The sequence below is a fragment of the Notamacropus eugenii genome, chromosome 6, assembly GCF_028372415.1.
Source record: "Notamacropus eugenii isolate mMacEug1 chromosome 6, mMacEug1.pri_v2, whole genome shotgun sequence".
Classification (NCBI taxonomy): domain Eukaryota; kingdom Metazoa; phylum Chordata; class Mammalia; order Diprotodontia; family Macropodidae; genus Notamacropus; species Notamacropus eugenii.
The window spans coordinates 18,344,240-18,477,973 of NC_092877.1; the positions used below are offsets into that span (position 1 = coordinate 18,344,240).

The following is a 133,734-nucleotide window of genomic DNA, read 5'->3' on the forward strand; positions in this document are numbered from 1 at the left end:
TTGCTGGAGAACTCTTCCTATCACTAGCTGCAAAAGCTACCACCTTCCTTACTACTCTAATTTGTCTATAGTGTGACCTTTTATATGTATGGTATGTTGCCATCTGTAAATAATTTGTTGAGGTATATGGTTGAGATATTTGTTTTTCTAATCAGTATCAAATAATTTTAATGATTACTGCTCTGTAGTATAATTGGACATCTAGCAATGCCGAGCCCCCTTCCTTCCCATTATTTTTCATTATGACCTTTGAGGTTTTGGACCTTTTGTTGCTCCAGATGAATTTTGTTACTAATTTTCTAGTGTTATAAAGTAACCTCTTGGTAGTTTGTCACGGCACTGAATAAGTAAATTAATTTAGGTAACATTACCATTTTATTATAGTGACATAATCCATCCATGATCAGTGAATACATCTTCAATTATTTGGAGCCTCTTAATTTCTTTTTTTTTCTGGTCTTTTTTTTCCCCATTAAATACATGTTGCATAGAAGAATTAAAATGAATGGGAGAAACCATAAAACAAAACATAAAACAAAAGAAAATGGTCTGTTTCTATCTGCGATCCAGTTCCATAGTTCTTTTTCTGGATGTGGAAACTATTTTGCTTCAAGAGTCCATTGGAAATTTTTTAAGTGCGTGCATTGCAATGAATTACTAAATCTACTAGAAAAATTCCTCTCACACTGTGCTTGTTGCTATGTGCAAAGTTCTCCTGGTTCTGCTCCTTTCACTCAGCATCAGTTCATATAAGTTTTTCTAGGCTTCTCTGAAGTCTTCCTGTTCATCATTTCTCATAGCACAATAGGATTCCATTACATTCATATACCACAACTTGTTCAACCATTCCCCAATTGATGGGCATCCCCTTGATTTCCAGTTTTGGGCCACCACAAAGAGAGCTGCTATAAATATTTTTGTACATATAAGACCCTTTCCCATTTCTATGATCTCTTTGGGATAGAGTCCTAGAAGAGATATTGCTGGATTAAAAGATATGTACATTTTTGCAGCCCTTTGAGCACAGTTCCAAATGACTCTCCAGAATGGTTGAATCAGCTCACAACTTCACCAACAATGAATTAGTGTTCCAACTCTCCCATATCTTCTCCAACATTTATCATCTTCCTGTTTTGTCATGTTAGCCAACCTGATAGGTGTGATGTGGTACCTCAGAGTTGTTTTAATTTGCATCTCTCTAATCAGTAGTGATTTGGAGCATTTTTTCATATGATTATAGATAGCTTTAATTTCTTCCTCTGAAAACTGCCTGTTCATATCCTTTGACCATTGATCAATTGAGCAATGACTTGTATTCCTGTATATTTGACTCAGTTCTCTATATATTTTAGAAATGAAGCCTTTATCACAGACACTGGTTGCAAAAATTCTTTCCCAGTTTTCTGTACTTCATAATGTTCTCTGTCTCTTGTTTAATCATAAATTTCTCCATTCTCCATCAATCTGACAAATACGCTATTCCTTGCTCCCCTAATTTGTTTATGGTATCAGTCTTTATACCTAGATCCTGTATCCATTTGGACTTTATTCTTGTGTACGATGTCAGGCATTGGTCTATGCTCAGTTTCCGCCACACTGTTATACAGTTTTCCCAATAATTTTTGTCAGTGAGTTCTTATCCCAGAAGCTGGGGTCCTTGGGTTTATCAAACAGTAGATTGGTATATTCATTGCCTACTGTGTCTTGAGTATCTAACCTATTCCACTGATCTGCCCCTCAGTTTCTTAGCCAATACCAAGTGGTTTTGATGATTGCTACTTTATAATACAATTTGAGATCTGGTAGGGCTAGAGCCTCTTAATTTCTGTAGAGAATGCTTTGTAGTCATATACATATAATTTCTTTGTGTGTCTTGGTAGGTAGATTCCCAAGTATTTTGTAATTCTGTAGTTATTTTGAATGAAATTTTTGTTTCTACCTCTAGTTTCAGTTGGTAAAATACAGAGAAGAGGGGGCAGAGCCAAGATGGCGAAGTAGAAAGATGCACATACACATAGCTCCGAACACACAAACCACAGAACGGCTAGAGGGGACCAAGCCAGGGCGAATTCTGCACCCAGAGACCACAGAGTATTGGAGCGTGGGAGATTCCTGCTCCGGAGAGACCTGCGGACCTCTCGCGGGGGGTCCTTCGCGCCGCGGACTGGGCGCCGGGACGGGGAGCAGAGTGCAGCCCTGCGGCGGTCGCGACACTGAGGGGAGGAGATCCGAGAGGGCTACGGGGACGGGATCTCTAGTGGCCACGCGGGTCCCCCCACCCACAGAGGGACCTGCAAACCTCTCGCAAAAGGTCCATCACACTGCAGACGCGGAGCCCAGCCTGGACTTGCGGCGGCGGCCACAGCTCCGAGAGGCACAGATCTGAGAGGGCTCCAGAGGCGGGATCTTCAGCGGCAGCACAGGCCCCCCCACCAACAGGTGACTGACTGGGGTGGGTGAGAGAGTCTCTTTGGCGGGTTGAGAGGGGAGTGGGGTGCCCCCAAGGCTCGGGCCCCCCCGGGAGGTGGGGGCTGAGAGGCGGCTGCGGATGGGGGCTCCCCAAACGGGCAGGAGCCTGGATCCATGGTGGAAGGTCTGTGCATAAACCCCCTGAGGGAACTGAGCCAGAGAGGCGGCCCTGCCCATGACCTCAGCACCTGAACTTAATTTAACACTGAATAGCAGCCCTGCCCCTGCCAAAAATCCTAAGGCAGGAAGCAGCATTTGAATCTCAGTCCCCAAACGCTGGCTGGGAGGACCAGGAGGCGAGGTGGGTGTGAGGAGAACATTCAGAGGTCAGGCCACTGGTTGGAGAAAATGCCAAGAAAAGGGAAAAGAAATAAAACTATTGAAGGGTACTTTATCGGAGAAAAGACACGTCCTCCCTTCCTTTCTGATGGGGAGGAACAATGCTTACCATCAGGCAAAGACACAGAAATCGAGGATTCTGTGTCCCAGCCCACCCAATGGGCTCGGGCCATGGAAGAGCTCAAGAGGAATTTTGAAAATCAAGTTAGAGAGGTGGAGGAAAGACTGGGAAGGGAAATGAGAGGGATGAGGGAGAAGCATGAAAAGCAGATCAGCTCCCTGCTAAAGGAGAACCAAAAAAATCTTGAAGAAATTGGCACCTTGAGAACTAGCCTAACTCAGCTGGCAAGGGAGGTGCAAGGGGCCAATGAGGAGAAGAATGCTTTCAAAAGCAGAATTAACCAAATGGAAAAGGAGATTCAAAAGCTCACTGAAGAAAATAAATCTTTCAAAACTGGAATGGTACGGATGGACGCTAAGGACTTTTCGAGAAAGACAGATATCTCAGAACATACCGCGCAGATTTGAAAAATGGAAGATAATGTGAAATATCTTATTGGAAAAACAACTGACCTGGAAAATAGAATCAGGAGAGACAATGTAAAAATTCTGGGACTACCTGAAAACCATGATCAAAAGAAGAGCCTAGACATCATCTTCCATGAAATTATCAAGGAAAACTGCCCTGAGATTCTAGAACCAGAAGGCAAAATAAATATTCAAGGAATCCGCAGAACACCGCATGAAAGAGATCCAAAAAGAGAAACCCCTAGGAGCATTGTGGCCAAATTCCAGAATTCCCAGGTGAAAGAGAAAATATTGCAAGCAGCTAGAAAGAAACAATTCAAGTATTGTGGAAATACAATCAGGATAGCACAAGATCTGGCACCCTCTACATTGAGGGATAGAAGGGAATGGAATAGGATATTCCAGAAGTCAAAGGAACTAGGACTGAAGCCAAGAATCACCTACCCAGCAAAACTGAGTATAATACTTCAGGAGAAAAAATGGTCTTTCAATGAAATAGAAGACTTTCAAATTTTCCTGATGAAAAGACCAGAGCTGGAAAGAAAATTTGACTTTCTAACACAAGAATGAAGAGAACCATGAAAAGGCGAACAGCAAAGAGAAATCATAAGGGACTTACTAAAGTTGAACTGTTTACATTCCTACATGGAAAGACAATATTTATAACTCTTGAAACATTTCAGTATCTGGGCACTGGGTGGGAGTACACACACACACACATGCACACACACACACATACATAGAGACAGAGTGCACAGAGTGAATTGAAGAGGATGGGATCATATATTAAAAAAAAAAATGAAATCAAGCAGTGAGAGAGAAATATTGGGAGGAGAAAGGGAGAAGTTATATGGGGCAAATTATCTCTCATAAAAGAGGCAAGCAAAAGACTTATTAGTGGTGGGATAAAGAGGGGAGGCAAGAGGAAAACATGAGGTCTACTCTCATCACATTCCACTAAAGGAAAGAATATAATGCACACTCATTTTGATAGGAAAACCTATCTCATAATACAGGAGAGTGGGGGACAGGGGTACAAGCAGGGTGGGGGGGAGGATGGAGGGGAGGGCATGGGGAGGAGAATGCAATACGAGGTCGACACTCATGGGGAGGGAAAGGACCATAAGAAAATAGAAGTAAAGGGGGACAGGATAGGATGGAGGGAAATATAGTTAGTCCTATACAACACAACTAGTATGGAAATCATTTGCAAAACTAAACAGATATGGCCTATATTGAATTGCCTGTCTTTCAAGGGGAAGGGGTAGAGAGGGAGGGAGCTAAGGAGGTTAGAACTCAAAAATGTTAGGACCAAATGTAATGTTCTTACCACTGGGTAACAAGAAATACAGGTTAAGGGGTCAAGAAAGCTATCTGGTCCTACAGGACAAAAGAGAAGACGGAGACAAGGGCAGGGAGGGAGGATAGAGGAGAGAGCAGATTGGTCACAGGGGCAATTAGAAAGCTCGGGTTTGGGGGGGGAGGGGATAAAAGGGGAGAAAATTTGTAATCCAAAATTGTGTGAAAATAAATGTTAAAAATTAATTAAAAAAATACAGAGAAGACTGATGATTTGCATGGATTTATTTCCTGCTACTTTGATGAAATTATTTATTATTTCAATTAATTTTTAGTTTAGTCTCTAGGGTTATTTTTTATGTAGACCAACATATCATATGCTGACAGGGATAAGTTTGTTTCTCTGTTACCTGTGCTTGCTTATTCCTTCAGTTTCTTTTTCTTGACTTACCACTATAGCAAGCACTTCTAGAACTCTGTCAAATAGTAGTGATAACAGATATCCTTGCTTTACCCCTGATTTTATTGGAAAAGCCTCCAGCGTTTCTCTGTTACATATAATACTTGTTCTTGGTTTTAGATTACCTTAAGGAAAGATCCATTTGTAGTTAGGCTTTTTATTATTTTTAAACAGAAGTAGTTATTTTGTTAAGGACCTTTTCAGCATTTTTTATATAATATAATTTTACCTTGGATAAGCCTCAGCAGAATTGCTGTTCACTTTCCTTCTGATTGCTCAGCACAATGACCTACACATAGCAGGCAATAATAAGTGCTTGTCAAATGTATACATGAATGTAATGAATCAAACTGTATATTTATTACTGTAGCATTGAAGAGGGGACTAGAAAAACTGTCTACTGTACTATATGGATTTTAAACATTATGAAATATGTAACAATATTTCTTTAATGTAATCTTCAAAAATTATTTGTAAATAATGAATACAAATTCTTAAGCTGAACTAAAATAGGATTATTTCTAACTGTATCTTAATAAAAATTGCTTTAAAGGCATTTGTGAATTTTGTTTTCATGAATTTCATGTCATGAATTTTTCAAACAAAATTAAGGAAATAGACATGTTAAAAATTCTAACATGGTTTCCATTTAAATTCAAAGCCTTAAACATAACGTGAGAGCTAAAGTAGTTTAATGAGTTTGCCCATGGCTTAATTTCAAATTCAAAAATTACATAAAAGTTTTCTTGTTAGTTGGTGAGAGGGAGGTGGGGGGAAGGGCTGAAGGGGAAAGAAAGCTCCATTGCTGTGTAGGAATTAGAGCAAATCCTGTTTACTGTAAATATTTCATAAAAATATTCCAGTTATTCACAGTCATCCCCCTTTGTCCTTTATATGTTATAAAGTAACAATACCCCTTTTCATGGGGTAAAGAAATACATTAAGGGGATGTTTCATTTTTATTTTTTAATTTTTTTTTGCAATATAACTAGCTAAAACATACTGTTCTAATGTTTAACCAAAAAAATCTACAAATATTAAAGTTTCATTGAGGCAGTGTGTTACAATGGAAAGAGGCACAAGACCTGAATTGGAATCCCACTGTAACTTTGGGCAAGACAGCATCTCTAGGCCTCAGCTTCTTCATCTGTAAGATGAGGGAGTTGGACTAGACCTCTAGGGTTGCTTCCAACTCCAAATCCATAATCCTATGATAACAATTCTTGAATGATACCCTAGTGGTAGGATGGTACTCTAGTAATTTAAAGTAATAAACAAGATCATTGTTACCCTAATTTAATTTACATCCCAGGAATTTTGGTCTAAATTGATTAAGCAGCTACTTCCTCTTTTAAAAACAGACCATTTAGTCTTCAGTCTGTACAATTTTAGTGGCCTAGTTCTCTAGCTTGGAAAAACAGTCGGATTAACTATTGGGGGTAAATTTCCTAAAGTTTCTGTTGTCAAGCATTAGTTAAAAAGACCAAAGCACCATACTAGGCCTTTGGGCTACAGAGCCAATATGGGTTTTAGTACCTGCCTGCAAGGACTTCACAATTTAGTAAATTCTAATCAGATGCTTCCTGGAAAGGCAGAGATGACTGACAGTGGATATTTTCCCTTCTTGGGAATGGAATGAATTTTCTTCTAGTGGAGGAAATTTAAATTAAAATTCCCCAAATAACTTTATAATCAGGAATGAATCACACTTAAGTTCTGTGTTTACTAGTATCTGCTTGTTCGCTGCACTGTTTTAGACAAGTCCCTTACTAATATTATTATCATTATTTTGTCTGGACATGGCATATCTCTTAAAGAATTCAAGATATTTCAAAAAATGTGACACGGTCTATTTTCACATAATTATGAACGTTGTAATACAAGATGACTGTGTCACACTGATATACTGGTTTATTAAGAAAATTTAAAACATAATCTTGCCTGGTCTCTCTACAAAATTAATATGTTCTCTTCTGCAACTAATAGAATCCAGCTTCCCCTAAATTAAATCCAACAAGCCTGTTGAACTTTCACCTTATCTCTATCCAGTTAGTCACTTCAGGGCCATCTCAAGTCCCTCCCCGTTCTGGCTCCCTTTTACGTTTGCCTTCCTGTGTTAGAGGCAGGGACTAGCTTGCATGCTTGTATTGATATCCCCAGCACTTAGCCCACTGCCTGGACAGCCTTTTTTAGGTTACAGTAATGTCCAATTACTTTCACATGTGACAATTTTTTATCACCCTCCTCTCTAATTACTGGGTATCTGCTTTGTTTCCAGTTTTGTTTTTTTTAATACTATAAAAAGACTTCTATAATTTTTTGAATATTACATATATATACATACATACATACATATATATATTGTCCATTGTTCTCATTGTTACTATTCTGATACCCAGTAGGTAGACATACATCAGCACTTCTCATCTTCCAAATCTGCTTCTTAGTTTAAAGCCTTTTAGATTACATTTGCAAAACTTAAGGTAAATATAATCTTCCCTGTCCTTTGTAGGATCACAACGGAGGACAGTCACATTTCTGTGAATGCCAGAAAATGAAAACTGTCAGAGGAGGAAAACTACCGTTATGGGGAATTTATTAAAACAGAGTAGAGAGATCAGAGGCCATCAAGGACAGGGCAGAGGAGGAAAGGGACTCCAGTAGGCTAGAGCTGAGGTAGATGAGAAGAAGAAAGAAAGGAGAAAGAGCAGGGAAAGTGGATTTTCATTTAATCACAGGGATTAGGGGAATAGGAGGTCAAATGTATAAAATTTTGACCCACACTGGTATTTTTTTGGTGGCAAAAAGAATTTTTAAACTTCTGTTTATATTTGGAAAAGCATAGATTTAGCCTTTTCTTGGTACTTGGACCTGTGTAGCTATCATTTTACATTTCTTTGGGGCATGGACTTGACGAAACACATAACTTTAGCAGTACAAGAGATCAGTTTGGGGATGTGAGATCAGGCAGTTCTCTTAGTAGCGTCTGCAGTTGTCCACAGTTGTAATGAAATAATATCAAAATCAAGCAGAAATTAAACAGGATGTGTAGAACGTGTATAGGCTCTGGGCATATTCCCGTAAGAGCAGTTCCACTGGCAGGACTTGTCCCCAAAGCTTGACTGGCCATTATCTCCCCCTTGAGGTCTAGGGGTACCCCTGAGGAATAATGGGTTTCTAATACATTTGGCTCCAGCCACCACCACCAAACATGGGGTGTTTTCCCCCTTATCAATCACCAGTGATCACTGCCCCACTGCCATTTACCAGTGCCAATTAGTGCCTTCCCAGGATCACTAATCGCTGATTAGAGTCAATTAGTTCTTTCAAAGATTATATTTATTGAGAAGATACCATAAGACCTGAAATAGAAGAGGTTCCCCCTCCCCCTCTGGGCATCCTCTTCTCTGGACCTTGGGGAGAGTAGGCTTTAACTTAAAAAAATTATCTATAAACACTCTCCCTCCATACTCCCAAGGTCATTTTTGGAAATTGCACAACCACTGGACACACAGTTGCCTGGCTCATAGGAACAGGTGACTGGGCTGAGTCAAGCAGGCCCTTGTCAGAGACGCCTTCTCAGACAGCACCATTAGACCTCTGCTGGTTCTGACCTTTTGAGATCTTCCCTGTACCCAAGGGAAGAAGGCACAAACAGTGGGAGCCCCAACCCAGATATAGGCTTGCTTAAAAAGGTCATGAGCCCACCAGCCAGCCAGTCCCACCCACAGTCCCAGGGAAGCTCAGAGAGTTGTCCTTAACAACTCATGGCCAGCAGGAAGGAACATTTGATTTGGCTGGTGAGTGACTTCTGTCAATATACTCAGTTCCCACTCAGTAGCCAAGAAAAGTAGACTTTTTTTCACTCAGTAAACAGCAGGAGTCACAGAATTCTGTGCATGCTTTGCATGCTTTGCATCAGGGAATGGGTCCCTTCCATTACCTATCATCCCTTACTTGGAGAAGCAGGTTCACCTATTCTCATCTGCCCTTCCCCCTCCATGGGGTTGGCAGCAGTTAGAGCCTATTGAATACGCTCCAAGGACTCGTTACAAGGGTATCCTAATATTGGTGGATATCAATAAACTAACCAGTGGAAATATCCAAATTAATGTTTTCACAACTTTAGTAAAAGAACCTCTGGGTCCCAATGCTGCCAAAATGATCCTATATTTCATTAACTAAATCTTTAAATTGTGTCCAGATGAAACTGATTCATACTAAACCTTGTTCAACAGCAAAAAAAATATAATGCTGAGGGTCTGGCATGTTGGATTAAAAGATCAAATCTGTGATTTCATGAAAGTAGGGAATTGCTGGTGAGGGCATTTTCATCCTCGGAGGCAATCAGGAAGCTTTTCTGAAATTACTTTTCGCCAGGGGCAATGAGGCTGAGATGGGTTAGAGGCAGGGCTGAAATTTGGATAACCCTGGTTCTGATGTGTCCACTCTCCTAAAGAGTATTTGAAAAGATGACTAAATTTTGGCTTGTTAGGACTCAGAAATCAGACTTACTGATTGTCCCTTAAGGAAAAACTTAATTAACTCGTGCTCTTTCCCTCTCTCTTGAGCCAAGTGCTTTTTGCTTTGTTGTTGGGTTTTTTGGTTTATATTTTAGTTACAGGTTATTTTATTAAGTCTGGAAATTCTGAGGATTTGGCAGAGAGCTAAAACGCTTCATTTTTTTCCAGAACCAGGCCATCAGGTCCCTAAGTAGTATATGTTAAAGAATGCCTGAAATGGTCTACTTAAAGTCACAAATGTTCACTTTGTCCAGGGTGCCAATAAGCCTTGAGCCAGTCCCACTCTCTCCATGACTATGGCCATTTTGAATAATTACATCTAATAGAATATAGTTAGAAGAGATTCAGTTTTGGTATCATTTGGACTCAATGGACTCAAGTCATTTAACTATAAAGGATGGGGAGGATCATCTTTTTCAGTTCATGTTGTTCAGTCATGTCCAACTCTTTGTGACCCCATTTGGGGTTTTCTTGGCAGAGATACTAGAGCAGTCTGCCATTTCCTTCTCTAGCTCATTCTAGAGATGAGCAAACTGGAGCACACAGAGTTAAGTGGCTTGCCCACAGCTAGAATGATGAGTTTTCCTGATTCCAGGCCCAGTGCTCTATCCACTGCACCACCTCGATAGGGGCCTAACCAGGTCTCTTTCTCATGAGACCCTGGAAGACCTATGACCTGGAACTGGGTAGAGGGCAACAAAGCTGCCAATCTGTATCTGCTGTAGTCACAATGCCCCAGAGGATCTAGAACCTCCTTTTGCCCTGATCTATAGCTATTTGTGGGCATTGCAGTGCTCTGTTGGATTCTCTTGGCTGACTCAGTCCCCAGAGTCTGCAGATCTCCCTTGTACGTCTCCCTGTGTTGGGCTAGACACAAGACTTCAGGTGCCTTTTTCTGGATATCCCTATCAGGAGTGAGCCTGATGTGTTTAGAGGAGAGCTCACTGCATTGTTTCCTCAAACTTGGCTATCATGGCTCTTCCCCTCAAAAAGTGTATTTTATGCCATGACAACAATTCTTTCTCAAGCCCAACTGTGAACTTTCACTCTTAAAAATCAGGTAGTTCCATATCTTTTATGAAATAAAAACTATCTACTTACACAAATCAAGCTATAAAAACACATTGATATCCAGATGAGCATCTTAATGTAAAACTATTTTGCAGCTTCTGACTGAAAATACATATGCCCATACATCAAAATGTCTAAATCCAAAATGCTACTGCCAGGTCCATTAGCACAATTTGGATCTAGCCTGCAGATACAGAAAATGATGGGAATTCCACCACCTCTAGCTCTGCCTGTCACGTAAGAGCTATGTCTAGGATACTGGAGAAGATGCTGCACTTAACCAGAGGACCTGGCTACCTAGTCTGGGGAACTTTGGGCTTTAGTTTACTACTCTGAAGGAAAATGAAGGGGTTGGACCAGATCTTTAGAACCTGGAAGGACCTATGACTGCCTTGACATCATGGGTGTAAATGTTATATGAAGCACCTTAAAAAGGAAAAAAAAAAAAAGATGCAAAGTTGTCTTGTGAGATTAAGAAGAAACAATTGCCTAGCCAAGGATATGGCATCAAAACGTCATCTCACCATGAATGCAGAAAAAGACAGCCCACAGCCCTCTCAAGGGACTGAGGATCTCCTCATTGCCAAATCTGATTCCTCCATCCTCATCTTTCTTGACTTGGATCTCCCCTCTCTTCCCGGTTTTCCTCCTCCCTGCCTGAATGCTCCTTCCTGGTCTCTTTTGCTGGGTAGTCATCCATGTCATTGTGAGGATCTCTGAAGGATCTTTTCCTTCTCTGTCATGGGGATCTCATCAGCTCCCATGGGTTCAGTCTCTATGGATATGATTCCAGGATGCACATATCTAACCCCAGTCTCGCCTGAGCTCCATTCCCATTTCACCAGCTGCCTTCTGGGCATCTTGGATATGGACGCCCCATGTCTCAACAAGTCCAAGATTGATTGTGCTCCTCATCATCCAGGCTCCCAACCTCAGTGTCATCCTCAATCTTCACTTGCACTCATCCCATCCCATCATCTATTCTGTTGTCAAATCATGTAGTTTACCTTCACAATATTCCTTTATATGTCCCTTTCTCTCCACTCACATAGCCACTACCCCAGAACAGGTCCTCATCGCCTCTTGCCTGGACTGTTCCAATAGCCTTGTAATTGATCTCTCCATCTCAAGTCCTTTTCTACCCCCATGCATCCTCCATTTAACTGCTAAAGCATAGGTCTGACTTTGTCTCAACCCTCCCCCCAAGTATACTGCAGCAGCTTCCTGTTAACTCCAGATCAACTATAAAATACTGTTTGGTTTTTAAAGCCCTCCACAACCTGGCCCCTTCCTTCCTTTCTAGTCTCCTTGTACTTCCTTCTGGGCATTCTGTTCCTGTAAGTTTCCTTGACCAAGTTGCTACTCATCATACAACATACTCATATTCATTCTGATTTTACACCTTTTTGTTGCCTGGAATACACTCTTTTACTTCTGCACAGAAAGCTTTCCCTTTACCCATTAGAATGTGGGCTCCAGTCAAACACTTACCAAATGCTTGTTGACTTAAGTAGGCTCCAGTGAAATGTACTGTTCCCTAGGAAGGGCTGAGACGATTATCAGCAGAAGCCTATCTCTCTCCCAGGAGATAAAGTCTTTACGTATGTGTAACTCACTTAGAATAGTAACATTTTCATTTTATTGGAATACCCAAAATGTTTGTCCATGATCAGAACTGACATTTCAAAGTTGGGTTTGATTTCCAATGCTTGGTGGCTAGTGCTTTAATGTTATCTTCTTTGACAGTCAATTGTTTGCCAAACCCAGCGATAATGCTAATGCACTTTGTATTAGTCTAGGCTGTGAAAAACCCTGACTTCCTGACTCATTCTTGCCAAATAAACATTATTAAAACTCAGTGGAAGACTAGTATGGAGCAGGCCTCCTGTTGATTAGTCCAAGAGTTTTTAAAAAGCCACTGATAAAGTTCCATTAAAAACAAAGTTAATTAATACATTCCCCCTTCTCCCAAGCCTACTCTGTAGTAGTTCGGGACCAATTCATCTTTTGACAGTACTCCAGTGCAGGGACCAGCTCTGTAAATGAAGCAGCAATCCTCCAATGTCAACAGAACAAATCATGAACACCTTGAAAGCCAGGAAACATAAGCACAAACTCCCATTTGTTATTCGAAGACCTTTTCAATTTTGACCCAACCTTGCTTTCCAATCTGATCTCTGGCTACTCCTCCTCATACTATCTGGCCACACCTGACTCATTACTGTTACCTGATCACACTCTATGGTTTTCCAGGATATTGTCTTTGTTCTACCTGGAAAACCTTTCGTGGCTTACTCCCCTCCTCCCATCCCCACTTTGTCTTTAATTTCTAGCCATCCTGCAAGACTCAGCTCAAATGCTGGGCTGAGACCTTCCTCTAATAGTCTTGTGCAACACTCCCTATTTAACTGAGTTATGAAGCCCATCCTGCGTTCTCGAACTCCTGTTGTCATGATGATCTATGGAATAGAACGGAGCTTTGGATCATATACTTATTTATCGAAGGTTCTGATTATATATCTTATTTATTCTGCTCGTACTTCATTGATTATAGATTGGTTCTCCTGAAGTGGACTGTGGATTTGCTGTCCTTCCTTCCCTTCTATCCATCAGACACAGCACTTACCACACACCTTGTTGCTCCTTAAATGAACAAGTTTTAGTCTTTGAAGGGACCTGAGAGAGCTTATCCAACTCTCTCCTTTTACAGAAATCATAAAGCTAGTGAGAAGTATCTGCTTTCCTGTGACTGTACTATGCTGTCTCCCTTAAGTTTTTATGAAACAACGAAGTCCCCAGGTAGCCCTTTGTATGAGGACACAATGCAGGTGAATATGATGAATTATAAGTGGAAGAATGGGAAGAAACAGATTGGAGAAGAGATGTTTTAATATCAAGGAACAAAACTAGAAACTGTGAGGGAGAGGGAAAAGCATAAAGCCCAGAGAGATTCTAAAAGCAAGCAGAGATCAAAATTAGCTTAGAAGAGACTGCAGCAGAGGGGGTGAGGGAGTGGATCATGGAGGAAAACATCGGTCTTCAGTTATTTGAAGGACCTCCATATAGAAGAGGAATTGGGGATCTTCTGCTTCTCATCAGAGGGCAGAATAAGGATGAATGATTAGAAACTTCAGGAGACAACTTGAGGCTTAAAGCCAACTCTAGGGTCTTCTGGAAGAGCCTAGATGCTGACTTGCCAGGTCTGGGGGCACTAGTTATCAGCCCCTGATGTCCTTTTGAGCTCAGATACTGTGAACTAGAAATGGGGAGCTCAAGGAATAAAATGAAGAGTCACCCACCTGGGGGCCCTTGACAGAAATGGTCAAGCCACTAAAAACATGAGGATGGTGACAGTACACATAACTCACCAAGCACAAAATGAACAAATTTAGTCTGTTTTACTTAGTATTTAGTTACCATATGGTTACCATCATGTAATTAGGTTTCCTACATTCTGGAGGTCACCCTCATCCTAAATCATTTGCGTTTGGCATTAGAATCTTTGGATTTATGCCCAGTCACAGATATTATCTAACACACTGGGAAGACCACACCTTAAGCTACCATTTCTTCATCCTAATTCATTGCAAACCCATTACCTGGGCAATTCACAGTTCATTCCTTATGTTGATACATGTTATTCCATGGAATGAGGACTGGCACAGCGGACAGATGCCTAGACCAGAATCTGAGTTAGAATCTGGACCCTGCTACCTAGAGCCTGTGAGACCTTGGCTAAGGTCCTTCAAACACCAAGGTCCTCAATTTCCTCAGGTGGTATCTAGCTCTGATAGTCTGTTAGGTCTTCCTATGAGATTTTCCTAAAAGAGCTTTCAGATGAGAATTGAAGGAAAAAAGAAACAGAACTAGATGCTAACAAAGCTGTTTGTAAGAGCTATCCACATAACTGTGGCTCCAAGGTGGCTAATCCACATAAGAAATGAGAGCTGACAATTTAAAAATATCTTGGAGGTAGGGAACCTAAAACCACACGATTTCTAAAAAATGGAACAAAGTTAGATAAATTGCACAATACATTTCTTTGGTCCTTTTTCATCAAATAGCTATAACTAACGGGAGCAATGTTATTTTTCAAATGTGTAAAATGGCCTTCCAAACAAAGGAAGGAAAGTATTTCTTTGAGCAAATGTGTGTTTGTCCTTCACTGCCAAAGAAGACCATGCCATCAGAGAAATGATGACATGACTTGCGCTTGACTTTGTTTTGAATGAAGGAGGGCTGTGCAGGTCACCAGCCTCATTTCTCCTCCAGAGCCATCGGAATCCAACGACCAGATATTCATCCGGATGACTGGAGGTGACCCCAGGATGAGGCAATTGAGGTTAAGTGACTTGCCCAAGGTCACACAGCTAGTGTGTGTCAAGTGTTTGAGGTGAGATTTGAACTCAGGTCCTCCTGACTCCTGCACTGGTGCTCCATCCACTGCACCACCTAGCTGCCCTTTGAGCAAATCGTGCAAATTTAAAATCACTGGCTCAGTAGATCTTTTATTACCTACAATGGGATCATATTTTATTACTCTGAAAGGCGAGGAACCATAAAAAACAAAACCCATTAAATGGATTTAGTGCTAAAATTTTCATTTAAAAAAGTGAGATAGCTATTGCTTTAATTATGTGCTATTTTAAGTGAAAAAAAAAAGTGCAGCATTTCATTATGCCTATCGAGTAATAAGTACATGGGGTAGAGGGAAGCCACAGGATTTTGAAAAGCAGTTTAACTTAAAGCAACATTCATTCAATGTTGTGAATTTCTCTAGGATAAAACTGTAAGTATATTATTAATAAAACTAAAATCAAGATAATTATTTAAAGTTTTAAATCAGGACTCACTTTTCAAATGCAATCTAAAAGGTAGCTGCTTATAAAAGAAAACTCTAATTCATTTAAAAGAAAAAAACAAATACCCAGAACATTTTCAGTTTTATTGTTTAAAAATTACTTTCATTTTAATGAATTAGTAACATCAAATGTGTATTATACAAAATTGTCCCTTCACATTTCCATACATAGTATCTGGACCACTTGAAACTCTGGACTAAAAATGCATAAGGTTCCTTAGTATCTGTAATTTCAGTTATCGTCACATAAATAAAAGGTGATATGCAAAAGCATGCATTTAACATTGATGCAACAAGGTGTACATTGTGCAGTAATGCACAGCTAGGTGCACTGTTTTTGTGCCACTGACACAGTTGGAAGCAATTATCCTGGGATTTTACATTCTATTCAACAAACTGCCTTTCTGCCAAGCTTTTCTGCTACAACAGGCAGAAACATTTACATACAGACACAATAAAACATTCTAGAACTTAAAACACCTGAAGCAGCTTTCAAAGATATTACCCTGCTGATACATGGACTTTTATGGTCTTTTGCCTGCAAAGTCATAGGTCAAAATGGAACATCTTTTTCAGAAAAAAAAAATTTTTTTTTGCATGTTTCAAGAACTCATTATTTTCTTTGAACGCAGAAGACTTTTCATGCTGAGGAAAACAAGGTCTTAGAAAATTATTATCACCTTTTGATTTTGTAGTTTAAAAGAGAATTTGCAAATTTATGAAAACTATGTAAGATTTTTCTTCTTCCCAGGACTTCCGTATTTGATCTTGCAATGAAAAGAAAATAATGAGGAATTGTTATTATCACCATATCATGATGACTAGTAAACCATTAAAATTTTATGATTTCACTGCAGTATCAAGAGAAAGAAGACTAGTCTAGGATAAGGGGGGTGTTTGTGTGTGTGTGTGTGAGAACACTATCTCTTCTCCAACCAGCTATCTGAAATTAGAAAAACAAAACAAAACACAGAAATGATGCTTTGTGCAATCTCTTTCCTTTCAGGTTTGTGTAGATAGGAAAATCTCACCTTGAAAATGTAGTGGCAACAAGCACATTCCCTCTAACTCGAGCTGCTATCGTAAGTCTTGTCATCAAGTTCCTTTCAGAAAAGTGAGGACTTGGTACTCAATAAATCAGTATTTCTTTAGTTTGCAAGGGAGAGTTCATTTATAAGCTTGACTTACGGTTCTCTTGCCTAAAACCTGAGAGGAGGAACTTTGTTGCCGTTACCTATGCTGTTCAGCTCATTTGAGGACTGACATGTTGTCCCAACTGGAATTCTCAGGTCCCCCACAGAAAGCCTACTGCAGAAATAGAGAACTAACCTCTGATCTTGTTTTTCTACATGTAATGGGAAATAGTACACCTGTTTTACTCAAGTGACCTAAGCTGCAAGCATGTGGCTGGAAGTGAAATGGATGTCTTTGTAGGAAGCCTATGACTAATTTCAACTAAAAGAAAATCTCACTTTAAATTTTCAAGGGCACATCATGAAATAGTTTTGATGATTGAGTCAAGTTTTACCTAAAATGCAGAAATTTGGAAAATAATTTGACTAGAAATGCCACAAGAGGCTAATCTGGGTGAATGATATAAAGGCTTATGTTTATGAATAATGGCATATTAATAATCTTTACATTTTAGCATCTCAATATAATTTTCTTTGAATTCTGTACATGAGTTCCGTCCAGAGTCAACACTAGAAGAGAAATACAGCTGCCTCCTACATATGGATGTTCTTCTTCACTTAGCCTAAGTCAGTTTCATGACGCTTTTGACTCTGATACTTTGTCCTCTCAGATATGAGTCCAATAAGCTATTAGACCGTATACTATTTTCATGGTAATAAGCTACCTAAGCAGGTTTTAAGAAACTTCCAGAAATAGAACATTTGCCTTGTCATGAACAACACTGTCTCTGTTTTCTGTCCACTTGTATGTAAGCAGTTAAGTATTATTGCTTCAAACATAATAAGTGTTCAAGACTAAATACTGAATTTTCCTCCAGAGCTACAGATGTTTTGACACAAATCAAATTGCTTGTCATCTTCAACTTTCAGCCACATATTCTGAGGTTTTAAGTATTATATGTTCGCCTGTTAATTCAACATCCAGACATAAGCGATGGCTACACAACCATGTCTGTTTTCGGGCACTGAGCAGTAGGACTGCTTTCTTGGCAGGAGTTAAGGCACTAAATGGTGGTAAAATAAAACAAAGGTAGGGTGGTTGACCATTTCTTAAAATCTTAAAAAAAAAAGAGACAGCTGAGTGACACTAGGAAATCTCTTCCAAACAAATAAGGCATCCTGTTGGCAAACAAAAATAAAAAATAACATCATGTTGAACCTAATACATTCACTGTCTGAGCAGAACTATTTGAAATGTCAGCTATTTAAACTAAAGAAAGCTACAAAAGTGTGTATAAAGGTTGAAAAGGCACCAGAAGAACTCCACCGCTTCCAGTTCTAAGAATGACGTAAGCTGTGTTCAACACTGCATACAATCAAGTCAATTACTAATTTATTAGCCAGAAAGTACGCCATAGTTAAGCTTCCATTTTAATAAATCAGTTGATCGAGTGCTAGTTTAGTAAGAAACTTATTTTCCTACGTCAGAAAATCACTGCAGCGTCTAGTCCAACTATATTTATGATGCAAAACTAACCTAGTACTGAGCGCATGGTCTGGTTAACACTGAAGCAAGTCTGCATAAACAAATCAGTGACTTCAAGAGAGACAGAGTTTACAATAGGAAGTCAACATATAAATGAATGAGGCTTACTGGAAACAATGCAAAGTGTATTACAAAGATATATGAAACAATTATAACCACAACATTTTCTCTGTGAAAAATACAACTATTAGTGAGATAAAATGTACAATTGAATTTTTTTCAAAGAAAAACAGAGTATAAAGGAAAATACTTTTCTTCAAAACAGGGAAAATAGTATAGTTCATTGTTTTTCATTACAATATAATTTGACACAAAAAGCAGTCAAAGGATTGCACCAATTCCACATCCAGTTTCCTGAACATGTTCCAAGTAAAAGGAGTCCGTACAGCAGAATGTGGTTTCTGAATCTGATGATGACAGTATTCTCTTACAGAATGACACAACACGCTAGCTGTTCACAAAATGTACAATACTCTCACTTTGGTGGCCAGATGGAAATGCAAATGTATGCTTATTTTCACCCCTGGCTGTTCTTTAGCCAGAGACAAGAAAAACAAAAGTATTTTAAGTGTTCTCTGTAGCAATAAAGAATTATATTTAGTGCATGCTTTATTGTTTTTCAAAAAACATTTCTGAAAATAACTGTTACCCAATAGTTTACAAAATAGAAAAATTATTCATCAGGATAAAAATGTGTTATAGGTCCATTCACAAAGGACTGATTTCCTCAGCAGGAACCAAGGTACAAGTTCCCTAAGTGAAGAAAGTAGGCATTATCTGAAGAACTGGAAATTCTCTTTGAATTGTTTTTCCTTCCCGCATGTAGAAAAATGATATTTTGGAAAATGTTACGAACATTTTTGCTGGACAAAATTCAAAAGTTCTCCAAACTTTTCAAAAAGGTCCTCCACCCAGTTTACATTTTTCATACAGAGCTGTACAATTTCTTCCTGTCCTAAATCTTCATTTTTTTTTTGCACAGACGAAATCTGAAGGAGAAAGATTGTCACATTCGTTTATATTTGTGGCTTTAATTCTATCCTTTGAATACCACCATATCTCCAAGGTTTACTCTTCAAATGTTTGAAAATGAACGCCTGTATCCCAAACCAGTGGTAGTCTGAGAAAACTCAGAGACTATTCCAGATCAGGTCAGTTAAAACAAGGATCAAACATCGAGCAATGATTCTTTCGAGCAAAGACAAATCTATTTATGTTTAGCCCCATGAAAAGCAGCCATCTTCCTATCTGGACTCTTACAGGCCTTCTCACCCAAGTGATCTCTGACAACAGAAAATATGCAGTAGAAGGTTCTTTCCATAATCAGTGGCTGTCACGTTCTTAGCCAGGGACATTAATTCTTACAGGAGCAACACTTTATCATAGTCCAGGGAAAATAATGGTTTCCCTTTTACAGGGAAACCTATAAACATGAGAAATTGGAGTGTTTCTTCAAGACCCCTTGTGCCAATTCCTCCTCATCCCCTAAATGTGTTGAGTCACAGTGGCAAAGTTAGCTGCCAATTTCAAACACAGTCTTAGTATAAAAACTCCGCAAGTATTGTTTTTCCTCAAACCGGTGTTGGACTTTTACCATAATTCACGTACTTGATAAACACAGCTGGAAAAGAAAGCTATCCTAGATCACTCAGTGATATGTTACAGGCATTAAAAACGTCTCATCTACTGGGTTCAAGTTTCTGCTGTATATATATAATTTTTCTTGGCAAGCTCAACGTGATCTATTTAAATGCTGATAGAAGTTGATTCACACTCACTTCATGGCAATAAAATGATATTCACTATAACTATCCTGAACTAGGCTAGTTTAAGTACTAAAAAAGGAAGACTATTGTCAGAGCAGTTACTGCAGACAACATACAAAATGCTCACTTGTGAGTAGAAAAGTGAAGTGTGATTTGTATTGCAATTCACAACACATGTTAGCTTGGAAATAGCACACATCAGGATGCATGATGGCATAAAGCAATTAGACACAGTGGGGTTCAAGTCTGAGCAAAAAACGGGACAAAAGGTAGAATTACAAGTATCCGTTATCCAAAGACAATTTCAAAGTAAATATTTTTTGGCTTTCCCCCCACATTCATACTAAAAGATGCCACTATTAGCTGTAGTCTTAGTTAAAGCTGATGCTTTTTAAAAGCATAATTTATAAATTAATAATTATATAAATTAATAGGCACTTACCTCCTCTTTACATATCAGATAAATATGGTATTTGTAATGATGAAGAGAATGATATAAAGAACACAGCTGTATTTTTTCTGGATCTACAGCGAACTCCTATAAAAAATTTTAATATATTTCACTGAACAAATCAGCGCTTGACACAAGAAAACTTCTACAAAAATCAAATACTGAATTACATTCTCAGCTTCAATTCTGGAACTGACTTATTTGGGGAGATTTGGCAGAAGGCAAATTAAGAACACTGCTTGCTAGTTCACAGTGAGAATAAATACCAACCCCTCCTCTCCTAGCTAGATACAAAAGAGGAGGAGATGGTCCACGAAGTGCGCTCCCCAAGGAGATCAGAGGGAAGTGGAGCTTATGATAAGGTACAAACACTCCGTAGTTTGCTTTGCCAAGGAAGATCACTTTGTTTTTTGGAAGTGGAGTAAAGGAGGGAATAAGGGTGGAAGAGAGGAAGTAAGGAGGACAAGAGCTCACAAGAGGGCGCCTCAGTTTTCTTGGTAAAGAAGGACTATTTGTTAAACAGTGAAAAAGAAGGACCTGTGAAGTCAGAACTGAGGGAATGAGAAGGTTAGAAACAGCCCCTACATGTTGTGGAACATGTAGAAAACAGTAAATTTTCATCACTTCCTTATTCATATTGAGAGTTTGTGAGTTGCTAAGAAAGTAGATGGTGAAGGGGGACCTTCACCATCTGAGAACCGGGGGAGCAAGAATACTGCCAGGGGGACAGATGTATGTTTCGAAGATGGCATTACTGAAAACAGCTGGCTTATTAAGATGTTCACGTGAAGGAAGGAAAGTAAATTTAAAGAAGCAAATGAATGCAGTATAAAAGTGTTTGATAAATCCCAAACCCTAGTTACTGAGGAGAGGTTCTATTATCTAACAAACACTGCAGTGAACGAGAAAGTAGCCTAGCTGAAATCAGATAGAGACCAACATCTCATATGGCATAGCAGCTTAAGAAGCCACTTAAGAGAGTGGCTTAAATTGGAGACTGACAAATATTTACCTTTGGGGAATGGCTAAACAATATGTCATATGAATGTACTGGGACATTACTATACTATAAGAAATGATGAATGGACAGTTTCAAAGGAAACTAGGAAGACTTCTAACTAGGAAAACAACTTCTATGATGACAATAGCAGTATTAAAGAAAAACAGATCGGAAAGGCTTTACAACTTTGATCAATGTAATGACAAATCATGATTCCAAAGATCTAAAGCTGAAACCTCTGACCCCTGCCAGAGGTGATGGACTTAAAAAATGCAGAATGAGACCTACGTTTTTGGCCAGTGTAGAAATTTTTGCTGGATGTGTTATAAGGTTTGCTTTTAAAAATTCTTCAGTGGGAGGGAGAGAAAATAAATGCTTATTAGAAGAGTCAATCTAGGGCAGGTTGATCAAACTGGGAGAAAAGGATGTGTATCAATGGTGATGAGTAGGGTTGCGGTGGGGGCGAGGTAGTGGAAGAGGTGGAAGGACAGAGGAGGGGTAAGAAAAGGGAACTTCCGAATTAAGGATCTTGGAGGGCATTTTTGGGTGGTGACAAGATGGACAGTGTAAGTACAGTGGGAGAAGCGAGCAGTTATGGTAGAGATAGAGGAAAAAAAAGTTCAAAATCACATGACACTCACCTGTGTTGATTTAGTGGTTGATTTGGAAGTCCTAAGTGTTTTCTTGTTATAAGATTTGCCATTCATTTTGATTTTAGAGACAGACCCTCCACTTTTAGCTTTAGAGTCCCGAGTAATTATTGTTAGTTCAGGAAAACTTTCCAAAGCATTCTTTAAAAGAAAAAGGTAAAATAAATAATGTTTAAAGGAAAACAATCAGTACTTAAAAAAAAAATCAATTTGAAATGCACCAGAAATTGAAGGCTGGCACACAGTTTTTAAAATAACGGGGACAGGGACACAGGAGGACCAGCTCCACTGGAAAGAAAATAAAACAGGTTACTTCAGGTACATGCAAAACATTAACTCCAACAGGCTTTTATGTCTAATATCTGAGGTGAGAATTCAGCTGGTAATTATTATTAAAGTTGTTTCTTATCTAGGTTCACTTATACTTTCAGAAGGAAAAGTGTCCTAGAAAACAGTGAACAACCAGCAAATGTTTTAGGCCCTCCTCACAGTATCAGGCAGTGTGGTATAATGGGGAAGAGTTCCAGTAAGGGAGTAGAAAGCCCTGGTTTCAGGTCTAGCCCTGTTGTTTTTCTTGGGTAAGTGCATGTTTCACTTGTGGACTAGGTGATGTCTCAATTCCCTTCCAGCTCTAAAGTCTATGATCTTAAGACATTATTCCTCTATATTTATAGATCTGATACAGTTAAATGTACATATAGTTCATTCCTAATGCTACTTGCTGGTTCACCTCCACAGACCTCTGTTCTTCATCAAATTAATCAGTATTTTCAGTGTATAGATCAGAAATGAGTCAACCAACAACCACTCAAATAGGTCAAACCTCCAGATTTTCTTACTGCCTCTGTGCTCACAGCTCTGTTACAACCTAGTAGCCTGACCATGGGAGGATGGCCCATGGCATTCTGACATAGAGAAAGGCCTTGTATCCCATAACCTGAGTGGTGTCTCATTCTTGAAGTGGCCTTGTACTGAAGAGGGCTACTGGGTCCTGGTGGAATCTCTTGATCTGCCCCCCACCCCCCACCTTACTGGCTTCTCTAGGGCCATAAAAAGAACATCTTCACCCTTCAGAGGCAGCATAGTGTGGGCCCCGAACTAGGCCTGTGGCTGAGCCACGCTTCTCTGCAGGGCCATGCCCAAGTCATCTCATTTTATAATCCTGCTTCCTACATATACACACAGGCTTACTGAGCAGAAACCTTTACAAAAGGGCATCAGTATGAGAGATGAGGGACGGAGGTCACAGCGCAGTCAGACTGTCACAACTCTGTACCCTTCATTCCCACTAGGAACGAAAAGGAATGCTGCAGACAATCCGTGTGACTAAAAAGATGTTAATGAGTTAAAAACTGCACACCACTATCAGAGTAAAGGGACAAAATATGCCAGTTAATGAATACATGGACAAGTCACAATTTAGTCTGGTAAACCTAGCACTTAACGCTAACTCTAGAAATCAAGGACTTGCTCAACTAGATATTGAGTCTTTTCAAACACCTAGAACTATGCCCCTGAAAACACAATGGACAGGTATTTTTTTCACAAATGAATCATATTTTCCCCTGAGAAACAAGGAGACTAAAGTTTCATCTTCACTAAACAACAGGATTCTTTGCCCAGAGTTAGCTAAAGTGTGTTCTTTTATCAAGAATTACCGTACTGCTTTTAATTTTTCACATGCACTCCCTGTCTTAAATTGTTTCTGAACATCATTACTCCTTTCAACCAATATATGGAAGAAGTTTAAAGACTAAACACTGATTCTAAACCAAGTTGGAAGCAATGAATTTTGGGCTTGTATAGAGACAAAAAAGACAACTTTCAAATGACCTTTTCTATAAATCCAGGATGTCAAAAGATATCTGAAACAGATTTTCTGAGGAAAAGAAAATAGTGACTATGGGACTGACTTTCAACCACATTCGAGGTTGTAAGTATTTATGTCAAATGCATATGAAATAGATATCGCAGCTGTATTTAAACAATTAAGAAGCAATTTAACATTCTGTCAAATCAGTACGCTGACTTCTACACTGTGTCTGTAAAGTTAGCTTAGAAGATAATCATCCATTTCAGCTATAATTAAGAGCTTTCTATTTTAAAAAAATGAACTATCTTTACAATTTCTTATAGCATGAGTTTCTTTTAAAATCAATCTTTTTTTTTCATTCTGTGAAATTAACATACACAACTCAACTACTGAACATGAGAAAAAAGAACATCCAGACCTACTGTGTAAGTTTAACACACTTGGCCAAGTGACAAGAGTGCTGGTCAATCAACCCTAAAAGGATCAGTCTACATGATTGTGTTTAAGAGCAGTGGAGTCTTTGGAAAATGCCACTGCTCTGCAAGGTAATTTTAGCTTGTAAGAAATTTCTCTTTTTGTTTTTAGGGTGTAAGTTAGGTGAACATCATGTGATACATTAATTAACGCATCATGTAATAAGCTCTGATTTTGCGTGTGTCCTGGCAGCTTCCCCAGCCAGGACTTCCCCATTTGTGGCTTTGGAGACCTGGCTGCTCTTCAGAGAAGCACAAAGTAAACGAGATGTGGGGGAAGGTCTAAAAAGATGAGAAACAATGCCCTGGGGAAAAGCCCCAGACTCCTGTGCTGGTTTGAATGCACCCACCTCCTTCACTCTCCACATCAGGGCTGTCTCTAATAGGGAATCAGGGGGTGCAGGATAAGTACCTACAGAATGAAGGCAACGCTGACCTTTCAACATGTTTGTGAAAATTTGTAAAACTCCCTTCCTTTAAAAGACATCTCACCAAAGGTGTATAGTTTATAGTCAAACCAGAACAGTAGTTGAAGGATACAGATACTCTATTAAAGGAGCAGTAGTGTTTAGTGAGCAGAGAGGGGACCTCAAGTCCACTTCCTTGGTCCAAGTCCCATCTCTGACCCAGCCTGGCTGAGACACCTTGAAAATCTTCCCAGTTTGAAGTCAGGAAGACTGGAGTTCAAATCTCACCTCAGACACTCACAAGCTGTATGACCCTGGGGAGACCACTCAATGTCTCTGAGCCTCAGTGGGATAGTAACATACAGGGAGCTTCAATGCTAGCTTGTCTTGGTTTCTGTATTTCAAAGGCAACTCAAAGATGACAAACTGTGGCACAGGCACTAATGTATGCTGGTAGAAGGAGTATCTTCAATAGGCATTCTCTACATCAGTGAAATCCCACACACGGTCACCAGCAAGCACATGCACACAATATGTACTCACACAGAAGCTTGTAGCTGTCAGCATTTCATTTAGACAGGTGGGTGTCTCTGCATATACGTATAAAAGATTTTTTATCATGAAAACTGAATACGAATCTTCTAGTGAATGTAGAAACTGGATTTTTAGCAGACAGTGCCCATTACAAATCTGCTCTTTCAACAGGTAGAGATTCATCCTGGAAAGGGGAAATACCTTAAGTGACTGATCCAAATGGAGCTTCGGAAGAAGTCGCCTTCTGTTGTCATTCAGCATACCATCAATTTTCTTCATATGTGGCAAAAGTAACTCATCTGAAATAGTATAAAAATTTTAATATAAAGGAGGAATATATTAAGTAGGAAATATTTGAAAATAATTAATTTTCAAAACACATAATACACTGAAATATTTAAAATATACAAGCTTCAAGGGAAAATATTAAATGAATCCACTCCCAGTATTCAGAATTAAGGACTATTCCTTACAGGACACAGAAGGTGAACCTTCAAAGAAAACTCTGGTTTTCTTTATCTTGTTCGCTTTTACGTCCACCATATTACTAATTACTAAATATATCATTCCCTTTCCATATTTCAGAGAGCTGTCCCTTATAATTAGTAATAAAAAATAGGAAAAAAAATTCAATAAAATTAGCCAACATATCCAAAGGACATTATGTGCAATGTTTCATACCCACAGTGTCCAGCTTCTATCAAAGGTATGGAAGGAAAACTTTCAAATAAAACCTCTAGTAGTATTTCTAATAATGAAGCAAATGAAAGACGCCCCAGAGTGTGGCAGAAAAATTACTTCATTTAGAATCAGGAAGTCAGGGTTTAGTCACCACTAAGTAGATGGGTGACCTGGAGCAAGCACTTCCACCTCCCTCGTCCTCAGCGGCTTCATGTGTAAAACAGGGGGCCGAGTGAGAAGACCTCCCTGCTCTCTTTCTGCCCCACCCACCTCTGCTAGGAAAGGAATCGGTGTTCGACACCCTCTGAGGGGCCACAGCGGCTCACATCGTACAGCATGGCACGGTTTTATCTGACACTGAATGCAACCTTAGGAGGAAGACGACGCAAGGATTACTACCTCTGTCCTACTGAGGACAGAGTGGGACTGAGGCTGGGGGAGGTCGCCTCATTAGCCTGATACCCAAAACTATTCAGTGGCAGAGTTCTTCTGTTTAAGATCATTAAACACTAAAAATCATGTCTACCATTATTAACTTTAAAAGTCGTGACAGTCAGCTCACATTTGTCTTTGGAAGCTGGAGGTCAAACAGAACTCACGCACTGGAGAAACAGCATCAGCCTGGGTTTTCCAAAGCCTGGGTTGTAGCCCCAGCTTTGTTACTAGCTAGGCTTGATTCTCAGCCAGACTGAATGATATCTATGATAGATTTAAAGTCGATAATTCTAGCTCTCTATAAATTTTAGATGTGATTTATTTTACTAGCCAGGGTCTACACTAAGGGGGAAAAGGAGGAATGAAGGAAAATAGCCCATAGAAGGAAAGGGGGAAGTAAGGGCGTGGAAGAAGGAAAATATCAATAATTAGATACTAACTGCATTTCATTACAAATAACATGGAATTTTTTCTTGTTTTTTATGATTATACCTACATAGACAGTGTCAGGATACGCTCAGTTGTTTGAAATCATTTTCTGTCACCTATGGCATACTTAACAACACCAAGTGTATGAAAAAAAATTCTAGTTGAAGGCTCTAAAGTGATTTGTTCTTCACTTTTATTGTATACCAGGCTGTATCTTTCTTTTGCATACGACAGCTCTCAGTCTAAGAATATTGGGAGAACTTCAGGCTGAAGAATCTAGGTTGGACCTGTTCGATGTCTGCAGTATTATCCCTTACAGTACAAAGTGGTCAAAACGCACCACTGCATCTGCCCACTGTGATGCAGTGCTCAGTCCACCCAAAGGTCGCACACAAGGAATGTGCGGGCTGAGAAAGCAGAGTCTGCCCTTGATCAGAAGATCAGCACGTACCACTGCTCTTCTCCAAGGCCTGCATCGTGTCTGCGTCTAAGGCGATGCTCACAAGCAGCTCTATGTAGCTCCTAAAGGTTTCCTTCATAGCCCTTGTGTTCAGAAAACGGGGGACGGAAGGAGCAGGAGGGTCAAATTCTAGAAAATAGATACATTGTTTTAAAAATGGAAATACACTTATTCATCTCAAAAATCCTGTTCAGAGTACTGTTACTGTGTTACTGTTCAGAGTAATCAACACCAATACAAAATGTACATCAAAGGCTGCAGGAGACTTGTCACAACTTCAGCTCCTCCTGGTGATCCTGGTGGACTGTCACTGTGCAGTTTCTTCTGCCGCCTTCCAGAAATTCTACAAGGGACGATGACCCAATAAAGTACCTTTAACTCCACTGGCAGACACCTGTCCACACTGGCCAGTGGCTCTTTCCCCTCCCTATCCCTTTACACAGAACTCTGGCACAGGGACATAGCACACAAAAACAAGAAAGAAAATGCAAAGTGATATTTCCTAGAAAAGTGTGCTCTAATCTGGGAGGCAAAAGACAAGTTTTAGGTAGAAACGCTGAATGTCTGCATTATTAGATAAAACTTGACTACCACTTGTTAGGAATTTAGGGTTAAGAGGAAAGAATTTAGTGTTACCCAACGGTGCCACCTTGTGGTCAGTCAAGTTTGTTGTTGAGTCATTTCAGCTGGGTCATTTGGGGTTTTCTTGGCAAAGACTCTGGAGTGGTTTGCCATTTCCTTCTCCAGCTCATTTTACAGATGAGGAAACTGAGGCAAACAGGGTTAAGTGGCTTGCCCACACACAGCTAGTCAGTGTCTGAGGTCAGATTTGAACTCAGGGAGATGAGTCTTCCTGACTCCATCCAGGCCCAGCATTCCATTCACTGCACCATCTGGATGAAGAAAACTTACTCTGTAAAAAACTGTACCTAACTTATATGCCTTCCTTGGATGACAAATGCAAAAGCCAAATCTTCCTATTATAAACAATAGCTGCCAAGATGTAAGAAAAAAAACTATCTTCAGTGCCTGTTCTTAGTACTCATTCGTAGGCTACATGAAGCTCATGAATTCAAAGCAGTAAATATTTACTGAAGCCCTAGTATTTACAGAACACTGTCCTCGGTGCTACTGGAGCAGACACAAAGTTTAGGTTAAGACTTGATCCCTGCTCCCATGGACATTTGGGTGGGTATAATACAACACAAAATAATACATACATATATACAGACATACACAAAATAGGTAGAAAGTGCTTTCCTCAAAGTTTTTACAATAAGAGTTAAAAAACTTTTTACATGTAACTAGGGGGAAAAAATTTTAATGTGCTTTCCTTAAGGGAAATGAGTTCATTATCAACTTTATGGGAGACTGATGCAGAAAAGACTCCATAGAAGAGGAGGCATTTCAGATGGGCTCAAGGATACCTGGTAAATGAGGAGATGAGAGGGCTTTCTGGACACAGAGGAAAAGATAAGCAACAGGATAAAGGCAAGAAAGCAGGAGCACACATGAGGATCTCTCGCTGCAACAGAAACAGTATGTGAAAGGCCATTGAGAAGAGAAAGAAATGATACACTAAGAAAGGAAAGGGAGCATCAGCTTGTGGAGGGTCTGAACTTTACTCAGTGGGCCTCAGGGAGGCAGAGGAAGGCTGGCTGCTGAGTAGTACCATAGCAGTTAGGAAGGGCAGGTGAGGAGTGAGAACCTGCACTACTGTAGGGCCTCAAGGACTAGAGAGGAGGGGCTGCATACTGGTGCTTAGAAAAGCACAAGCTCTGCAACTGGAGGCCATTCAGAGGCTGTCCAGGCTACCTCTTCATAGGACTGATAAACTCGGAGTGTCTGGAGTCAGGAAGGTCTGGCATCAGACACTTTATGAGTGTGTGACCGCGGGCAAGTCACTTAATACCTGTCTACCTTATTTTCTTTAACTGTATAACAGGAATGATAACATCGCTTACCTCTCAGAGTGGCTGATATTTTTAACGCAATTCACAAACTTCTCAAGTGCTACATAAAATGCTGGGGATTCTAATGATTAAGTCCAAGGTTACCTAGATTGTGTCAGGTGTGGGATTTGAACCCGGGTCTCAATGAACATCAGAGAAGAAAAATGAAGAATCAAAAATAAAACTGATATTTGGAACATGGGAAACTGGGTGAAAGAACGAAGTGAAAAGGAAGAGGTCTCCGGATTGTGATGTGCCGTGCCTGAGGTCCCTGGAGGATATTTAATTAGATGCTTGTTTAGACTAAGGAGGAAGGAAATGGCACAAGATATAAATCTGAGAGTAAAAGACAGCAAAGGGAGAAGGAGAAACAGCTGGGGGCAAGGAGACAAAGGCAGGGAGAGGGCCTTGTCATGAAGACTCATGGGAATGCTAGTCAGTCAAAAATGGCTGAAGGTAAGGCTTTAGTGCATTTAGGGTTTTCACAGTCTCTAGGAGGCAACCTGGTGCTCAGTAAATACAGACTGGAGTCAGGAAGACCCAAGTTCACATTTGACCTTGGACATGAAGACCCCAGGCAAGTCACAACATCTGTCTTAATTTCTTCATCTGTCAAATGGAGATAAGAATGCACCTCCCTCCCAGAGGGGCTGTGACATGCTCAGCCCAGTGCCAGACACAGAGTACAGCTGCTACTATTATAGAAATGCTTATTCCCTTCTCTTCTTCTCCATAGCAGGTCTGGCTCTCTAGTCATCAGTGGTACACGTACGTAACTAGCTTTCCCGGGGCCAAGTATCACAAATATTCCAATATTTAATAATAAGTTCAATCACTACATTAAGCAGCAACAGGAGGAAAGCATATTTGACTAAAATCCATAACAAATCTGATTTTGGTGCAGAATCTCTTAGAACAGACCCTTTGAAACACCCTTGGAAGAGCTGTAGCTTCAGCTGAGGCACCGCTAGCTGGACATCCCCTGTGCACTCACCCTCCTCCTCACTGCCACTAGTGCGGATTTCAGGCGAGGAATCGGACTGGGAGGATTCCAGCTCTTGCGTCCATTTCTTGCGTTTCTTTGGTGGTGGCTCGGCCTTTGTCTTTGGCTGCTTAGCTTTGGATTTCATGGAAGAGACTTTTGTTGTTTTTGGTGCTGGAGGATCAGGAACTTTACTGCTGCTGCTTGGCTTCGAATGAACAGCTCTGCAAGGTCAGAAGCAGTTACATTTTGTTAATGTGAGCTCAGTCCCCTGCAGGTGATCTTCGTGTTTCATCCTCCTCTGAGCACCTTTAGGAGTCTGAGCCAGACCTAAATACCTCTAACAATGATTCCAGAGCTTTCCCCATCACATGGTTCTCTTCTCACCACTTCTATTCAGCATTCAGCTAAAGGACTAATTATTCCAGCTCTTTCACCCTTCAGCTCTTTTGGAGACACACCGAACTCCCAGAGGGTTACACAAGGATAGGTCATATCACATGTGGCTTATGGAACCTCAGGGACTCTGAGAGCTTGAGGATGAGGATCTGGATGGGAGGCCACAGGCTGGGGAAGAAAGTCACGGAGCCCATGGCTCCTGAACAGTTCTGTTCTGGATTGGTTCTGGGGAATTCTCTAGATGACAAGGCAATGCTAATCTTGTTTTGTCCTCTTCCAAATCCTAACACCTCGAACAGTTCCAGAAACCTAGAATTATACCTGTGCCCTGGGATTCAGATCCCCACCTGGTGGCTTCCGTATAAGGCATACAAAATCCCAGAAGGGTCCATAGCACCACAGAAAGCTATTGTCTGCTATGGTGCCCTCAGCACCAAATTATACAATATGAATCAGGTACCGAATTTTCGGTCTTTAATAATCAAAACTTAAAGTCCAGTACTGCACTGATTTCATTCTCTGCACCCCATCATGAATGACAGGACCTATCCAATACTGAAGCAAGGAAAGAAGTACCTGGATGTTGATAAAGGGTGACTTCTTGGCTTTTTTGAGCATATTCTGACATATTCCTTCTTGTTGGTGTTTTCAATGAACTTTACATATATCCGTCTGTATTTACTCTTTGCATCCCCAAAATATCCAAGATACTGAGGAAAAAGACACAGACTCCAAATTACATGACTGTCCTCATTGCTTTGTAAAAAAACAGACTAAAACTCATGACAAAACGTTAAATTACTTCAGTGAACATTATGCATCTTTCCCTTTCAGTAGTTAAAAGCTCATGTGCAACATAACTTACCAAAGTTGGTGAGGCATGTTTCAGGCCGAGAAAGAAGGTGCTATTAGGAAGGAACACGCTCACTATTCTGTAAGTCAGAGAGAACATCAGAGTTCTCCTGCATAACACAACACCCAGACAGCCATTATCACTTGCTTGTTCAGATATTTAAGAATACAAACTTTCAAATAAAAAAAGTTTATTTGTCTAGTCTTATCTTCATGCATTCAGTGGAAAAAGGTGTAAGGTGCCTTCATTCCATCTTAACACAGGACATCCTAAAACAATTCTTTCAGAAATGCAAACTGCAGAAAATATTCTTGAGTTTCATCCAAAACTTTTCTTGAGCGATGACCATCCAAAATTGGTAGATGCTGATTCTACTTACACTGTTAGTAGCAGCAAACTCTCTGTGCCCATCTCGAATTTCAGGAACAAACTTTTGCAATAAAGCTTTTTGTACTTTCCAGATGGCTGGTGGTTCTTTACCTGTTTTTAAAGCCACCTGTAAGGCACAGAATTAAAACAAAATGAATAATATGATTTTCAGTCAAAAAATTGGGGAAATAACTTCAAGAATCAAGCAGTCTAGCCTCTCATCCTGCACCATTTTCCTTATAGATGGGTCATCTGGCTTCTGTTTGGGAGCTTATTACCTCAAAAGGGAGTCTTACTGAATTTTTAGCTAATTGTCAAAGCTCTTTGTACTTAGAGGAAATCTGCCTTGTAGCTTCCATCACACTGGTCTTTAAGGAGTCACAGTGTGTTGCTTTGGGATACATAATATTATACATTTAGAGACATAACATTATCATTAGATGCTAACAGCCTTCACCTATCAAATAATACTATTTGGATCTCTCTTCCATGCAAGGGTTATTTCTATTTGAATTTTACAGTTTATAAACACTTCATACAAATCCTGGTCACTTACACATACATATTTTTCCCCTTAGCAGGAACCTGTGATTTCACTGGCATAGGGAACTCAAAGGAGCATTGTCTGGAGCACTGCTCATCCATGGTCACGTATCTAGAATACATCCAGGCTGGCCCTCTATCCATTAGATCACCCTGCCTTCTATCTACTACACCAATTTGTCATATATTCCCAAAAGTATTTTTAAAAGTTTTATTAATGCTTAATAAAAGCCACTGTGGTCATTTCCCAATTCCTCCCACTCCCATCCCCCAAACTCTCCCATATAACAAAGCATAGTTAAACAAAACCAGTATTTTAATGATATCAACACATAATGCATATCACCTTGAGAATGGAATTAATCCAACAATATAACTACGTAACTGAAACGACTCAAAGCTACAATTATCAAGGCACTAAGATAAAATTCGGATTTCTTAAGTGCTTTTATTTTTAAATGATATCTAGTTCATTATTTTGATTATATCTTTGACAAAATGGAAAGCACTGCAAAGAATAAAATGATGCATTTAACTATTTAAAAATAAGCCTTTGTATTATTTAGAATATCTGGAAACACAGAAGAAATGCAACTGAATTCAACAAATATTTACTAAGTGACTCCTTTTATTAGAAACTGCTGGGTGCTGGGGATAAAAAAAGGAAAAACTAAGAACTCTCTTTTCAAGAATCTTATAATCTAACGTGTATATGAAGGTGAGGGTGAGACATAGACCACAAATAGGGACAATTCAAGGTGCTCTGTATTACTGGCAAAAGAAAGCTACAAAGTGCTTAAGGAAAACCTGAGGAGGAAGGAAATCAGGGAAAGCTTCACAGGGAAGGTGAGGGAAATGAAACTGAGGGAAAAAAATTTTAAATGGCGATAAGGAGATAAAAAAGGAAGAGACTGTGGGACCTAACAACTAGTCCAGACTGGCTGGAACAGAATGTGTGATGGTCAGCAACATGAAATAAGGCCAAGAAAGTAGCTTGACATGAGACTGCAAAGACTTCAATGCCAGTCTAAGAAGTCTGAATTTACTCTAAAGTAACAAGGAGTGCAGAACCAGAAGAACATTGTACATAATAACACCAACAATGTGCAATGACTAACTTTGAGAGATTTGGCTCTTTTCAGCAATGCAAAGAACTATGGAGTCTGAATGCAGGTCGAAGCATACTATTTGCTCTCTTTTTTAGTTTGTTTTGTTTCTTCTTTCTCATGGTCCCTCCTACTGGTTCTAATTCTTCTTTACAACACAACTAATGTGAAAATATGTTTAATATGAATGTGTGTGTAGAGCCTATATCAGATTGTATACCATCTTGGGGAGGGAGAAGGAGGAGAAAAATTAGAACTCAAAATCTTATGGAAGTCAATATTGAAAACCAAAAAATAAAATAAAAATAAAATAGCAGGGAGCCATAAAGGCTTGTGAGCAGGGGAACAGCACAGTCTTACCTACGGAGGAGGAAAGTTCTATTGGCAGAAAGATGAACTCAAGAGAAGTGAGACTGGAGGCAGGGAGGCCAACTGGGGGGTCTGTTATAGTATCTTGTAGCTTTCAAGCTATCACAATGATGTTAAAAGGGAGCATGTCCAGTTCTCCTAGACTGTAATTACCTTCAGGTTATCAATGTCTTCTACCTTCACAACAAATTCATCCCGTTCTCTATACTGGCCTTCTCCTCCACTGTCACTGTTCTCTTCTGCACATCCTTCTAATGCAGCCGTCTCCTGGACCTTTGCTAACTGGTCTGAAGAAACACCATCAAGGTCAAGGCCTGAGAGCTTTGGGGGGTCTGCAGAGCTTGTGTTTTCTGAAACATTTACTGCAGGGGACATAGCTTTGTGTACAGACTCTTGCTTCACAGCAGCATTGGGAGCGGTGGTGGTGGTGGTGGTGGTGGTGGCGGCGACCGTGGCAGCAGCAGCAACAGCAGCAGGAGGAGGAGCTGGTATTGCACCAGCAGCAGCCTTTACAGCTTCTGGAACTAAACAAGGTATAAACACACAATCAGTCCTCAGCCTCAAGTCCCTTATGCCTGAGAGGCCAAGTGGTCTTCATTTACAATGAGTTGTTCTTGTTGACAGAGACTCACAGAAATGCAAATCTAGCTAGACGAATAACTCAGCAGTAAACCCCTGACAGGGAGGCATCAGGAGCTCATCAAAGACCTAGAAAAAGGGTGGCAGGATAGGAGGGAGAGACAAGGAAAAAGTTCCAGTCTATAAGACTGTATAGACTATAAGATTGTATGAGCCAAGCGTAACGTAGTGGATTGGAGAGGTTAGCATCAAGAAAGCTAGATTCAGTCTGGAATCCTGACCAAAGCTACTGGGGACCCCAATGTGCTTGTGTCTTAAATGGGGAAGGCAGGTGAGATTCTCTCTATGGTCCCTTCAGAGGTAAAATTTTCAGACTCCAAAATCAGAATCTAAAGCCACTGAAGAAGGGAACAATGAAGCCTTAAGGGAAAAGGACTGAACTTTATGCTTAAGAAAATCCTCCTCCATGATAGCTTTGGGGTGAAAAAACACCAAAGCACCAAGGTGACTGTAATGAGCCACATGCAAACTGCTTTAATACTGATCAGTGTTACGCTGCTGTTAAATATGGAGCATCAATGGCCTAAAACAGTCATGAAGGGTGGTGTCTTTCTACTATTTTTATAATTTAGAACCATTCATTTTTAATCTGTGGCTTGTGATGGCTCAAACTGAGGAGTCGGGGGAAATGCTGAAGGCACATAGCACTCCCTAGATGACAAGGAAGTAACAGAGAGAATACAGAAGATGAGGAACAATCTGAACCTAGGCACATGTAAGGGGTAGGGGATGATACAGCACCTCCAATGTGGCAGCCACTGTGCTATGCTCTAGCTCAACCTGAGGGAGCTTCTACTTCTAGTGGAGAAATACCAGGCACATGTATAGGGTTGTACAAGACACAAAGCAGTACAATATAAATGAGAATAGCTGACATTCATATAACACCTACCAAATGCCAGCAGGCACTAAAAAAATTTATCTTGTTTGATCCTCAGAACAACTCTGGGTAGTGGGTGCTATTATCCCCATTTTATAGATAAGGAAACTGAGGCAAATAGAGGTTAAGTTACTTTTTGAGGGTCACACAGCTAGTAAGTGTCTGAGGCTGCATTTGAACACAGTGCTTCCTGACTCTAGGCACTTGGACACCTAACTAACAAAGGGGAAGATACCAACAGCCACAGGATAGGGTCCAGGAAAGACTAGAAAGGGATGCTTCAGCTGATTAAGTCTTGAAGGAAACCTTGGATTTCACAAGGCAGAGGAGAGGAAGGCAAGCACTCCCAGCATAGAAGATGCCAGTGCAAAGTCACAGACATGGGAGCAGGAAGGCAGAGCAGTATGAGCGGGTTGTAGAGTACATGAAGAAGACGGTAATGTGAAGACTTGGAAAGAGAAGAAAGGGAAAGTCGCTAAGAGCTTCTACTTGATCCTAGCAGTAACGGAGCCAATGGGGTTTACTGAGTAGAAAAGTGAGCCACTTTAAAGGATGAGTGGATGAAGTGGAGAGAGACTTAAGACAGGGAAACCACTGTGGACTGTGACTAGTTCAGGTGATGTGAGAGAAGGGCCTGAGCTAAGAAGGGGTCGAGGGGAGGTGTGCCTGGAACGCTCTCTTTCTCCGCCCCTTCTTAAAGTCCCTCCAAGGCTCAGGAGCTCTGGCCTTCAAGAACTTTTCCTGGTCTCTCCCAGTTGTCAGTTCTCTTCCACCTCTAACCATCTGGCAGTTAATTTACTCTCTTCTGTATTTATCTGTAGGAGGAATCTGAAATAGGAACTTTTTAGCTTTCATTGGCCTCACAAATGAAACCAGACAGAACGAATCTCAATGGTGTAAGCTCATTTTAAGACACATGGCAGCAAGTCCAGTTCATTCCCCCCTCTTTGGTTCCATTTCATGCCATTAAAGCTTGGCTTATAGCGGGCTCTCATTCTCTACACTTTGCCAAGGCAGAGTAGGTATTACTAGGCTCTATTTCTACTACTTCCTAGCCACAAACATTATTCCACTCCTATATTCTCTTCTACTTTCACTTTAAGCTTTGTATTCTACTACCTCTCTAAATAAAAGAATCAAATTTCTTTCCTGCATGTAAATATATATTACAATTTTGAAAAACCAAGGAGATTTAGTTTAAAAAAAAGATTTTTAATATCTCTTCCTACAAATGGAAAAAAGAATGTCATCAGAAGGAAATCCCTATAGGGCTTGCATTGCGTTGCTAAGAAAAAGCCTAGATGAAGTTGGGGAGAAAATCTCAAAGATCTGATGACTTCTAAAGTGACTAAGATAGGAAGAAAATAGTTTTTGAGGCCTGAGCTGATTAAGTACCCAGAAAAGTTGTTCAAGAAGTGAAGAAAATATTCTGGAGAGCGGTTTGGAACTATGCCCAAAGGGCTACAAAAATGTGCATACCCTTTGATCCAGCAATATCACTTCTAGGACTGTATCCCCAAGAGATCATAAAAATGGGAAAGGGACCCACATGTACAAAAATATTTATAGCAGCACTCTTTGTAGTTGCCAAAAACTGGAAATCAAGGGGATGCCCATCAATTGGGGAATGGCTGAATAAATTATGGTATATGAATGTAATGGAATACTACTGCGCCATAAGAAATGATGAACAAGAAGACTTCAGAGAGGCCTAGAAGGACTTATATGATCTGATGCTGAGCAAAAAGAGCAGAACCAGGAGAACTTTGTGCACAGCAATGATCACAGTGTGTGAGAGGTTTTTCTGGTATACTTGGAACTTTGTAACAACACAAGAACTTAAAAAAAAAATTCCCAATGGTCTTCTAAGGCAAAATGCCCTCAGAGAAAGAACTATGGAATTCATTCGCAGAATGTAGCAGATCATTTGTGTGTGTGTGTGTGTGTGTGTACTATGTTTTGATTTGTTATATAATTTCTTCCATTTATTTTAGTTCGTCTACACAGCATGACTATAGTGAAAACGTATTCAATAGGAAAGTATGTGTAGATCCTATATAGAATTGTACACCATCTTGGGGAGGGAGAAGGGTGGTGGTGGGGTGGGTAGGGGGAAAAAAAATCTAAGTTTTATGGTAGTGATTATAGAACATTAAAAAAAATTAATTAAAATTAAAATTAAAGAAAAAGAAGTGAAGAAAATAGTACTGCCTCAACATACAGAATATAACACTTGCAAGGGAGCTCAGAGGCCATCTAATCCAACTTGTACCCAAATAAGAAAGAATATTCTCTACACCATAATTAGCCATTGGTCGTCCAGGGACCAAGTCTCTTCTAGATGTCAATATGAATAGAAAACCTATCTCTACCAGTTATTCCAACAACGATTCAAAAAAGAACAATGGGCCAAAACAGTCAAGCATTTCAGGAGAAAACTACAGCAGGTATATCTTGCCAGACCACATTAACATAGGGAGAAGGGTCTAGACAGAAAAGTCCAACATGGGAGCACAGAATAGTGAAACATTCCAGCAAGTACCAGGGGTTAGTGAAGAAAGCCTAGAACCTGAAGCTGTATGCTACAGTAGAATTCCAGACTTGCAGGGGTCTAGCTAAGAAACCTGGAACATGGAGCTAAGCTGCTCTGATTATCAACTGGCCTCAAGTGTCTGGAGCTCGGACCAGGCACATAATGAATAGATCGGAAGCTTCTGTTCTGATCAGAACCATCAAAGTACAAAGTATTATGAAGGAATAGTATTTCATCCTAAGCATTCAGCTTCCTAATTGATAGGTGTTCCCTTTCTTTGCCACCTCACAGAGATAAAATATCCGTGTACATCCTTAGAGTTTGTTTTGCTGAGAACTAAGACTTCCTCTAACCTGCCCTTCTAATTCCTCCCTCCCTCCTTTCTATTTTCCTGCTGAATGAAATGTGTATGTATTCCTTCCTTTGATTAGTTCAGATGAAAGATGAAGAGTCAGCTGCTCTCTCCCTCTTCTTTGTATATACTTTTACTTGTATTCCTTAATTATGTGAAATTATTTCTAACCTAACCTTCTTCTCCTTATTCTCACCATTGTATTCCTCTTTACCTCTCTTTCCATTCTTTTCTTAAGATCATCAAGACATAACAGAACCACTTCCAGGCCTTTTCTAATTAGACTCCCTCTGTGACCCCTGATGATGACAGAGTTCAGAGAGGACACACATATAATCTCCCCATATTTGAATACAAGCAATTTATCCTTTAATTATCTTCGTTTACCTCTTTCTTTACATTCATGTTTCCTTCTTTGTTTTTCTTCACTCCTGTGTTTTGAACTTTCTACAAAGCACTAGTTTTTCATCAGGAATGCTCATTAGTCCTCTATTTCATTAAAGGTCTTTTTTTTTCCTCCTGTACCATTATACTCAGTTTTGCTAGGTTATTCCTAATGTTAAGCTCACATCCTATAGTGGTGATTGCTGAATTACGATCCAAATTGTGCCACACATCCCCAGTATGCGACATGTTTTTTTCTGATTCTGTGAAGTATTTTTTTTTTAAATTTGACCTGGAACAGAAGTTTCTAAAGTGGGCAATACCACCCCCTGGGGGGCGCTGGAATGATCCATGGGGGCAGTAATAGCCTGGGGTGCAATTGGGGGGCATTGAATAGAAACAAGGGGGCAATGGAAATGTAAGGAAAAAGAAAACTTTGAAAAACTGTTTGTACACATTTCATCTGTTACGTGACAGAGTTAAAGTTGTAGTGATTACATTATTTTCCAAATAAATACACAAAACGCAGGTTATGACCTGACAGAAGGTCTTAACAATCAGTGTTGGCAAGCGAGCGTTTTGAGCACATGGGAAATCCACCATGCATTGGCAGGAATATGAATGCACAATGACTTGTTTACAATATGATACCACATGGTCCCATGATGCAATATTGCCATTATCAAAATTTTAATGCAGGAAAACCCCACAAATTTACAATTATTAAATTTAAGAGGCATCATTTAAAAAAATTGTACTTTTTGGAAATGGTGTAAATTTCAAAAAATAAAACGTTAAAGGGTTAAAGAAAGTAGATTTCCAAGTGGGCTCTTAGTAAATTTTTTCTCAAGGGGGCAGCAGGCCAGGTAAGTTTGGGACCTCTGACCCGGATGCTCCAGATTTTGGCTATCATGATCTTGAGTTTTCACTCGGAGGTTTCCTTCAGGAGGTGATTGGGAGATTCTCGCTATTTCCACATTGCCTCTGGGCAGTGTTCTGAGATTTCCTGAAATGAAATGTCTAGGCTTGGTTTTTTGGTTGTGGCAGTCAGACAGTCTTAAATTCTTAAAAGAAAATTCTTAAACTTTCTATCCTCAATCTTTTTCAGGTCAGTTGTTTTTGCTATGATTCTATTTAATGCCTTCTGTGTACATACACGCACCCGAGCGCACATACATGAGCCTATGTATTTTCCCCATTCCGACTTTATTATTTTTTGTTACTTCATGGGAGTTATTGGTTTCTATTGGATCCATTCTAATTTTCAGGGATTTTGTTGCTCTGGGCAAGGTTTTATACCTCTTTGTGCCAAGTTCTTAATTTCCTTTCCACTTCTCTCTTTCATAGCTCTCATGTCTTTTTCCATTTTTTGTCCCTCAAGTGCTCTCATTTAATTTATAAAAACATTTAACTTTCTTGGAAAAAATTCTTGCTTTATCTCTTCCAGTCTGCGAACAAGCTGTGTTTTTTCTCTGAGGTTCTGCTGGAAGATGTATTGGAGACACTCTCTTCTTTTAAGTTTGTGTCCTTGGGCTTCCCTGTCACTACAAGAGTTCTAGATTTTTTTTTGCTCATTCTTCCAGCATACTTCTCAACTTCAGGCTTGATATGAGGGCTGGGCTTTGCCCTACTTCTGGAGGGAAGATCTGGCCATGTCCTATTGCTGCTTTCTCGGGGTACTGAGATCAAAGGTCTCTTATCCCAGGTTCTCAGGAAGAAGGCTGGAGACCTGCAAATTTTCAGTGGTCCCAAAGTGGTTTCAATCAGAGCAAAATCTGATTGTTGCTCCCAGTCTGAGCTCTGCAAGTTCCTGACTGGTTTTGGTCTGAGCAACATCAGAATGCTGCTGGACTTAGCCCCTACCAACCAGATGGAAAGGTCTGTTCATTCAGAATGACAGACTTGTAGGCTACCTTTGGTCTGGGATTCCTGTCCCGGTTATTCCTCTGCAGGGTGGACTAGATGCTGAAACAGAAGCCGGTCTGTTCCTGAGGTCAAAGCCATACACTGGAGCTAGTTTCTAAACTTCCTCTTTTGACCTGAGTCCTCCCTACTTGGGGATGGCACCCTCCTCACCCCCATCCTGCCCCACACAGGTCCCTAGGTCTGCTATAGATCTGTGACCTGGGACTGAGTAGTGGGGAACAAAACTTCCAGTTGGCCCCTGTCCCAGTCATGTTGCTCTGCTACAGAGCTGTCACCCATAGTATTTGCATGGCCTGATTCCACTCCCAAGGCCCTGATACCTCTGACATTTCTGCCTCTTTATGCTGATCTGGACTATTCAAATGCTTCACTGGGATTTTTCTGAATTCCCCCCATCAGGATTCCAGCTGGTGCATTTTCTAGGTCTGTTTGGAGGAATTCTGCAAAGGGGAGTTTAGCTGTACTTTTGCTGACAGTCAGTCCACCATCTTGGCTCTGCCCCCGGACTCTTCACTGAATTAGGACTTGACTGATATGTATGGCTGCTTTGGAGTAGGATGGATAGAAGATGTAGTGGTAGATCATGCCCATGGTGAAGACTACAGGCTGGACCACACAGAGGCCAATGATGAGTCCAACAGCAATAGCTCAGATTTTGCCATTGTGGAAAGGCATTCTGCTCTTGGCTCCTTGAAAGTGGTGGCCAAGTTAGTTCTGAGTTTCTTTCCCTCTTAAGGACATTGAGGGAAAGAAGCCACAAGTTCAGCTAGGACCCCAGTTCTGGTTCTGAGCATCATCATACTGGGCCCCCTTGTCTTCACCTTTCTACTGGCCCTCAGTCTCTCTAAGGTTATAGTCTTTTTTAAAATTTTACCAAAAGTACATTTTGTTGCTATCTTTCATTTTTATATCGTTTAGATTTCCCCCGTAGCTTTCCCCCTCTCAGACAGCTGTACCTTATGTATTTTTTTTAAAAGGAGAAAGAGAAAAAAATTCAGCAAAACTGAATTCTTTGATCCAGCAATACCATTATCAGGTCTGTATTCCCTAAGAGATCCAAAAAAAGGGGAAAAGGACCTACTTTACAAAAATATTCATAGTGGATCTCTTTGTAGTGGCAAAGCAATAGAAACTGAGGAAATGTCCATCAGTTGGGGAATGACTGAACAAGCTGTGGTATGTGAATGTAATAGAATACAAGAAATACAAGAATATAAGAAATAAAAAAGAGAAGACAAATTTCAGAAAAAACTGCCAAGATATGAACTGATGCAAAATGAAGAGCCAGGAGAACAGTAACAGCAACGCTGTACAACAATCAACTATAAGTATTTTAGCCATTCCCAGCAACATAGTGTTCCAAGACAATTCCAAAGGTCTTATGAGGAAAACGCTATTCACATCCAGACAAAGAACTGATAGAGTCTGAATACAGATCGAAGCAGACTATTTTCACTTAATTTTTTCATGTTCTTTTTTTTTTGGTCTGTTTCTTCTTTCACAATGCTACTAATATGAAAATGTTTCACATGATTGCCCGTATATTGCCTTCGTTAAATTGCTTATCTTGGGAGGGAGGAAGAAAATCTGGAACTCAAATTTTTCAAATTCATGTGAAAATTTGTCTGTACATGTAATTAGAAAAAAAACCCTGAATGACACATGGAGAAGGTCTGTTACATGTAATGTTTCACACCTATGGATCTCAAATCCTGAAAAGAAGCAGGGGAGATGTCGTCTTCTATCTTTTCTTTCAGCCAAACTTGTTCTTTTATAATTTCAAAATTGTTTTGTGGAGGTTATACTTTCCATTTCTGGCTCTGTTTGCTCTAATTTGCATCAATTCATGCAGTTATTTAGAAAGTTCTCTCTGTATTCACCAGGCCTTTTTTTCTTATAGCAAAGTAAAATATTCCATTATAATAATGTACCATGGTTTGTTTACCCATTCTCAACTGATGGGCATAACCTTTATTTACAATTCTTTGCTATACTAAAAAGTGCTGATAAAGATTTTGGTGAAGGGTGAGAACACTGTTATGGTAAGGGAGAAAATCCTGGACGTAAGAAGTAGATTCCAAAGGAGAATGAAATATTAATTTACTCAGAAATGAATGTGATTTAAAAGAAGTCATTAATGAAAATAAAAGTTTGGATTGTTTACATTTAACTGACATAGATCAATAGCCCTAACAAGGAGATCAAAAGACCCTAGAAACTACCTCAGGCAGCTAACAACTTCATCTTGACAAGAAACATGCAGCCAAGGGCAATACCAGTTTAGAATATAGATTCTTTGTAAAACCTTAAAAGAAGAGCAGGATATTGTTAGATTATGAGCAGTGCCATCATTTCAAAAAGTGAGATGCGGTGGAGAGAAACACTAATGAAGGCTTGGCAAGAGACCCAGTTAAGCAAGTTACTCTGAAGATATTTAAAAGTTGAAACAAGAACAAATATATATTAGGAATAAAAATCTTTGCAAATCTTTTCAGATATATGTATTTCAACATCCAGGGCTGTGGAGCCACCACACAGAAGAGTAAGAAGAGAAAAAACAAATGTGCTAACAAAACCTATGTGTTAATTTATTAGTACATATGTCTTGAAGGAACGATGCAAATAGACAATTAATTGGCACATAAAAAAAGAGATGGAAAAAAGGAGCTAGACGAGGCCAAATGTATAAAAGATCCATGCTGGAGGTAACAATTTTGAGGGTCACAAGGGACAATCACAAAGGTGCCTGCAGAAGGCATGCAAGATGCGTGCACACACACACCCCCTCAGACTTTGTAACCCAAAACAGTAGCAGAGATCATCAATAACTACCAACTCATATGCTTACTTTCTCATCTATGCATAATTTTTTTATGAGGATAATCTACTCATGCATAAAGGCCATCCTTGATGAGAGGGAAATAGGAATGCTTTCACTAGTGATATTCCACAATAGACTCACATCACTATGAATACACTATGTAAAGAATGCATAATAAATATTTAAAGAATGTGTACTCCTGAACAGCAGAAAACCCCCCACTAGATTTGGAATAAAAAGACCTAGATTTGAATCTTTGCTGTGCTAAATACTACCCATGTGACTTTGAGTCTTAGTTTCCTTATGTGTCAAAAACTCATCATGTCCAAAACAGAATTCATTATTTTCCTCCTGTAGCCTTTTCCCACTGCAAACATCCCCATTACTGTACAGAGCAACTCCATCCTCCTAGTCCCTCAATACAGAAGTCTTCCTGGACACCTCAGTATCTCCCACCTTCCCTCCCACCACACCCCTGCCACCTCCATTCTGTTACCAATGCCTGTCGATTCTGTCTTTGCAAGAACTCTCAAACAAGCCCCTTCTCTCCTCTTAATACTGTCTGGTACAGGCCCTCATCACCTCATATTTGGACTAATGTAAAGTCTGCTGGTCTGATCATGCCCTCCCCTACTCAATAAACTCTAATGGCTCTCTACTATCTCTCTAGGATCAAATACAAAATGCAGTTTGGCATTCAAAGTCCTGCTTCCTCCTACTTTTCCAGTCTTCTTACATCTTACTCCTAGCCAAGTACTTTTTGATCCGGTGACAATGTCTTCCTGGTTGTTCCACAAATAAGACATTCCATTTTTTTGGTTCTTAAATCATGGAATAAGAGGTTTATTGACAGCAATTTTGGATGAGAGGCCATTCACCTATGAAGCAAATATAGGACCTTTTCAGTGGTATTTTTCAGGAGAAAGACCCACACCAACCATTCACTTACACACACTGTGAGCAATGCATGCTGTACTGAGGAAAAAACAAAGACAGAATATGTAAAAGAGATGACAGTAATTTTTTTTGCATTGTATGATATGCCAAGGACTTAGGGACAAAGCATTTGTGTACCCTAACTAGGCTTTGCAAACTTTCCAATGTGTATCATCCCCTAAAACAATGGTTTCCAAATATTTTTTATTGTGTATGCCTATAAGTAAAATCTTTTTGACTTTCCAAGCATCTCTCTTAAGATTCAGCTCCAGTGCTGCCTTCTATAAGAAACCCTTCAAGATCTGCTCAGCTACTAATGGCGCCCCCTACTTCTCATCACTGTTTCCTCTAGCTAGATTGTAAGGCCTCAGTGTTCCCAGAGACCAGCACACTGCCCATGACATAATAGACATTTAATAAATGTTTGCTGATTGATAGATGACATACCATTCACCTTCTGAACCCACTGCTCCTCGGCTACTGCTACTGCCCCAGCCTCTTGCTGAGCTTTCATTGTTCTCATCATCACCTTCACCACCAACCAAAATTCTTCAAAATAGAGGGAGAATAACAGAAGAAACAAGAAGCTGCCCCAACAGTCTTGATGTGCCACATCAGACTAGTGAATACAACTGCCAAGTCCCTGACCCACTCCAAGTCCATCCATAGTGCCACTGCTGAAGCCCAGTTGAACTGCTACAAGATCCACTCAAGTAAAAGGGCCTCTGGCTGAAACCAAGTGAGCAACAGTAGGGAGGTTGCAGGGTCTTATGTTCTTCAGACATTTCCACCAACTGTGTTAGCCCCTGAAGTGTACAGTCCCCAATTTGGACATCCTCATGTCCAACACAGCCTTTGATTTTTTATTCTATCTAATAAATGTCACCACAGAATAACCACCTGTGTGATCCAGAGATTTTTGGCACTGCAAATTTTTGCATTCATATGAAGCAATTTTTATACTCTTATTGTACTTCTACTTGTATATTATGTTGGTGGCTGTCTGCTTTACTTCTACCCCAATCGGAATCCCAGGAAGAAGAACTTAAAGAAGGGAAAATCTAGCTTTCTCCTCATCGTATATACTACGGGTGTCCTACTTTTCCCCTTAGTTCTTTTCATTATCATCATTCCTTGTTGACATTATAGACTTCACAAAATTACTGAAAACACTTTGAAACTATCATTTCAAACCTCTGTTTTTCATTTCCATCTCAGGAATTCAAATAGGCACAAACAACTGTTCCATTAATTCTACACTAAAAATATCAAAGAAGAATCTTTGGAATTCTGCTTTTAAGAAGTACAAACACCTTCTTGCTTAACTTTTTTCCCTCTTTGTTAAAGACAAGACTAAAAGAAGAGAGGTATATATAAGGAATAACTGATATAAAACCAAAAACAATAAAATTTTAAAAATGAGTTCATACCCACTTTTATAACAAATTCTTATCACTGGCTTTTTATACTTTATTAATAAAATTCTCTGCCCAAATCTAAAAAGAAAGCTGGAAATGTGAATAAGGGATTTTATTAAAATTCCTACAATTATAAGATCAGAAATTTAAATCTGTAATGGACCTCATAAGCCATCTAATCCAATCCCTTAATTTTATAGGAGAGGGAAACAAGGTCCATGGAGACTAAGTGATTTGTCTAAGGTCACTTAGTTATACCAAGTATGAGAGATATAATTTGAACCCTGGGCCTTTGACTCCAGTCATTGCCCTTTCCACTGGTCCATACTGCTTCTTTAGACTGTGTACTGCAGTGGTGTCACTCAGAGAAATGGATCTTGTGCAGCAAACTGACTTAGAAAACATTAACTATGTTATACTACATTTTTATTTATTTTGTTAAATATTTCCCAATTACATTTTCATATGGTTTGCACTTGGCAGTTTGGGGGGAATTTTGCAGCTGGGAGCCAATACACAGCAGGTGTGCTGCTGCTCTTGTCCTCAAGGTACTCCTTGAACTGACACCCAAAACCCTCCATGGTCTTGTAGATGGTCTTGAGACTTGTCAAGGCTTTTCTGAACAGAGATCCCACTGCTGGGCAAACACCTAAGGATATCAAAGTTGGATCCCCACACACCAAAGTATCTGTCACCTACAATATTATGAGAGATGACAGCTATCATCTACAGTATTATGACATGAAAAAGTAGCAAACAAAACCAATACTCAATGAGAGTAGAATGGGTAAACAAACTGTGATGTAGCAATGTAATGGCATGTTACTGCACTTCAAAAAACAATGGACACAAACAATACAGGAAAGATATATGAACTGATAAAAAGAGCTATCTATGGAAACAGGAAAACAACATATAAAAGGTACTATAACAACACAAATTCAAAGAACAAAAAAATCTGAAACAAAATTATGCAATCATGACAACTCAGCTTAATTCAGAATAAGAAAAAGGATAGACTTCCATTCTTTCTTTGCAAGGGTACAGATGTGGAATATGGCTTATTCTGTCATAATTAGATATATGCTGGTTAGTTCTGATGAAATATTTTTCCCTTTCTCACTTTTACTCTTTAAAAAAACAAAAAGGATAACTAACTCTCTGGGAGGGGAAGGAACAAGGGATATACTGGGAGATTAAAAATAATCTTGAAACAAAATACATCAATAAAGTTAAATTTCTCCCCCAAAATGAAATGAAATGATTGAAAAATTCATTATTCTGAATGTAGCCAACATGGTTGTAAACCATGTGTTAGGTTAGCCCTTGGGTAACATATACAATTTCATGTTTTCCAACTTGATGGGACTTACCAGAGCTTGTACTCTGCCTGTACAGCTTTCAATAACCCAGGATTCTCTCTAGGCCATAATAAGACACCAGAGAATGACTCTGAGTAGAGTCTTTACACAAGGATACACATTTATATATTTAAATATAAACTTATCAAACTTTGTCCAAAGAGATTTAGAACATTAGCTATTTGACATCACTTTTGTAAGTTAAAGACTATTTCAAACCCAGAGAAATGAAACTGTACATCACAATAAACAGTTTGACTCTTAGGACATCACTTAAAAACAAAAATCCCACTGAAATTGCCAACGTTCCATCTGATCTGGTTCTCAGAATCTTCTAGCGTCTGGGAGACAGGTAAGTGACATGTATCCTGAAACCACAGCAGAACCCTCAAATCTTACAAAAGAAATCCTGCCATCTGACAGGAATGGAATAGGTAGGATATCTAAGCAGACAACAAGAGCTTGCTTTATGAAAGATTATCACAAGCTGGGGATCCCTTAAAGCCTCAAGACGTTACAGTAAGGTAATGCTTGAGTCAATTTTAAAAGAGGCACTGTTTCATGTTCTTACAAGGTTTAGTTGGAGCTTTCTCTAAAGTCACTTTACATTCTATCTCCTCTTCAATTTTTAGTCCTGATCTTAACTAACCCTCAGTCTGTCTTATGCAAATACACACATGAGCACACATGAGCACACTCACGCACACTCACACCCACCCCACTCTAGTGACCACATTTATCACATCAACTGATCTGACCTCAACTTTTGTCTCCAGATAAGTTCCCTGGTGCTGTCCTGCTGGCCTGTCTATAGATTTTCCTTAACCTTCACATGAATCCCTTCAACCTAGACCTCAACTGCCTTGCCTACAGAGGACAAAGTTCTTTTCCAAACTACTTCAAATGAATTTCCCAATTTTTCTATTATTTGTCAGAAGCTACTAAGAAAGAAAGTACTAGCTACCCATCCCCCATCCAACCCCCAAGGAAGATAATAGCAACACAGCATTCACTCCAGCAGGGTAACCACTTTCTCCTGAAAAAGCCATTTTTAATTAAGACACATGCCACCTACAGGCCAACATTTTCTCTCCTATTCTCACCTCTGTACCTACTTTAATTTAAAAAAAAAAAAAGTTTAACACTGATAATCCCATTAGAAATTGTTATGTTAGTGCTAAATCACAATCATGACTACCAATGTAAAATTTTACCTGATTTATTTTTTTTATCAGAGGTATCATCCAAAGTGGATAAAACAGTGGAGATGCTCTTTTGAAGATCATTACTACATCCTCCAGAATCTTCATCATCAGAAGAAAATGAAGGTAAAGCTTCAAAGTTTTTCTTGAGTTCATCAATTTTTCTAGAAGGACTAAAGCCCCCAGCTTCAGATACTGCAGGTGAAGTAGATGAAGTCTTTGGGAGTTGGGTGTGGCAAGGTGCACGAACAACCTGGGGCCCTGGCCGCCGAGTCCGATTTGGCATACGTACAGCAGGGGCTGAAAACTGCTGTTTGGGTCCAGATTTCAGAAAGTCTAAAAAAGAAGCAATAAATCCCGTTTTCACTTCTGGCTGCTTTTCCTCAACTTCTCTGATCTTCTGTCTCATCTTTTCTTGATGCTGATAGCCATCATGACAACATTCTGAACTAGAAGAAGAAAATGGCAAGCATGCATCTGTGCCCCTAGAACTCTGACGTTTACTTTGTGGGTGCCATTTTACCTGTTTCTGGTTACTATTGTTATCATCCTCCTTCATTAGCCCTTTTCCTGTAAGTCTTTTTTTCTGAAAGTTGAATTGTATTATATCTTGGTCATTTTCTTCAGTCTTCACACTGATCATATCCCCAGGTTGTGCCATAGCCATTAGAGGAAGTGAGACTTTATTATGGGCCCCTGTAGCACTACTGTCACTAGCCATATGAAATTCGTTCTCTGAAACAGCACTTTCTCCACTTAGACTTTTACTACTAGTAACAAACTCTTGGTCTCTGTTATTTAACAGGCCATCGGTGGGGGCTTCACTGTCTTCTTCAGACTCATTAGTGATATGAGAGGCTTTATTCACTGTATCAGAGGATCGCTGCTGCTCCTCAACTGCTGAGGGGGTGATAGTTTGATCAGAAGTTTCAAGATGCTTTTGATCAAGATTCAAATTCTTTGAATGAATTATAGGTATGGATGAAAGGTTTATAGTAATCTGGCCTCCATTTAATGAAATATTATTGAGATTCTCTGATTTTCCAACCATGGCTGTCAGGGAGTTGAAGTCTGGAGTTACACGCCTAATATCTGCTGATTGCTGAAAATGGGATTTGGGGTCATCACCATTCTCAACTGTTTGAAGCGTTTCATTTGCAGTTGATTTGGCAAAATCAGATGGCGTAACCCCACAAGCAGCAGCAGTAGCTGCTAAAATATCATCATTTGATAAAATGTTTCTCTCATCACTGAGAAGTATTGACTCTGGAAAACACACGGAACCAAGGGGAACAAACTGATTCTTTGAATCATGTTGATTTGGTTGATTAAAAACGCCTTTTGTTGCCAGATGCTGCTGCAATGGTTTAGAAGATTCTGAGAGATCCATTTTAATGACTTCAGAATTTTGAGGATGAAGTTGCTGTTGAGCATGTCCACCACTGCTTTGAATAACAGGGCCATCCATCTGAAGGAATGGATGTACTATTTGCTGAGAACTCTGAACAGGTTGTATCTGTGTTGATACCTTTACTTGGCCTAAACCTGCCTGTAAAATTGACTGCTGAAAAATCTGCAAGTCATACCCAGACTCTAGAAGTACCTGTGAATTAGGCAAGGGTAGTTGATGGACTTGTCTTAAAGCATTAGTCTGAATTTGAATCTGTGAGGAAGGGTGAATAGCCTGACTATGTTGTTCTTGTACCTGTACTTCATGAACCTTAGGCAGAAGAGGATGTTGCTGGTTTAATTCTTTTGTATTTGTGTTTACTTGTGAAGTCTGCATTAAATTAGATGCTTTCTTAATATCATGGCCTGACACGTTAGGCACTGGCCCAATTGACTGGGTAAGATGTGTCATAGAGCTGACCATTCTTTCCTCCTTTTCTTGCTTTTGTAGACTAACACCAACAACTTGATCTTCAAGGCAAGAATTACTTCTGATTACACTCTGAGGATATCTATCATCTGCCTTTGAAATTCTGTAGGCTGGATCTTGAGCATTAATTTCTCCCTCAGGCAACCTTTGGGTTGGTGATTCAAGAGATGCCCGCTGCTGTAACACTTGTAAATCTTGCACTGGAAAATCATCTTCTTGTTTTGAAGATGTATACATAGTAGAATCAGGTTTCCTTTTAGTGTAAGATTTTGCATCAGAGGAAGGTCTATTAGTTTGTAAGGTTTGTGAATGAACAGGGGATGCAAAAGGAGATGACTGAGCAGTTGGCAAAAATTTATGTGACTGTGGTGATGATGATCCTTGGGTCTGAGCACTTTGAGAAGAATGCATAGAAATATAATTCTGGGTTGAACTAGAAGCTGGCAAATTCTGGACTTGAGGTGAAGAAGAAAATGGAAGAGAAGACGATGTTAATGTTAGAGACTGCCCTGAAGTATAGTTTTCTGAAGGGCTACCAGATGACAAAACTTGTGACTGAGATGAGAAACTAACCTGTGACTGACTGACGGTAGATAAACCCTGAGAGTGACCAGAAGAATAGCTCTGAGACTGGCTAACTGAAGAAATAGCTCTTGTTTGAGCAGAGAAGTTCTCATTTGTAAGTGAAGCTAAAACCTGTTGTTGATCAGGGGAGTAACTAATTGTCTGACTTTCAGAAGTTACTGTTTGAGATTGCCCAGAAAAAGTCAGTGTTTTATACAAGGGTGGCAACTTCTCAGTTTTATTGTGTGTGTAAACCTGCGAATGAACAATAGATGGCACATTATGTGACTGTGTGGAAGCATAATTTTGGGACTGGCTAACTGATAAAAGGCTGGGTAGCTGAGCTGTAGAATAAATTTGTGCTTGGCCTGATATCACAGAACTCTGGTTGTGTAAAGATTTGGAAAAGCTTTGTTTTAGCACAGGAGGCATCACACTTTGAGGTTTGGGGGTCTTAGCTGACCTTGGTGGTTGCTTTGTAGAACAGTTTTTTACTTTTGAAGTAGGAAGATAGCTGGGTGATGGAATTGTAGATGGGTAAGACTGAGCCAGTCCCACTGAGACCTGGGAGGTCTTCTGTTGTGGTCCTCCATTGCTCACCTGAGTAGAATCTCCAATTGAATTACAAGATAAAGATGGCTGCCTGGTTGTATCCTGAAAATCAGCTACACTTGCATTTGAAAAGTAACTAGGTAAGGAATGCTGTGAACCAGTCAATTGTGTCTGAATAGACTGAGTATTTGAAGGCCGCTGATGGTGTTTAATAACACTACATTCTCGAAGAACTCTTTCAATGGATGTAGTAGAACCAGTAAAAACAGATGAGCTATAGGCTTGAGAAGCTTGCTGGGCTCCTCCAAGGGGTGAAGACAACAAGCTAAACTGAGGCTGTAAGAGATGGGGTGCAGACTCTTGAGCTGAACGATATGTAGATGACTGAGGTGGCATACTGGTACTCAACACAGAACTGCCCAGGCGTTCAAATGCCAAAGCAGTTGGAATAGTACCCTGTGAAGTCTTGATTTGCAGTAAAGGGTCATGAGGATTTAAAATACCGTTTGTACTATTACTGAAAGCTGAATCTTGAAGTGTCAGAGGGGGGGTGGTAGCAAAGTTTCTATTGCTGAAGGTGTTGGGATGTTGATAAGTGGAAAGAGTGGATGTTGACGGAAACGTTCCAGTGGTTGGCAAAGCTCCAGTAACAAACAGCTCAGTTGTTGTTGAGGAATGCATACCTATGAGGGGAAAAAACACAACCAGTATTTATAAAAAGATAGTACAAATATCTACATATGTAGTACAGATTTGATAGCAATGAAAAATTCTCACATATACCTCACATCCTTGCCTATGAGGAAAAACATGTGATAGGAATAACTTTTTTAAAAAAAATTATTTTATTTGTTTTCTGTGTTCTACAATCACTTCCATATATCTTAGATTTTCCCCCTCCCTTCCCTGCTACTTCCCCACTCCCACCCTGAGACGGCATATGGTTTTATATAGATAGGTTCTACACATACATTCGAAAGGAATAGCTCTTGAAAATTGATGAACTTTAAAATTCACTATTCGAAAGTACTTAGAGTTGTATTCAATCAGAAAATCATGTATGTAATTTTAATTTCACATGAATAGGTATCTAATTGGAATTCACCTATTTTTACAACAGGGTAATTAAAAAATTACAAAGCCAAATACACATTATATTGGTACACATTTTCACCTTCAAAAAGAATCTAGCCAAATTAAAAATTAACGCTGAGCTGCCCACAGTCTAAGGAACAAATGCATTTTAAATATTAAGCTTAAAATACTCAAAAGGTTTCTGTTGTCAAAACATACATGTTTTTCTTACATTTGAAATTCAAAATTTATTTACTACTTAGCAAAAAACATTACAAGACATGCATGACAATTGTAAAAATGTGAGAAAATATTAAAAGTATATGCTTTGGAAATATTCCATGGCCCTAATATGTAGATTCCCCTTCTATTTCAATTCCCCTTCTTCTGTTAAATATCAAAAAGTGCCGCCTCCTCAAAAAGATGAGAAAATGTCTAGCAAACCACTAGCAACAACAGGTACTCTAACAATTAGTTTTTAATTATCAAAATAGTTGTATAAACAGGCTACATAGTAAGGCAACAGTAACTGAAACCTAAATTAATTAAAAATTATACTTATGTGATTCTGTCTTACCATATTGAAATATTAATGGTCATTAATAACAAAAAGCCCAAAAACCAAAGCAACATGGCACAGTGAAGAGAATGCTGGGCTTTGGAGTCAGAAGACTATACAGTTCACATCCTTTTTTAAACACCTGGACAAGTCCCTTAATCTTTATGCACTGTAGGCAACTCCCTAAAGTTTATCTGGTAAAACAAAACAAATTATGATATGTCATAGTGGAGGGAATCCTCACATCAGGAGACCTCCATGCCAAAAGATTCTTTATGTATTCCTCTGCATATTCTCTAGATAGATGTGCTATAGAGAAATGCAGAGAGGTGTGAGAAAAGGGGGAGTGGTACACAACATACATGTAGGCTATAATAGGAGATTTTAAATTCTGCGACTTGTTTTTTTCCCATTCCGTCACCACCACCTCTCTGTCCAAATTCAATCCCCCAGCCAGATGTAATAGCAGTTCCCAACTTTACAACCAATAATGGCAGCAGTAACCTAACAGGTATGTACTGTGTGGTGTGGACAGCAGACTTCCAAAGAGAACGGAGAAGATTAGGGAAGAGTTGGGGTCTCATGACAGCATGGGTAGTCCTTCTTGGTCCTATATAGTTCTCACTCAACAAATGAATAGTACAGATATGTAATTGGAGGTCTAAAGGTCAACGTGTTCACCTCAGCATAGAAAAGGTGGTAAATGCTGTTTGCACTTGAGGTCCACAGCTGCCATCTTCAACTGGAGTTACCACTTACCTCTGCCCTATTTTGTGTAGAGAACATGTGTTTGGAGAGCCAGGAAAGGCCTGGGTTTGAACCTCAATACATGCAGTTCTTTCCGAGGATCACAGTAAGGAAAGAGCTTTGCAAACTTTAAAGTGTTCTTTCTATTTAAGACATTATCAGCGTTGTCTTTCAAGTTTTCTTGGGCAGACATCTTAGGCACTTCAGGGCCTCTACGGTTATTAATAATATTACACTGTTATGTGCCCTGTAACTCTTCCACTCTCTGCATCATGACTTTTTTTTTTAAATCAAATGAACTTCAAAGGTGAAATCTAGGTAAATTTCTGGTGGCTTCAGCAAATTTGGTAAAAAGACAAGTGTGGATATGTGCATAATACATGACTATAATGAGGTACTAAGATATTGTGAAGTCATTGTTCCCTCTTTCCATCTCTAAGGTAACTCAGTATAACTGAAAAAAAAATCTCATTGAGCCTATATTCTGGGATTCATAGGTCCAGAAACCGGAATCCAGTTCTATTATAAGTTTGATGCTGATTACAACAATGATTTTTAAAACTAAAAAACTTAATTAAAAGAATTTTATTCTTTATAATATTAGAATGTTTTAAATTAATGTAAGCAGAATACAGATATTTACAAAAAAGTGATTAAAAGTCATTTGTTCCTTTTGCACACACACACACCCCAGAGCTTATTTCCCCCCAAAAGAAAATATAACTACTTAACTCCTGAATAACAAGTGTCAAACTACTTTTTTTTTTTTTTTACAGACTAACAGCCTGAATTTAAATATGTAACATAAAAAGACTTTAGGAGACGGGAAAAAAGCTTTTACACAGTATTATTTTCATGAACTGATGAGACACTGTAGTTCAGATTATTTTATTTGAGGAACTTGACTATATTTCTTTTACTCATCACTTCATAATATTTGCATTATTATTTTTATTTTAAAAATTTCTCATTCATAATCTAGGTGCCAAGTTTAAAAAGCCTTACAAAGATAGCAAATATTTTTTTAAATATTAAGAAAAATAAGATTAAAAATAGGGAAAAAAACCTCACACAAATCATAAATCTGAAATGAACTAATTTTTAGAATAGCATCTTGTGATAGCTTCGCTTAATAAAATGATTGTTTTGCGTTTTGGGAAGTAGTGTGTATAACATACAAAAATTAATCTTCTACCACTTTTTGCTATGCTACACACAAAGCCCACAAGTAGAAAAATAAATTAGATCAAGTGTTTTCTACTTAGAAAAGTGTTGCTCCTCCTAAAGGGAGAAAGAACCACACGCTACTGAAGGGGGAAATAGATACATATATACATACACATACATACACATGCATGTATGTACATATACATAAAAACTTATATAATTTTAAACTTCTCACACCTCATCACTACCAAAAATATATAAGCTTTTAAATTATATGCAACAAATCTCTAAATGCTGCCTTAAGAAGTTCCATGTTCTACCAGTTTTTATGGTATCAATAATCTACATATTCTCAAGACACATTTTCTATGAATCCCTCCGCCACATGTGTGATAAGTGCTCACTCAACCTTTGCTCACAGATGCTTAACGAAGAGAGAACTCACTGACTCCAGGCAGAGCCCATCAGACCCGAGGACAGATTGAATTCAGAGTCAACAAATCTCATTGCTAGAAGGGACCACAGAGACCATTCTAATCCAACCCATACCTGAACCATTTTCTTAAAAAAAATTATTAGGAAGTGTTTTGCTTACATCAAACCTCAATCTTCCTTTGTATCACTCTGATTAACAATCATGGCCCTACTAAGGATAATGGATTTCTGGAATCAAAGAACCAGGGTACAAACCTCATTTCTGCCATGCATGACATTACGTATGACCTATATGACACAAGGTCAATTATTTAACCTCTTTGGGCCTCAGTTTCTTCACCTTTACAATGAGGTTTAGACTAGATGAACTCAATAATTTTTCCACCTTTCCACCGATGGTGTAGAATAAACCTATTCACTTTTCCACATGACAGACCTACAACTCCTTGAAGACAGTTACCCTTAAGTCTTCTTTACTCCCTAACTCTGTAAACTCATTCTTAAATGGCCTAACTACCAGGCTGCTCATCATTCTACTGCCTCCCTCTGGGTGCACGTTAGTTTCATCAACCTCATTTCAGAACCAATGACAATACTCTCTAACTGAAGTCAAAACAGAGCTGACTACAACAAGACTATCACCTTTCTCACAGGCTTACTGATTTAGTGCTTGAAGGAACTTATGACCATCTTAGGACCTCATTCCAAATGAGGAAACTAAGGCCCACAGAGATGAAGGGACCTGCCCAATAGCTTACTACAGGTAGTAAAGTCGAGGTCTATTCCCTTCTCCAGTCATTTGGCATCTCTACCATTCTTCATCTTCTTTCAAACATGTTAACAGTGTTTCTGTAATCTTACCTGGCAGTACTTTCAATACCTGAGAATGCACATATTTCATTTGGACCAGATGACTTGAATTTACAAAAAGCAACTGGGTGCTATCTCCTTACCTTGAATTTCACTTCTTTTTTAGCTACTTTTCTTTTGGACTTCCTAATCCAAATACTATTTTCTCTTTGGAAGAGAAACCAGAATCAAGGAATAGCTCTGCCTCTTGCCCTCTGTTATCATGCCATATGCCCTTCACAGTGACCCTATTCCTTCTCTTATCTTCTTTTTCACTGATGTAGCCCAAAAAAGTTCTATTGCCATGATAGTTCTTCTCTCCAGTCTCACTTAATATCCTTGCTCCAGCACTCCTGGTACCATTTTAAAAAAAATAAATAATAAAATCTTATTTTTTCCAGTTACATGTTAAGACAAATTTTAGCAATTTTTTTTTAAGTTCCATATTTTCTCCCTCTCTTACTCAGCTCTTTCCTCCCTAAGATGGTAAGCACTTAGTTTGATATAGGTTATATGTGTGCAATCATGTAAAACATATTTCCATATTAGTCATGTTGTGAAAGAAGTAACAGAGCAAAAGAAAACAAGCACGAAAAAAATGAAGTGAAAACTGAATGTTTCAATCTGCATTCAGACTTCATCAGTTCTTTCTCTGTATATGAATAGCATTTTCACTCACAAGTCCTCAGGAATTGTCTTGGATCATTGTATTGCTGAAAAGAGCTAAGTCATTTATAATTGATCACCGTACAATGAATGTTGCTGTTATTGTGCACAATGTTCTCCTGGTTCTGCTCACTTCACTCTGTATCATCAGTTCATGTAAATCTTTCAAGGTTTTTCTGAAATATCTGCTCATAATTTCTTATAGCATAACAATATTCCATTACATTCAATACCACAACTTGATCATCATTCCCCAACTGATGGGCATCCCTTCAATTTCTAATTCTTTACCACCACAAAAAGAGCTGCTATAAATATTTTTGTACAAGTAGGTCCTTCTCCCTTTATTTTTGATCTCTTTGGGATACAGACCTAGTAATGGTATTGCTGGATCAAAGGATATGCACAGACTGATCATCCTTTGGGCAAAGTTCCAAAATGCCTATCCAGAATGGTTGCATCAGTTCACAACTCCACCAACAGTGCATCAGCATCTCAATTTTCCTACATCCTCTCCAACATCTATCATTTTCCTTTTCTGTCATATTAGCCAATCTGATAAGTGTGAGGTCGTACCTCAGAGTTATTTTAATTGCATTTCTCTAATCAATAGGGCACTTTTTCATATGACTATAAATAACTTTGATTTCTTCATCTGAAGACTGCCTGTTCATATGTATTGACCCTTAATCAACTGGGGAATGACATATTCTTATAAATTCAACTCAGTTCTCTACATATTTGAGAAATAAGGCCTTAGCAGAGATATTTGCTATAAAAAAATTGTTTCCCAGCTTTCTGCTTTTCTTTTAGTCTCGGTTGCACTGGTTTTGTCTGTACGAAACCTTTTAATTTAACATAATCAAAATTACCCATTTATACCTTAAAATGCTCTCTATTTCTTGTTTGGTCATAAATTCTTCCTTTCTCCATAGATCAGTCAGGTAAATTATTTCATGTTCTCCTAATTTGCTTATGGTATCACTCTTTATATCTGAATCACGTACTCATTTTGACCGTATCTTGGTATACTATGGACGATGTTAGTCTATACGTAGTTTCTGACACACTGGTTTTCAGTTTTCCCAGCAGTTTTTGTCAAATAGCGAATTCTGTCCCAGAAGCTGGGGTCTTTGGGTTCATCAAACACTAGATTACTATGGTCATTTACTGTTGTGCCTTGTGTACCTACTATATTTCACTGATCTACCACTCTATTTCTGAACTAGTAACAGTTTTGATGATTGCTGGCTTGTAATAAAGTTTGAGGTCTGCTACAGCTAGTCCTGACACTACTCTTAAAGGGCCATACTAAATTTTTGTTTTCACCATAGAGAATAATCTTTTGTACACATTATTTTAAAATTATGTTGCCTCACAAGTTACTAGTTTGCTGATAAACCTAAAAATTCAGAAATCATTACCTGTCTGCCATGATGGACCCCTGAATTGTGGCAAAAGAGTAGCTCCTGAAGTGGCTGGGGTAGTTTGAGATTCCATAGCAGACAGGAAATTCATCACTGAAGATTCTTTAGGATTAGTGCCAGCACTGCTCATATTAGTATCAAATATTCCAGAGAGACCTACATGTTAAGATAAAATATATTATAAAAATAAACATACAAATTATATCCACCCACAATTACGAAGACAAGTTCCTGAAGCCCACAATTAATTTGAAATAAAGAAAATTCTTCCCCAATAATGCTGAGTTTCAATTAAATTAAAATTTACTTTAAAAATTTTACAGTCTCTTAGGGCTTTGTGTCGCCCACCTGTAATCCCTGCTCAGTGGAAGTGGCTGAGGCTGATATATGTATGACCTGAGCTCAGGGGTCCTGAACTGCAGCAGGGTTAAAGCCTAGGAGGTGTCCACTGTTAAATCCAGCACCAAGATGATCATGGCTTAGGAGCCAACAGGCTGCCTAAGGAGGAGTGAATCTGCCCACATCAGACACTTAGCAGGTCAAAACTTCTGTGCTGATCAGGAGTGAGATCAGGCTTGGGAGTAGCTGCTGTGCTTCCAGCCTGGGCAAGATAGGGAGACTTGGTCTCAAAAACAAACCAAAAAAACCAAAAAACCCCTATAGTTTCATCTCTTTAAATAGTATGTAATTTTTTTAATCTAATAATTGTCTTTATTAATCCATCGTTATGACAGAAAGCTTTCATTCTTATATTTATCTGAATTTTCTTTCAGTATGGCTCTTTTTCATCCATATTCATAACTCAAGACTATGAATAGCACTCCCATCCACTGCCTTCTGAAATCTGGGGGGAGTCATGACAGACTTGACAGCAAAACTGTTACCAGTGGAATGATGCGTGGCAGCATATCCAGGAAGCTGATGAGAGGCGCCATAATTCTGTCTGTGAAGAAGCTCCGTTTCAGATTGTGATGAATGTCCTCCTCCATAGTTTAAACTAGAGAATATTAAAAGTAGAGACTAAAGATAACATGTACCATACCACAGACAAAACTTAGGTAAGCCAAAAAGCTTTAACCAATAATTTGATTAACATTACTACAGATAGAAATCAATGAAATAAAAGTTATGATCAAAATAAATAAAGGATCTGTGATTTTCTCCCATGGAAAGGAGAAATGGAAATCCCTGGCAAGGAAACTTCCTCATCAACAGGGAATTACTTGAAACCGTCTAGAGTCAGACAATTTAAACCTAATCTTCCTTACTCCAAACCCAGGATTCTGCCCACTTAGTCACAATGGAAAAATGTTTCAATGACACAGCAAAAAAAGATTAAAAAATATATATATGATATCTTAATTAAGAAGCCAGATGATAAAATAAGGAACATGTTTCTGACTTAAGCTAGATAAAAAATTTCAACAAATAGCACCTTTAGTCTCAAATCAATTTTTAATAATAAAATATTTTCATTTGTATATACATGGATATGGAATATACACAATTATACAGATTTTTCTTTCTACTCTTTCCATTTTTCCTGCCTTGCCAATTCAGTTACATTCATTTATTAGTGCTGGGGGTACAAGAATGCACTCAATACTCTTGGAGGTTCTATAAACTCTTATTTGCATAAATAAAAGAAAATAAAGTTTTATTTAATTCAAAGCAAAAGTTTAAAAAGCCCCACCACATTTTCGAGGCCTTTCCTGAACTCCACCCGAACTTCTAGGGGCCCCAGAAATTCTTTCTTCTCTAATACACAATTATGTTGTTTAAATAAGCACAACGTAAGCTCCTTAAAGGCAGCAACTGCTCACTACTGTCTAACCCCAAAGCCTGGCACAATGCCTAGCACACAAGTGCAATGAACACTTATCAACAGACTAAACTGAGGAATGCTTTTGTAACTTATGTAAATATGCATATCTGGCATTTACACTAGAAAGATAACAATGCCTGCCTTCAAGGAGTTTCCATCCTAAGGAGGTGATGACCTATGGAATAATTAGGTCTGTGTAAGATAAAGAGGACAAACTGAAAGAAATATTAGAAGAGAATGCACTAGAAGTTGAGGGGACCAGGAAAGACCTCCCGTATTAGATGAGATCAGAATTGAGTCTTGAGACCAAACGTAACAGTCAAGGAAGAAGGTGGAGTATAGTCCAACTCCCCTCTAAACTACTGCACAAAGACCTAGAAAACACACTAAACCAAATTCTGATCAAGTAACAAGGAAAATCCACAATGAGTCATTTCTCCAGATCAAGTCTTAAGATGCTGGGAATAGGCTGTAACCAGGAAGTCAGAAAAAAGACTGAGATGGGGCTTGGGGAAATGTACTAGGGCAATAAAAGGTTTGAGATCTAGTAGAGAAGAGCCTGTAACTGTGCAGGGCACAGAACAGGTGCCATATGACATATCTGTCAAACCCGAAAGCTGGATTACAGATCCAGCATGGACTTGGGAAGAGATGGGCACCCTGACAGTCCAGGGCAAGAACATTTGGGAGACCAAAACTATATACTGAGCAAAGAGCAGAAAGAGAACGTTAGCAAGCAGTCACTGGGTGGCTCTGACCCTTGGATTTTAGATCCAGCCCTCGGCCCATTCATACAAATGAATAACCAGATCAGAAGCTCAGGACCCAAGGAGCTTACAATTCGGTCCTTCTAAACCTGCAGAGATATTCAGCCAGTAGATGGTATTTGAGGCCAGCAATAATCTAGTCAGAGGCAAGTCCATAGTGCTGTTACCCAGACTCAAACTTAAATCAGGAGTTTGCAAAACTCAGACGCAGAGAGCAGTAATTAGACAGTTTTGGGTGCATGGAAAGCTTAAAGGTTTGGTCAGCCTGAGCAGCCCAAGCTTACCATTACCCACAAATATTACACTTCCTTGATTACAAACTCTGATGTTCTTTATTTGGACCATAATCTCTTCTTATTCCATCTTTTTCTACAACTAAATTCTCCTAAACTCACTCTTCCCCCTCATTGGACTTTCCCCTTTCCTTGGTATTTTTCTTAATCTATTATTTATTTTTTATATTCTTTTCTTTTTAAATTTCGAGTTCTAAATTCTCTCTCTTCCTCCACCTACTGAGAAGGCAAGTAATATATAAATTAATATGAAATCATGAAAAACATACTTCTGTAGCAGTCATTATTCCTATAAAAGAAAGTAAGAAAATTAAACTTCAGTTTGCCCTCAGAGTTCATCAGTTCTCTCTGGAGGTAGATATCGCTGTATTGATCAGAGTAGCCAAGTCTTTCACAATTAATCATCAGTACAACATTGTTGTTACTGTGCACAATGACCCTCTGGTTCTTTTCACTTCACATTGCATCAGTTCACATAGGGTCTTGCCATGTTCTCCCGAATCACCTTCCCCCCAATCATTTCTTATAGCAGTCATACTCCATGACAGCAATTTGTCACTCAAGAGTTCTTGAAAGAAAAAAATTATGAAAGAAAACTGCCCAGATTTTTTAGAACCAAGGGGCAAACAGAAAATAGAAAAAATCCACTGATAATTTTCTGAAAGAAACCCCCAAATGAAAACTCCCAAGAACATTGCAGCCAAAATCCAGAGCTTCCAAGTACAAAAGAAAAAAAATACTACAAGCAACTGGAATGAAAGAACTCAAATGCTAAAGTGCCAGTCAGGATCATACAAGACTTAGGAAGCTACTACTATAAAAGAACAAAACTTGGAACATGATATTCTGAAAAACAAAAGATACAGGCTTAAGGCAAAGAATGATTTAGCCAGTAAAACTGAATGTACCTACTGGGGGAAAATGGAACTTTAATGGATGAGAGGACTTACAAACATTATTGGTGAAAAAATACTGAGCTAAGCAGAAACTCTAAAATACAAAAATAAGAGAATCAGAAGAGACTAAAACAGCAAGAACGTATATATTCTAATAGGGGAAATAAGTATCCTCCCAGAAACCTATTATCAGGAGTCACAGAGGGAATCAAATGAGACAGAGGGGCCTGGGAGAGATTTTGTTACACTTTGGTGATGTTTTTTATACTAGGGTGAAAAAAGGGAAGGGAGAGGAGAAGAAATTATCTCACACAATCAGAAGATTGTTGTTATTGTGTTCCTCCTTCGTTGCCAAAGAAGACCATGCCATCAGAGAAATGATGACATGACTTGCACTTGACTTTGTTTTTAGTGAGGAAGGGCTGTGCCGGTCACCAGCCTCACTTCTCCTCCAGAGCCATCTGAATCCAGTGACCAGATATTCATCAGGATGACTGGAGATGACCCAGGATGTACTGGAAGACCTTGGCCTTTTCAGGTACTCACTTAGAGGGAGGTAATGGCCATTGAGTGAATAGGTCTCTTTAAGAAGTATTCAGGGAATGGCTCTTTAAATAAAGAAAAAATAAATAAACCAACAGAAACTGTTACTAGTGATAATCACTCTAAGCTAACCATTAAGTGGAGCTTGGGCAGAGAACTATCGTTGTACAGCTTATGGGCTTCAGAGTGCACTGGGTTTAAGGTTTTGGAAACAGGAAGAAAGGAAGGAAGGGAGGTAGGAAGGGGGGAAGGAAGGACATCTAGCCAGTAAACCCCAAAGGAAGGGGAGAGGGAGACAGAAGGGAGAGGATGAGTTGAATTATCCAGCTAACTGGGTCCCCACTCAGGTAGCTCAGTCTACTCACAGGTTGTGTTCATCCTTTGTTTTTGAAGAAGACCATGACATCAGAGAAATGATGACATGACTTACATTTGACTTTGTTTTGAGGGAGGGCTGTGCAAGGTCACCAACCTCACTTTCTTCTCCTGAGTCATATGACAAATGCAGGGCAGAGCCAAAATTCTAAAACCTCAGTTTAAGGAAGGGGTCCAGGCCAATTATCGCTTGGTTTTCACCAACTACAGCTAGGTGGCCCAGTGAATAGAGAACTGGGCTTGGAGCAGGAAGACCTGAGTTCAAATCCTAGCTGTGACACTTTGCTTGACTGCCTCAGCTTCCTCATCTGTAATATAAGGATGATAACAGCCCCTCCTTCCCACAGCTGTTATGAGGATAAAATTTGTAAAGCACTTAGCACACAGTTCCTGGTACAGGGTAGGCTTTGTGTTTATTGGTTGAATTCAGTCACTCCCCCACTGAAGGGCACCCATATTTTTTCCATTTTGTGTTCTCACCCCGTTAGAATTGAAGTCCAGTACATCTTCCTGCCACTCCATCTTCTAGCACCATGCTGGGCACAATGGAAACTGTTAAAAAAATTCCTTTTCTTCCCTTTGCTTTTCCTTCCTTTGTCTCAGAACAACAGGGTTAGGAAGTCCCCAGAAAAGGAAGGTGGGCCCCACCCATCCCCCCAGGCAGATCACCAGCTCTGGTCCACCTGGGCCCTGCCTCAGCCCCTCTCTAGTGGGGTCCTGCAGGGGCTGTCAGAGGCCCCTCCTAACCTTGACTGTGCTCTCCTTCACAAACAAGGAAGAAGGGGTAAAAGGGAGTGGGTGACACATGAACTTTATCTGTGGTCAAAAAATGGAAGCACTCACATACAGTTGGGAGCAGAAATGGAGAGGGGAAAATGGAGAATAATAAGAAGGTAAATTCAGGATGATTTAATCATAAACAAAATAAATTCTAACCATGGACAGTGGATTGTGAAGAAGGGTTTTAAAAAAAAGGGTAAGAAACTATGATTGGGCTCTAAGCAAGGAAAAGAGAAGAGGTGTAGAGGAACAGAACCAGGTTAAAGGTTTGGACAAATAAAACCAATGATAAGGTAAAAATGATAAGGGAAGCAAGTTAACTGGGGAAAAAAATTTCTGCAGCAAGTTTCTCTTTATAAGAGATTTTTTAATTTTCATTTACAACAGATATAAGGGAATGGATTCAAATTTATAAGAATAAGAATCATTTCCCAATAAATAAATATTTAAGAGATGTGAAAACCAAGTTTTCAGAGGAAAAAATTCAAGGTAGAAAGAGTTATATTCCAAATCCCTAAAAATTAAAAAAAAAAAATGCAAATTAAGGCAATTCAGAGGGTTCACCTCACATCCATCATACTGGCAAAGTTAACCAAAAACAAATAAAAAAACAGACTGAGAGAAAATAGGTCCAGCTGGTAAGGCTGTAAATTGGTCCAGCCATTTGAGAAAATAATCAGAAATATACCCCTCAAATTACTAAACTGGATATAACCTGTGACTCATCAACAGCACTATTAGATCTATTACACATAATCAAAGAAAGGCCCTGTTTTGTAAACACGAGTACACAAAAAATATTTATAGCAGATCCTTTTGTGGTCAAAAAGAACTGGAAACTAAGAAGGTGCCCATTGGTTGGATAACAGATGAACAAATTATGGTATACGAATGTAATGCAACACTACTATGTCATAAGAAATGATGAAGGAAATGGCCTTGATTTTTTCACTGAATAGGCAGGGTATTTAGAAGAGAGATTGGAGGAGGATTGTAAGAGGTTTGAAAGAGGAACGAGAACTTGCTTTGCTGCAGTGGGGGCCCAGCTGAGATAAGATGACAAATTTGTAATGAATTTCCTAATTTCCTTCAGCAAGGCATGATGAGTGAAAGGATAAGAGAGTAAAGAATCTGAGAGTCAAGGGTAGTGCAGAGCTAAACTGGTTCACCAAGTGGCTGAGATTGGGAAGGGAACAGAGTGTAGCCAATGAAGGGACAATGACCTAAGAACTGAGAACTAGAGCAAACAGTGGTGGTGGTGAAGTCAAAAGAAAAGAGTTAGAGATCATGAGGCATAAAGAAACATAAAATTATAAAAGATTATGATCAGATAAAGGAATTTCATTGTTCATGAATGTGAAACACTTGTGAGTGACAGCTGAAGCCCCAAAGTCGAGGGGAGGATCTGGGGTGGAAATTCTCACTAAGGAAAGAAGGAAAATAATACTGGGGTTCAATAGATAACAGCCACCAGGATCTGAATTGGGTGATAAAAACTGCATAGTAAGAAACCCAAAGGAGAAACTACTAAGATGAAAATGGTGAAAGGAAAGTTCAGAAGTGGCAATGGGGTGAGCAATCTGGAACGGAAATGGGGAGCTTGGGTTAAAGTGGATGAGATTAAAGGGCAGGTCTAAGAAATGAGGGATAAGAAATGGGATTTCTAAAGGAAAAACTACCTTGAGGTGAGGGATGGAAGCTTTCTTTACAGTTGTAAGGAAAGAAAGAATACAGGAGACAGAAGAACAAAGATAAATGAAAATTACTAGCAGTTCAATTACAAGTTTTAAAAATTCTATCTGAAAAACAAAAAAAAAAAATGAGGCTCAAATACCCAAATGGGAGATTCCCCCACAGAGTTAGAGGGTAAGGAGAGTCCAGTCTAAATAAGGATAAATTAAAGTCCTCAAGAGTCTTCCCTTTGGAGAACAGAGCTCAGGTTGGATGTAGGATAGAGAGGGACAGGAGGGGCAAAACTCATTACACTTCACTCTCGCTCTAAAGTCTGAAGCTATCCAATTGGAAGAATGGAAAGTAGGTCGCTGAACTAACTGGCCTCTTAATTACTTAATAGGTAATTTGGTTTTGTCCTTTGGAGTCAATCTTTCCAAAACTGAGGTACCCATCTGGTATCAGCTTCTCACAGGAATAAGAATTGTAAGAGATCTTAGATACAGTGCAAACTTTTTATTTTACAACACAGAGAAAGAAGGCTTGACAACCTACTTGCTCAACATAATGAACACCTAAGGTATGATTCATACTCATCAAATTCTCCAAATCCAAATGTACTGAGCTTTCTACTGTAGTAAATAGGCATGATCCAATTCTGTTTTAGAGAAATTGGTGAGATGTCAAGATCTAACTGTAATAGACCATAATGGTAAATTTCCCCAAAAAAACCCTGTGGAAAACTTACAGTTTCAAGGATGTAGCTATCTTGATCAAAAGAATCAAAATTCACAGTGTACCACCTATATAGATTATAGATTTGATATAGGAGAGATTTAAATTTAACCTTAAGTTTTATTAAACTTTCACTTATGTCCAACTGAAAGGGCTGGAAAAAGTGAGCCTTTTACCTAGATATACAATTAAAACAAATGAAAATCTTGCATAAAATAAATCTGTTAATACTTATTTCATTAGCATAATACATTGAATAAAATCATTTCACTTGTGGCCAGATCTTATCTGTATATTATATAATTATATACCATATTGTATAAATGAGTGCCAACAACCAGAAATGGAGAGCTAACCCTTTAATCTCTGAAACACTTTCGATGCCATTGCAAATAACACAGTTCAAATCATAGATTAGTTTGAATTAACTGTTGTCCTTCTTTGCATGTCTTAGTTGCGTAGTGATCTTTTTACTGCTTGAGTAGTTTTCTTATTGCTACAAACATTTAATCATCTACTCTATTATTCCCATTATCAACGTAAGAACTACTATTGTCAGAATACAAGTAAATTAGGTCAGAATGGACTACGACAGATTAAGTTAACTGTAAAAGTTTAATCGAGTTTAGAAAAACACATTTATACAGCCCTTTAGAGGTTATAAAGCATCTGCCCTACAATACCCAAATGAAGAAACTCATCCATCGGACATATACCTGGTAAGCGTCAAGATTTAAACCTGTCTCTCCTGACTCCCAAGGATCACCCAAATCAAACCAACAACTGCTTGCTACTAAAACCAAAACAATACCAACAACAAGACTTATATATTAGCCAAAGATATATACCTCAAGCTCATTTTGAGAACAAGATCCTACAAAAGGTACTGTAACTACTATGGAAAAATGAACCTCCTACAGTGGGCAATAACATATAAATAGGGAAAAATTCAGAGACAAAGAAATTCAGTGAATTAATTTAAAATAAGAATATTAATCTGAATTTCATTTTCAATGGTTCATGGATAAAGTGAGTTTAGAAGCTATCTGCGTTTTAAATATTAACTTTGTATGCGTCCCTATATGTATGTATGTATATGCATAACTGAGTTTACCTGTTAGATGAAAACAGTGTCCAAGAATAAAAGAAAGGTACAAAAAGAGACTCTTTGCTTTCAGTAAGAATCGTTATGTTCTTCATCAAAGTGTTTTTATACTCAACAACCCTTTTCTGTATCAGAAAAAGTAATGATGCTAGTAACAGAATATAATTGAGGGGAATGGGGAAGGGAATAGAGATCAGTTCTAAACAGAGAAAATAAGGTATATTAAATAAACCAAATCATATCTGAATGCTAGTATTCATTAACTTGCTAAGGAAATAACTGACACGGAGAAAAACATACCACATACACCCCCAGTCAACTCATATATTTAGTTAAAATTAAACAAAAATTAGCATCAAAGAAGGGAGTATAAAGGAGGGGAAGAAGTCTTTCAACTACCTACCCTGGATCACTGCCAAGCCACTAGCCACTAAAATAGCTAAGTGTTTAGCTATTCCACACTCCACTCTGTAAAAGTTCAGGGATCACTTTTATTGGGACAGGTACAAATGTGGCATATGACGATCATATAATTTTCCTTTCTGGCTGTTTCAAATTTGGCAACAGAAAATTTGAACATAGGTGGAAATTTTCTCAGCTAAAACAAGGTGCACTGACAATTTGGGGCTGGTAGGATTACTCAAAATAAGCAGATATTTGGGAGCATTTTACCCAAGTCAGAGGCACAACTCCTTAGTGGCCAACTAGTACAAATCCAAATGAAACAGGAATCATACTTGAACTCAGGTCTTTTTACCGCCAAAGCCAATTCTCTGTCCACTCTGCCATGGACTCCCTCCACGTGCCCAGAACATGATTACAAACTGTAAAGTATACAGATGTTAAGCTTAGTGAAAACTTAGGGAAAATATAACTATCTTTAAGTCTCTGAAGGACTTTCAGGTGGAAGAGGCATGTTCTCTTTACCCCCAAAGGGCAGAAACTCAAAGTAGAAGTTACAGAGGCAGATTTAGACTCAATGTACAGATTGGTCTGTGAGGTCTTTGCTAATTCAAATTCTGTGAGCTCTTAAATGAAATGTGCTACCCTGGAAGCTAGTGAGTTCTACTTCATAATCTTTATTTGAAGTCTTAATGACCACTTGTCTGATACAATACATAAATAATTTTTGTTCACGTAGAATTAGACTAAATGGTCAGTGGTTCCTTTGAATGCAGATCTATAGAAATACTTCACAACAAAACACAACTTTGGCAGCAAATACATTTTTACAGTTAAAATGCTTTATTATTCCATTGCTAGATCATCAATTGAAGGTAAAATCTCAATTTTTACTTTTGCCAGATTGATTCAATAAAGCAAAAGTAGAGAATCTCTGGCCTAGCAGCCAAATCTAGTCTTTGACTTAACTTCGTCAATCCTTCTTGTCAAGCATTTATAGGTGAAGACTTTATTTACAGCTATAGTTGCAATAATACAGCATGTTTTAATTTTTAGTGACAATACCCTAAAAGACCGTTAAGATGGAAACATACAATGTATATTGCCTCTCAGACCAGGACTAAATAAATACTTGCTGAATTCAATATGCCTCTATTAGTGGTGACTTTCACACTTAAGTAATGCCAATAAACATTTATATTAATTACCAACTACGTGCCTAACACTGCGCTAAGAGCTAGGGATGCAAAGAAAAGGAAAAAAAATAGTCCCTGCTCACAAACAACTTATATGCAAACAAGCTATACACAGGATAAACTGGAGACAATCTCAGAACGAAGACACAAAGATTAAGAAGGGCTGGGAAAAGCTTCTTATAGAAAGTGAGATTTAATCTAGGACTTGACTAGGGAAGCTATGAAACAGAGGGAAGGAAGAGAATTCCAAGCATGAGGAACAGTTGATGAAAATTCCATTAGGAGATGGGAGTACCTTGTGTGAGGAACAGCAAAAGTCACCGTTACTGCAGCGAAGGGGGGGGGGGGGGGAGCAGTGAGGTCAGGGTTATAAAGGGCTTTAAAAGCAAAGCAGGATTTTCTATTTGATTATGGAGGTGAGAGGGAACCAGTGGATTGAACTGGGATGGGAAAAGGTGAAGTGTAACAGTCAGACTTGAGCTGTAGAAAGTTCAATGTGACAGCTGAATGGAGATGAGGACGACCTGGAGGAGAGAGAGAGATCTGAGGCAGGGAAAACTAATCCAGGCATGAGGGGATGAAGTTTTTGTACCAAGGTGGTGGTAGTAATAAAGGAGGTAAGGTGGTGTATGAGAGAAATACTCTGAAGGTAAAATCAACAGGACTTGGCAACAGTTTGGATGTGCTGGGGTGAAAGTGAGGAACTGAGAACGACTCCTAGGTTTTGAGCCTGGGGGACTAAGAATGACAGCTGAGGGGGAAGCTAAAAAGGTTTTTTTGGGGAAAATAATGAAACCATGTTTTGGACACGCTGAGTTTAAGATGTCTATGGTATATTCAGTTTGAGGTGTCCAATAAGCAGTCAGAGATAGGATTCTGAAGGTTAGTAGAGAAATTAGGCTGGACAAATCAATCTGAGAATCGTATACATAAGAATGACAGTTGAATTCAGAAGAGGCCCAGTGCACAGCTTTGGGGAACACCCTCTTAAATGACCATGAAAAAGACCTAACTTCTGAAATGCATTTTAAAAATTCTGTTTTATTTATTGACTAGTTTTGTGTTTCCTGTTCTTAATTTTAAAATATGAATAAAATGACATACACATATATAAAGTCCATACAATCTAATTTTTAAAAATCTCAACTGAAAATAATATAAAACTTTGCAAATTCTGAAACATACAAAGTGATCTTCTAAAAATTAATTTTAAATAAAAATTTTATTATTTTACTTACATGGACTTCAACTGAAATAGAAATAGGTTTCTTGGTTATAATTTTTAAACTCTTAATCTAGTTTATACCAAATTATTTAAGTAGGGCTACTCTCTTCAAACTGCCTAATTCTTTAAAAAGCATCATGAATGCATAATCTTATTTGCCTTTAACATCTTTAAAATTCTGTATTTAATAAAGAACACTTTTGTATACACATCAGAACACTAAAGAGGATGGTATATAAAACTGACTCTATTTCATCTCTCTTGCTTTAAAAAAAATTTGTTAAATTCAATGTGTTTAAATTTTTTTAGAGATTTTTTTTTTTAATCAACCAAAATCTACCTTCTCATCCACTCCACCTGAGAACACAAGAAAAATGAAACCCATTATAAATATATACAATCAAAATAAATTTCTACACTGGTCAAGTCCAAAAAAAAAAATTGTCTCATTTTTAGCCCTACCAGGTGGCATGTTTCCTTATTAGGAATGGGAATCTTGATGCTGATACCACAATGGCTTTCCATTACATTTATGTAACACTATCCAATCAATGGGTACCCCCTCAGATTTCCATTCTTTGGCATCTGAAAAGAAGCTAGATACATTTTTGTATAACTTTTGACTTTGTTTTACTTAAGACTAATCCCTCCCTTATTCTGATATCCCTCTAATTCCCCTTCCTCCCTTTCCCTATTTAGTAAAATGTATTTCTGTATCCATGTGTGTTTGTGCATGTGTGTGTGTGTGTGTGTGTGTGTTCCTTTCGATCAGTTCAGACAAGGGTGAGGTTCAAGTGTCAGCTGTTCCTCACACTCCTCCTGTTTGTATAGATGTCTACTTGCACACCCCAATTATGTGAGATAATCTTCCCCCAATCTTTCTTTCCCTTTACCCCACAGTGTATTCCTTTTTGCCTCTCTTTCCATTCCCTTTCTATTTGTAATCAGGCCATAACAGAACCACTCCTTGGTTTGTCTAATTAGACTCTCCCTATGACCTTTGATAATGATGTAGATCAGGAGAAATACATGTGTACCATTACCTCTCCCGTCTGAACATAAGCAGTCCATCCTCATATTTACCTTTTCAAGTTTTTCTTCATTGTCACTAGCTTCTATTTGTTCATTCTAATTGTACGGAAGTCTGTTCCTTGGGCAAGATTTTGCACATCCTGAGTAATTCCCTACTCAATATTTTCTTCCATAGCTTTCATTTCTTGTCCAAATTTTTCTTCAAGTGCTCTCCTTTCATTTATAAAAACATTTTTAAACTCTTGCTTCATCTCCTTCAGGAATTCTACTTGTTTGTGAATAAGCAGTGTTTTTCCTTTGTTTTAGATATTTTAGAGTGATTTCTCTTCTGGGTTTGTGTCTTGAGCTTTCCTGCGACCAGAAAGCTCCCTATAGGGAGCTTCCTTTTCATTTGCCCATTCTTCCAGCACACTTCCTGACTTCAAACTTGACGTTAGGGGACAGAGGTGAAGTCTGGCCTGGTGCCACTGCTGCTTTCTTGGGGTACTGAGTATTGTTAATCCAGGGTCTCAAAGACACACTAGGCACCTACAAACTTTCAGTGCTCCAAAAGTAATCTCATCCAGGGCAAAATTTGATTGCTACCCCATGGTCTGTAAGTTCGTAATCTAGGTTGGAGTCTGAACAAAAGGAGACTGCTTCTGGACTCAGCTCCTATCAGCCAACTGGAAAGCTCTTTTGGCTCAGAGTGGCAGTTGTAAGCTCCTCTTTGGTGCAGGATTCATGCCCTAGTTATTTCTCTAGAGTCTGTGGTAGATGCTAGAACTGAGACACTGTTCTATGCCTGGAGAGTGAGCCACACACTGCTTTTGGTTTCTGAACTTCCTCCTATCTTGATACTCATCCAGGATCTCCCTACCTAGGAATACTACCCTGGATCTGTGACCTGAAATTAGATAGTGAGCGACAAGGCTGCCAGTTTACACCTGCTCCTGTTGCTATGTCCTGGTATGTGTCTGGGACCTCCTCTTGCTCTGGTGCACAGTTGCCTCCCTGGGTGCTGGAGTGCTTCCACATGGTATGGCCAGCTGGTCCAGATCAATGACTCCTGTGCCTTTTTCAGCGTTACCTTGTCAGGATTCAGTCTAGTGCTTAGGAGAGTTCCACTCTCAGTGTATCACTTTCCAAACTGTCATGCTTTGTCTGTGCTGCCTTCTGTTCTTTTCTATGCACTTCTGAATGCCTACTGGCTGTTTTGTTTTTTTTTTTTGGCTAAGACCTCTTCTCCCCAACCCAAAATGCAACCCCCAAAATTAAAAACAGAAAAAAAAACACTCACCTATGTAACAAATAAGCATGGTCAAGCAAAACAATTTCACAGAGAGGTCCTGTAAAAAAAATGTACATCTCATTCTGTACCTTGCATCCATGACATGTCTGGAACCTGCACTTTATTACAGTCTTCTGGACTGGCTGGTCATTACATTCATCAAACATTCTTAAGTCTTTCAGAGTCGCATTTATTTGCAATGCTGTCACTGTATAAATCAGTCTCCTGATTCTGTTCACCTTACTTTACATGGTAGGGCAAGAAACATTTGTTAAGTGTTTACTATGTGCCAGGCACTGTGCTATGTGCTGGGGATATAAATACAAGGATAAAGACAGTTCCTGTCTTCAAGGAGCTTAGAATCTGACAGCATTGGGGGAGGAGGGGGCCGCGGAATAAAGGGAAGATTTCCACAGGAAGGCAAAGTGATGAAATCTGGAAAGTCAGAAGAAAAGTAGGAGAGAAATTTAAATCACCTGACCTGTCCAAAATAAAGGAACTTACCAATGAAGAAGCGGGCCAGCACAGCAGAAGGATGTTTCAGGGTAAGAAAGCCCCAGGACCTGAGTGAAGTTCTACAGCTGAGATATGGTATTAAAGTAATCTAAACTACCCCAAGACTCTCTTTGCTATTTTTTACACTGCAATAATATTCTATTCACATTGATATATAACAATTTTTTCAGTCATTCCTCAACTGACAGGCAGCCCTCTGAAGAGGTTCCACTTCTTTTCTTTTTCCTCATAATCTCTCCTTCAGGATCAGGAGGTTTGTTTTGCTTGAGACTATTCCCCCTCCGATATTCTCTTTCTTCTTAATCCCCTTCCCTATTTCCTTGTATTTTTATGTGTGCGTGCCAAGTCTCCAATCCTCCTCTGCCTAGTGCAGTTAAAAGCGAAGTTCATCTAATGCTTGCTCCCGTCATATTTTACATACTCTCATGTATCTTAATTATGAGAAATTCCATGAATGGTTTATTTTTCCCATTAACTTACACTCAGCTTTGAAGGTAAAACCCTTCTCTTTTGTCTTTTGGAATATTGTATTCCAAGTTTTGCCCCTCTTTTTAGTAGAAGTATCCAAGTCTTATGTGACTTTGACTGTAGTTCCTTGTTATCTGAACTCCTTTCAGATACCTACAGTATCTTTAATGTGGATGTTCTGGATTTGGACTATGACATTCCTGGAACTTTTCCTTTTGTGGTTTCTTTCAGGATTCTTCCTAGCTTTGCTTTGCCCTCTGACTGTAACAGATCTAGATCTGGGCAGTTTTCATTTTTAATTTTTTAATAATGTTCAGACTTTTAAAAAAAAACAACATGGTTTATAAGGAGTCTAATGATTCTTAAATTCTTTTTCCTTGACTTGTTTTCTAGGTCAGTTGTCCCTGATAGAGATATCTTACATTTTTTTTCCTTTTTTTTCAATCTCTGACTGAAACACTGATTTTGGTGTGGTTTAGTCTAATTTTCAAAAAGTCTTTTACTTGGGTGAGGCTCAGTACTTTCTTTTCTAGGTTATTTATTCTCCTAATTCTTTTCTTGAGAGCTTTCATTTCTCTTTATTTGATCTCTTCTAGGTTTCTATATAATTCTTGCGGAAAATTCATTTTTTCCTTTGAGTCTCTGCTTGAAATTGTTATGAAATCACCCTTTCCTTATAGGCTGGATTTTGGGTACTTCTGAAGTATTTTCTTTTTGGATCTATGTTGTTGTTCAGTCATTTCAATCATGTCTGACTCTTCATGACACCATTTGTGGTTTTCTTGGCAGAGATACAGGAGTGGTTTGTCATTTCCTTCCCCAGTTCATTTTGCAGATGAAGAAACTGAAGTAAACAGGGGTAAGTGACTTGCCCAGGGACACACAACCAGTATCTGAAGCCACATTTGAACTTAGGTCTTCCCAACTCTAAGGCTTGGCACTTCATCCACTGCGCTATATAGCTGCCCCTTTTTGATCAATAATAAATCTTTACGTTGCCTATTGTCTTCTTTAGTTTACGCATCTTTTCAGCTCCTGAATTGGTAGCTTTGGCCTAAGTCCAGGCAGAATCCCTTGTTGTACTGTTGGATGTAGTAGTTCCCTTGTATCACCTTGGTGCCTGAATAAACTTTCTGAATCTTTGAATTCCAGAGCACTAGATCTTTAGTGCTCTCTCAGAGTAGTGTTAAGTAACTTGGAGCCTCTGGAGTTGAGGTGTCCTGGTCTGAGTGCAACCACTATAATTGCTTCCAAGACCATTTACTATGGATGTCTGACCACCCTTAGACCTCCTAAGAAGAGTCTCTACTCTTCATGCCCTTAGACACTGAGCCTTTCAGACCAGTCCCACTGGAAGGTCATTTTTTTGTATGCTTGTCCTGGCTTTACTTGCTGGTGAAACCCTTTCCTATTACACATGGACTTTGGTCTCACTTTTTTGTGAAGTTCTGAGAGGGAAGAAGTCATGTACTATGGTTTCTCTTTGTTTATTCTCTACAGAGTTTAAAATCCTAAGAATAAAAAAAAACAACTCTGCAACCTAAAAATTAATTCACTATTAGAAATTCATTTATCATTTTAAATTATTTTAATGATGTTTTATTACATCTAAAATGTTTTTTTGGTTATAAATAGACTATAAAGATTAAGTATGAGATATTTTGAAGAGATAAGAATCATAAATAAAGCATCAAAAAGTCACACCCACTCACTCATCTTACTTATATTTTTCAAAACTAACATGAACTTCTATTAAACAGATCAAAGTGGAGGCTAACTAGGAAAGGAAAAATAGGTAGAGGTAGTCTCCTAGATATGAAATCGGAAACAGAATGGAGAAACATAAGAAGAAGGCACAGAACTGTGTGGAAACCAGTTATGTTAACATTGCCTTGAGGCCCATACCAAAAATCCAAATTTTGCACAATACTTTATTCATCTAGAGTAGATTTTCAAAAACTTAACTATATATTTTCAAAGTAGTTCTAACAAAACATTTCTTATTAATGTATTCTAATATATTCAGTGCTCCCTCCCCTCAGGGTTAAAAGTCGTAATTAGTGACAAAAAGGTTACCATAATGAACTACGGTTATCTATCCTCCCACTTCCCCACATATACAGCCCTCCTTTGAACCACTGTGTTGTCAGAAGAGATTTATCTAACTCAATCAACAAGCATTTATTGTGTCGTGTCTACAATGTTCCAGGAATCATGAGAGGGGCTGAGAGCATACGCATACAAAGAAGAAAACAATCCCTAACTAACTTACATGGAAGGCTCTCTTCCCTGGCCCCCACTCTCACTTTTACTCCAGTTTCTGAGAAGAGGTAGCCCTCTTTTTAAGGAATCATATTTGAATACTTAGAAAATTCTCCCTAATTCTCTCTCCCGCATTCTGATCTTTTCTAACTCTATGCTGACATCTTTCTCAGATCCACTCTCTCCTCCTCACAACCGCCCCGTATTCAAGCCCTCATCACCTTTTGCCTGATTACTGCAGAATCCTCCTTATTGCTGTTCTTCCTTCCACTCCATCCCCTAACTGATACATCTGTACAAACTACACATCTATGTAAAACTGCTCAACTGATATTCTCAAACACTGGGCTCCCTGTGTCAATTCCCTACACCAAAGTCTTTCTTCTCTTCCAACTAGCTTTCTGGTAAAATACCCATTCAGGCACTTAAAAGTCTTGCACCTTCTGGCTCTCACCTACCCTTCCAGTCTTCTTGTAGTTGAGTGGTATCTACTCCCCTTCACTGGCTCTTTGTTACAATCTAACTATAACCCCACAAACAACTGAAGTCTTTCATTGTAACTACTGAAGAATTACTGGAAGAAGAAACTTTAAGAAACCTAGATTAAAATTAACAGATATTAACTGCTTAGATAACTATGGAGAAGTCATTTTTCGTCATAATACCAATTAAGAAATTTATAGGACATTTAAAATTTTTTTAAAAATGTTTCACAGAGTAGACTGTCTTATTTGAGCCTCACAATAGTACCCTGTTAGTATTACCCCCCACTTTATCCGTAAGGAAACTAAGTTTCCTTAAGTGACTTGTCCAAGTGGAATATGAGACCAGGTTTCTCTTAACTCCAAGGTGAACACTCCAGCTACTATACAAACAGGGATGACAATTTTACAGATTAATGTGAAAAGCCAATATTTGAACCCAGGTCTTCTGACTCCAAATCCAATCCTTGATTTATCTAAATTGTTTTCTGTTGCAATGCTTAAGTATTTGTTGCCTTGAATTGAGTCTTTTAAGTACTATGACTCAGAGAATGAAGCATCAGAGGTGACCTCATAGACTATGGAGAACAAATTTCCTCATTTTACATATGAGGAAATGAAGGCCAAAAGAAAGGAACTTCTCCAAGATCACTCAATGATCTAGAGGATATCAACAAAACACTTTTATTTTGTAAAAAGGAATCCAGACTGTTGACAAGCGTAATTATAAATTCAGCTATACTAAAATCTATTATTACCTCATAATAAGTAATTCTGTACCTTCTAATGAGTCTATTTTCACCAATTAAAAGATTAAAAAGACTTGTCTGACTGCCTGACTGGGTAGGTCATCAAGCTACAATATAACATTTTCTTTCTCCAATTTAGGGAGCAAAAACTCATCCAAATGAAAAAATTAGCAAAGTCTTAACCATCCAGACACTGAGCTCAAAGCTCTGGCCCTGAATTTTAACTATTGCAGAGTAGGTTCTTAATGTTTGTCTTATCAAACATATGAAAAATATTTGGTATTTCCTATAAAGGTATCATTTCCTAATGAATATGTCTTCAGATTCTAAGTACATTATCATATAGGACATTAATTCTTTATTTAGTTTCTGTATACCTACATTCAATCATTATGCTTTACCAAAAGTTCTAACGGTTTTTACAACAAACACGACGGACCTCAGGTCCTAGAACTAAATAACCAAATAAATTAACTGGCTTCTCCAGTTTCTACTGAGCAAGGAAGATGAAATAGAGCAAGGTGCCATATTTCCAACCTAGCAGAGTTGGAGAGGCTGTACAATCAATATATCTATATATCTACATATATCTGTATCTATATACATAGATATAGATATCAATCTATCAGTTTCAAACATCACGTAAGCAAATCTAGAGACTTTCAGCAGCTAGACAGACAAAATGCTTTCTTCTGTTGCGCCCCTGGAAAGAAACGAAATATGATGGTGATGTGGCATATGCTCGGCTATATCCGTGATCACAAGAGCCACCTGAGCCTGGCTTAGGCACAATGCCAAAAAAGTGCTGTATTTTATCATCTTTCCACTTCCTGGTCATCACTTATTTGTATTATAGGCCCCACCTACTGAATAAATACACTGTTTTGTCAGCATTTTGCAGTTCTCCAAAGGATAGCACTAATATTTCTATTGGGCTCTTTTTAAAAGCAAGAGTTAATGTATGTTAGTTTTTTTTAAAAATCTGTATTTTGAAGCAACAGTTTTATAGAACAAGCTATGACAGTATATTAATAATAACTGTTTATTGAATTGAAGTGCCTTCTGTGTATAAGTCATTATTGTAGACAATGAAGATAGATATAAAGACAAACAGGAAAAATAGTCTGTATTCTCAGAGAATTTCTATTTTACTAAGGGCAGTTAGGTGGTAAAATAGACAGATGGAATATTAGAGTGAAGTCAGGAAATCTGGCTTCAGATACTTACTAGTTGTGTGAACCTGGGCAAGTCACATAACTCTGCTTGCTTCAGTTTCCTCATCTGTCAAATGAGCTGGAGAAGGAAATGACAAACCACTCCAGTATCTTTGCCAAAAAAAACCCAAAAGGCGTCACAGAGTCAGACCCAACTGAAACAATGGGTTCTTAACCTGGACTCTTATCCCCATTGGAAAATGCTTTGATTATACTGAAATATTTTTTCAATTTTTATTATTTCTCTATGCTTTGATATAATTATTTTCTTTGTAGTTTTATGTACTTTATATATTTAGAAATATTCTGAGAGCACATAGCCTTCATCAGATTGGCAAAGAAATCCATCACACAAAAAATGGAAAGAAATGCATCTTAGGGAGCAACTCATAGGCCACTCTGTCTAAAAATCAGAGTGCAGGAAGTAGAGGAATATTAAATGTATGGAGAGGTAGGTGGAAGTCAAATTGTGGAGACTTTAAATGTCAGGCTAAGGGATATATTTTATCCTAGAGGAAAAAAAGGAGTAACATAGTCAGAGATTATATTAATGAGGCAGTTGTTCAAAGGATGAAATGGAGAGATCAAAGACTACTAGAAACAAGGAGATTAATTAGGAAGACTCATTTCCCTTTCATCCACTTCCTCAACAGAGGACTTGGACCTGGCCTTATTCTTTCCTGAGAAAACAGAGGCCTTTCACTATGAGCTCCTTCTTTTCCCTTTTTCTATACTTAAAACTCCTTGATATCATGCCCCATATTCCCTCCTTTACTCATCTTTCATGGAGCAGTGGCCCTTCTCACCAAGACTAACCTCTCTATATATCTTTGATCCCATAGGCTTCTCCAGCATGCTGCACTCCAAATCACCCCTTCATTTTCTAAGCCTCAATCTCTACCCTCCTACAGCTCCTTCCCTGCTGTCTACAAAAACATTCAGGTCTTTCTAACCTTAAAAATCAACTCACTAGAATCATATCCTCAAGCTATGATCCTACAGGTTTCCTCTCAGTGCTTCCACTTTTCTTATTAACTGTTCATCTCCTTGTAGTCTGGTTTCTAATCTCATCACAAAACTAAACTTGTCTCTCTAAAGTTAAGACCTTTTCTCATTCATCTTCCTGACCAACTTCTCTACAGCCTGACACCACTGATGACCTCTTCCCACTGGATGTTCTTGTGAGTTTTCTTGACATTGTTCTTTTGTTTTTCCCACCTGTTAGACCACTCAGTCTCCTTTGCTGGACCATTATCCATATCATAACCCTCAATTTCAAGTAACCCTCAAGTTTTTACTGGGCTCTATCTTCTCTTTCTATGTTGTTTGTCCTTTGTTTTCAAAGAGAACCCATGACTTCACAGGTGATGTCTTGACTTGTGAGTGAATTGGATTAAGTGCAGCAGACATGCACAAAGTTGTCAGCTTTGATCTTTCTTCCTGAGTACAGCGGCAAGACAAAAGTCAAGACAACTGGAGCCTGGAATGCAACAGATGACCCTAATAGTCCTCCTAGAACACCCATATACCTCCCCCTTCTTACACTGCCTTAGTAACTTCCTCAGTATGCACAGGTTTAAGTATTATCTGTGTGCAGACAGCTGTGATCTCTATATCCTATTCTGAGTTCCACTCCTACATTACCAACTACTGCCTAGTCAACATTTTGAAATACAAGTCCCAAGGGCTTCTCAAACTAGACATTTACAAATCAGAGGTCATTACCTCCTCTCCAAGGGTGTTTGGGGTGTTCGGAGAGGACTAGAACCTCTGGTGTGAGGGCCTGCCAAGCCCTTTCAGGACTACTCATTTACATTTGGTGGCCCAGCTTTCACCTGTGCCTCCAAGAAGCTGTAGTGTGTGCAGGTAAAGCCCTCTAGGGAGATGGGTTAAACCAGGTTGACGGTAACCTAGAGGCCTCAAACCCTTCAGCTGAGTTGAGTTGGAGTGTCTACTCCAAGCATGTGAAGACTTCCCCCAGCAGAATAAGCAGATGAGAACAATTTGATTGACAGTGTGTACGTGTGTATACACTGCCTTCCTTGGTGGAATGTAAGCTACTTGAGGGCAAAATATTTTGTCTCTGTATTCCCCACTGCCCAGTTAGCATCTGGAACATAGTAGGTGCTTCATAAATGCTGGTTGATGACCTATTAATCAATCAATAAATATTTATTAAGCACCTACTATATCCCAAGCACTGTGCTCAGCACTGGGGACAGAGACAAAAGACAATCCTTATCTTCAAGGAGCTTACACTCTAATGGGGGAGATAATATGCAAACAAATATATAAAAAGCAAGATATCTATGCTTACAGAGGAAGTTTCATACACTCCCAGTGGTGGTGGTGGTGGTGGTGGGAGTACCAGTAACAGTAGTAGTAGTAGAGAGTGGGACAGATCAACTTACAAATCTTTATGAAGCACCTACCATGTGCCAGGCACTGTGCTAGGTGCTGGGGATGCAAAAACAAAAACTTAAATAATCCTTGAGCATCAAAGGACAACGATGCAGCAAGCACGGAAGGTTCAGCTGAGATTTAGTTAACAAATCTGTAGTAGGCTTAATCGGTATCACAGAGTGATTTCCTCCGACAGAATTCTTTATAAGTAGAAGCAAAAAAGTCTGATAATAGGCGTGACCTAGGGCTGGTGTTTGGCAAGATACGAGCAGAATCAGGACTAGGAGGCAAGAGCTGAGCATGGTATGCAGCCTAACTGGTCAATCATTGACCAGATTAAGAATGTGAAGCCAAGAGAAAACATAGCAGCTAGACTAGAAAGAGGTTATGGTGGAGAACAAAGGAGAAATGAAGCAAAGAGAGAAATGGAAGGATCAGTATTTCTAAAAAATGAGTAATTTCAAAACCCAAGATCAAAGGAATTTACAATTCTGCATGATGATGGGAGGTGAGGAAGTCGAACTGGAAGTCAAGGTGCTTGAGAAGACATGAAGAAGTAAAAAACACATGTCTCTGTGGAGGAAAGAAGACAAGAACTGAAGTAGAAAGGAAGCATGGAAATCACATGATGAACTCCTGGAGAAATGAGAGCGCTTGATCAGAAGGATGGCAAACAAACATGCCCAAAGGGGCGATGAGAATATGGACTGTGGGGTGGGTAGAAGCACAAGTACAGCTCAAGGTTTCAGGGGAAGAGGTTTTGGGAGGTTTTGAGTGTTTTTATCTTTGTTTTTTTGGTTATTTTTTAGCAGACCGATTCACTAGGAGAAGGAGAACAATTACTGACTCCAGTTGGATTAAAATTAAGGCAGCAATTGATACAAGTAGGTACATATTATCAATGAATATCTGAAGGTCCTCTGTTTATTTTGAATAGAGTAATACTATCAAAAGGTAAAATGAGAACTTTTTTTTACTTCACTATCTTTGATTGGACTCTTTAGAAAGAATTTATTTAAAATTTTGACACAGACAATTTAAAGGGAAGACATTAAGAATATACTGAGGAAAAACAAATAAGAATACCAACATTTAGATATTCTGTACAACAATGTTTCACTTAAACCAAGTGGTCAGGAAAGAGATGTTTAATCAAAAGTTTCGTTGCAGATCTTTGGAAAATACTGGCAAAATGTATTCATCTCATTTTTTAAAAATACAATACACTACATACTGAACACAAATGAATCACAGAATTCAGAACCGGAAGGAACCTTAGAAATCAGCTAACCTACCTTCATAAGGAAATGGAGGTGAAATAATTCATCCAAGGTTACCCAATTAACAAATATCAGTCAGAATCTGAACCTGGGTCCTCTGACTACCAAATAAAATAAACATTTAATAAGTGCCTACTATGTGTCAGGCACTATGTTTACTGCTGGGGATACAAATAAAAAAAAGACAATACCTTTCCTCAAGGAGCTTCCAGTCTAATGGGGAAAGGCAACATACAAAGGAAGCTGCAAATGGGAGTAAGGTGCAGAGGGTACATGATGGTGTGAAATCGAAGTCAAAGAACCCAACTAGATAGTGTGAAGAGTTGCCAGAACTTAGGGACCTTTAAAGAGAGACTGGGGGAGCAATATTTTTTTGCTCCTCTCTCCAGCCCTCAAACCAGAGGGACAGAGCCAATGCTCCAGATCATGTTATTTTTCAAGAATCACCAACTAAATGTCTGCAGCTACAAATGTGGAAAATACAAGAGACTAAGTAATGTCTGTGCTAATCTCTGGGCATTCATTATAAATCACTAAAAATCCCTAGCCTGTTTTACTGTCATTTGTTTCTTCTAAAGTGCCATAAGAAAAAATTATTCTGGTCAATTTAGGTGCTGTTTACTAGTATTAGAGTTAACTTCCAAAATCATAGCTTCAAAAGACTTATAATACAATCTATAATTCATGAATGGAGGCTCATATAAATTTATCACTAAAGTTACTTATAATTGTTTTTTTTTTAACACAATGGCTCCTGGGATGGTTTTCAAAAAAACTATTGTAACATCTTCTGCATGAAAACTTTAAATGGTTATGAAATGACATGACTAATGAGAACATATGACAAACACTTCCCCCGTCTCAGGCTCGATGAGGGACAACAGGTACAGAAAGCTGCATGTGCAGTTAAAACAAAGTCTTTCTGTTGTTTTTGCTTAATCATTTTTCTTTTGTTAAAACTGAAAGTTCAACATTTTGGGAGGAGACATAACGGGAAATGATTAATATAAAAAGAAGTCTCAAAACTTAAAAAAAAACTAATATAAGCAACAACGCCAGGGCTCAATAAATATTAAGTATTGAGAGAAGCAGAGAATAACATCTTTTTAGATGAGTGGGGGGTAATTATGCTCTTTAAATTCTTCTGGATACTTAATCTTAAGATATACTTATCATTTATCTTATCTTCTTTAACTTACTGAGTGTGTTTTATTCGTCTGGACAACATATCCTCACTTTGTTAACGTTAAATACATTCAGGAACATTTAGAGTTGAATGGCAGATATCATGTAAGTTAACTGATATAGTAACATGTAATACTGGAAATATTTTGTGCCTAAGCCTTCAAACTACTTACAGGCGAGGTTGCTGCTGATTCCAGACTGAATCCTAGAACAGATGGTTCTCCAAAAGAACATAAGCTCCCTGAGGTTAGTTAATACTTTTATTTCCATCTTTGTATTCTGAGTGCCTAACATTGTATCTGGCCCATAGCTGGCACTTAAAGAATATCTCCTCAACTGAACCAAATCATGAGAAACAAAGATGGACTGACTAAAAACAGAGGATGTCAGGGCAATGTCATCGCCTTTTCTGAAATTATGATCACAATGGTAGAACAATGGAATATTGCAGATAGTTTCTCTGGACTTCAGCAGCATTCATGAAAAAGCCACTCATGAGATCCCCTTTATAAACAAGGTGGAGAAATAACAACATAGCTCAGTAGATTTATAACCACCAGCTGAATTCCCATCCTCACAATTTAATGGGGAAGAAACACACAAAGGCCGTTGGAAGGGGGAGGGGGATACAGAGGGTACATGACAACATGACACGCTGGTGGAGCAGAAGCCAAGCCACGCAGCTGGATGGTAATGAAGAGTTGTCAGAGCTGCAGGGCTCTCTTTAAATGGAGGCTTTGGGATTAACGAATTCACTAAATGGAGAGGGGTTTCTAGTCGTGGTACTGGTCAATATTTTTAAGAGGACGATTTATTAATTGAAGCTATAGAAGACAGCTAGCTAACATGCTGAATGACAGAAGCAAGATCCAAAAGGATCTCAAGAGGTTAATCTAGTTAACAGGATGACATGAAGGTAAGATTTGAGGGTTTTAACTGACTGATGGCCCCCAAAGAGCAAATGAAATCTTAAGCTACTTTAATAGATGTATAATGCCCAAAACTATGAAAGGGAAAATAGCGTATTCTGTACAGGTCAAATCTCATTTGGAATAATGTACTTAGATCTGAGGTGTTTGCTGCCAAGGTGAAGTGTGTCCAGTCAGTCAATACAAATTAAGTGACCTACTATGTGTCAGGCATTTGTGCTAGGCACTGGGGATAATTGAAAAAAAGGGAACACAAGTCAGTTCTTCTTCTCAAGGAAGTTAAGAGTTTAATGGGGTAGACAACATGAAAACTAAGTACAAACTGTACGTAACAGGATAAATTGGAGATGATCAATAGAGGACAGCAATAGGGATGGAAATCTGGAAACCATTTGTCACATGAAAAAAGCAGACTTAGAGGATGAATGACAGTATTCAAGTAACTCAACACAGAAGATATATTTACTTCTTATATTCTGTCAGGAATGGAATCAGAACCATCATATGAAAGTTACTAGTTACATTTGGAGCTAAATATATCCTATAAGAGTTATTCAAAAATGAATTCTCCATCACTGGAGATATACAAGCAGAAACTATAAAACTATCTGTTGGAGGTAGTAAAGGAACATAGGTCTTGGAAAAAGGACTGGAATAGGCTAGATATCCTCAGGTCCCTCTCATAGCGCTAGGACTCTGAATATCTTCTAGGATTTTACAAAACTCACATTTACATACTGCTTTTAAGATTACTCCCAACAACTCTGGGAAGCAGGTAGGTACTGATATCCCTCAAGGAGTCTAACTGATTTGCCAATGGGCCACAGCTACAAACTGCTGAAGCCAGGATTCAAACCTATGTCCACCACACCAGTATGCTTCTCGAAATAAGTGTCCTTACATTATGAAGTACAAAATGGATAATTTTGATTATCTTAAAATGAAAAGTTTTTGCACAAACAAACCCAATGCAACTAAGATCAGGAGGGAAGCAGAAAACTGGGAAAGAATTTTTGCAATTAGTATCTGTGATAAAGGCTTCATTTCTAAAATATATAGAGAACTGAGTCAAATTTACAAGAATACAAGTCATTCCCCAATTGATAAATGGTCAAAGAATATGAACAGGCAGCTTTCAGAGGAAGAAATTAAAGCTATCTATAGTCATATGAAAAAATGCTCTAAATCACCATTGATTAGAGAGATACAAATCAAAACAACTCTGAGGTACCACATCACATCTATCAGATTGGCTAACATGACAGAACAGGAAGATGATAAACACTGGGAAGATGCAGAGAGTTGGAACACTAAGTCATTGCTGGTAGAGCTGTGAGCTGATCCAACCATTCTGGAGAGCAATTTGGAACTACACCCAAAGGGCTACAAAAATGTGCATACTCTAACCCTAAAGTGCAATATCCCTTCTAGGACTGTATCCCAAAGAGATCACAAAAATGGGAAAGCGCCCCACATGTACAAAAATATTTATAGCAGCTCTCTTTGTGGTGGTCAAAAACTGGAAATCAAGGGGATGCCCATCAATTGGGGAATGGTTGAACAAGTTGTGGTACATGAATGTAATGGAATGCTATCGTGCTATGATGAACAGGAAGACTTCAGAGAGGCCTAGAAGGACTTTTATGAACTGATGCTGAGTGAAGGGAACAGAACCAGGAGAACTCTGTACACAGTAACAACCACAGTCTATGAGAAATTTTTCTGGTAGACTTAGCCTTTTAAAGTAATGCAAGGACCTAAAACATTCCCAATGGACGTGAGGCAAAATGCCTTCCATATCCATAGAAAGAATTATGAAATTGGATCAGAGAATGAAGTAGAATATTTTCTCTTTTGCTATGTTTTGTTTTGGTTTTTCTCATGGTTTCTCCCATTCATTTTAATTCTCCTATGCAATATGACTAATGTGAAAATGTGTTTAATAACAATGTGTAGAACCCATATAAGATTGCATGCCATCTCAGAGAAGAAAGGGGGGGGAAGAAGGGGGGAAAAAAATCTAAGACTTACAGAAGTGATTGTAGAAAACTAAAACCAAATAAATTAATGATAAAAAATGTGTTCTTAAATCTGTACGAGTATTGCGTAATAAAAGCATGTACTGATATTTTCGGTAGATAAAATGAATTTATACATAGAAACAGATAAAATGCTAATGCATTCAGTAAATGTTGCAATGAAATGCAAAGACATATTTGTAAATTAAAATGTTAAAAAAAACAAAACGATGGCTTTGTGAGGGGAGAAAGGAGACTGACTGAAGAAATGCTGTGGGGATAGAACTGAATGACAACTGACTGAACACATGAAGTAGGGGAGAGAGGAGACTTTGGTACGATTACTTGAGATTATTTTCCACTCAGAGAAGAGGGGGATTTAACATATATACAATAAGCAAACTGAGGGTAGGAGAAAAGCACAAAAATCACAGAATTTGAGAGTTGGAAAAGCTCTCAGCAGTCATCTAGTCCAACTCATACACTCAACTTTGAGGGTTCTTAAGATCCATAAACTTGGTTTGTTTTTTTTAAAAGATATTTTAGTAATTCTATTTTATTATAAGCAGTTTCTTTTGCAATCTTATGAATTTTATTCTATGCTCTTAAAAAACATTCTGAGAAGGAATCTTTGACACAAAAAAAAGTTAAGAATGACTGTACTCAATAAATGTGGTTGCCTACCCTCTGCCTGAAGATACATCAGGAGGGGTAACCGACAGCTCATTCAACTTGAGGACAGTTTGAATTGTTAAGGAAATTTCCTGATCTTAGTCTAAAGTGGTCTCTACAACTCGCCCCTTCCCCCAACTGCTCTAGGTTCAGCCCCCGCCCGGGGGCCAAACAGAGGCTATCAAATACTGGAAGACAGATATCAATTCTCTCCTCAATTTTCTATTCTCTAGGCTAAGCACGCCCAGTTTTTTCATCCACACTTTCTACGATAGGGACTTATGGACACTCTCCAATTTATTGCTGTCCTTCTTAAACAGTAGCACCCAAAACTGCACACATCCGGGTAGGATCTCATAAAGGCATGGTACAATGGGCCTGGTTCAGATTTTTGGAAGCTATACATTTCATGATGCAAGGTTGCTACATCATGCTGCTGATCCATGCTGAGTTTGCAGTCCTACTAAAACCTCTAGATTGTTTTTAAGACAACTGTTGTCTAACTATGCTTGTGAGGTTGATTTTTAGAATGCAAGTAAATTTAACCCCTACTAAATATCATTCTATTAAACTCAGCCCAATGCTCTAGTCTATCAAAATGTCTGGATGTTATCTATGGCTCTAAAATTGGATGAGCAAGCCCTCTATTCCTTTATCCAAGTCACAGATAACAAAGTTAAGCAGCAAATGGTCAGAACACAGCTTCACAGGGTACTCCACTGGAGAGTCACACTAACATTTTAGAAGTTCGTCCTCTTGGACACAATTTCCTCACAGATCATGATGATTCAGATCTGGAAAGGCCACTAAATCCACCCCCTCATTTTACAGATGAGAAAGAAAAGGCTCAGTCACTTGTCCCAAATCAACACAGGTGCTAACTGTCAGAGGTGGAAGCTGAACCCAGGTTCTCTGACTCCAAATCCACTGCTCTTTTCACTTCATTCCAGCCTGGCCCCAAGCTCTGGGCCTCTTATTTCAATAAGGTCCACCCATAATAAGTAAACATCTCTACTAAGACACCATGCTAAGTATCAGGAATGAAAAGAAAAGGCAAAAACAATCCCTGCCTACAAAGAACTTACATTCACATGGGGTGAGGAAGGACAGTATTTGCACAGTGCTATCCAAAGGGCAGCTAGGTGGTGCAGTGGATAGAGCACCAGACCTAGAGTCAGGAAGACCCATCTTCCTGAGTTTAAATCTAACCTCAGACCCTTACTAGCTTGTGTGACCCGAGCAAGTTGCTTCACCCTGTTTGCCTCAGTTTCTTCATGTGTAAAATGGGCCAGAGAAGGAAATGGCGAACCACTCCTGTGTCTCTGCCAAGAAAACCCCAAATGGGGTCACAAAGAGTTGGAACAATCTGCTGGAACATCTGAACAATAACAAAAGAATCCTCACAATAATCCCGTAGGGCAAATGCTCATATTATCCTTATTTTATAGATGAGAAAACTGAGGCTGAGAGATCATGTGATTTCCCATGGGTCACACAGTTGGTAAGTAAAAATAAGAACCTACAAGATAAATATAGAATAGATGGAAAGGAATCTTAGATGGGAGAGGTGGGAGTCCTGAAGTTGTGTCTTAAAGGAAGACAAGGACTCTTAGGAATAGGAGGTTGGGAGGGAAAGCACTGGAGGACTGAGGGGCAACCAATGCAAAGGTATAGGATGTTGTGGGTATGTTTGAGGCCATTTCATTTCCTACTCCTCAAACTTTATTTTCCCCCACAGACTCTCCTATTACCTTGTAGCATATCCCCCATCTTCTCCAGTTCTCTAACTAGGTGAACCATGATCAATTCACCTCTGCCACTGTTTCCACTTGCAATTCCCAGTAAGTTTCTCCAGCCCCCCATTCCCCATGGGTATGGTCTCCCTCATTATAATGTAAAACTACTTGAGGGTAGGAGACTGGCTTTGTTTTTGTATCCTCGGGTTTAACACATAATAAGTTTTTAATAAATGCTTTTTCATTCACTGAACCATGCTACTCCTCAGCTTTGGGGAGACCTTTTTCCTGGCTCTTTTACTAGTAAGACCATTATATCACCTCCTGCTCAAAAACCTTCAGGAAAGGATTAAAAAGGGTGGCAGCACCTGAGCTGAACCATGAAGGAACTTAAGGACAGAACAGGTAGAACTGAAGAGAGTCAGTTATGCCAGACTAATCTTATTTACTTTTTGGACAAGATTACTAAACTGGTAGATCATGTGAAGGCTGTAAATACAGTTTTCCTGCATTTGAGCAAAGTATTTTATGCCTTTGAGACTATTCTTTTTTTTTTAAATTTTTTAACTTTTAACATTCATTTTCAAAAAATTTGAGGTTCCAAATTTTCTCCCCATTTGTCCCCTCGGGGGACCCCACCCCAAAACACAGAGCATTCTGATTGCCCCTATCACCAATCTGCCCTCTCTTCTATCATCCCTCCCTTCCTTTGTCCCCATCTTCTCTTTTGTCCTGTAGGGTCAGATAACTTTCTATACCCCATTACCTGTATTTCTTATTTCCTAGTAGCAAGGACAGTACTCAACAGTTGTTCCTAAAACTTTGAGTTCCAACCTCTCTTAATCTCTCCCTCCCCACCCATTCCCTTTGGGAAGGCAAACAATTCAATATAGGCCATATCTGTGTAGTTTTGGAAATGACTTCCATGATAGTCGTGTTGTGTAAGACTAACTATAATTTCCCTCCATCCTATCCTGCCCCCCATTGCTTCCATTCTCTCTTTTGATCCTGTCCTTCCCCAAGAGTGTTGACTTCAAATTGCTCCCTCCTCCTACTTCCCTCCCTTCCATCATCCCCTCCCACCCTGCTTATCCCCTTCTCCCCCACTTTCCTGTATTGTAATAGGTTTTCATACCAAAATGAGTGTGCATTTTATTCCTTCCTTTAGTGGAATGTGATAAGAGTAAACTTCATGTTTTTCTCTCACCTCCCCTTTTTCCCTCCACTGAAAAGTCTTTTGTTTGCCTCTTTTATGAGAGATAATTTCCCCATTCCATTTCTCCCTTCTCCTCCCAATATATTTCTCTCTCACTCCTTAAGTTCATTTTTTTAAGATATGATCCCATCCTATTCAATTCATCCTGTGCTCTCTGTCTGTGTGTGTGTGTGTGTGTGTGTGTGTGTGTGTGTGTGTAATCCCACCAACTACCCAGATACTGAAAAAAGTTTCAAGAGTTACAAATGTTGTCTTTCCATGTAGGAATGTAAACAGTTCAACTTTAGGAAGTCCCTTATGACTTCTCTTTGCTGTTTACCTTTTCATGCTTCTCTTCATTCTTGTGTTTGAAAGTCAAATTTTCTTTTCAGCTCTGGTCTTTTCATCAAGAATGCTTGAAAGTCCTCTATTTCATTGAAAGACCAATTTTTCCCCTGAAGTATTATACTCAGTTTTGCTGGGTAGGTGATTCTTGGTTTTAGTCCTACTTCCTTTGACTTCTGCAATATCATATTCCATGTCCTTCAATCCCTTAATGTAGAAGCTGCTAGATCTTGTGTTATCCTGATTGTGTTTCCACAATACTCAAATTGTTTCTTTCTAGCTGCTTGCAATATTTTCTCCTTGACCAGGGAACTCTGGAATTTGGCCACAATGTTCCTAGGAGTTTCTCTTTTTGGATCTCTTTCAGGAGGTGATCGGTGGATTCCTTGAATGCTTATTTTGCCCTCTGGTTCTAGAATCTCAGGGCAGTTTTCCTTGATAATTTCATGAAAGATGATGTCTAGGCTCTTTTTTTGATCAAGGCTTTCAGGTAGTCCCATAATTTTTAAATTGTCTCTCCTGGATCTATTTTCCAGGCCAGTTGTTTTTCCAATGAGATATTTCACATTATCTTCCATTTTTTCATTCTTTTGATTTTATTTTGTGATTTCTTGGTTTCTCATAAAGTCCTTAGCCTCCATCTGTTCCATTCTAATTTTGAAAGAACTATTTTCTTCAATGAGCTTTTGGACCTCCTTTCCCATTTGGCTAATTCTGCTTTTTAAAGCCTTCTTCTCCTCACTGGCTTTTTGAACCTCTTTTGCCAATTGAGTTAGCCTATTTTTCAAGGTGTTATTTTCTTCAGCATTTTTTTGGGTCTCCTTTAGCAAGGTGTTGACCTGCTTTTCATGCTTTTCTTGCATCTCTCTCATTTCTCTTCCCAGTTTTTCCTCCACCTCTCTAACTTGATTTTCAAAATCCTTTTTGAGCTCTTCCATGGCCTGAGCCCACTGAATATTTTTTTTGGATGTTTGGGATACAGAAGCCTTGACTTCTATGTCTTTCCCTGATTGTAAGAATTGTTCTTCCTCATCCAAAAGGATGGGAGGAGTTATCTGTTCCCCAAGAAAGTAACCTTCTATGGTCTTATTTTTTTTCTCCTTTTCTGGGCATTTTCCCAACCAGTGACTTGACTTCTGAGTTTCCTTTCCACACCCTCCATGCCTCCAGATCAGCCCACTAGCGCTTGGGGGCTGAGATTCAAATGCTGCTTCCCAGCCTCAGGGCTTTCTGCAGAGCGTGGGGCTGCTATTCAATGTGAAATTAAGTTCAGGTGCTCAGGTGGGGGCAGGGCCACCACACAGGGCTCAGTTCCCTCAGGGGGTTTATGCAGAGACCTTCAACAATGGATCCAGGGTCCTGCCTGCTTTGGGAGCCCTTGTATGCTGCTGCCTCCCGAGGGGGCCTGAGTTATAGAGACACCCTGCTCCCCTCTCAGCCAACTGAAAAGTCTCTCTCACTGACCTTTGGCGCCTGTGGGTGGAGGGACCTGCATGGCCACTGGAGATTCTGTCCCTGGAGCCTGCTCGGATCTGCTCCTCTCAGTGCAGCGTGGCTGAGGCAGGGCTGGGCTCTGCTCCGGGTCTGGTGCGCAACGGACCTCTCATGTCAGTTTTTCAGGTCTCTCTGGAATAGAAATCTCCTCCACTCTGTTGTTCTGTGGCTTCTGCTGCCCCAGAATTTGTTGGGAGTTCTTCTTTACAGGTATTTTATGGGCTGTAGGTTAGGAGCTAGCATATGTGTATCTTTCTACTCTGCCATCCTGGCTCCTCCCCCCTGTGAGACTATTCTTAGAGAAAAGATGGAATGGTATGGGTAAGATGTTCTACAATTAGGAAGATTAGAAATTGTTTAAATAGTTCAACCTAAAGAATTGTCATTAATGGTTTGATTTCAACATGGAATGATGTCTCTAGTAGAATGTCTCAGGGATTTTTCTATTTAACATTAATGTCAATGACTTGGATAAGACAGATGGAATGTTTATAAGGACAGCTAGCACATTAGATGACAGGATTCAAAAAGAACGAAATAAGCTAAAACTCTGAGCCAAAAAAATTTAGTTTAATGTAGATTAATTTAAAGTCTTAGACTTACATATAAAAAAAATCAACTTCACAAGTACAAAATGAGAGAGGCATGGCTAGGTGATAGCCTTGTTGTACTTGACCCTGGTGGAATGGCCTCAGGATCCTTTGTTCAGCTGCATCCAACTCTTCACGACATCATGGACTATAGCACACCAGGCCCTTCTATCCTTCTCTATCTTTCAAAGTCTGTGTGCGTTTATGTGTGTTATTCCCATGACACTATGGGGATGGGGTTGGTGGAGAACAACACAGAAAAGAGATGTGTAGCCTAGATAAGAGATTTAAATGTAATATGAGTGCTGATCTCATATAGTTTAGGACCTGTCACATGAAAGAGAGAATAGATTTGTTCCTCTTGGTCTTAACAGGCAGAACCAGGAAAAACAGGCAGAAGTTCCCAATAAATAAATTTAGGTTTAAGGCAAACAAAGAATTCCTAGTGAGAAGAGCTTTCCAAAAGTAGAACGGGCCGTGTGGTATCCCTCCTCAAGTCTGGATGCCTATATATTGCAGAGATAGATTCTTGTTCAGGTAGTAGTATGAACTGATGGCCACTGAAGTTCCCTTCTAATTGCTCTGAAATTCTAGTTTGGCTGGAAAGAATAACAAAGGGAGGCAATGTGAAACTAAGCTGCGAAAGTAGGATGGTAATAGGCTGAGGAATTTGTTTTTCATTCTAGAGGCACCAGGAAATCACTGAAGGTTTGTGAACACAAAAGTAACACTGCTGGATACCTGCAGGATGAGCAAAGGTGTCAAACATGTCCCTAACTGCCACACTCTCCACTGTACCTGAAGCAGATTAAAATGTAATTGGGAAATATTTAACCAAAAAAAGCAACACAACAACCTACAATAAAACATAGATAACATTACATTTTAAAACTAAGTCAATATGCTGACGCAGGGTTCCTTATGTATAGACTGTTTCTATTTGGATTTAATACCAGTAGTGCATAGAAAAGACTGGAGAAAACTGAGAGGAGAAGAAGGGAGATCTTTCTATTACAATAATCCAGGCAAGTGGCAATAAAAGCCTCAACTAGGGCAGTATCAAAAAGGAGACAAATACAAGGTATTATAGATGGAGAACTGACGTGACTTGCTATGGATTGTATTTGAAGGGAAGGAAGGGAGAAAGAATTGAAGATTGTCAACTGAATAGTACCCTAAACGGAAAGAGAGAAATCTGAACATATTGAGTTTCAATTAAAACACTCAGAAACAAGCCCCTGAATAATGACTGAACCACTGCTACATTAGAATGAATGGTAAATGGTAAAGCTGTAGGATAACTACAGATTTAAAACTGTCTTAAAATGTTTCAGATAATTAAATATGACAGCTATTTCACATTCTACAGAAGTAATTCATAATAAAGGCAGAGTTAAAAAAAAACAAGTTTGGGAAAAGGGTAAGTCCTAAAGAAATGAAATATTACCAAGAAAAATACTGTTTATAAAATTTCATAAATGAACTTTTACAATTTCATCTTCCAGGTTTCAAATCCCATGGTCCAAGAAATGCCAACAAGTGGCACAACCACTTGTCAAGAAAAACCCATAACCCATGTATGTGTATATATGCCTACAGAAATACCCGCACACACATAATGTGAATACATCAGCTGTTACAAGTAGCTACATTAAGCTATTAGAATTAGTTGTAAGATTTGCCTTTGAGTATAGCATAGGAAGAAAAAGTCCCTTAACTTGTACTTATATGCGAAAGTGAACCAGGATGACTACAGATCTTCAGTTTATGCATTTTCTGAATGAGTTTCAACTAAAAGAGGGAGAGAACACGTAAGTGGGGCATGAGAGCTGACTTCCTATTATTTAGGAGTAGTCATGTGAAAAAGGAAATAGTATTTATATATATACACATGTGTACAAACACATGTGTATGTGTATAATTATGTGTTATACACATTTGTATACATATATATCAGATCAAAGTTTCTATACACATAGATAAAGGTTAAGGGACCTTTCTTTATCTCTTATCTCAAATTCAAATTAAAGGTAAATCTTGCAACTAACTCTAACTAGTAGCTTAAGAAAACATTATTCTACTTCAGGGTGAAACATTGAAACTAATCCAAAATACAAAGAAACTAACCAACAAGCCCCATCTCTAGCACTCAGAGGTCAGCTAAATCCCCACTCTTGGTAATGGCTCATACTTTTGATCTGGTTCCAATCCAATACTTTGCCTTTATGGCTCTGGTGAAAACACTCTTTCTTACATAGTTTAATACCTATTTAAGTTAAAATATTTCCTACTTTACAAGAGTACTATTTATCTAACAGAATCAAAATGAGAAGTGTTAAACAATCTAGCCCAAAAAAGAATTTTAACCTTAGGTTACATTAATATAAATACAGTGTCCAGAACAAGCAATAGTAAACCCACTAAATTCTGCACTGGTCAAATCACACCAGGAATATATCACTGTATATAATTCTATGTGTCATATCTTAAGAGGGATACTGACAAACTAAAATGTACCCAGAAGAGAGTACCCAGGACACCTTGTCATATAAAGAACAAGAAAAGAAATGGAGGATTTTATCCTGCAAAGTAAAAGACACAAAAGGATGCGCTACTTGAAGACAACTATCTGAAATAATCAAGTCAAATAGGAGCTTTTAAATATTACTTCAGAAGGCAGGATTAAGACTACTACCTATTGGTCATAGGGTGACAGATGGCGAGTCAGAAAAAGAAAAAAGAAATCTTTTTTAACAAATAAGAGCTGCTAAAAATTAAATAGGCTGTTTTCTTTGGCAGTAGAGTCTCTGCTATCAAAGATATCACAGAAAGTACTCTGTAAATTGGGGAGGTTGGGACAAATGGTCCCTTCTGACTGATAGGATATGATTTTGATAAGTAAGTGGTTAAGCTCCTCCTTATACTTCCAATCTATCTGGTCACATCACACGTATCAAAAGTGAACTTACTTTTTTGCCAGCACATATGAGATTCTTCCAGTTGCCCTGCAAGCAAAGAGAAGGTAAGCACATGCCTCTGTGGCAAGGGCTAGGTGAGCCCCAAGATTATGAAGATGAGGGTGAGTTGGCATGTGTGAAAACAACTACTCATTAGTAAAGCAGCTGTCTAGTTAAAAAGATTACATGAAAATTGTTCAAAGGTATGTCAAACATCTAGCTTTCAATCTTGTTATCTGTCATTTCTAACAATAACAAAATAAGGCTTTTTTTACAAGAATGCAGACACATTCTTCCATGAACCACTCAGTATTTTCTCATTTTGCTTAAAAATAGGAAATGTGAGAGAAACATCATTGTCCATTTTCTCAACTTTCCCACATCCTGGGCAGATGGGCAATTTGGCACAGGTTCACAGATCCAAGTTAACTCCAAAAATTAGAGAAATCCTATTAATAAAAAAAAAAAATGGAGTCAAGATGGGGACTAGACCTGTGATTTCATGAGTACAGGAAACATCCAAAAAGAAAACGCACATCAGCACCTTCCACTGCCATTTTCTAGTCTCTATTAACTAGTCTTCCAGAGCAGGGTTTCTTAAACTTTTTCTACTGGAGACCCCTTTCTGCCTTTCAGCACCTTCTGTTAGCAATGCTTGGCCTGAGGGCATGCACAATATAAAGTGGATGCTTTGTGTTTAGAGCCAAGTCTTCAGTGAAGTTGCCAGATGCAACATGGGCAAGTGTTGCCAGAAACACCTTGGATTCATTACTCATTTGATTTTTAATTAATTTTTGGTTGTCCCAGTTTCAGAAACCTTTTACTGCTGCCAAATTTTCTTGACCCACAGTTTAAGAAGCACTGTCCTAGAGTACAGAAAGGTGATAATTCCCCCAGGAACTCACAGCCAGGATGTGTCAAAGATGACACATGGAGATGAGGTCTGCTCCCTATCTCCTATGGCACAACTGCCTCTTGGCTAAGGTAAGAATAATGTTGCTAGTTCAAGTGAGTACTATGTATACTTCATATGAGAACTGTATTTCAAATTTTTCAAGTCATATTTTTGAAATTCTTTCCACTGGCTTCTAGAACCTTGTTTCACTTCCCATCTAAGTCATCCTTCAGAGTTCTCTGCAAGCAGTACTATTGCCTTCTGTTCCCTCTATTGTGAGGGTAGTCCCTAAAGTTCTTAACTGAGGATTTTAGGAACTCTAAGAACTTGAATGGGAAAAAAAAAATCAAATATTTGCTTCAATATAAGTTTCCTTTGTATTTTATTTCATGAATCTAAAAATATTATTCTGAGAAGGGTACATGGGGCTTCACCAGACTGCCAAAGTGGTCCATGAGACAAAAAAGGTTCAGAATTCTTACTGCAAAGTGTAGTCCTTGAAGCCCTCGGGTTCTTTTCTCTTTACATTACGTTTCTTGAAAATCTTACGTATCTACTCTCACTGATTCAACAATATCACAGTTTGCAAAAATAACTGCCAAATTTACTCATCTTCTGAATATCAGTTTCAAGTTTTGAAGGTCTAGGGAATATTCTACCACCTCAAATTTGATAGGGCAAATTCTTCATCTTCCCTGCCTAATTAATCAACATTCAGAAAAATCCATTATTAGGCCAGGTCTAAAAAATGTCAGCAAGCAATGCCTCTACTTACTAATTTGGGTTTTGCTTTCCATAGTAATTCAGATTTTACTAAAAACAAATTTAATATAAAATAAAATTGAAAGCTGGGATTATTTCATTTTTGTCTACCCCTGTGCCTAATATACAGTAGGTGCTTGATATTTGCTAAAATAGCCTAACTGAATATGTTTCTCTATGAGGATATTCTAGTATAATACTCATTTGTATTAGTTTCGTGAATAGTCAGCCATTAAACATTTATTAAGTGCCTATTATGTGTCAGCCACTGTGCTAAACTCTAGGCATACAAAGAGAGGCAAGATGGTCCCTGCCCTTGAAAAGCTCACAATCTAGTGGAAAATAAAACAAATAAGTATTTACAAACATGCTATATACAGGATAAACAGAAAATAATCAACAGGGGAAGGGCTTCCCCAAAAAGTAGGTTTTTAGCTGGGACTTAAAAGAAGCAAGGGAAGCCAGGAGGCAGAAATAAGAAGGAATAGAATTCCAGGCATTGGGAACAGTCAGAGAAAATGCTCAGACCCCAGAGATGGGAGTAACATTAGTATGAAGAACAACACACTTCCTCCCCCCAGAAAGACTAGACAAGAGGCAGGACTGAACATTTCCCACAGGTCTGATAATTTTTTACAACTGCAAACCTTAAAATACTTAAAGACTATATCAAAGTTAACTTGATAGCTGCCTATAAGTATATGATGAAAAAACTCTTTTCTACCCTAAATCTTCATCATCCTGGATCTTGGCCTACCTAGGCAAGTTCCCAGTGTTGAAGGTCAGGAGGGACAAATAAGTGCAGGCTGCTTTTGTTTTAGATCTCGAAAAACTTAATTGCAAAAAGGAGACTTATTTTCCTTTTGCCTGAACTCCCAACCAGTAGGATTTTCAGACAAAAAGAAAAAATGTCTTCTTTTTCAATTGAGTTTTTGCCCATTCGCTTCAAGTGCCAACTGAAACTAAAGTTTCCTTTTATCAATTTCAAAGAGAATACAGTGTAACACCATGATTAATATCAGTATTCATGGGGGTACACCTTGCAACTCTCAGTGAGCTGCTTTGGCCAGAAACAAATATCCCTTGTAGGCCAACCTTCTGGAGATGGATCTCCTGGAATTTATCAAGGTTGATCCAAAGATGACAGAGTCCAATGCTGAGCCTGCACTCAAAAAGCCTCTCCTGGATGGTTAGCACCACTTGAGCTTGCACTCTATGGAAATAAATTTGAAGAACCTAGGGTCACTGTAACATCCCAGTAAAGCAATGATGAGCTTTCAGTGTCATGTCATCAGCTGCTGCTTTTTAAAAATTGACACATTCACGCAATACACAGGATGTTTCCCAAATTTAGTTGCCCCAAATACGGAGATTCAGATTAAGAAAGAAAGGCTAAAAAACCTCATACCCATGGACAAAAACAAATATACACAAGACTACAATTAATCCTTGAATTTATGAAAACCACAGTGTGATATGACACAAGTTCATTTTAGATCTCACCTAAAATTCTAGTAAGTATGCTTAAATAAAACAGCTGGGGTATAAATTCTGGCCAGGTAATCCTTATAATATCTGTACATGGGGAAAAGAGCCTTATAACAAGTCAGTAAGAAACAAGAAATCAAATAATTATTGACTGATTTAGTGATTTAAAGTTAATACTTAACAAAATGTTTCTAATTATGTACAATCTATTTGCACCTGGCACTTCTAAGACCTGCTGGCTCTGGAATTAAAGGCCTTCATAATTTCTATCTATGTGATCTCCACTATGTATGAGTTACTGAATATTGCTGGGGAAAGTCATGAAACTGTGTCGACTAGGTCTCAAATAAATTTATGGGACATAATCCCAATAGGGCCCTAGACTGCAGAGAGAAAATTTCTCACTCACCCCAGAGGTTATTCCTCCCTCCTCAAGCTTTTAAGAGCATTACCTTCTATATGCCCTCAGGGAAGGACCTCCACTTATACTTCACTGAAAAAACTGAAAAAAAAAAAAGGAGTTCCCTCTTCTTCTCTCATTTCACATCACTCAAACATGTTCCTCCATTATGTGCTCCTTCACTTCAGTGTTTCAAGAAAAGATGGACCTTCTCCTTGCTAAGGCAAACCTCTCTACACACATCCTCGATCCCATCCTCTCTCTCTTCTCCTGCAGATTGTCCTATTTTTCCCTGCTCTTTCACTAATCTTTGATTTCTCCCTCCTTACCCACTGGTTCTTTCCTTATTACCTACAAATACACTCATATCTCCCTATCTCTAAAAAACTCTCACTCGATCCTATCATTTCTGCTAGTTATCATCCTCTACCTCTAACTCTGCAACTACACTTGAGAAAACTGTCTACTGCCTCCACTTCTACTCTCACCTTTTCATTAAATTGAAACTGTTCCCTCCATAATCACAAATGATATCTTATTTGCCAAATCGAACAGCCTTTCCTTTATCCTTATCATTCTTGACCTCAGCAGCAACTGATGCTGTTGAGCATTCTCTTCTGCTGGATGGTGTGTTCTAGGTTTTCATAACACTCTTCTCTTCTAGTTCCCCTACCTTGTCTGACTGTTCCATATCAGCGTTCTTTGCCAATTCTTCAGGTCACATCCATTAACTGAAGTTGTCCTTGGCCCTCTTCTCTCCTCTTTATACATTCTCTCTTATGGTGATCTCATTAGCTCCCATGAGTTTAGCTATCACTTCTATGCAGATGATCCCCAGATCATTATATCCCCAGGCCTGTTCTCCAGGATCACATAAACAATTGCCTCAGACACCTCAAACTCAACAGGTCCAAAACAAAATTCATTATCTCCTCCCAATCCTTACATCTTCCAAGATTCCCTATTAACAAAGACATCCCCATACTACCAGACACCCAGACTAGCAACCTAGATGTTAGGTCATCCTTGATCCCTCTCTCACACTTATTCCACATATCCAATACATTACAAAGTCTTTGTCATTTCTACCTTCACAATATCTCTGTAATACATTGTGTTTCCACTCATACAACCATCACTCTAAGCTATAGCAGCAGCCTTCTGGTTGATCTACCTGCTTCAAGTCTCTCCCAATTCTGATTCTCTACTAGGCTGCCCTGTGACAAGCATTTATTAGGCCTGTACTATGTGCCAAGCACTGTGCTAATAACTGGGGGATACAAAGAGAAGCAAAAAGGGTCCCTGACCTCAAGAAGTGTATATTCTAACAGGGGAGGCAACTTGTAACCAACTATATACAAACAAGATATATACAGAATAATTGGGAGATGTGGAAAGTCTCCTGCAGCAAGCAGGATCTGAGGTGAATCCTGAAGGAAATCAGGAAGTTGAGGAGGTGACATAGTCAGACCTGAACTTCAGAAGATCACGTGGGCAGCTGAGGGGAGGATGGCCTGGATTAGTAAAGGCTTAAGGCAGGGAGATCAGTAAGAGAGCCAATTCAAAAGTCTAGGCATGAGATGAAGAAGCCCTGCCCCAGAGCAATGGCTCTGTGAGGGAAGGGTTTAAAAGGGGAATATTAAGTTGAAGACATATGAGGAAATTTGTGCTGTGACATTTAAGGTCAGGAGAGAAGTTAGGACTGGATAAACAGACCTGGATGAAGAGCTAGAAAACTGAGAAGCAGCAGTCAGACAAGGAGAACTGAGAGAGTAGCAGTGTTAAAAAATAAAAAACCTCAAAGCAAGAGAAAAAAATATCAAGAAGAAAATGATTAAAGTATCAAATACTGGAGAGGGGTCAAAAAGAATAAGGATTAAAAAAAAGTCACTGGATTTGGTAATTAAGAGATCATTAGTAACTCTGAAGAGCAATTTCATTTGAACAATGAGGAGGGAAGCAAGACTGCACAGATGAGAAGAGAATGAGAGGAAGTGGAGGCACAATTACCGATGGCTTTCTTGACAAGTTTAGCCACCAGCTACAGGATGATAGCTCCAAGGATGGTCCCATCAAGTGAGTGCTAAGGGTATCAAGTGATTTTCCTAAAGTTTAGGTCCAGCTATCTCCAGTAGCTTCCTGCATTTCCAGGACCAAATATAAAATGCAGTTTGACTTTTAAGTTCCTTCACAGTCTTATCCCTTATTATCTTTCTAATCTTCTTACTCTATTCCCCAGTAAAAAGCCTTCTTGCAAGAGCTCACACAAGACACTCCACCTCCAGAGTGTCCTCCATGGCTGTAGTTTCCCTCTCTCCCAGCTGCCAGTGTCTTCCTTTCTGAGATTACTTTTCAACAACTCTATCTTCTGTGTATCTGGTTATTCAATATAAAAGACAGGAACTATTTTCCTCAGGACTTAACACAGTGCCTGGCACATGGTTAGAAGTGCTTTTTAAATTTTATTTTTAAATTATTTATTTTTAGTTTTCAACATTCACTTCCACAAGATTTTGAGCTCCAAATTGTCTCTCCATCTCTCCCCTCTACCCATCCTGAGACATTGTGCATTCCAATTACCCCTTCCCCAATCTGTCCTCCCTTCTATTACACCCCTCTTTTCTCTCATTCCCTTCCCCTCTATTTTCTTGTAAGTCTAAGACAGATTTCTATATCCCATTGCCTATATGTCTAATTTCCCAGTTGCATGTAAAAACAATCTTTAACATTCATTTTTAAAACTTTTGAGTTCCAATTTCTCTCCCTTTCTCCCTCCCCACCCATCCCCAATAAGAAGGCAAGAAATTCAATATAGGTTATACATGTGTAGTCATGCAAAACACTTCCATAACAGTCATGTTGTGAAAGACTAACTATAGAAGTGCTTTTTAAAATGCTTGTTGTAACTTTGCGCAAACCATTTAAACCTCCCATGGTTTGGTTTTCTCGTCTGTAAAATCAAGGCGTTGGTGTAGATGGTTTCCGGGATCTCCAGCTCTAGATCCTATTATCTGAACCCAGATCATCTGTGTCAGTGTTTTATAACACTGTACCTAAAAAGCATGCCCAGAAAATGCCATGATTTCTCCCACCTTCTCTTCTCTGGGTACCATCACCAATGCTCTTCAAGTTTAAATTTTGTTTTTTTAAACAAGTACCTGCCATTTGTTTAGGATAATACTAGCTGCTCTGGATTCAAAGACAAAAATGAAATAAATTGTTTATGCTCCATTAGAGGGAAACAACGTTAACACACATAAGTAAATACCAAGTAGGAGGGGGGGGAGTGAGGGTTGCACATGGAAGAAGGCACTGGCTATTCAGGACCTGGTAGAAGAGGTGGCACTGGAAATGAGCTTGGAAGGGCAGAATATAGGACTTCTATGTGGCAATAGGTAAAGAGGAAGGTCACTTCTAACATGGGGGACAAGAAATAGGAGACAAACAGTCATATAGTGGGAACAAGTTGTCTAGTATAGTCAGAATGTGAAGAAATGTGTAAGAAATTAAGCCTAAAAAAGCAGCCTGGAAGTAGAATGTGAAGGGTTTCAAAAACCAGAGAAATCAGCATTTTATCACAGATGTAGTAGGAAGTCACTGGAGCATCTTGGACTGAGGAATAACGTGGTCAGTCCATTGCTTTAAGAAAATTAATTTGGGGGGGCGGAGCCAAGATGGCGGAGTAGAAAGACGCACATACACATAGCTCTGAACCCACAACCCATAGAACAGCTACAGGGAAGTAACTCACAGCGAATTCTGCACCCAGAGGCCACGGAATATTGGAGCGAGGAAGATTTCTGTTCCGGAGAGACCTGCAGACCTCTCGCGGGGGTCCTTCGCGCTGCAGACTGGGCACCAGGGCTGGGAGCAGAGGGCAACCCTGCAGCGGCCACGACACCGAGAGGAAAAGATCCGAGCGGGCTTCGGAGACAGGATCTCCAGCGGCCACGCGGGTCCCTCCACCCACAGAGGGACCTGCAAACCTCTCGCAAAAGGTCCATCGCGCTGCAGACGCGGAGCCCAGCCCAGACCTGCTGCGACCGAGAGATACAGATCCGAGCAGGCTTCAGGGACGGGATCTCCAGCGGTCGCACAAGTCCCTCCACCCACAGGTGACGGGGGTCGGTGAGAGAGTCTCTTTGGCGGGTCGAGAGGAGAGTGGGGTGCCCCATTATTCAGCCCCCCCCCCCCCCCCCGAGGTAGAAGCTGAGAGGCAGCTGCAGACCGGGCAGGGCTCCCCAAGCGGGCGGGAGCCTGGATCCATTGTGGAAGATCTGTACATAAACCCCCTGAGGGAACTGAGCCTGAGAGGCGGCCCTGCCCCGACCTGACCACCTGAACTTAATCTCACACTGAATAGCAGCCCTGCCCCTGCCAAAAGCCCTAAGGCTGGAAGCAGCATTTAAATCTCAGACCCCAAACTTTGGCTGGGAGGATCAGGAGGCGAGGTGGGTGTGAGGAGAATATTCAGAGGTCAAGTCACTGGCTGGGAAAATGCCCAGAAAAGGGAAAAGAAATAAGACTATAGAAGGCTACTTTCTTGGAGAACAGGCATTTATTTCCTCCCTTCCTTTCTGATGAGGAAGAGCAATGCTTACCATCAGGCAAAGACACAGAAATCAAGGCTTCTGTGTCCCAGCCCACCCAATGGGTTCAGGCCATGGAAGAGCTCAAAAAGAATTTTGAAAATCAAGTTAGAGAGGTGGAGGAAAAACTGGGAAGAGAAATGAGAGAGATGAAAGAAAAGCATGAAAAGCAGATCGGCTCCCTGCTAAAGGAGACCCAAAAAAATGTTGAAGAAATTAATACCTTGAAAACTAGCCTAACTCAATTGGCAAAAGAGGTTCAAAAAGCCAATGAGGAGAAGAATGCTTTCAAAAGCAGAATTAGCCAAATGGAAAAGGAGATTCAAAAGCTCACTGAAGAAAATAGTTCTTTCAAAATTAGAATGGCACAGATGGAGGCTAAGGACTTTTTTCAAAACCAAGAAATCACAGAACAAAGAGAGAAGAATGGAAAAATGGAAGATAATGTGAAATATCTCACTGGAAAAACAACTGGCCTGGAAAATAGATCCAGGAGAGACAATTTAAAAATTATGGGACTACTTGAAAGCCATGATCAAAAGAAGAGCCTAGACATCATCTTTCATGAAATTATCAAGGAAAACTGCCCTGAGATTCTAGAACCAGAGGGCAAAATAAATATTCAAGGAATCCACAGTACACCGCCTGAAAGAGATCCAAAAAGAGAAACTCCTAGGAACATTGTGGCCAAATTCCAGAGTTCCCAGGTCAAGGAGAAAATATTGCAAGCAGCTAGAAAGAAACAATTCAAGTATTGTGGAAATACAATCAGGATAACACAAGATCTAGCAGCTTCTACATTAAGGGATCGAAGGGCATGGAATATGATATTCCAGAAGTCAAAGGAACTAGGACTAAAACCAAGAATCACCTACCCAGCAAAACTGAGTATAATACTTCAAGGGAAAAATTGGTCTTTCAATGAAATAGAGGATTTTCAAGTATTCTTGATGAAAAGACCAGAGCTGAAAAGAAAATTTGACTTTCAAACACAAGAATGAAGAGAACCATGAAAAGGTGAACAGCAAAGAGAAGTCATAAAGGACTTACTAAAGCTGAACTGTTTACATTCCTACATGGAAAGACAATATTTGTAACTCTTGAAACATTTCAGTATCTGGGTACTGGGTGGGAGTACACACACACACATGCACACATGCACACATACATAGAGACAGAGTGCACAGAGTGAATTGAAGAAGATGGGATCATATCTTAAAAAAAAAATGAAATCAAGCAGTGAGAGAGAAATATATTGGGAGGAGAAAGGGAGAAATTGAATGGAGCAAATTATCTCTCATAAAAGAGGCAAGCAAAAGACTCATTAGTGGAGGGATAATGAGGGGAGGTGAGAGAAAAACATGAAGTCTACTCTCATCACATTCCACTAAAGGAAAGAATAAAATGCACACTCATTTTGGTAGGAAAACCTATCTCACAACACAGAAAAGTGGAGGATAAGGGGACAAGCAGGGTGGGGGGGATGATAGAAGGGAGGGCATGTGGAGGAGAGGCAATTCGAGGTCGACACTCATGGGGAGGGATAGGATCAAAAGAGAATAGAAGTAATGGGGGACAGGAGAGGATGGAGGGAAATATAGTTAGTCCTATACAACACAACTATTATGGAAGTCATTTGCAAAACTACACAGATTTGGCCTATATTGAATTGCTTGCCTTCCAAAGGGAAGGGGTGGAGAGGGAGGGAAGTAAAGAAGTTGGAACTCAAAGTGTTAGGATCAACTGTCAAGTAATGTTCTTGCCACTAGGAAATAAGAAATACAGGTAAAGGGGTATAGAAAGCTATCTGGCCCTACAGGACAAAAGAGAAGACGGAGACAAGGGCAGAGAGGGATGATAGAAGAGAGAGCAGATTGGTCATAGGGGTAATTAGAATGCTTGGTGTTTGGGGGGGGAGGGAATGAAAGGGGAGAAAATCTGTAACCTTAAATTTTGTGAAAATGAATGTTAAAAGTTAAATAAATAAATTTAATTTAAAAAAAAAAGAAAATTAATTTGGTAGTAATATGGATTGGAAAGGAGACAGAGGACAATCAGGCAGCTCCAGTCTAGGAGACAGAGATAGTAAAAGCCTGTACTAGAGTGGCAGCTATGAGTGGACAAAAGAGGACAAAGCAAGAAATGTAGAGGAGGTAAAATTGACAAGACCTAGCAACTAACTGGATTAGGAAAAGGTGAGTAAAAAGAGTTGAGGATAACTACAAAGTTGTATAACTGGGTCCCTGGAAGAAAAGTGGTGCTTTCATCAGAAAAAAAGGAGTTAGGGAAAACGGGAGACTTTTGAAGAAAATATAACAAGTTCTGCTTTGGACATGTTAAGCTGAAGATGCCTACAAGACTTTCAACTGGAAAATGTCCCAGGGTTTGCATCTCTGCAGAGCTTAGGGCTGCATGTACAGAGGTAGAATTCATCTGCATAAAGATAATAATTGACCCCATGGGAGCTGATGAGGTCACCTAGAGAAGCAAGGAGGGGAGAAAAGAAGCCCTATGACAACGTCTGGGGGTGGGATATGGATGATGGATGATAGACCACAAAGAAGACCGAGGAGGGGCTAGACAGGTGTGAGAACAGTCAGGAGAGATCCATATGCAGGAGAAAGGGGTCAGCAATGTCAAAAGCTACAGAAAAGTCAAGAATGATGAGGACCATGAAAAGGTCAGCTGATTTGGTCATTAAAAGATCAATGATAACTTTGAAGAGCAATTTCAGTTGCATAAATTTGGAAGTCAGATTGAGAAGGGAAAGAAAGTATTTTCTAGGTGGCTAGCTCACGAAAGGAAAAAGAAATAGCTTGAGGGGATGGTAAGGTCAAGTAAAGACTTTTAAAGACTAAGGAAGACAGTGACATATTTAGGGGCAACAAGGAAGGAGCCAGTACATAAGGAGAGATTGAAAATTGACAAGAGGAAATCTTTGCAGAAGCCAGCCTGTTACCTTCATCTTTCATGTCAATTCTCATTTAAACATCCTTCATAGAAATGCTTGAAACACATCCCTAAGGAACTCCAGGCTGCTGCTACTATACATACCCAAGTAAAACCCCCAAGACCTTACTAAGGCCCTTCTCTTCACTTTCTACCACACTTAGGGACCCTCAAACCTCTTGGCTTCTCCCCTCTGTGCTGACTGAATTCCTATTGCCTCATTTTGCCTACTGTTACTAATTTAACTTAAACTTAATTTAATTACCCTTCTGCAAAAATAACTCATAGACTTCTCTTGAATTCCGGTCCCAAATTCTGATGGCCTGCTACTGAATAAAGAGAAAGAAGTAGTCTCTGTATCTACAATGCGGACATCAAGAAATGTGGTCTTCAGGATCTTAAGTCAGTACTTGGAATATTTTCCTAAGTAATATCATAAACTGTCATAAGATACTACTAATCTGTGTACATTATGGGTTAAATAAGCATTGTAAGCTTTCCTGGAAACTTAAATCACCACTTGCAAACTTTCTGTGGGGGAAAATTACTTACAAACAACTAAATTAAATGTTAGAACAGAATCTATAAGTCAGGAACTGTTCGTATGCTAAGTAAGAAAAATCGGCGCTTTTCACAAGGCTTGAAGACCTGAATTATAAACTTCATATGATAGAGGTTTTCCATTTTTTAAAACCATACTACCCATTCACATTATTATCAAGTGGACTTTTTAAAAAATTAATAAATGCTCTTTAGCATCAAAAAGGATGGGTAGGAATATTTTTCAGTTTAGAGAGGTAGGAAACAAATGTAAATCAGATCTGAAACAAATCATTTCCATTCAACCACTCTCTAGTGTACATTCAAATAAAAATACATCATCTTTCATCACATAAGCAAACTTGACCTGTCACTTCCTCATCTACACAAAATACAAATATCAGGTAGAGAAGTGAACAAAAATCTTGCACACAGCTGGATCAACACACACTTTGCATCCAAAAAATGCTAAAGTACTAAAAATTCCCAATGCACCAATATTTCAATATTCCACTTTAAGTAGCAGGAAAGGTAGTGTTGTGAATTTCCCTAAAAGTTCAATTCTAGTACCTAAAATTAGCTAGTCCCAATTCAACTGGGTAGACATTAATATGTGGCCAAGTTTTTATCCCTGAACTTTTCAGATTGGGTGCACTGAACCCTACAATAGCCTACAAGTTCCCATTTTAAAAAAGAGAGTGGCTTCTTCATTAGACTTGTAATTTTCCATTGTTAAAATATGAAGCATTTTATATTTGGCGCAGCTATTTTAGACAAAATGTAATTTTATGCTCACTGTTGCTCAAGCTGCGTAGAAATGTCACATTTCAGGATTGTTCAATGACACAAGTAAAGTTGTTATACCCTAGATTGATAACAATTGTCTATCATTACCATCTGTTAGCTATTTTTCGAACTATGGGAAACAAGGTGATAGACAATCTAATTCCTTGTGGATAAGTATCCATGTTACATCATTACAACTGGTGCTAATTTACACTCTCCACAGAAATCTTCACAAAGGCATTCAACAAATACACAGCCCTTATGTCAAACAGGACACAGGTTTTTAAATCTAAGTAATAAGGAAGCACAAAAAGACAAATTTCGTGTGGTATGTATTGTTAGATAAGATATAAATTTAATTTCTAAAAGTAAATTATAGTAAATCCAAAATATAACACTATCCAGGAATCAGGGGTACAAAAAAAGATGTAATTAGGTACAATTAAGAAGGAATGCAGAGCCCTATACAGATGGCCTGATCCTAACATGAGACAAAGCAGAGAAAAGAGAAGGCTGCACTATCCTAGGATGCTATATAATTCTGTGAACCAAAAAAACCCCAAACACCCCCCCTACACCCCTATACACACACACACACACGCACACACACACGGAGGGGGGACATTTTTAAAAGAATCATTATGCAAGAAAACCTTTTAAAAACAAATTTACAACTAGACCATCCCAGCGTAGGTACATGTTGTGCATTTTAAAAAAAGCTTCCACAGGTAAATGTCAAAAGTAGACTTTAGTCTGGAGCTTCCGATTCAGTTAAAATGAAAAAGGGCAGTAAGAGTTAACATTTCAGCCTAATCTTTCATTGTCAGAAAAAACGGGATACGTAAAAGCATCACAAAAATTTTCCAAATTCTTGATATTCAGCGTAAAGAAAACTAACTTAACTTTGGACACGAGACGTACACAAAGCAACAGCCACTTATCCGGGGCAGCCAATCCGCCTCCCCCGGACACGCTGGGATCAGGCAGACGCTAAATCCTCCGGGAAATCCCGGGCCATCCCCGAGCTCTCCCCAAGGGCTCCGGCGGAGGCGGTCCCCATCCCCTCCCAAACCTCGACTTAAGCCGCGTTCCCCGGGGCCCGCCCCGGCCCCCGGACTTCTCCCCTCCCAGGTAGGGCCCGGGGCGCGCGGCTGGGGCGGCGGCCTCTCCCCGGCCCCGCCCGGGGGCCGCACCGCGGGGACCCCCGCGCACACGCGCCGGGCCGGGCCGCTGCCCAGGCCCGCCGGGCTCCCGACAACAATGGGCCCCGGCCGGCCGGACGCCGCGTCTCCCTTACCTGGCCTTGAGGCCGCTGCCGCTGCTGCTGTGGCTGCGGCCCGGGCTCGGGCTGCCCCCGCTGCCGCCGCCGCCGCCGCCCCCGCCCGCCCCGCCGCTCCCGCCGCCGCCGCCCCCCGCGGGTCCCCGCGGCTCGTAGGCCCAGGCCGGGGCCGGGGCGGGCGCGGGGCCGGGGGGCTGAGCCGCGGCGGGGGCGGGGGGCGCGGGGGCGGGGGGCGCGGGCGGCCCGAGCGGCAGCGACTCCGCGAAGCCCGGGCTCGGGTAGGTCCTGTCCATGCCGGGGCCGCGGAGGGCGCGGGCGGGCGGCGGGGCGGCCCGCGGCCCGCACGGGGAGGAGAGGCGAGGCGAGGCGAGGCGGCGGGGGCCCGGGGCTGCCCTCACATGCTCGCGGGGCCCGGGGGCGAGGGCGGCGGCGCCGGGCCCGGCCCGGCTCGCTCAGGGGCGCGGCGACGGCGGCGGCGGCGGGGGCGGCGGGAGCGGCAGCGGCGGCGGCCCGGACCCGCGGCGGCGGCGGCGGCGGCGGCAGCAGGAGGAGCAGGAGCCGCCGCTTCTCCCCATGTTGCTGGATTTCCCAGGATGCACCTCCCCCTCGCGCGCCCGCCCGCGCCCCCGCCCCCGTGCCCGCCCCAGCCCCGCCCGCTCCCTCGCCCCCTCGCGCGCACGCGCGCACGCCCCCTCACGCCGCCCCGCCCCTCCGCTCGCCTCCGGCCTGGCCTGGCCCTCGCGGCTCCGTGGAGCGAAGCGACACCTCTGCTTAGTTAGCGGCTGCGGGCCGTCCTCGAGCCTAGCGGTCCGACCCGGCGAGGGGCTGGGCGGGAAGGTCGAGGCGCCCCGGGGGCGCGCGTTCCGCGCACTGAACCCCGCGAGTGACGGGGGCGGGGCGGGGGTGTGAGCGGCGCCGAGCCGGGCCTTGCTGCTGCCCTCGGCGCGGACCTGCCCATCCGCCCCGGGGACCGGCGCCGTCCGCGGGCACCCTCCCCCCGCAGCCTGCCGAAGTCACCGCCGCCCCTCCCCCCGGGCTCCGGAGCCCGGAGGCCGTCCTGGGGACGGTGAGCCCGGCGGAGACTTCCCGAAAGCCGGCGCGGCCTCGCGGGCGGGGGCAGGGGGGCGTGTAGGAGCCTCCCCTGCCCCGAGCTCCGACTCGGCGGGCGCTGCCCTCCCTTTGTGTCCCTTCCTGGGATGGGGGAGACCCTGCTTTGTCTCCTGAAGGCCCCGGAGCCGAAGGAGACCAACGCCGGCCGCTGTCCATGTGGGCACTTAAGCCTAACCGAAAGTTGAGGAAAATTTACAATTAAGATGGGCTCGGATGAATGCCATTAGCTCTAAAGAACTCTCCCATCGTCAGTCAACGGAGCAGCTAGAATCCGATCCCCTGGACAAAGCGAAAAGTGAAGAATGAATCCGGGAAGCCTTGGAGGAGACGGCGTAAACTTGATACAGTATCACTGACTGCGCTCTGAAGAGTCAGCGTAGACCTTGGATAATTAACTCTAAATGACCCATTCAGAAGTCACCCTCGTTTTATTGTCCGTAATTTTTACTCTCGATCTCCCCGGCTCCAGGCCCACCCCGTACTTTTGTTGCTTTAAAAACAGAAGCATTTGCAACTCTCCCGAAAATATTTTGTTTGGTCCCGGTTCAGGCCATCCTCTTCCTGGCGCCTACATCCTTTTGTTCCTGTTCACCCCTTTTTTGCAAGTCTATTTGCACCTGGATTGATCAGAACCTGGTTGTGGTCTGAGAGAAGGATCGCTGAAGGAAGAGAGTGATTGCTATTTACAAATGAATCCAGACGTGTGGAGACACCGGTGACCCTGCCAGTTTTATGCTAATTCCCATGTACATTAATTGTGGATTCCTTTGAAAAGTAGCATTTCCATGGGGAGGGATTTACTGGATCCTAGGGCAAAGGGAAAGAAATCTCCATTACAATATTATAATTTGCTTCTTGCAGACTTTTGAAATATATTTTAAACGCTTTCGCTGATCGATATATTCTAAAACACTTTTCTGGAACATAAAGGTATGAGTTGGTAACGGTGAAGTTCCTAAGTATTTCATTACACTGAGTTTGGGAGGCCCACAGCTGATAGTAATGCAGGCAAAAACAAACAACTGACCATAAAGCTTTCACGTGGCTACATTGTTTATGACTCCCTAAATTAGGGGGGGAAAAAGGAGAGGGATGGGACTCTTGGAGAAAATTTCTTTTTTAGTTTGATAGTGGAACTGTGACATGGAAGGATACAGAAAGTCAGTCCAGAACCCAGGGTGGGTTCATTCATATACTGCCTCTAATATACTAGCTGAATGACCATGGGCAAACCATTTAGCCTCAGTGTTCTTGGGCTCTAAGATTAAAAATTGCAAAGAAGATGCCAAGTTTTCTAACACAGAAGTTCCTTAGACCAGTCAAATCCCAAGTCCAGTCTCTAGCCTTATTTTCTATATATTTTGGAAGGGTTTCCTGATCCCCCTTAATGTTAGTGCCATCCCTCTGAGATTATCTTCAGTGTATATTGTGTTATTGCTTACAAGTTATCTGCCCTGTTAGATTATTAACTTTTTGAGAGCAGGGACTGTTTTTGCCTTTCTCTTGGTACATAGTAGGTGCTTAATACATACCCATTGACTTGATTTGACTTTTTTGCCTGTTAATGAGATGTACTTATTTTCCACACAAGAAGCATAACAGTATTATTAGATAACCAACACAGAGGTACCAACAGATACCAATAGCATCCGTAGATTAACAACAACCAAAAACAAACACTTTACGGAAATTTGCCAAAGTGTGCCCTACCACTCTCAATTCTAGTTTCATGATCAAAGTGATCCAAACAGTCCCTTTTAGGGCCTGCCTTGTACCACATCAAACACTCCCTACATATACTATTTTGGATGTACCCAACCAAATTTTCACTTTTGCATGTGAAATTAAATAACAAAACAGCTATTGCTTGTCCCTCCTGGGCCACTATATTCAGATGATGAACAGCAATCATACTCCACCCCTCAGCAATGACAGCAAAAGGAGTCAGATTTGCCAAAGGACAGAAGCCTCTATTCCTCACCTGAGTCCTCTGCTGCTAGGCATTTACCATGATTCTGGGTGTTGAAAAAGGAAAGGGAGTGAGGGGGCTGTGTCCAGAAATATGGATAGGTGTGTGAGATGTAGTGTATTGGGAAGGTATACTCTGAACTGGAGGTGAGGGCCTGTTTTTTCCCATCACTTCCCATCCCACCTCTATCTCTACAGAATGGGGTAGGGAGACTATATGGATGACTGGAAGAAAAATAGATTTTAATAAGTTCTGAAGAAGGGAAATATAGTGAAAATTCAGTTTAATTCAATTAAATGGATACTACTCTGTGCATAGTACAGTGCCAGGCATTGGACATCTAGCATCAAAATGGTGGAAGAGCAGGAAGAAGTGCAGTGAGTTCTCTACCCCTACCCCCCCATCCCCAAAACTACTTCAAACAAATCTAGAAAAAGTGCTTGAAAATCCTAGTTGGGAAATCCAAAGCAAAAAGTCCCAGGGAGTCATGTTTCCAACCAGATGAGTACATAGAGAAAGAGAGTTCTGAGGACACTGGGGACAGGGTCCAATAAATTAAAATTATTGAGTGTGTAGCCATTTTCAGTCTTGTCTGACTCATTATGGCTCCTGTTGGGGCTTTATTGGCAAAGATACTAGAGTGGTTTGCTATTTTCTTCAGAAATATTTATTAAGTACTTGCTGTATATCAGCCACTGTGCAAAGCACCAGGGATACAAAAAAGGCAAAAGATAATCCCCAACCTCAAGGAGTTTATAGTCTAGTAAGGGAGACATCACACAAACAAATACATACAAAGCAAGCAATATACGGGATACATAGAAAATAATTAACAGAAGGAAGGCACTGGAATTAAGATGGGTTAGAGAAGGCTTCCTATAGAAGGTAAGATTTTAATCATGACTTAAAGGAATCCAGAGAGGTCAGTAGTCAGAGTGGAGAAGGGAGGGTGCTCTGGAGTACATGCTCAGAGCCAAAAGATAGTGTTCTGTATGGGGAACAGCCAGGAACCCAGTGGGCTGAAGAATACATGTTGGGAACTAAGATGTACAAGGCCTGGAAAGATATGAGAGCTAGTTTGTGAAAGGCTTTGAATGCCAATCAGAGGACTTTGTATTTGATCTTGGAGTTTATTGAGTAGGAGGGTAGCTTTAGGAAAATCACTTTAGCAGCTGAATGGAGGATGGAGTGAAGTGGGGAGAGAACCTGAGGCAGGAAACCCACCAGCAACTATTGCTGTTTGGGCTTGAGATAATGACGGCCTAGGTGAGGGGCAGTCATGGACCTTAGGCTATGTGTGTGTTGGGAGCAAGTTCAGAAGTAAGCAGTAGTTATGTGACTTAGAGCCTAGAAGCAGAGTGGCATCTCAGTTCCAGCCTGCAGCTCAGTCTGAAGCCTGCAGAGGAAAACCAAGCAGGAATCTCAGACTAAAGGGAAGCCTGCAGTTCTGTCCCTCTGAACCAGCAAAGCTTTCTAACTAGTTCACAGAGTCTGAGTGAAGTAGTCCTGTCTAATGGAAGTCCAAGCAAAAACGCCCAGAGGCCAGGTGTCCAGACCCAAAGGAATGTCATGAGCTTGCAGAGCTCCGATCAGGAGAACAGCAATCAGACTTTGCCCTAGATTAAACTTTTCTGAAGGTACTAAAATCTTGTATAGCCTAGAGCTGAGTGAGCTATCCTTAAGATATAACTGGAATACCCCACTACTCATTACCCAAGAAAACCACAGCAAAACCAGTCTAGACATTTCCTTCAGAAGTGTGCAGAACCTGGTCCTAACATAACATCTGAAGTCAGGAATAGACTAGAAGGAGCAAACAAAGAGAACTCTTTCAGTAAAGCTACTATGGTGACAGAGATGTTTCAGACGGAAACCCAGAAGAGAATGGTTTCAGAACTTCTATAAGCAAAACCTCAAAGGAAAAGATGGCTTGGACACAAAATCAACTAGAATTCCTAAAAGAAATGAAACAAGAGTTAAAGAAAATAAGAGTTAAAACATTTTATAAATGAAATGAGAGCACTGGAGAGAAAAAAGGAAAAGAAATGAGAATTGAGAAAGAATAGGAAAGGGAATTATCAGCAGAATGATAAAAAAGATACAAAATCCTACCCAAGCAACAAACTCCTTGAAAGTTAGAATGTATCAAATAAAAGCCAATGACTTCATGAGATAACAAAAAAAAAAAATTAAAACAAAGTTAAATCATTGGGAAAACAGAAGAAAATATAAACCATTTTATATTTTAAAACAATAGACTTAGAAAACAGATCAAAGAGAGAAAATTCAAGAATGATTAGACTAGCTGAAAGATGACCAAAAAAGAACCTAGAGATGATGTCTCAAGAAAACTTGAAAGAATACTACCCAGATCCTTAGAACCAGAGGAGGACAAAGTAGAAATAGAAAAAATCTACTGGTCACCTCTTGAAAAAAACTTTAAAGTGAAAACTCCCAGGAGTTTTCATAGCCAAAATTCAGAGGTTCTAGGTCAAAGAAACATACTTCAAGCAACAAGAAAGATTTCAAATACTGAGGAACCATAGTCAGAATCACATACTATTTGGCAATCATCACTAAGGTAGAGGATATAGGCTCATTGTGGGGAATAACTTACCCAGAAAAATAGAGCATAATCCTCCAGGGGAGAAAATAGATGTTTAATGAAATAGAGGAGTTTCAATCATTCCTAATGAAAAGACCAGAGCTGAGTAGAAACTCTGAAATGCAAACACAGGATTCAAGAGAAACATAAAAAGGTAAACATGGATGAACAATTGCAAAGGGCTAAACAAGGACAAATTGCTTACATTCTAACTTGCATATTGTATAATCCTTGTAATTTGTATGTGGAAATTCTTTGTCTCCCTATCTCTCTGTCTCCATCTGTCTCTCTGTCTCTGTATGTCTGTCTCATTTAAAGTTAGAACAAAAAAAATTGCTCACCTTGATCTATTTTACACTCTAGCTATTCTGGTCTTCTTGCCATTCCTCAAACATGGCACCTCATCTTCTTTTGCCATACCTTTGTACTGTTTGTTTTCCATACTTGAAACATTCTTCCTCTTCTCCACCATTTTTTGGAATCCCTAACTTCCATCAAGACTCAGCTTAAGCACCATTTTCTGCACAAGGTCTTTTTTGATCTTCTTGGATTCTAGAGCACTGTCCCCAAGGCTAACTAATAGGGACGAAGGGAAAGGGAAGGAAGAGGGAGAATAAGCATTTATATCGTGCCTACTCTAAGAACACTGTGCTAAGTGCTTTACAAATATTATCTTATTTGCTCTTCACAACAACTTTGTAAGGTAAGTGTTATTATTATCACAATTTTACAGTTGTGGCAAAAAAAAAAAAAAGTTAAGTGACTTGCCCATAGTCACCTACATAGTAAGTATCTGAGGCTAGATTTGAACTCAGATCTTTCTGACTCCAGGCTTAATGCTCCATACACACATTAGAATGTAAACTCCTTGAAGGCAGGAACTGTTTTCATTTTTGTCTTTGTATACAGTGTTTAGTATGTAGTTTGATAGGGATGGGAACTAGACCTATGATTTCCTTGGTAGAGGGAATTCCAGGAAGAAGAAACTCAGTCAACTAATGCAAGTTAGCAGCTTTCCTATAGCTTATAGAATTAGAGAGCAGCCTAGATCGCGGAGGGGTTAAGTGACTTGCCCAGGGTCACATGGCCAGGGTATGTCAGAGGCAGAACTTGAACCCTGTTCTTTGTAGCTTCACATTTAATTTCTCTATCCACTACATTTCAACAAATATTTGTGAATTGATTGGGGAAAAAAGGAGATAGAGGTTGCTAAGACTCACCTACTCTTTATATCCTCTACGATTATTAGATTAGCTATTAGTATTCCAAATGTGAAATCTATATCCAAAGATCTATGAGCAGGCATTCTATTGAAGAAACTGAACTGAATCAATCTTGATATTTTCACTATGAATGAATCCAGGAGACAACAGGAAATTATTGTTCATTAGAGAAATAAAGGAGTCATGGGGTTGGTTTTATTACACATCCAAAGGTATCAAGAAGCATCATTTAATGGAATGTTTCATCATCTTGTATAGCAGGACTCATGAAAAGTATTTGCAAAAAGGCTACCACAGAACTAATTGCAGCTTAGTTCCAAGCACCAAGTTCAAAGGGTGGGGAGGTAGAGAAAATGGGTCCCTCCAAAATAAAGGAACATATACTTTGATGATCCGTGATTATGCCCTGCCCTACAAAGGTGGACATGGAAGAGGACAGTAAATGTGTGTGTGTGTGCGTGTGTGTGTGTGCAAACATGTGCATGTACACATTGGAAAATCTGATTCAGAAGTAACAATTGAAAGAGACTAGAGACTTTTGGACTGCACAGAACCCTCACATCATAAATAATTTCTTCTAGAAAGGAATGCTGAATGTGACAAATTTCAAGACAGTCAAATCACCTCAGAACAAAATGAAACTGATTGTAGTATATATGTATATTTATCCCAATCTTGACCAACGCATAAGGGTTAAAGACCATGGTTGTTTTTTCATTCCATTTTTAAGATTATGAACTTGACAAACATCAATAAACGTTTTCATTCCATATACAAGAAGAACAAAAAGAGAATTGTAGAGCAAACCTTGACTCTCATCTATAGTTTTTTTAAAAAAGAATTTTAACTTAGTAATATGTTAAATGATTTTGACATAATAATTCCAGCACTGTCTTACTATTTACTATCTCTCTGAACTTCTGCTCTCTCCTGTGTATGCTATAAATATTTCATTAATACTCTTTTATTTCTTTTCTTATTTTTTGGCATCACTATTAGGGCAGTTAGGTGGTACAGTTTCTGGAGTTGGAGTCAGGAAGACTTGAGTTTGAATACTACCTTAGATATGTGTGATCCTGCGCAAGTTACGAAACTTGTCTCTGATTCAGTTTCCACATCTGTAAAATGGGAATAATTATAGCACCTATCTCATAGGGTTGTTGTGAGGATCAAATGAGAGAGAGAGAGAGTGTGTGTAAATGTTTTGCATACCTTAAATTGCTATGTAAATGTTAACTATTATCAATACATCCCCTACCAAACCAATGAAGAAGCAAGCAACATCAATTCTAACAAGTAAATATGGTCAAACAAAACAGACCCCATATATTTGACATGTTAGAATACGTATGTCTCATTCTGTATACCTCGGTCTATTATATCTCCATCAGTGTACGTAGTATGCTTTGTCATTGATCTTCTAGAACTGTGGTTGTTCATTGCATTAATCAACATTTTTGAGTCTTTCAAAGTTGTTTTCCTTTGCTTTATTATTGTATAAATTGCTTCCCTGCTTCTCTTTTACTTTGCATCAGTTCATACAAGCTCCCTCCCATTTCTCTGAATGTATCACTTTAGTTTTTTCTTTCAGTGCAGTAATATTTCATTTCATCCATATACCATAATTTACTCACCTTTCCTGTTCATCAGCTGATGGGCACCCACTTCATTTCCAGTGCAATTGATGATGTTTTTACTGACATGAAACAGCTCGTTACTGATTTGTGAGTCATTCCTGAATGGATGATACCAGATCACTGAAGTGTTAAAGTGAAGGTCAAACAATACAAAACTAGAATAAATAACGAAATGAGAAAAAGAAATGATGTACAATTAAAACAACCCCTGCATTATCTAAACATATCATGTAAAGTATGAAATAGATGAAGAAAAGGACATTAATATGGCTATGGCAATTTCCTGAAGAAATTTAACCAACATAAGTTAATATCCATAAAAAGGAGACCAAAAAAAGCAACAAGTTCAGAAACAATCTCAGCCAATAAACACTTGATCTTTCCAAGTGGAGAGCTTTGATAGCCCAGTCCATCTTCAGTTTAGAGTATAAACTTATTTGGTAAAAAATACTTCTGATACTGGAAAATTATGAGCAATATCGTATGAAGAAATGACAAGCAGCAGTAGAAAGGAAAACAAATTTAGAGAACGCTTGGCAAGAGACCCAACTAAGCAAAGTCATTTTGAGAGTGTGTAAGGATAAAACCAAGAAGAGGGCAACAGACAGACAAAACATGACAAATGTATAGAGACTTTTATAGCATTCTATTCACCATCAAGAACAATGAAACCATTCCATTTGGACTCCAGCACTGCCATCTGAAATTGTGCTATAAAACATAGTAGAAATGGCATTGAAGAAAACAGAGATGGAAGAATATTGGAAAGGTGGGAGAGGCAGGTTGTGACAGGCTTTAAAAGTCAAACAGAGGATTTTGTACTTGATCCTGGAGGTAATAGAGAGCCACTAAAGCTTATTAGATAGGGAGGTGACATCATTATAAATGATCATTATGATGATCGAATTGAAAAGCAAAAAGAAAGAGAGCCCCTAACTTCAAAGAGTTTCCATTCCCTGACATACTCAGCAAGGCTCCATCCAGCCTCTGATTGAATATGTATAGTGAGGGGAAACCAATGACCTTCTGAGGCAGCTGCCCATTTCATTTATGAAATGTTCACAAGTTTATCCTGACATCAAGTCCAAGTTTGTTTCCAGTTCTGTCCTCTGGAGCTCAATAGGATGAATCTGATTCCTCTTTCACATGACAGCCTTCTTCAAATACTTGGACACAGTTCTCGTTTTTTGCTAGCTCTGAAATCTTCCATTCTCAGGGTTAATATCGCCAATTTTTGGTTATTTTTCTCGGTTGCATGCAAAAAACTAACATTCATCTTTTAAGATTTTAAGTACCAAATTCTCTCCTCCCTTATTGAGAAGAAAAGCAATTTGATAAAGGTTATACATGTACAGTTATACAAAACATATTTCCATATTAGTCATTTTGCAAGAGAAAATAGACCAAAAAAAAACCAACCCAAGAAAAATAAATTTTAAAAACAATATGCTTCCATTTATATTCTTTCTCTGGAGGTGGACAGCATCTTTTGTTGCAAGTCCTCTGGAATTGTCTTAGATCGCTGTATTGCTGAGAATAAGTCATTTGCAGTTGATCTTCATATGAAACTTCTGTTATTGTGTACAATGCTCTCTGGGTTCTGTTCAATCCACTTTGCATTAGTCTATGTAAGTCCAGGTTTTTCTGGACTTATTTCTCATAGGACAGTAGGTTTCCATCACAATCGTATACCATAATTTGTTCAGGAGATACCCAATTGATGGATATCTCCTTACTTTCCAATTCTTTGCCACCACAGAAAGAGCTGCAACAAGTATTTTTGTAGCTATAGGTCCTTTTTTCTCTTTTTTAATCTCTGTGGGATACAGACCTAATAGTGATATTGCTAGGTCAAAGGGTATGCAGTTTTATAACCCTTTGGGCATAGTTCCAAATTGCTCTCCCAAATAGTTGGATCAGTTCACAGCTCCACCAATAGTGCATCACTGTTCCAATTTTCCCATATCCCCTCCAGAATTTGTCACTTTCTCTTTCTGTCATATTAGCTAATCTTATAAGTGTGAGGTGGTACCTCAGACTTGCTTTAATTTGCATTTCTCTAATCAATAATGATTTAGAGCAATTTTCATATGACCATAGATTGTTTTGATTTCTTTATGTGAAAACTGCCTGTTCATATCATTTAACTATTTATAAATTGGGGAATGCTTTCCATTCTTATAAATTTGACTCTGTTCTCTGCATATTTGAGGAATGCAGCCTTTGTCAGAAAAACTTGATGCAAAAAAATTTCCCCCAGTTTTCTGCTTTTCTTCTAATCTTGACTGCTTTGGTTTTGTTTTTGCAAAAACTTTTAAATTTAATGTATTCAAATTTATCTCTTTTGTATCATGTAATCTCTCTATCTCTTGTTGGTCTTCCCTTATCCACAGATCTGACAGGCAAGGTTTTCCGTGCTCCCCTAATTTATTTATAATATTCCCCCTTATGGCTAAACTATGTACCCATTTTAACCTTCCTTTTATATTCATCTTTCAGATGAATTTTGTTACTTTTTTCTACTTCTATAAAATTTTTTTGATAGTTTAAGTGGCATGACAATGAATAGGTAAATTAATTTAGGTAGAATTGTCATTTTTATTATATTGACTCAGCCATATATGAATGCCATGAACAATGAATATTTTTCCATTTGTTTGGATCAGACTTAATTTGGGTGAAAACTCTTTTGCAATTCCATTCACATGGTTTCTGGATTTGGCTTGGGAGATAGTTTTGGTTGCTGCTGTTCAGTCATGTCCAACACTTTGTCCCCCCATTTGGGCTTTTCTTGGCAATGACACTAGAGTGGTTGACCATTTCCTTCTCCAGCTCATTTTTCAGATAAGTAAGCTGAGACAAATAGGGTTAAATGACTTGCCCAGGGTCACACAGCTAGTAAAATCTGAGGCCAGATTTGAACTGAGAAAGATGAGTCTTCCTGGCTCTAGGCCCAGTACTCTGTCCACTGCATCAACTAGCTACCCCTTGGTAGCACCCCCAAGTGTTTTCTATTGTCTGCAGTCATTTAAGATGGATCTTCTTTTTCTGTTTCTTCCTGCTGAATTTTGTTGTTAACATGTAGAAATGCTTATGATTTATGTGGATTTACTCTATATCCTGAAATTTTGCTGAAGTTGTTAATTATTTCAGCTAGTTTTTTAGCTGATTCTATATATTATTATATCATCTGCAAAAAAGTGATAGTTTTGTTTCCTCATTGCCTATTCTAATTCCTTTAATTTCTTTTTCTTCTCTTATAGCTATAGCTAGCATTCCTAGTACAATATTGAATAAAAATGGTGATAATAGGCATCCTTGCTTCACCCCTGATATTATTGGAAAGGCTTCTAGCTTATCTTCATTACAGACAATGCTTGCTGATGGTTTTAGATAGGTACTACTTATCATTTTAAGGAAAGCTTTATTTATTTCTATGCTTTCTAATATTTTAGTAGGAATGAGTGTTGAATTTTGTTAAAAGATTTTTCTTCATCTATTGATATAATTATATGATTTTTATTGTTTTTGTTCTTGATATGATCAATTATGCCAATAGTTTTCTTAATATTGAACTGGCGGTACATTCTGGGTATGAATCCCGCCTGCTCATAATGGATCTTTGTGACATATTGCTGTAATCTCCTTGCTAGCATTTTATTTAAAACTTTTGCATCAATATTTATTAGGGAAATTGGTCTATAGTTTTCTTTCCCTGTTTTTGTTCTTTCAGCAAATACAGTACCATATTTGCCTCATAAAAGGAATTTGATAGGACACTCTCTTTGCCTATTTTTCCAAATAGTTTATATGTGTGTGTGTGTGTGTGTGTGTATGTATGTGTGTGTGTGTGTGTGTGTATACAGAGAGAGAGAGAGAGAGAGAGAGAGAGAGAGAGAGTACTGGAATTAATTGGTCTTTAAATGTTTAGTAGAATTCACTTGTGAATCCACCTGGTTCTGGGAATTTTTTCTTAGGGAGTTCATTGATGGCTTGTTCAATTTTTTTTCCAAAGGTAAGGTTATTTAGGCATTCTATTTCCTCTTCTATTAGTGTGAGCAATTATATTTTTGTAAATATTCATCCATTTCACTGAAATTGTTAGATTTATTGCTATATAGTTGGGTAAAATAGCTCCTAACAATTGCTTTAATTTCATTTTCATTGGTGGTGAACTCACTGTTTTCATTTTTGATACTGGTAATTTGGTTTTCTTCTTTCTAAAATCAAATTTACCAATGGTTTATCAATTTTATTGTTTGTTTTTTCATAAAACCAGTTCCTATTTTATTTATTAATTAGTTCAATAGTTTGGGGATTTTTAATTTGTTCTTTTTCTAGTTTTTCTAGTTTGTTTTTTTTCTGCATGTCAGGAAGACTTGAGTTTAAATCTGGCCTCTGACATTTACTGTCTATATGACCCTGGACAAGTCACTTAATCTCTATCTGACTCAGTTTAATAGGCAAAAAAAATAGCACCAACCTCCCAGAGTTGTAAGAGTCAAATGAGATAATATTTATAAAGTGCTTAGCAAAGTGCCTGGCACATAGTAGGTACTTAGTGTTTGTTTCCTGCTTTTCTTTATATGATAGCAATTTTGAAGTGCTTCAACATCCTGGTTCACTTCTTCCATATACCCTCAGAGTTTCTAAGTGTCCTTCTTAGAACTGAATCTAATCCTCCAGAGGAGGCCACACCAGGGCAGGCTTTAAGAATACTTACTTGTGAATTCCTAGAGGTTCTACCTCTCTTAACATGAACCTTTTTTTCACCACATCACACTGCTGACTTGTATTGAGTTTCCAGGTGATTAAAACCCTAGATCTTTTTCCCACAATAGCTGTCTAACCGTGTCTCTCTCATTCTACATTTGGGAAGATGCACCCAAGTGGAGAACTTTCTATTTATTCCTTCTGAATTTCATCTTATTACATTCTCTCAGTACTACTAACCTGTCAAAAAATAATTGGATCCTGACTCTGTCGTCCAGAGTATTAGTTGGTCCTCCCAGTCTGGTGTCATCTGCACATCTGAGAAGCATGCCATGGCATCGTTAGCTTACTCATTGATAAGATGTCAATCAGCAAAGAACCAACACAGGTCCCTGGGGCATGCCCCTAGACTTCTCCTGCCAAACTGACATCAAACCACTCATTTGAGTCTGTCCATTCAGTCAGTTCCAAATCTTAATTGTATTATTGTCTAACCAATACCTCTCTATCTTTTCCATATAATACTGTAGCAAGTGCTTTGCTAAAATCCAAGTAAACTCCATCTGCCTCAAGCCCCTGATTGGCCAGTTTAGTAACTGCCAAAAAAAAAAATCTAGCGTTTATATAGTGCTTTAATATCTGCAAAATACTTTGCAAATATCATCTCATTTTATCCTCATAACAGTCCTGGGAATTTGGGACTATTAGTAGCCCCATTTTACAGATGGGGAAACTGAGATATAGAAAAGTGAAGTGATTTGCCCAGAGTTACTCAGCTAGTAAGTATCTAAATGCTAGATTTGAACTCAGGTTTTCCTGACTCCATGTCCAGTGATTTATTCACTGCATACCCTAGTTGCTCTAGGTTAGAAACAAAAAATGAAGTAAAGTTAGACTGGCATGGAATAGTGGAAAAGACTGTGAGCCACATCTGAAATCCTTGAACAAGGAGGGAGAATGAACTGGAAGCTGGCAGATGGCAGCAATAAGGATCTAGAATGGGTGATACAGATAAATGGGATGAGCCTCAAAGCTGAAGAGGTTGCAGAATGATGATAGCAGAGGGAGGGTCTAGAAATGGTGATGAGAACCAAAACTATGTAGACCTCTCCTTCTGGTCATGCATTGAAAGCAAGAGAGAAGGGGTTCCTTGTACTGGAGAGGGTAATTGAAAACCTGGTATTTTCCAGAGGAATCCATATTTCTATGAACATAAGAAAATGAAAAGTGTAAGAAGAGAACTGTGATGAAAAGTTTGTTAATGAGAAAGCACAAGGCACTATGGAAAAGGAGGACAAAGAAGGGTTATGACTGAAGACTGGTAAGATTGGGCAAATCTCTTAATCTCTCCGAGATTCAATTACTTTATCTGTGAAATGAAGAGTTTGAACTCAATGACCTCCAAGATTTCTTCCAACTCTAAATTTATGATTTTATGAACTTAAGGACAGACTTCTACATTCTACTTCCTGTCCCCTTAGAATCCTATAATGATGGAGTGTCATGTCAGTGTTGGGACAGCGCCTTCAGGTGCATCCTCTTTCTAAACGCAACTGCCTTGAGGCAAAGGTGGCAGGGCATTTATGCCAAGTGTTTGAGTGGGTAAATATCTGTTGGTCTGGTTCTTCAGATTAGCACTAACTCCATAGCTTCACTTGATGGAAGAGTATGAGGTACACTGAGAAAATATCCTATACGCGTAATGTGCCCTTGGTTCTTGGTCATTCAAGGAGACCTGGATTAAACTAGACAAGGACAGTCAAAGTGAGATGCTGGGACTCTGAGGGGCACAGGAACTCAAACCTCTGGTTTAGGTCTGGATGGAAGTTAGATGGTACGGAATCTGTTGGCAGCAGGGCATTTGCCTCTGGTGTAGGTGAAGTAAAAAAAATTTATGGTGGTCTGAGTAGGATAAGGGATAAGGGAGAATATTTTACCCATCAACAAAAATGTACCCTAGAATTTATGCTTTACATAACTCTGTCATCAGTTCCTTGCACATAGCAGGTGTTTAATAAAGTCTAGTTGAATTGGACTAAAAGATTAGTGATTTCACGGAAGATAACCTGTATGTCAAACTGCCCAGTTCTTAGTATTTGCCCAAATGAACATATCTTCCCCTAAAACTTGCTTTCTCTTCTAACTTCTCTGTTTCTATGGACATTCTCTTTGCCTTTTCCCTCTCTCTCACTGATCTCACCTCTTCATTATATACATCTCTTGCATTCATTACCTCCTTTACATCCCCACTGCTACATCTCTAATTTAGGCTCTGCACCTGGATGATCATAATAGCCTCTTGATTCTCCCCTTTCTAATTCATCATTTATATGGCTCCTAAATAGATCTAGTCATGTCATTATTTCACTCAAAATTCTTCAGTAGCTCCTCATTGTCTGCTGAATAAAGTTCAAACTCTTTGGTGTGCATAGATTTCAAGGTCTTCCATGACATGCCACCATTCTACCTCTCCAAAGCTTCTACATTGCCATCAACCTGGATGAATCGCTATCCCCTATATACATACCCTATTGCTCTAGCCCCATCTCTCTCTTATGCCTTAAATGCTATCTCTTCTTATTTTGCCCTGTTTCAATTTCATCTGTTGAAATTCTACCCATCTTTTAATAATTCAATATTTCAAAGAACAGAGATTTCATTAATATAGTTACCCACCTCTCACTTCTTGCTCAGTAGATACAGATTGCATTTCCTCTGTGACTTAGTAGAAGGTGTTTGAAAATTGGTATGGCCCCCAAATTCAATATCCTGAGGCCAACCTAATGAGTCAATGAATCAACCCACAAGCCTTTATTAACTTCCTGCTATGTATATTCAAGGCACCAGACTAATAATAATAACATTTATATAGTAATTGCTTTGTATCAGGTGCTATTTATCTCATTTGATCCTCACAGCAACCTTGGGAAGTGAGTGTCATTATTATCCTCATTTTACAGATAAATAACTGAGACAAACAGGCTGTGACATGCCATGGTTCACACAGCTAATAAGTTACTGAGGCTGGATTTGAACTTGGGTCTCCTTAACTCCAGGCCCAGTACTCCATCTACTGCAGCACCCCATAGCTGCCCCATAATATTTACTTTTTCACTAAAACCTGAATCTCTCCAAACTTAACTTGAACAACATATGGCCCTACCCTGAAGAGGATGGACTCTCTCCCAGAATGAGGCAAAGTGCAGGTGCTTTGTGTTTGTTGTTGAATATATTGGGACGGCTGTAAGGGTTGGGGCTGAAAGTCTGTAATATGTGAGGAGGAACAGTAGACCTCTACTTGATTCCTCCTTTTTCTCTCTGCCACGAGAAAACTGAAATGTAAAGAAAAGAAAAAGAAAAAAGAAATCCAAGCAGTCCAACTAGTAGTGTCTTTCTCTGGCTCTTGCAATTCTAAAGATCAACTCTGATTTCACTCTTCCTTCAGGGTATGGACCAGGAGTTAAGTTCAAATACAAACATAAAATTGGCTCATGCTCTTGTTTTTCCTGTTTCTGTCATAGTTCCATCATTTTAGTCACCCAGGTTCAACATGGCTATTCATCTTTGATTTCTCATTCTTAATATCTTAATATCTAATCAGTCACTTGTCATATATGTCCATTTCTATTTCCACGAACTTAGATTAGACATTTACCACCTTATATGATGCTATATCCTTTCCTACTCATTCTGCGCAAAATTGTCAGAAGAATCTTCCTAAAACATATGTTTATTATATTGAAAATACTCAGTGAGCCCTCATTATTTGCAGGATACAATCCAAATTCTTTAACTTTGCTCTTCAAGCCCTGTACAATATTCTTTCCCAATTTCTAATATCAATGAATAGAATGCATCTGTGTGAACTCTTTTCCAGATTGCATTGATTCGGTTGCTGTCATCTCCATGTACATCCCAAAGTCCATGTTTTGGTTATTTTACTTCTTTTTCGGGACTGTTGTTTCTCTATCTAGAGTATCTTCCCATTCCTTTCTACTTATCCAAGTTCTACCCATCCTTCAAAGGCAAGCTAAAGTCTCACCTCTTCTATGAAATCTTCCTTGAGCACTGTATCCCACAGTGAATTATCTCCTTCCTGTGAACTTCTAGCAACTGTCATATGGTCTGCTGATTTGTCACTCAGACACATACTGCTTTGTGACCAGAGTTCCAGCACCTCTCCTTCCAGGCAGTCTGTGCTTTGGGAAAAGCAAGACTTTGAAGATGGCAGTGATCAGGTGTCAGGTACCTGACCCGAAAAATTGGTGAGGAACCTATACCTCAAGATTTCTAATGAATGTGATTTTTGGTCAGTGTTGCTAATTGCAAGACAGTCTTGGAGAGGTGCAAATAACAAGTTCATCCTTCCAGTGGCCAACTTGGTAGGCCAACTTAGCTCCTCTAAGCCTAGTTAAATCGGTCTTCAGACCAATTCAGACCCAGGCAATATAGTTCATCCCTAAACCCACTCGACATCTTCCTAGCTTATTGTCTGCTATTCTCCTCCCCAGCTTTTTCTTACACTGCCATTCACATTACTTGCAGGTCCTTCTAGGGCTTGGGATCTGCTTGCATAACCTTGAGAAGCCAGGGAACCATCATATGGCATCAGAACAGGATTTCAGTGGAGGCGGTGTGCTGAGCAGAGCAAAAGTGCCTCTGCCCACAAGTTTTATTTAGCCACAGATAAAGGTAAATAGTGATTTCAGGCAAAATGATGAAGTGGGTGATGTTTACTAACCTCTTCTTTCTTTGACCTCCCAATCTCCTGCACCAGTGGTATTCTCGACCCCTAGGAGACAATAAATCAGTAACAACTTTTAATAATAATAACTGATATTTACATAATGCCTTACAGTTTGCAAAATACTTAATCTACATTACCTCATTTGAGCCTCAAAGGTAAGTTTTAGAGCTATTATTAGTTCTTTCATTTTATAGGTGGAGAAACTGAAGCTTAGAAGGATTAAGTGATTTGCTTAAGCTTTTGAACCCAGCTTTTTCTGGCTCCAATTCCAGCGCTGTATTCACTCTACCAAGCTAGTACTTAATACTAGTAGAAAAGTGACCTAAGCATTGAGTTTCAGGTCTGCTAGGTCAGGGGTGGGGAACTTGTGGCCTCGAGGCCACATGCAGCCCTCTAGTTCCTCAAGTGTGGCCTCTAGGCAACAGGTTCCCCACCCCTGTGTTAGGTAATCAAGGGAAAGGGAGAAGATGAAAATTTCATAGAACAATGATGAATCTGGAAAATACAGATTCCCTACTGGTAGACAAGTCTGGCTAGGGAAAACAGGCATGTGTCTGTGTGCGCTGGATGACCCCTTCTCACACCTATTTTGTTTAAGGGGTACCTTCTTAGAACCCCATGGAAAGTGGGGCAAGTCCTTAACAAGGAAGTGTATTTATATATTATATATAAATTATATATATATATCATATATATTTATATATTCTGAGTGTTCAGATGGCTGAATTTCAGGAGGACCACCAGAATGCGTGGAGGGGGAGGAACCTATGCTTTGGGTGATGACAATGGCCATATCTTCCATACTCATTTTTCCTTTTCACCAGGTCACCCCAAAGATGAATGTGATCTTTATTTATCAGCCATTTCCAGTTCAGCATGAGAGAGTTCAATTCAGTTTAATTCATTTATTAGTGGTGAGAGGTGGTGGTTGACCCTTTTTTTAAAAAAATTAATTTTATTCTGAACTCAACAAACACTAAATAATATGGACATGACCATGTGCATAGTAGAACATAAGCAATAACAACAAACATTTATTAGGCACTTACTGTGTGTCAGGTACTGTGCGAAGTTCTGAGAGTACCAAAAAAGTCACAAACATCATCCTTACTTTCAAGGAACACACATTCTAATAAGAGAGACAAAATGCGAACAATTATTGTGTGCAAAGTATAGACAAATCTAAATGAGAATTCATCTCAGTGGAAGGCATGGGCTGTGCCAGGATACGGAGGCTTGCACATGAAATTGCAGATCTTTAATATGCATAGCTAGTTTTTCTTTTGAACTACATAATAAATTTAGCCTGTATCTTTCAAAGCTATCCTACTTGTTCATGCTTTTTTTCTGTCTCTGAACTAAAAAAATGCTTCAATGATCCTCTGTTCTTTTTTGCTATCCTACTCCATTTATTCCTCACTCTCCCGTCCTTTTATTGGGAAAACAAAAACAAAAATGAACGAAAAAGACTCATAACAAATATACACAGTCAAGCAAAAACAAATTCCTGCAATGACTGTATCCAGAAATATGTCTTATTCTGCATCTCAAGTCTATCACCTCTATGTTGAGTGTCATTATTAGTCCTCGGCAGTTGTGGTTGGTCATTGCGTTGCATCAGCAAGGCAGTGTGGCATGTATAGCCATTCTGTAACTGGTTACAGTCAGCTGGCCCCTCCCTGCAGAGGAAGATCATGATTTTCTGCTGAAGCATTCAAAATGGCCTTTCAGTTTCAGCCACATCCTTATGGCTTCCTCTAGGGACTCTTTCACTTCCAATGTCCAGGAGAGACACAATGGAGCCTTCTCCCTCCTGAGGCCACAGGACCCCATGAAAGAGCAATCCTAGATCCTTGTTTCCACTTTTGTTCTTTTCTTCTTCGATGAAGGGACTGGAGCTGCCATAGCTTTGTGCGTTCTAAAGGTCCCTCGGATGCCTTGGGATCCTTGGGTTCCAGTCGGGATATAAATGCTGTTTTTATATGTTATATGTTAGCAATCCTTTCTGGAGAGTTATTCCTTGTTGGTAATATTCTGTGACCTACCTTCTCTCTCACCCCTACCCCTACTCACTTCTCCCCCTTGCCATTTAGTGACTGCAACTTTCATTGCTTAGAATCTGATATTTCACAATTTATAGCCAGAGTGCATCACTGTAAGAACACTGGTGTGGAAAAGAGGGGATTTTGTTTCAGGGAGGAAGTTGGGGGTTATTAAAGGCCCTCTGCAATTTCCCAAAGGCAGCCTAGCCTATTTTGCTCTTCCTCTTCCATTCTAAGCCTCCTAGCTTCAGTGTCTGTCCAAGAGAGTTGTACTAACTGGATCCAACCCAGAACCTCCAACAAGCCATTTCCATATTTTCGTAGGCAATTTTGCAAGGGAAAGAAGAGACAAGGGGGAGGAAGACAGAGTGTGGTGGATGTGAGAACTAAGGAGGTTTCAAGGTCTAGATGAGGACAAAAATTTGAAGCTAATTTTGAACACCATATATGGTTTAGAAACTGGATCAAACTCCTAACTTTATTTAGTCAGATTTCCTTCTAGCATAAATCACCCTCCTCAGCGATCTTGATCTCGGATTGCTGCCAAGACTTGTTTGGTCACACCCAAATCTTTTCTCTAAATATTGTTACATTCCATTATATAATATACTATGTAACATTTTATATGGTTCTTTTAGTATTTAGTAGCCCTTCAAAAATAGCAACTGAGTAGCATGGTAGCAAAGATAAGCACAGAAATTTGGAGATAAGTTCAAGCAAAGACCCATGAGTGGACAAGAAGGTTAAAAATGAGTACTGTGCATAAAAATTTGTGGGGCATGAGGGTCTGGACTCACAGTCTCTTCCTGCCCTCATATATTATCCCTTGTGGGAAGTGCTACTTTAAATTTTTCCCTTCCCACTGCAGTTATTTCTCAATATTTCTCTACCCTCTTAACAATAAAAAATAACTAAGCAAAACCAACCAGAAATTGACCAGATCTGATACAATATGCAACCTTCTGTTGAGAGCAAGCAAGTATGTCTCATCATCTTTTCTCTGGGACCAAGAGAGTTATTACAGTTCATACAGTTTTAGTTTTCGTTGTAGTAGTCATTTTGTACATTTGGTTCTGCTTACTTCATTCCACATGAGTTCACGTTCAAGTCTTCCTATGATTTTCTGAATTCTCATATTTATCATTTCTTCAGCAATTAGTTATTCTATTATATTAATATACCACAATGCCCCATCAGTGGGCAACAACTTTCTTTTTGTTAACCACAAAAAAGTTCTGCCAAGAATATTTTTATACGTAGAGGACCCTCCTTACTTTTCTCTTTCTTTGGTCTTCAGTTGTTTTCAGTCGTCTGACTCTTTGGGGCTTTCTTGGCAACGATGCTGGGGTGATTTATCATTTCCTTCTCCAGCTTGTTTTATAGATGAGGAAACTGAGGCAAACAGAGTTAAGTGACTTGCCCAGGGTGACATAGCTAATATGTGTCTCAGGCCAGATTTGAATTCAGGAAGATGTCTTCCTGATTCCAGGCCCGACATTCTTTCCACTATGCTAACTATACTAACTGTCCCCCCCCCCCCTTTTAGATCCTTCTAATTGGTAAAATTTCGCCAAATCTATTGTTTGTCATTTGTTTTCAAAGAGGACTAATGACATCACAGGTGTGATGACTTATGCAGGAATTAGATTTAAGTGCGGTAGAAATGCACAGTCTTCAGCTGCACTCTCTCTTCCAGAGTCATGGAAGTCCAGTGACAGGACAAGTCCAGGTGACTGGCAATGGCCCAGGAAGCCCTGGATGACCTTGGCATCTTTAATGCCTGATCACGCTCTAAGCCTTCAGCTACCTTCATGGCCACTGGAACAAATTATTCTCATCTGACCATTCTGCCAGGGAAAATCTTCACATGCTTGGGTTAGACATACCCCTAACTCATCAAAAGGTTTGAGGCCTGTTGGGTTGTTTTAGCCCATCTGTCTAGGCAGTTTTCCCAAGGTCTGGTTGTTGTACTGCCTGCAGCTTCTTGGAGCCACATCCCTCACTGGATATATCTTACCCCAGACTCACCATGTTGTTCTCTAGGCATTTTGCAGGCCCTTCTTTGCTTTTTACCTCTATCCCTGAGACCAATAACAAAATCAACACTATCAATCTTAGTGTAGCAAGTATTCTTCCAGAGCAAGGCTGGCCGTATGTACCCCTCAATATTCTCTGGGTGCTCCTGAGGAGCTCTGAGGTCTCTTCTCTAATTCTACTAGCTTAATATTTCAGTCAGATGTGCTTCAATAATCTCATTGCACCCCCTCTTCAGTGTTTAAGCACCAGTGGTTAGCATCTCAGTTATATTTATCCAAGTAATATCAATTGGCTTTTACAAGAGATACTAACTTTGAGAGCACAGCAAGAAGAGATTTAACAGATTTAACAAGCTTTCAGGTAACATTGATTCTATGAAGTTTACTTCCAAATGTGACATCAAAAGTGGATGAGCTTTTGTCTCAGGTGCAATTCATTTGGGTCCTGAGGGTATCCAATATGGGCTGGTTGCACAACAGCATTTACTATACTTCCAGACCTTCTGCTAATTTGTCTCTTGACTTTTTGAAGCTCACAAGGCTGTAGTATCCAATCTCCTTCACTTAAAATGGAAGAACAAACAATGAGGAAATGACTGAAGAGCATGTTCATGCACCACATGTAAGCCTTGGTTGGGGAGGACCCCAGGCCTCTGTATTGTCTCTCACCACAAAGTCACCAGACTGAAGACCTCAAACCAACAGAAAGGATGAAGTTGACGAGTACCTTTTGAATGTACCTATAGCTCTGGCTACAAAGCCTTAAAGAGGCTCCTATTCACCACAATGTTAGTGGACCAGAACCAGTTATAGAATGTCTGTCTACACATGCTACAAAATCTGTGTGGGAATTGTACTGGACAAGCACTTTGCACATGCTTGTGACGACTGGGTTCATTAGCCAGTCTCTCATTAGACTAGGAAGGACTCTCAGTTAATATCCTTGTTGTTTCATTCACCATCCCTGTAAACACCTTGATCTAGTCTCTACTTCTCCACATGTGATGTTATCTTCCTACTGTAGATGTGGTGTGGGAAGTGATACTGGAGATTCCAAAGGCCTTGCCACTAGGCTGCAAGTTCAGGCAACACTCTCAGGTTTACATAAAAGGAAACTGAGGCACACAAAAGTGCAGTTGAAAGAGGCCTTAGAAATCTAGTCCATTCCCTCATTTTGTAGCTAAGGTCCAAAGCGCCTTGCCCCAGTCACACAGAGAATAAATGGTAGAGCTGGGATACAAAGCTGGGGCTTTGGGTTCTATGTGTAGTTTCTGTCAATACCATCCTGCTAGTAGGAATTGGAGCCGAGATCTGGGGATTCCAATTTAGGCCTTCAGATTACAAAACCAATGCTCTGTCTGTCTCTCTCTGTTTCTCTCTGTCTCTGTCTCACTGTCTCTCTCTCTCTCTCTCTCCCTCCTGTCTCTTTAAGCAGATCACACTAAACAACATGACTGGCATTTGAATACAGTATTTTACCAAGAAATTAAGAACCGGTACCTCTTAATTATGCTTGCTCTTTACCATATTACCATTAACTCTGTTCTCCCCTAAAACAGAATTTGTTTTAGGGCTTATCTATGTAATACCAAACCTTAGAATTATAGATTTATAGATTTTTAAAAATAAGGTTTTTTTCACTATGTAAAAAATTTATTACTATATAAATTAACAAAGTATTTGGTTCAATTGTGTTTAAGTAGTTATGTGCAAAAGTAATTTTCTTTTTGAGGTAGATTAATGAGATTGTTGACATTCCTTAGAAATTTTTTTTTAATCTTAGTGTTGGCAAATTTTATGAGTCAATTGCATAAGTATTAGGAACTAATTTAGGAATGGACTGTGAGATCACCTGAGGTCTCTTCTAACTATGTATACGTTTAGGCAGCTAAGTGGTCTGGTGGGTAGGCCAATCAAGTGTTGGTTAGATGTATGACCCTGGGCAAATTACTTACCCCCTGCCTGCCTTAGTGTCCTCACTGCTAAAGTGAGGATGATAATAGCTCCTAACTCGCAGGGTTGTTGTATCAAATGAAATCGTATTTGTAAAGTGCTTTGTAAACTTTAAAGCCATATAAACGCTAGGCATTAGTATGTCAGTTCTGTCTAGAGTATTTTCTGTCTGAAGAATAATCCTCCAAAATGAATTGTCCAGTATATTTACTTTTAGTGATGGGAAAATTTCTTTTTTGTCCATTCCTCCAAATTCCATGGGACAAGTGTTTGAGTTAAAGGAGCATGTGAAGAAAGGAAGGTTTGGGATAGGGCAAACTCAGACGAATTTGTGAAGCTGGTGAAGTTTGTCTTATCTTTGGCAGTCTCTTCTTTCTTCCCTCTTATAATAATAGCCAGCATATATAAAAAGAGAACTTTATATAGAACTACTTTATCCAAGACACCACCCCCTCCCAAAAAAAAACCCTCCTGCGGTACATGCCATTATTGTACTCATTTTACAGATGAGGAAAGTAAAGTTAAGTTACTTGCCAAGGGTCACATGGCTAGTGTATAAAACAACATTCAAATTGAGGTCTTCCTTATTCCCAGGTCCCATGCTAGTTATCTCTACTATATCTTTTCCACCACCACATTGAGAGAGCAGACTTGCATAGATCATTACAGAAACAGAAATTATGTGTTAACAGCAGTTTAATTTTTTTTAATTTCAATATTTAGAGAGTAGGTCAGCTGGAGTTCAGCTAAACTGTGACTTTTTGTTTTACTTACTTGACTGACTGATCCAATCTGGTTTATAGATATGGACAACCTGTTTTATCCTGTGCAGAATTTGGATTGTGCTCATGGAGACAAGCTAATAGAATTTGGAAGATGAAGGGAGATTGGCATCATTTTCCTATTTGCAACTGACATCCCCGGTCACTTCACAAGTTGTTTCCAAGCAGTAAATATTAAACATGTGCACAAATCAATGTGTAACATGATCAGCATTTTTGACTTTATGTATATTGCATTATTATCACTATGATAAATGCATTCATCCAGGTCTCCAAATGGAAGCAAGATGTGGATTGGAATACAATGTGGCTCTGCTGTGTTTTTCTGTTATTGAATTAAACCCAGC

General features: G+C 39.4%; 1 protein-coding gene across 2 annotated transcripts; it reads right to left on the minus strand.

The window, feature by feature from the left end:
• Positions 1-18,059: 18,059 nt before the first annotated feature.
• On the minus strand, positions 18,060-108,671 carry QSER1 (glutamine and serine rich 1). Of its 2 annotated transcripts, XM_072619229.1 has the most exons (13): positions 108,589-108,671; positions 59,157-59,269; positions 58,270-58,428; positions 48,366-52,031; positions 34,055-34,425; positions 31,894-32,010; positions 31,238-31,371; positions 30,275-30,486; positions 27,320-27,457; positions 25,525-25,622; positions 22,088-22,237; positions 20,438-20,533; positions 18,060-19,218 (listed from the first exon to the last, which is right to left on the minus strand). In XM_072619229.1, the coding sequence occupies exons 3-13, from the start codon at positions 58,400-58,402 to the stop codon at positions 19,078-19,080; spliced, it is 5,256 nt and encodes a 1,751-aa protein (XP_072475330.1). In that variant the 5' UTR covers positions 58,403-58,428; positions 59,157-59,269; positions 108,589-108,671; the 3' UTR covers positions 18,060-19,077. The 2 variants fall into 2 exon arrangements, with proteins under 2 accessions (XP_072475330.1, XP_072475329.1); XM_072619228.1 differs by lacking the exons at positions 59,157-59,269; positions 108,589-108,671 and adding an exon at positions 58,621-58,750.
• Positions 108,672-133,734: the final 25,063 nt, after the last annotated feature.

Bases quoted from the DNA above. Each gene is read 5' to 3' on its own strand.
- QSER1 (XM_072619229.1), bottom strand. From the start codon at position 58,402: ATGAGCAGTGCTGGCACTAATCCTAAAGAATCTTCAGTGATGAATTTC. The intron at 31,372-31,893 runs GTAAGTAGAATC...CTTTTTCCTCAG, and splicing joins AGTTTGCTGCTACTAACAGT to TATCTTGGATATTTTGGGGA. The intron at 27,458-30,274 runs GTGAGTGCACAG...TCTATTTTCTAG, and splicing joins TAGTGGCAGTGAGGAGGAGG to AATTTGACCCTCCTGCTCCT.